This window comes from Balearica regulorum, chromosome 1 (assembly GCF_011004875.1).
Source record: "Balearica regulorum gibbericeps isolate bBalReg1 chromosome 1, bBalReg1.pri, whole genome shotgun sequence".
Classification (NCBI taxonomy): Eukaryota; Metazoa; Chordata; class Aves; order Gruiformes; family Gruidae; genus Balearica; species Balearica regulorum.
Window position 1 is genome coordinate 77,049,937 of NC_046184.1, and position 143,368 is coordinate 77,193,304.

Below are 143,368 nucleotides of genomic sequence, written 5' to 3' on the forward strand. Positions count from 1 at the left end.
ATTTCCTCAGGTGCCTGGAGCCTTTGTTGCAGTCTGCAGTACCCTGGCAAGAAGAGGAGGGCACCACTGGTCTGGTCTGGTCCCGTCTGGTCTGGTGGTCTAGAGCTACTGGGAGCTGGAAAATGTGCAGAACGCAGTGGTGATGCAATGGTGCCAGGGTATGCCTCATTGCATGTTCTTTATAATCTCACTGCTCTTCATGCAAACAAAATAGTGAAGTTTTAGAATTGCTTCCATGATGGATTCTGTGATCAGTTAGATTGAATCCGTATGTTGCACTCAGGTTTCGGTCAGAGATGAGGGACTGCTCTAATTTAGACCAGGGCTCGCTGTGTTCACGGAACTTCTCAAGCATAGAGCGGTTGCAATTTGTTTTTTGCATTGCTTGCTTTTAGAGAAGTCACACTTTCTTCAGAGAGGTTTTGTCCAGGATTTCCTGAGATTTTTTGTTTGTCACCAATCCATTTTTAAGCTCAGTGTTCCCAGGGCTCCTGCACAGAGAAGCTCAGCAGGGCAAGATCACCACTCAGCAGCCCGGCTGGAGGAGCAGACCACAAGAAACACGGCTTGCAGAAGCGGCTACAGCTGCCTGCACAGCCAGCGGGAGTGACCATAATGTCAAAATCCACAGCCAGTATTATTTTGTGAGATATTTAAATGATGTGGTAACACATAACATAATGGAGGAAATTACGGATGTGGAAATACTGCTCACTAATCTGACGAGGAACCCTGGTCCATGCTCCCTGCAATGCAGGGCTTCTGAGCACTCCCGCTGCTCGGTTGCTTTTGCCAGGGATGCGCAGCGGTGCTGCGGGCGACTTCGTACCCCGCTGCGCTGGAGCAGTAGGCGGCTTGAGCAGAGGAATGTTGAAAACTAACCAATTAAAGGCAAATGTTAAAAGTAGCTGTGGGTCCTACTCCTAACCTGTGACTACCCCTCAGTTTTATGCTTTGAAACACTATTTGTCTGTTTGCCACTCTCCTCTTGATTTCCAAAACACAACAACGGAAATAGAGCCTGTGAGGCAAAACTATGGTTCAACTACAGAAAGAAACCCAATTAGAGAACCAGGTGAGCAAGCATTGTTGTCTTGAGTTTTTCATTAGCTCTTGTGTTAAATATTACTTTCAACAGGGAAAAGCAAAATATTTTTATACAAAAATTTACAGATTTTATACAAAAATATGCAGCTCTTGTAATGCAATGTAGATAAACTAACAGTATCTCTATATTTAGAAACTGTTCCACATTCTGTTAACAGCAGTTACACAGAAATGCAAAACACTTAAGTTCCTTTTCTTAAAAATACTTTCAGACAAAATCAAACTGCATCCTGTGCTGTGTTCCTCTGGACAAAAAGCACCATTGCAGTTCAAACACTCTCCTGTTTTGGGTTTGTATTCTGACAAATCCTCCACTGCTTCGTCTCGCTTAATGAAAAGGCGTTTTCATTGAATGCTGAGTGTTGCACAGCTTTTCTTTCCCTGCAGTTTAGGGCAACCCTGCCCTGTTTGGAGCAGTGTGGTATTCTCAACAGACACGGTGGGATAGTTGCTGGGCGCAGGAGGTTCCCTTGGGCCTGCAACTGCAGGGTGAGTTACAGGCTCTTGCTTAACGCTCCCTGCCATGCCTCGGCTGGTGGACCGCACTGCCCGCTCCTGAAATGCGTCGCTCTTCTTAAAAAGCATTTGAACTTCTTGTATCCGCTGTTCTGCCACGGATGGCAGCAGCACCCCTTCCTGTTCTTTGGTACTGTCTTTATAATTGCAAAGCTGGATTAAAATGTGGCGGCCCAGTTTGGCACCTTCCTCTGAAAGCATCCTCGTAATAAAATAAAATATCATTAAAAAAAAAAAGGTTAGTGTTCACTCTTGAATGTCTTTAGAGTTGGATTTCCTAAGAATTAACGCCTATTTGAAATAAGTCATCATTCCATCATATATCTGGCTGCAGATTCATGATAATCTGTAGTTCATTGAATTCTGCGCTGCCATTCAGAAGTGTCTTCCCAGCCCCAGTCATGTGTTCCCACCACTTCCCTTCCGCTGACACTCGCACGGGGGTGACTTTATGCTCAGTCACACCGGAAAACTGGGCAGGGTGATTTTGGTTTTGGTTTGTTGGGTTTTTTTTTCTTTATTAGTTGCCCAAGTGCTTGAAAAGCAACAAGCAGCTGGAGACGAGGGACAAGAGTAGGTCTTCATGACAAGAGGAGATTAGCTCAGGTGAAATCTCCTATGAAATTACACATGCAGGAAAGCATCTCTGCTATCTTACGCTCTGGATGTGTGTAGTGTTACTTCTGTGTCAAGCCAAGCATGAAAATCTGCCCTGTAAGCTGGGTGTGCGGATCCTGTGCCAAGTCACATTGATTTGAACGCAGTTCTTTGTTGGGGCAGGGGCTGCTGATGGGCAACCGCTTGCAGGAGCGCAGCCAAAGGCATGCGCGAGACTTTAGGTACCCAGTAGTCTCATTAAAGTTGATGGGCTCGCTTCAGGGGCTTGAAGTTAAGTACGTGCGTAAGACTTTACAGGACCAGAGCCTAACGCTATAAACTCCTCAGGATCTGTTTGTAATGTGTATTCCACAAAGCCCTTATCACACTCCTGGGTGCTGTAAAAAGATAGCAAGAAATTCTCCCTGCGGGATCAAAACCAACTTTCCTGGTTTTGGCCATTTTTGTGTGCATACGCGACGCTTACAGCAGCGCTCGGAGACCTGGGAGGCAGTGGCTTCTCTCTCAGAGGTGACTGTGGGCCTCGTGCGTGTCAACCTGGCAAACATGGAGCCTATGGCACCCTTCTCCTCAACCTTAGGGCAATGGAGATGCCAAACCTAACAGGCAGCGTGCCAGGAGGAGAAGGCAGGCTAGTCTGGCAGAAGAGGTGCTCGGTTGCAAAATTAGGAGGCAACTCTGAATGTAGCCAGCAAGAAACCGCTAAGCAGAGCCCTGACAAGTCGCCCACACACCGAGTTTACCCTCAATTTTGTCCTCTGGTTTGGCTGCGATGGGACTCAGGGCTTTGCTTTCCCGCAATGTTTTTTTACCCACTTCTTCTCCACCTTCGTGGGTCTGGCCCACCCGGTCCCTGTGCGCCTGCCGGTGCCTCGGTGCGAGGCCCGGGGTGCCGCAGCCCCCTGCCAGGCTGTCACCGCACACACACACACAGCTGCGGCCCGGCTGCCCCCAGCCCCCTTTCTCGGCCGCGGCAGCACAGCCGGGAGGGGAACCGCACGGCTCTCCGCAGGTGAAACGTCGGAGTTTGCCGGCCTGCGGACTGGGATTTGTCTCCGCCGGCTCCCCACGGCGGTCACCGCCCCCCCAGCCCCTCAGGGGGCGCCGGATGGCGCCGGCGGGCGCGGGGGCGTCCGAGGCGGCGGGGCCGGGTCGGCGTGACGGCCCGCCCCCGCGGACTTCCAGGCCGTGGCAGGGCGCTGTGGCCGCCGGCAGCGGCTTCCAGCCCGCCCCCTGCCCTCCGTACGGCTCCGGCTTGCCCACCCCCCGCCTCCCGCTGCCGGCTCTCCCCTTTCGGTCCCGGCTGGTCGGGTGATTCACCCACTCCTGGGCTTTGTTCGGCTCTGCGGGCCGCTTCAGCCCCCCCGGGTAGGGCAGGGCACGACTCGGGCAGGCTCCCCCGATCACCCCCTGGCAAAGCCGATGTCCGCCGCGCCCGTCCGATCCCCGACGCTGCGGCCCCACAGGATGAAGAAAGACGAGTCGTTCCTGGGCAAGCTAGGCGGGACCCTGGCGAGGAAGAAGAAAGCCAAGGAGGGTGAGTTGGCCGGTGTGGAGGGGAGGCAGGAAAGTGCATCCGACCGGCGAGACTTGCAGCAGCTCCGCTGTCCCGTCCTGTCCCATACCTCCGCGGGAAGCCTGCGGTGGGGGCGGGCAGCAGGCTGCGGGCAGAACCCCTCTTTGTTCGCCAGCGCCGCCTGGGGAGGGGGCCGCTGGGGGGCCTGTGTGCCCCCTCTCTGCCCCCGCAGCGGCGGCAGCCCCGGCGGGGACGGGGACTCGCCCGCCTCAGCGCGGCCGGGCCGGGGGGCGGCGGCGCGGCGGGAGGGAGGGCTGGCTCTTCGTGCGCCCTGCGGGGCCCCAGGTGCCGCGGGCGGGTGGTTTGTGGGCGGTTGGCCGGAGGGGGAAATGCCGGGAGGTCCCCGCGCCTGGGAGCGACCGGCGCTTCCCGCCGCACGCCGGTGCGGGGTGGCCATTCATCGGGCGTGCTCGGCCCGTGTCTGGCCCGTGTCCTCAGGGCCGGCTGCTGGCTTGGCCGCTCGGAACCCCGCTTCCCCGCTCCCCTTTTCGTGCATCTGCCCGCTGCTGGGAAGGGAACCCTGAACCCGCTTTCTGCGGTAAAATAAACTTCTGGTGACCAAGGAGACTGTGCGCGTCGTTCCTTCTAGTCTGGGAGTTGAGGAAGCTGCGAGGGAACAATTAAATCCACCCGTGTTTCATTCCAGGCCCGCTTCATCCATAGGTTTTATGTTGGTGTAGATACTTTGCTTTTCATAACCAAATAGATTCTGCAAAAACACCTAGCCCTCGAGCAATGTCACATGGGTACACTTACACCTGGCTGTGTCGAGTGTGTTCATTTGGGTTGTCACCGCCTGCACAGTCCGTGTCAGCCTCTCCCTTCAATGGAGAAGCTCCCTCAGCCTGAGCCCAGTAGACTGGCACCCACATTGGGGTGGCTCAGCCCCCACCACGCATCCGCCCCTGCTGCTGTGCAGGGCAGACACCTCTGCCCGGATCTGCTTTGGTGCTGCACCCCTGGCATGGCCTTGCGTCGTGGGCACGTGTGCGAGGCATTCTCGCAGCAGTCTGCTTACGCTGGGGGCTGCGCGGAGATAGTGCTGTTCACTCACAAGCAACACGACTTTTGTTTTTTGTTGTAGATAAGGAGACGGCGTCTTGCCGCTAGACTTGATAAAAACGGTCTAGTGCTGTATACACAAAGTGTACCTTTCTCCTGAGTGTTGTCTTCTCTGAGGATGGTGTACTCTGCCCTCATCTGCTTCCCTGATGCACCAAATACCGGCTTATGCGGAGAAACTCTTCCTCCACGATAGCCCCAAACTGCTGCCGTCTGCTAGCAGGAAAATTGGGTGTCCTTGCCTTACACTTTAATACGATTTTGACTTTCTGGCCTTGGTTTTGTTCGAGTATCTGATGGGTGTAGGGTACGGACGTAATACGAGTTTCAGCTTCTTTTTAGCTGGCTGTAGAGCGAGCACATGTTTTACCCATATTGAGTGTATTAATTGCCAGCAACATTTAGAAGGCAGCTTTTTAATATTTAAAAATAAAATACTTGGCCTCAAAACCTGGCTCGAGGAAATTGCTTCCTTTTCCTTCTCCTGGCTTTTTTGGTGTGGCTTACTGGTATTTCCTTTATTATCTATTTTTAATCAAGTTTCTCCGACGTGGTTCTGCTGAGGAGCAGCAGAAGCAGTCATGCCTTCCTGATGAGCTCATTTGCTTCTGAAGGAAGATGGTGGAGAAAACTTATCTCTGGTGGGGGGTGCCGACCACACGCTCCGAAGGAGTGTGTTTTATTCAAAGGTGACTTACAAGCTTAAACAGGTTGATGGTGTCCCTTCTTAAATGAGAAATTCCAGCGTCGCTAGGCAATGTTTTTGAGGTGACAGCTTTCGGCTGGGGCTGCTTGCTCGTTTTGCTGAGTTTGTCCATTATTTTGCCTACTTTTGCGCCTGCAGCTCCTCTTGGCGGTGGAAGGGCCCGTTTTGGGTACTGCCCTCGGTACTTAGTGGGGAACCGCTGCTGCAGTAATGCAGGGCATGGTGGTCATGCTTCCGTCAGTGAGATGGGAAGGAAACAAACATGTGGCTCACCTTTTGGTTTGAGTATTCCTTCCAGTCTGAAAACGTGAAGGGAGAAGAGCCGGCCGGCGAGCCTGTGGAGCTGGCCGTTGGGTGTGACGTGCCTACACACAGCGCTGTGGGGCTGCAGGCGACTCAGGCCTGTTGTTGTAAGGGGAAACGGCTTATTACCCTTCTAGGTTTTCCTCCCTTGGATGTTTTAAGGCCTGAGGAAGGCATGTTTTGCACTTTCTTTACCCAGTGGGATAGCTCTTGTGTGCAGGCTGTCCAGACCACGGCTGTGAAACTGGAGAGGGCCAAGGGCTAAGCAGTGACGAGGTGGTGAGGTGGGGTCAGCACCAGGGGGGAGAGAGGCTGGTCCGTGGCTTGTGGCATGACCTGAGTGGCCATGGGAGCAAATTTCAGGGCTAGACGTGAAATCTTTGTATGTGAGTGTGAAGCAGAAGTAAATTGGAAGCTCATCTGAGGGGCATTCCTTGGCTGAGTTGATAGACCGTGTAGGAGCCATGTGGTCAACTTCTGTGTGCTTGGGAACCGCTCTCCCCTGGGGTTTTTCCATTCTCCCTCCTTCACTCCCTCTGGGCTGTTTCTGCTGGTTTTCTTTGAGGGGACCAGCAGAGGTCAGAGTGATCCTCTCCGAGTCACTGCTGCCCTCTCCACCGACTGCTCTCCACAACAGCGAATCGAAATGTTGGCTGCTGATTTGCTGCCACCAAAAATCATTCTTGCCTCCTCTCCAACAGCATGAAAAACGAGCATGGATCTTTACAATGACACTGAAAAAGTTTTTGTTGGTTACTTACACTGTTTTCTGTTTTTTGATCGTGGGTTGCAGCCATGTCATAAATAACCATAATGTGTGGCATAAGCCCATAAGCAACTAAATTTAATTTTTTTTTTTTTTGCTAACTACTTTATAGCATCGTGCAATCTATTTTTAGAGAGGTTATATTGGGAGAGGAGTGTTCATTAGGTTTATCAAGACGGCCAGTGTAAGCTCATACCGTTGCTTTATGACAGGAGGATAAATAAGGTTCCTAGGTCTGCTGGTGATAGTCACTGTGGCAGTATTCAAAGTATTTACAATAGCATGTAAACAGCTTTGCTGGTGCTCCTGCTTGAGCAGTATGGTGACATAGTGCTTTGTAAGTGGGTGCTGGGAAGTGAGATCTCAGGTAAGATTTCAGGTCAAATTCTTTAGTGTTTTAAGTCAAATTCTATAGGTTGCTTAACTGTTTGAGGAAGCCTTTGAATTTCTACCTCGAGCCTCCACTTTACGCTATTACACCTTACATTTACATTTCAGAATTTTTATGGCTGAACTGACTTATTAGGCAGCCCTGACTTAAAAGAAACAGCTGCCACCGTTGTTCATGGGGAGGCCGTTTTACCCTGGTTTCCTATGGAAGTAAGGGTGGGTGATCTCACTGCCTGGTTGGCTCCTCCCTTCCTCTTCCTTCCCAGGAATATTTTTTAACCCATAGTTTGGCTAAAAATGCCTCTGAGAGAAAACTACCAGTCTTAAAGATCATTAAATGACTGCAGATTGTGTCAAAATGGGTCAACAGTGAGTATAGAAAGACCTTAGTGGAGTCCCGCAGCAGGAAACCCTGCAGATGAGCTCAACTCATACATGCTACTAGAGAGCCCATGTGGGAGGGACACGGCCGGAGAAGGGATCCGTCTGTGGGGAGAGCACTGCGTGGAGATGTGCGTTCTTAATCTTACAATCGCTCATGACACACATCCTTAGAAAAGCGGGATGTGTTGGTTCTGGTGCTCGTGCGACCACTTGGTTTTTACTTCCCCCCCCCCCCCCCCCCCCCCGACACCCCATAAGGCTATGTGGAAATCTGCAAAAATCTAAGTTTTCCTGATGTTACTGTGACATGGCTCTGTCTTGGTGTATGTTGGGCTTTTGAGATGGGCCACATCTGTAATGTGATTAATGAACTTATCACACCTGTTCAGGAGCTCAAAAATCTGCTTTAAATACCTTAGGAAACTATTGGGGTACTGGCAGGGCCCATAGCAGGATGCAGTTTGTAAGCTAGATGAGCCCTTAGCTTCTTTTCAGACCCTGTGAAAGATACTGTTTCAGATAGTGCTGTGTTTCATCTCCATCTGTAAAAGGAACTTAAAAAAAAATCTCCCCTTTCCTGTCGGTCAGAGTGATGTCTTTGTACTGAAATAAAGGAGGGGGGTTGCTGCAAGCTTCGCTTCTTGCCGACTGGCAAAGCTTTGTTTTCTTTTCCTCATAACACCCTGTATGAAAGATCTGGGCAGCAGGTGTTTGGCTAAATAAACCTTCTATTATTGTATCTGTGAATGTGTGTGTGTGTATATATAGCCTATATGGAGGAGTCAGTGAGAGAAATACAACAGATTTAATTGCTCAGTGTTGTTTCTCAGTGACAGAATTGAGGGTGGGCATAGGGGTGAGGAAACTGCTCCAGAAAAGAGCGACTTATTGTGCCTGATGAAATCAAGGCGGGGGGGGGGGGGAAGGAGAAGAGGGATGACAGTGCTACAGAGGGCAGAATTACTGCAATATGAAGGTTTTATGCATATCAAGGGAGGTTAAAGTGTTCTTGGGGTCTGGCTCAGTGTAACAGTGAGATGGGGTGGCTCTGAAAAGTTGGCATTTACCTGCAGGCACACCAATTTGGTCAATAGCTTGGTAGCTGCATATGTCACTAGATGGCAAGGTTTTTCCTCCCAGAGAAGGGTGGCAGTTGTTGCATCTATTTTGCAGGGAGAAAAGGTGGAGGGTGAGGAAGTGAAGTGATTTGTTCAAGGTCATCTGGCAAGCCAGTGACAAAGCCAGGGAAAGAACTCTATCTCCTGGGTCATCTCTGGTGCCGTGATCCTCAGGCAAAGGTGCTGCATAATCTGCCCGTTTCCCAGAGCTCTGCATGTGCTAAAACCCATCTCCAAATTGTTCGAGTGGGACTGCTCATACTGCCTGATCCACTTTGGCTTTCTGGAGGGAAGAACATGAGGAAATAAGCTCAAAAGCAGAATTAAATTGTAGGAAACAGTTTCTTTATCATTCCTTTGAAACTGATTGGGGTGCTAGCGCGGGTAATTGCTCTCTGGAGTGATAAGAGGTCCAAAACCAGATCTACTTCATTGCCTTTGTATTGATGAGCACATCTCTCGTCTGTAAGGCATCCCCTTGAACGCAGCAGGATAGGAGAATCGGAGTTGCTTAGAAAATGGATCTCATCTTTCATTTGAATATGGTATACTGAAAATAGTTAAAATCTCTTTTTAATGCTGTCTGTTACGTGGTCTCCAGAAGTGTATCTGTGTAAACAGACTGCAAAAAATTGAATTTCTTTGTGTGCTATGCCTTTGCTTTAGCCACTGCCTAGTGGCTGCTTGGGACTTCTAACAAATGTATTTAGCTTTAAAGTGATGCTGAAAGATGCCTGTTTAATAGATCCTGAAAAGGTGTAAAGCTGTAAGGCATCCTTAACTCAATCTTCATTCACCTTGCAGGTGTCACTCATGTTGGTGGTATTATTCATGCCCAGGATTTGTGCCAGTCACAGCCACTCCTGGCCACTGCAGATTGCATTTCATGCTGGCTGTGCCCACATATCCTACTTTGTGAACTGGTGCTGGAGGAGTAATTGCTCTAACCTCTCTGATGTGGAGGAACTAGGACTTTGGCATCACCTGGTGCCTTGGAAGCTCGGGATGGAGGTGTGCTGCTGATGCGGTGCCTGCGCTCTAGCTTTTGCCCTGAGCCACGTCTGCATTTCTGACTAGCGGTGAAGTGCCCAGTAACTTGCAGGGTGCTGGCTAGTCTTGTGGTAATTCTTACCCAATGGGAAACTTCATGAGCAAATCTGCCTCTTACAGATCCTTGAGGTGCAATTTGAGATAAGCTTCAACTGGTTGCTTCTTACTGTCTCCTGACCTGATACTTAATGTATTTTTAAGGCTCTTCCTTTCAATAGACTGGTATTGGAGCTCACCCCCATCTTAACTTACTTTCCATGCTCATAGTATGTGGCAGTGAATTCTTAGATGGAGAGAAAAATACAAAGTATGTAGGGTCTAATTCTGTGGTCCTGGTTCACACTGTTGCTACAGTCTGGGAGGATACTTGGCTGAGGAAATGTGTTTGTGCATTGGGATGGGCTACTGCTGCTGAAATATCCAAACAGAAGATATGGGTGCTGTTTAAGCAGAATTACTTGTTTTTTAAGAGAGGAATTTGCATATAATTATATTGAAGCTACATACCATTCCAGATATATGTATCTATCCAGAGAAAGACTATGCAGACATATGCAAATTCAGGTTCAATTTATTATCCTTTCTACTACTAATTTAAACAGAGACACCCCTAAATTTCCAGTTGGAACCTGTGTAGTCTAATTGCTGAGTTTCTCCTGTAGGGCTCAGGCATACCTCTGACCAGGGCTGGCTTCAGTCTTGTTAGAACAGTGCCGGTTTGGGTTCTGACACTGTTCTACTCTGGCAAAAACTGTACTGTGGATACAGTTTGTGTCAATGTCTCAGCCAAAATGAACTTCACATGCACAGGAATTATCCCTTTAATAGTGTCATAAACCCCGTATTTTTCTCCTGTAACTGCAGCTAGGCTAGGATGGTTTGCCCTAAGCAAATTTAGGCATAGTCTTTTGGTGAGGCAGTAGAGTTTTGAATTACAGCTGAAAGTTTTCTTCCGGACAGGATGCAGCAAGATATGTGAAGTAGCTCTGTAGCTCTTCAGTAGTGGATTGAAGACAGTGACTTGCTGTTATTTAAGAAAAACAGACATTTTAAAGTTCTTTTTAACAATTGCAACTCTGAAAATAAGATTCATTGTAAGAACACTGTTCTGTTTCATCATAAAACCTTAGCAAGGTGGTTATCAACACTACTAACTTTCCAAAACTAGATTTCAAATTTCTTAAAAATACTAATGTAGGGATTTGGAAAGGGACTCCTTTTCTCCTTAAAGTCTACCCTTACTTCAAATTAAATGATACCCGTTTTCATTTCTTCTAAAAGATTTATTAATGCGGACATCTTGGGAGAGACTTCTAGAAGCTGGCATCTGGCTGTTTCTGTTTTGAGGAGTGTGTGGGTGAGCCCTGTAAGGCTTTGATGTATGGAGGGCTGCATGTGGACCTGATATGAATGGGGGGAGCTGCAAAGTCACAACTTCACGCAAAGTCTGTCCGGATGCTTTCTGCTGGATGGTGTGATGGGGGGATTCTTGGTCCCACTGGTGGATCTGCACAGGGAGATCAGGCTGTTTTCTTCAATGCGTTATCATAAATGCATTAATCATATTGACTTAAGTACTTGTGTTTTTAAGAGTTGTGATATATAGATCTCTTCATTAATATAAATGGATCCTACTGATTTGCACATCGGCAATACAGGACTCCAGAAAATTTAGTATAGTTATGCAAAACAGTGCTAAATATCTTTTTATGTACTTCAAGAACTGTTACAGGTCAGCTAATCCGAAAACAGGTGAAGCTGGTAGAGTTTTCCAAAGCACTGCTTTGAGCTTTGGATCATACTTTGATGTCAGGAGATTTGGGAGATTAGCTGGCAAGCTCTTTCCATTGCAAGAGCATGTCAGAACAACTTGTTGCTAAGGGATCCAGAGTTATGTGGTCTGCGGCAAGACCAGTGCAAGGCAGAGTCTGTTAGCTGCAGGAATTGGCGTTTCAGCAGTTGCAGCTTTGCTGTAGTGTGTGTACCTTTATATGTACAAGTGTCATGGACGCAACTGAGGAGATTCAAGTTTGTAGCCGTGGAAGTGCCAGCGTAGCTGGTACTTGCTGCTCATGAGGGATTTGGATGCCAAATTGCTGTTAGTTTTCAAAGGGAGTCAAGTGTACAAAACTCTTGGGTACCACTAGAAATCTTGGCCTGCAAATACGCACCTGAGAGGTTGGCTTTGTCAGGGTTCCTGGGACATGATGTCTTGATGGGGACACACAATCGTACAGAGACTGTGATGTGGGTCATAGGGAGGAGGAGTTTTCGGCCTCACCTATAACATCATCTGTTTGTGATCCTTGTCACCCTTGCTGCTGGTGGTAATGCAGGAGGCTCTGTGCTGCCTTCTTAACCCTGGAGTCTTGTTCCCTTTTCAGCGTTTTCAGTCTGTCCATGTTCTTATGCCGGTGGGGCAAAGTCTTCACTGAGCCAGTCCTCAAACTCCTCACAGTCATCTCAGGAGACCTGGAAGCCAGCAAGGAAGAAGGAGGGGAAGCCTTGTTTCCCAAAGGCTTCTCCTTGTGCTTAACTCTGCTCCTTATAGGAATCATGAGTTCAGCAAACCTCCAGGCTCTTTGAACTAATGGGATCTGGGTATTTTGTTGCAGAAGCCAGCTACTTGAAAGTCAACCAGGTGGCTCCAGAGAAGGATCTGACCTGTGCCTGTGTCTGGATGTGACTGATGGCACAGGCTCTGTTCTGGTCAGCTGTCATGATGTCCACATGCTGTAGTCTGCACAGCCCTCTCATTGAGTTCTTCTGCGTGGTGACTTCGGTAGTTGCTTATCCCCTTCCTCGTACGTCCTCTGCCTGCTCTGTGAAATGTGTTATATATGCACATTGTCACTGATGAAGCTTAGTTTTTTTTCCCTCAGGGCACAACAAAATTAACTGATGCAGTTGTCAGAGTTGTTTACTCTAACTTCCAAAGTAAGCGCATCTGCGGCAGGTTTTCCCTGGGGTCTCAATGGCATATGTAGACTGGCCCTTTACGTGCCGTCCCAGCGGCTGTGCTATACCTGCCTCTGGTTGTTGTCATAGGCTGCATCGGCCCTTCTCGCCCTGGGCTGAGGAGTGGGCGGTGGAGGGAAGTGTGGCATGCGTTGTGGTGAGGAGGAGGAAGGTGGAAGGGAAGGAGGGGCAGGGTGAACAGGAGAGCCCTGCTTTTCAGGGGGTTCTTCCAGGTTCCCCTCAGGAGGAGCGCTAGATCGTGGGACCTTTGCTGCAGTACAAACTGCTTGGTGGTGGTGCTTGCCGTCCCCACCATCTCAGGAAGGGCTGTGTGTGTGTGATCTAAACCAGCAGCTCTTGCGTGGGTGACAGTGACCCCCGTTTATCTTTGGGGGTGGGCTGAGCGTGGAGGGAAAGTGGGAACAGGAATCTCTGTGTTGCACAACTAATAGGTCAGTGGCCAAGTCACCTCTCCAGGGTGAAGCGTATTTTGCTCAGTTAGAGATTTCCTAGTTTGTACTCTTCTGTTGGCCAAGTAGAAAGCTGCAACCCAAAATCTGTCACTTCTGTTGTGTATGTCTAGTTTAGCTGGAAAAGTCTTATGGCTAACATATGTGGTTTCAGGGTTTTGTAATTTGAATCTGGTTAAGTCTTGCTCTGAAAACCAGATGTGGAGAGAACATGCATACCTGGCAGCGCGTACTGGCCGAGAGCAGTGGCTCCGTACTCTTTGGGCCCTTAAATCACTGTCACTCTCTTGTGGAGGAACACATATCTGCACAATGAAGCTACTAATTATAAATCCTGTATACACGATTTGTTTCCATGCACCCGCTGCAGACCCCTCTCCAGAGCCCTTAGGCTGAGAGGGGAGTGCATGGGACAGGATTCTGGTTTTGGCTTTGCTAATGGCGAGCAGCAGGATCTTTGGGAATTCTGTTTTCCCTCTTGGTGATTGTTTCTCCAAGTTAAAAATGGCTTCATTATAATCCCTGAGACCTGTCTGCCAATCGGATATAAACTCTCATAAAATCTCTTTTCAATGTATGCTGCATTTTGGTTATAAAACAAGCAAGCTGTTCTGGCTCCTGGAATTCCAGTTCCTTCTTTAGTATTTCTTCCATTGCGTGGTTGAACCATAACAAAATCCACTGAAAAAAAGAAATAGTGCATTTTCTATTATAGCTGCCATATGGCCTTATTGCTAAATTTTAATTAGCTGAGATGGTTGCATACACAGTTTATTTGGAGTAAGGAAGGAGACTGCGAGAGCTAGATGAGGAGGGGAGCTATTCTGATGTCTGTATAGAGGCATGGTGTCTTTTTTACTGTCTTTAAATAGAAAAATGTGTAATCCTCAGAAAGTGTCTTTCCACTAGGTCCGTTTGGCAGATGTATGCATGTGTGTTATTAAACAGATGCAGACACTTCTGTAATTTTAAAATAGAATAGTGTTGTTTGGTCTCTGGCTTGCCTAGTCCAGCAGATGGATTTTAGAGGCTTTGCAAAATTGATGGGATTTCTTCAGAAATGGTAGAATAGGGAGAAAGTACCAGGGCATCCAGGCTTGCATTGTCTGCTTAATATTCCTCTCAGGAATAGGGTTATAAAATTGTCCCTCAGGGTCACTGTTTGGTTTCTTCCCTGTGTATGGCTCCTAGTATTGTTACAGTGAATTGGATCCATTGGAAAATTAGGCAGGCTGCAAGAATGCTAACACTAAAGACATATCTTGGATCTGTACTGAATTTGGTCTGACAGGGATCTTGACTCTCTAATTAGGTAATTAAATAAGCGTGTATAATGGAGCCCTATCATTGGGAAACTGGGTGCAGGATGTTGTTCTCCAAATGGTCCTGCTGTGCCAAGTGATGACTGGGAGCAAACCAGATCTGCTGCCTCTATGGCAGATCTGATGCTGTCTGCCACACAAACTGATAGGGACTTTTTTTGCAGGTGGAAGGGGAGAAGCAGTCATGACTGATCTCATCTAATGTGGCAATAGTCCAGCTTCAAGCTGGACCTTGGCAGGTCCCTCCAAGCAACGTTCCTCTCATTCTGTGGAGCTGGGTTTTTTCAGGGTGCCTTATCAGGGAGAGAAACGGATGATAATGGGAAGGGAAGAAGGACTGGCCTTATTACCTGCTCTCTACCTTTCTCCTTCAACCACACAGCATATATTTGTTTCTATGACATGTTCGGGATAACTGGGTGCTTGTGAGTTTTTTTTCCTCTGACTGCTCACACAGATTCAGACTAATCGTTTCCCTCCTGACCGCTTACGATGTGCTTAATTAGACCTCAGTTTTACTGCATCTGTAGCTGCAGTAACACAGTGAGGGGCCATAGTTTAAATCATCACCTTGGATCCTCAGTATCTTTTAGCTTCGTATCATTTAGTATAAAAAAACTAAACTGTGGTGGCTGTTGCTCTGCTGACATCAGTTGTAAGAGTAGTTAGAAGGCTAGGGAGCTGTGCTTGACCAAGCCATGACTCTGACATTTAAGGTGTGTGTTTGTTTTATACTGTCTTTCCAACTGTATATTTCTGATCCTTTAATTCCTGTCATTTACATGTTAACAAACAGATCACAGGTACCAACATTTGCAAAGATAGTTCAGCACCTGGTAAAAAGCTTTTCTCCATCAGCTCGTTAACCAACGGGGAACATGTGTGGATTTTCTTTTCTGTAGACAAACTGGTAAAACAAATTGTAATTTTTATTCCCAAGAATGGCATTACGTGCAGATGTCATACCACCCAGAATCTTGGTAGAAGGCATCCTCATTGGGTTCCTTCATTTGCTAAACAAATGTGCAGTTGATCCAGTGGCTGGTAAGAGGTTTCTCCAAGAATGCAAACATGGTTACTTTGAAACTGTCTGAGCTGGGGAATTCTGCTTTTGTGATGAATGCACAGGTGATGGGCACTGTTGTTCCAGGGAGGCTGAGTAATTTGGTGTGTCTCAGCATAGCCGGCCAGATGATTCTGTGGAGCCGTATTGGGAGTGTGAAAGATCTCATAGCTGTTACACGGGAAGAGTTAAAGCAGAGTAACTAATCCCCGTGCAAGAAAAGGGGAAAAAAAGATCCTCGTGTCTGCCCCTATGTTGTGTGATCTGTTTGTCTCATGGTCTATCCTGGGATGTGCCCTGTTTGATGTCTTCATCAATGACCTGGAGGAGGTGATGGAGTATACTCTCCTACAGTTTGCAGATGACAGCAAACTGGGTGACTAGCTGATACACTTGAGGGCAAGGCTGCTGTTCAGGGAGATGTCAACAGGCAGGAGAAATGGGTTGACAGGAACCTTCTGAAATCCAACAAGAACAAGTGAAAAGTCCTGCACTTGGGAAAGAAGAGCCCCCTGCAATGATATGGGCTGGAGACTGCCTCCCTGGGGGGGGCAGCTCTGCTGGAAAGGCTGGAAAGCAGTGTGCCATTGCTGTGAAGACCAACAATATCCGGGGCTGTATTAACAGAAGCACAGCCAGTAGATTGAGCAAAGTTATTATCTCCCTCTACTCAGTGTTCCTTAGATCCCCGCTGATATACTGTGTCCAGTTTTGGGCTCCTCAGTACAGGAAAGACATAGCTACACTGGAGCACCTTCAGCAGCAGGCCACCAGGATGGTGGCTGGAGCACTTCTGTGAGAATTGCTGAGGGAGCTGGGCTTGTTCAGCCTATGGAAGAGACTGATTCAGGGAGATCTTTAATAAGCAGTCTGCTGATGCCTAGGAAGAGATTATTGAGAAGTTGGAGCCAGGTTCTTCACCGCTGCATATAGCAGAGGAGAGAGGTGAGAAGTATAAACTGAAACAAATGAGGTTCAGTCTGAACAAAGGGAGAAACTTTTTCATGCTGGGGTCTGTGAAGCAGTGGGGCAGGATGTCTAGGGAGTTTGTGCAGCCAATGATCCAATGAATTATCCAATGATCATATGCGGCTCTCTGGCAGCTTAGACCCTTTAAAGGCTCAAATAAGGACATTTCTTAAATAGTATGAAGCCTGTGGATTAATGATTTATGAGCATGTGAATACAGGGGTGTGCAGTAGAACTGTTCTTCTCATCACGGTGCTTTTACTGGTTTTGCACTGATGTACTCGTAAAAGTACAAAACTTTTTGCTGTCTTTTTTGCCTGTCTAACCTTTTAGTGAGGAGGAAAGCACGGATTCCACTGGGCTGCTGCTCTGGCTGCTTCTTAGTGGGGGTGAGTTGGAGAGGCTGTGTAGTTGGCTGTTATTGGGACTGAGCAGTAGCTGAGCTTGAAAGTCTGTAAGATGTATAGACTCACTGGAACACCACCTTGTCTAGCTCATAGGACCTGGGATTACCAGTGCAAAGGCTTTAAGAGACCACAGAAAGCTAAAACTGCAAATCATGTAAAACTTTGGTGTGCTAAGTAAACAACAACTAATAACGGCTGCAGGTCTTTTTGATACTTGGTGAAATGTGACATTTTCTTGTGCTTTGGACTTGTTTTGATTTGATTCTTGGGCTGGCTGTTGTTTCACAATTGCATTTTGTTATCCCTTGAGGGCTGTGTGTGGGAGACTGGATTGGAATGGCAGTAGGAGGCCTGGGCTCTGCTCTTTTTACATGGTCTGCAGCAGCTCCATTATGACTTGGTGGTGTCTATTTCTTGCTTAAACCTGGCAGACTTAAACATCTGAATGCTTTTATGGCAGCTACTATCTTCACTGTACCTTCCCCTCATGGACTGGGTGTTTTATCTGACTGTGGGCTCTGAGTTCCAGACTTTCTTTTACTCTGAGGTCTGTAGTGCTTATTACTGAAGTGCTTGTCTTGGCAGGCTCTTCTGGTGCTCAAAGCAACAAGTAAAATAATTTTCAACATATGACTTGTCTGGAAACCATTGAAAAAACTTCTTTGTATTTTGCAGTGTCTGCTTGTATAGTGAGATAGTTCATTTTCAATACACTGTCCTGGGTGCAGGCAGGATGCAGGAAAGGTAGAAATGGGCATAAGCAGCCTCTGTATATGGTACTCTGAAAACTGTGTGTTGTGTGTTTAGGTTAAAGTTTCTGGTCTGGAGCACTGCCTGTCCCTCCATTGGTCCTGTGTTCTGTTCAACTGAAAACTAGTATTTACTAGAAAACCCTCAATGTGTGTGTGTGTTGCAAATATAGTTGCTATATATGAGTGTTTTTCAGGGTTTTCCTTGTCTTTTTGGGTGACATCTGGGCAACTCCAGCTATTAGGCTTATGCACTTTTTGTGGTTTGCAGGATCTTTTATCTCCACTTATTCTTCCTGTAGAATAATATTGCACAAGCAAAAAAGTTGCTTTTTTTGAATTGCAAGTCATAGCTGTAGCCTCCGTTCCATCTGCGTGAAGTTGGTTTGTTGAGCTCTGTTCTATCAGCTGGAGAAGACAGTGCCTTTCTGTTACTACTTGTGCTCACCTGCCATCGCTGCCTTCAGAAGTGAGTCTGTTACTCTGTACTTCTGTTGACCTGTTCAGAAGAACAAGCAACATCAAATATTTTCATATTTGCACAGTAGACTGCTTTTGGTGGTGGTTGTTAACCTTTTCATGCCTTTGGAAAGGGGGGTGAAGGATATGGGGAAAGCAGTAAGCTGAAGCAGGTAAAACTGCTTGGGCTGTTAATTAATTGAGGGGTTTTCATTCAGGTACTGACAAATGAAGTGTCAAACCATGAGAAGGAAGTGGAAAGAAGTTGGTGGAGGGATGGAAACCAGCTCAGTTGTAAAATGCATTGCCATGAGCTGCAGTTGTGACTTTTTTTTAATGCTGAGTGTTCTGCTTGATAAAATTTGCAGTTCGATTTGTGTGTGGGATCAGAGATAGAGCTTGTAGGAGGCAGTAAACAGAAGTGCTGTTTTCTCCTTGATTTCTTCATGATGGAAAAATAAGAATTGAATGAGTGGACTAGGCATCTCTGTTCCAGAGTAATGCTATTAGCTCTGCTTCTGTCAGCTTCTGCTGTCTCTCCCTTGGTAATTTGCTTTGGCCAGACCCATCAAACATGGATACCTAAAGTAGTGAGCTGATTCTAGTTTCTGGAGTTGCTTTTGGAGTCTTATCGGTGCTTGGCATCTTGTGGAAATCAACCTGCTTCCTTGGGTTCTCGGACTGAGTTCCTGGACTGCGAACGTGCTGTTTCCTACCTGCCCATCATATTTGGTTGTAGGAGTACACAGAAGCTTTGAAGAGTACTAAGCATTATATAGTAGAATACAGTATTTCATGGAGAATTGATGGCAGGAAATTTAAAATACCTTGCAGGTTTTCTCTTGGGGGTGGATACAGGCCAGAAGTCTCCTTCAGTCCTTTCTTCTTCTTGTCAGACTTTTTCTTTCCCTCTGTTGTCATCAGGCGGATTTGACTCCACATTCTTCTTTCAGGTGGAAGCTGTCCTGGTGCTCATGCAGTATGCTTGGGTGAACATAATCCTCCACCATTGCTTCGTGGGAAGAAATGACCTTTTGTATGTTGTGATGGAATTGTAACTGGGGGAGGCTGAGGAAGGACATATTCCCTGTTTCCAAGTAGAATTTGTGTGCAGCGGGAGGAGTGTGGCTTTTCCTCGTTGCTTTTAGGGTCCTTTCAAGCTGCAGTTATTGCCTGTGATATTTGAGGCAGCAGCCTGGCTTTTCCCTGTAAAAAAAAATCTGGGATTGAAGCCATCTGTTTACAAGCTTAGGACAACACAAGTGCCAAAGGTGTGCCCACTTCATGTCCTAGAGTGTGGAAGCTGTGTAGTTTTGGACTGTATTATGTTAGTGCTTAGGAGAGCTGGGTAAGGGGTGGATGCTTTAGAGATTGTTTTATTTTTGCCTTAGAAATAAAATACACACGAGGGCCTGGGACCCTCTTTACCTGAAACATTTTCCCATTTATGAACAAGTCTGTGCAAAATCTAGTGCAAGGGGCAGGAAATAGGGGAGAAAAATCTCACATTTGTGAAGTGAATGGATACACGATGTGAAGTTGGGGGTCTTGCTCCCAGCCAGGTGCTGGTTCCAGCCCTCAGGGTGCACACAGGGTCTAAGCGACACCGAGCTGTAGCAGCCAGCGTGCGTCCTGAGAATACTGCAGCACATTACGCCTAATGAATGCAGTTTCTTCACCTCTCCTTGCTCATCTGCATGAAGAGGAGTGTTGTTCTGTTTCGGGCAGGGAGGACAAAATGTCAGAACTGTTTGCTGGGAGCTGCTTAAAAATATACTTATGCCTGTCAGGCATGAGGAAATGTGATTAAAAATTATGCCATTTTCAAAGCTACCAGTTGCTGCTGTAAGGTCAATGCAGGGGTGACTGAAGCAGAGCTGACAGGGTCATTTTGTAAATACTTTAAAACACCATTCTTGTTCACACTCTTATTTCTGCTTTTTTTTTCTTTTTCTTTTTTCCCCCCAGCATTAGTGTTTGTGTGCCTACACAGTGAAAATTAACTATATTTTTTTCCTTTCTTATCTCGTTGGTTTTCAGGCATGTTGTGTCCCCTCTGTGCCATACTTCTGCAACCACTAGTGCCAGCAAAAGGGAAGTGGTGAGTGGCAGCTAGGGGTGGAGGCCAAGTCTGGAATGGCCCTTTCCTGACAGCATGGATGCCTGCCTGATAAAGACAGCTACACAAGTTAAGCTTAAAATAATAAAGAAACAAGAAACAGGGACTTACAGAAAAAATGATGAATCCCAAGTTTGACTTTTAGCTTTAGCTTTCTAGCTCTCTGTCAGCTTCTGTCAAAGTCTGCATCTTGCTTTTCTGCCTTGCAGAACGTATTTTGAAGGATTCTTATTTAAGTATTTACTAAGTGGGTGTTAGACCTGTTGCATGAGCTGAGCAGAAAGGGACTAAAACAGCCAGGGAGTCCAATGCTGAGATGAATTCTGGCTTGGTGCTTTGGTAGCTGTGAGGCTTGGATGGGATCAGTACAATCCTGGAAAGAAGACCTGAATGTTAAATACAGAGGGCTCTGTGTTGGTACTGTGGGCTCATCTTGGCTTTTATCACTCCCTATTTCTGCCCAGGCAGCTGCGGGTGAACTCTGGCTTTGTCAGCTGTTATCAGAGCCAGATTAATACCTGGGGGGGGATCTATCTGTTCAGTTCCGTCAGCAGCGCAGCAGCAGCGGTAGCCAGCCCTGCTCTGCTGGCTGTTGAGTTGCCCAGCGCGGGCAGCGGCTGGGTGAGGGCAGGATCCCTGTTCCTCCTCAGCAGCACCAGCGCTGCATTCGCAGGGCCCCGCAGGGAGCTGGAGCAGAAAACTGTTTCAGCACACAGCAACTTAATTTCATAGGATTCAGCTTTCTTGCTGAACTGGTGAGCCACGTAACTGGCTAAAGATCTGTCTGCTTAGTAATTACAGACTCTCATTTTGTTTGATTTGGTGTTCGGTTGCCAGTGCTGGTCATGTTGAAAGCTGCTGGCGGCTGCTGTGGTCTGTTCAGTGCTCTTCTCTCCCAAGCTGCTGCTTCTCTGCCTGTTCCCGTTCTGCCTCAGCGCACCCTTCCTCTTTTCAGGGGGGCTGGTACACGTGCAGGGCTTGGCCAGGGTACCTGTTCTGTGTTACTATTGGCAATCTCAACACAGGTGTTGTCCACCAAAAAATGTATAGTCTTTTTTCACCAAAATTTTAAAAAAAGCCAAACAATAGAAGGATAAGAATTTTCATGGGAGAAAACCTGAAAGCAGTATTTCACCCTCATAAACAAAACAAAGCGAAACTCCAGCTTCTCGTAAATGTTTCTCACTGGCTCAAGTGCTAGATGTGCTGCTACCATGCTAGATACATATTTTACCCCTGGCAAAAGAAAAGGGGAGATCTTTTTTTCTGGCAGTCACAGAATAGACCACTCATCTGGTAAGTTTAATACATCCATTATATAAGCAAGCATGGCCTGCTCTTTGCAACCTAACAAAAGGATTATTACAGCCCTTTCCTAAAAGTTATCTTTAGCTTTGCTCTTTCATTCTTTTAGGTATTTCCATTTCTTTAAGTGACAGAGCTAGGCTGTTGTGCGTGCCTTGTCTGCCTACTGAGGCATATAAATTTCTTTTATTACCACAGTTCTGCTTTGAACACAGTCTCTTGATACAGTGCCTTTATGTGGATTTGATAAAGTCTTTGCCTTTGATCTGCCTGTGATTATAATTCTCTATTATAATTAATGGAGGCTTTGTCTTTCTCCTGCAGTCTCTATCAAAAGATCTCGGAGCCTTTTGTAAATGTTAAGCAATTAGTAATGCAGTAGCAGACTGGTGAGTTGTTTGTGGTGGATGTCTCTAGAAAAAGAGACAAAGAATCTCAGTGTATCAGCATGTACTACGTTTGGGGCTGGTTTGAAATCTTTCAGTGCAACAGGTTTTCTTGGAAAATACTAGTTTTTGTAAAACTTTTTTTAAACATTCGTAGAAGGTTTACAGTTTAGAAGATGACTTGTCCTGAAAGAGTTTTAGGCGTCAGGTGGAAATTCAGTGTATGTTGGTCTATAATGGGCAAACAGAGGAGCAGGTTAAGAGATAGACACTGCAAGGTCTTTACCCACCAGGGACATGTTGCCTTCTGGTCTGACACCTCACGTGGGAGGTGGGAGCTCCAGCAGATTCTTGATCTTTTACGCAAGGGTTGGCTGCTTCATCAAGGGGTTTTGTTCCATGGCCACATCTCACTTGAGGTGGGAGTGAATGAGGGTCGTGTCACTGGTCTGAATGGGGTAGAGATAGTTTTGAGTATGGACTTTGTATTTTGCATGTGATTATCTGAACTCTTAAGATATGAGTTGCAGGCAGGTGAGTCACTGTCTGAAAAAGCGCAGCTGGCCAGGGGTTTGTCTCTGGGAAGAGCAAGGAAACTCGGGAAGCAGTAAGACACTGGGGGCAGGAAGACAGCTTCCCGTGCAGTTCGAGTTACACGGTCATCGCACATTTCCTGTCTATGTGGTGCTCCGACCAAAGAGGATGACAAAGTTACTTGAACAAATCATCTGTAATGGAGCCAAGGGTAACAAAGCAATCTAATAGCTTCCAAAGTAAGGGTTTAATCACGAGATGAAAGTACATCATGTCAAAGTTGTGGTCAGGCAGTGCTGCGGAGCCAGCTTGGCGCTGGCTGAATGCGAAGGAAAGCACCGTATCCAGAAACCCGTGATTAGCGTCACAACAGCTGCTGCCTTCTGTGGGGTGGGATTCAGCCTTGCAGTCAGAAATAACTAGAGCTAAAATTAAGTAGCATTTGCCATGTGTTTTTGTAAGACGCAGAGGCTTGCGGTCAATTTTTTAATAACAAGGCAGTGAATGGTAAAGACTTAAGAGGTGAACTGTGCTATTGTTGATATCTTTTAAAGTTACACTATAATTATTAAGAGTGAATGTAGAAAGGATCAAATTGTTGACATCAGCTTTGCTGTTCCTTATAAAAAGGAGAAAGCGGGGACATCTCTTCTTTTTATAGCACTCCTGCTGACTTTAAAGGCCATTTCCTGACTTGTGAGAAATCCTTGACAGCTCTGGTGGCACTCCAACCTTCTGCAGCTAATTGCTCCTGTTCTGTGCATTTTGCATGTAATCCCATGCACTGAGACAGCCTGCCCGGCTTACAGATGTAGCGCTGTACAGCATGTGTGTATGCGATCCGCTCATTATATTAATTTGTTTGAAAGGCCAGCACAGCTTCCAGTGTTGACTAAATCATGTTGACTGCTGACACTGCCAGGAGTTTGTTAAAACACCGGAGAACTGCCAGGAACCCTTGCTGCTTTCCTGGGGACTGATAGAGAAGTGACCTTTTACTCATGAATTTAAATTTCTGGTTTAGGGAAATACTCAGGGTTTTTGCTGAATGCCTTGGCCACTTGCCTGTCCTTTGTTAGATTAGGATTTTGCTAGTGCTGGCTGGTGGGGTACTGAAGTGGTTTGGAGGACTAGTCCTGCCTGTTAATTGGGGATCTGCTCAGAGAGGAGATTTCCAGCCGGAATGGAGGGAGGCTATAGCAGACGTCTGGGAGAAATCATAGTTAATTCTGCCAGATACCTTTCCAAGCCATCATCTTTCTGTGCCTGTAGTTACACCTGACTTGTCCTGTGTGAGTTCACAGCTGAGTCGTTTACACTATCGGCAAGTTTTATGTTAAGGCTGTATGTAACCAGAGTCTGCGTTTTGAGTCAAGGTGGAGGCAAACCCTTTTCATGGGCAGGAGAGCATTCCCTGGATGTTGGGGCTGCTCATATGAGTTCTACGGGACCATCTGAGGGAGACCTCTGCCATGGTGTGACAGTGGGAGCAACAGATACAGGAAAGGTTCCGCTGGGGACCAGCCTGGGCTAAGTGATGCTACTCCAGCCTGTACTCAATTTCCTACCCCTTCCTGTCTTCTCCTACTGCAGGTTTCCTCTGACCAATCTATGAAATGAAGTGATCAGGTTTTAGAGAAAGATGTTTTACACAGATCTCATTTAGACAGCCAAGAACACACAGGGAGATATTTCCTGTGGGGAAAGGAAAGGGAAAAGAAGGGACCTGTGAATGGGCAAGGAGCAGTAATACCTCATGTAGGACCTACCATAACTATAACCTGTTGTGCAAGTGCAGCTCTGCTCTACCAGTAAAATGCCCTCTTGCATGAATGGCTCATTTGATGTCAGGATCTGGTATACATCTTACAGCAAAGCCGCTGTTGCTGATGCAAAGTTGAGGAGGTCGGCATTTGGCAATATATTAATATCTATAATCTTTTACAGTACCTTTGGCTTTGTGAAAGCATGGGCTGAAAGCCGTTCTGTGTTGTAAATTTGCATTAAAAAACACCTCAGGTTCTTCTCCGAAATGTACCTGTTGCTCCATCCTGACTATTATTTTAACTGTCTCCACTTGCTCGTGTGTGGGTTCTCTGTTTTCTTCCAGCATTGTGGCTCGGTTTCCTTTTCCTGCTTCTGTTTCTTTGCTCAATAGTGATAAGGGAATACTGGGGGCAGTAAGCAGGAAAAAAGTCCTCAGCATTGGTTCAAGCACAGTGTGAAAGGGTTCTGGAGTGCAGCAGGTGTTGGGAATACCCTGGCAAATTTATGTTCCCGAGCGCAATTGCTTCTCTGCGTGCTGGCTGTTGCTCTGTGAACCTGTGTGTTCCTGGGGCAAGCTGTCGCGACGGGGAACCCAACCGTGCTTTGGCCAGAGGGTAGAAATTACTTTCTCAGGAAGCTCCTTGCAGAGAAAATGCCATCTTTGAGGTGCCTGCTCGTAGGCGGCCAGCAGCAGTCCAAGGGAGGCACTTGGCTATCTGCAGAAGCGGCAGGGATATAGAAAGGGATTCCTGGCTGGGAATCCATGGCCAAGCGCTGTGTCCTTCTTCCTGGCCACCCCCCCCCCCCCCCCGCCAGCAGCTGGGAGGCTATCTTAGCGCCTCCTCCTGTGTCACCGTGCCCGAATTAACGTAGGTTTGGCAGTCTCGAGGTGGCAGCCCCTTATCCAGTTGCTGCTGCTCCTTCAGCATTCGGACGGCCCATGTGGTTCGTCTCCGACCTGTTTGTGCTGCTGGGGCCGGGATGGCAGGGCTCCTCTGTAAGAGGCGCAAAAAAGGAGGTAGGAAATATTACGTTTTTAGGCAGAATCTTGTCCTAAGCTGTCTGCCTAGGACCTGCTGTACGGGCTCTCTGTAATCAGGGATCTCCCTGGGCAGCAGGCTTTGGGAGGCTTTCTGCTGACATAGCCGTGCTTTGCTGGTAGCAGTAGGAAAGGATGTTTTGGTCCTGTGGGATCTGGCCCAGCCGCACCGGATCTGAAGGCAAGCGTAAGGGTTTTATGTGGCTCTTCATGTTGTGAGGGATGGAGGCTTAATACAAAAATTCGTATTAATGTTTTCTTTCAGTTTAGTAAATTGCTCAGAAACAAGGTATTTTTGCTAGGAAGAATGGAGATCATTTTTATGTAAAAAATAAAGCAAGTGTATCATCTTAATTGAACTTTTGGGAATAAAACTAGTTTAGCTGCATTTAGAAGTTTTTCTGGTTTGAAATGTAGGCAGCGTTTTGTTTATATAGCATCCACTGAAGACAATACCATATATTCACTGCCCAGAGGAACTTAGCAGCTCTCCTCTGCATTTGCAGAGTATTAGGAACAGAGATGTCCTGACCTTATTGAACGCTTGGCATTCCCAGAATGACAGCAATGCTATAATAATGAAAAGAGAGTTACATCTAGAGATAAGGCCGGTACTTCCAAAATGAGTCTGATTTAAGTGGAATTTGGGTGTTTATAGTCCTAGCAGGGTTTTTAAAAATCTTACTCGTAATGTCCAGTTTCCACATGATTTTTCTTGTGCCTCCTGGTGGCTATATTCCTACTGGCATCACAGTGTAGGAGCTGCTCAGGTGAGAAAGCTGGAGTTGGGCGTAATGCAAGCAGGGCTGGCTAAGGCATGCTGTTAGAGCTGTTTTGGTCTGTTGCATGAGGCCTCTTAGCTCCTTGACTTCTGTTTGGAGAGTTTTCCAAGAAAATGAGAATGAATCCAGAAAAGGGGTAATTTAAGAGTTTCTTTGATAACGACGTTTATTCAGGAGGATAAATCTCAGCCTGCAGACATTGTATTCTGTTTGCAGCCGAGAGTGCTGTTCTCTTCCCTTTGCAGAAGGTGCGCAATACAGAAAGCAAGCTGGGCTTACTGCTGGCAGCCCCCTTGCCCCAGGCTTTGTGCCGTGTTAGCTCTAACCAGCTGCTCTAATGTGGTTCGTAAGCCATAAGGTCTCAGAATACGAGACTGGTGTTTGTTGCTTGCAGAACATAAGAACAGCATTTCATAATTGAGGATTTTAGTCGTGTTCAGTATCATACTGTGAGCCAGAATTAACTAACTTCTTGGAACTGCAATTCAGAAATGTGGTAACATGTTTTAAGCACCTATGTCAAGTATCCCTGAGAGGAGGAGTGGGGATTATCATATATTATTCTTCCCTGTCCTCCTCTGGGGCAATAGGATCTCTGTGATTTCCCCTCCTATCAAGTAGGAGAAAAGCAAGTACTGATGCAGCATTTTGTAACCTTTGCAGACTGCATGTAAATGATTAGCCTGTGGTTTGATTTTTTCCAATGGGAAAGGGGAATAGCAACTGTTCTTGAAGGAAGTGCTTGTTAGGATACTGTGACTATTAGTTGAATGTTCCTCCTTTTCTTTCCCCTCTGTCTTGCAGAGCTTATTTATTTGGAAGTCCTTGCTTTTCCCTGAAAAGAGTGTGGGACTTGGACCTCTCCCAAAGGAGACTGCAATACCACAAAAGCTGCCACAAATGATCTTAGCCCACGCTAACACAGAACTGTCACTGAATAGATGGGGCTGTTACGGTGTCTTTGTATCTCCTATTTCAAATGCCTGTATATCAATAGCTTGGCTTATAATAAGTAATCGTTACTGAGTTTAGAAGGAGATGTGCCTTGGAGAGTGTAAAAGTGTTATAGCATTGCGAGTGCTTTTCTTACTGTCAAGGTCTGTGAAGATACTGAAGAACTACTCAGTACTTGTCCTCAAGTTCAGTTCCTCCCATGTGGCAGGGTGTAAGGAAGTATTTTAATATCCATTTTATTGATGAAGGGTACTTTACTGACTTTCCCAAATGAAATGTAGGTTTAGGACAAAAGTTTGAAATCACAAATTCCAGATTTGTGTTCACCAGATCACGCTATATCTATTTTCAGCCAGCAGCAATGCTAGAATTAAATACATTTTCATCTTTATTTGGTAGGTCTCCCTGGGATTCTCTGAGGCTTTTAATAAGGCCAGTAGCAAGTTACAGTTCCTGGTGTTCTGAAGCTGGAAAAGGTGGTGATGAGTGGTGGTTGTGCTATCAGAAAAGGAGCTTGATTTTGCAGTTTGCTGTTTGCTGTAGATCTGGGCTGTCCTGCAGAAAAGCTCACACCCCGTCCGTCTGGAGAAACAAGCACTCTGACGTTGCTGTTACCACAGAATTGGGTTTCTTGCAAAATATTTTCAGCCAATTGTGTGGTTGCTCAGTTTAATAAGAAGCTGTAAAAGGATGTTACTTTGATTTTATTTTCCACTGCGGCTGCAGTTCTTAATTCCATAAACTGTGGGCCTGTTTTGAAATGGATCTACCAGATGTTTTCTCTTACTATGAATACCCTCTTCAACCTCTACATATCTGCAAACTCTGCGTTTATTACAGTCTTCCTTTCTGTTTTTTCCCTCTATTCAGTGAGTGACCTCCAAGAAGAAGGTAAAAATGCTATCAATGCACCAATGAACCCAAGCACTGTGGACATCCATCCAGAAGACACACTATTAGGTAAAGTATTCATGCTACAGACCTCGATTATTAATGAAGGTGGGCACTGTGACTCCCATATCCATTGCTGTACTGTTGAATGTCGATTGCTGAGTTGAAACTGAGAGAATTGGGCATGAGAATTGAGAACTGTTGCACGTTACACGTAGACTAGAAATTAGAAGGACTGAAATGGAATTTAAAGAGCAGTGCTAACTACATAGATACACTTGAACTAGGTAGTTCATGGGAAAATTGACTTGTTCAATGAATTGACAGAGAACTTGAGTTCTTCTGTGATCGTCCTTTTGGAAAGAATTAGATGGAAAATACTGCTGAATTTGTCTGCTTAAGATTAACTTCAGTTCCATTAACTCTTTGGCCAAGTGCATCTCAGACATCCTTCTTTGGTAAGGAAGCGGTATCTTCTCTCTCTATTTATAGATGGGGAACTAAAGTGCAAAAGGACCAACCCACAGAAAGCCTGTAGCAAAAAAAAAAAGTGTGTGTCATGGTTCCTGTGGAACCCTTTGTCTCAATGTACATACTACTCAGTTGTTAACTAGTGGATGCCATGTTCCTCCTTGGGTTACTGCTACCACTTTGCAAGTGATAGTACAGCAAAATGGGACCTAATACTGAATGAACTGATGAGCATTTAGGCTGCTGAAAATAGTAATTAAATGTGATTAGGATAGAAGTATGTAAAACAAATAAAGCTTTATAGAAAGAAGGTAAACATTCAAATTCCTGTTCTCTCATTTCCTCCCCCTTCCTGAGTTCCTACAGGAGCAACAGCATAATTTAATAGCAAAAAGTGTTTAAAACTTGTTGGAATAAAACACTTTTTCTTTCCCGGCCAACTGTCTCTTAATCTACGGAATTAGCTGAAGCAAGCTATCATGGAGACAAATAATAAAACAGTAAAATAAGACCAAAGAAGCGTTAGTCATTTAGATTTTCTGATTAAAAGTGTAGTAGGAAATGCAAAGTACTGTTCTTCTGAGAAATGGGCAAAGTGTTGATTGCTCTCTCTATATGTATGGATCAGGAGTGTCTCCAATGATTTCTTCTGGGTACCACTAAAGGTATAGATGACTTTAGAAGATGCATGACCACTCCGAAGGCCTGTCATGCAAAGACATGACCACCAGTGAACCTTAAGGAAAGTTTTGTGGTGAATCATATACCATTATGGGTCAAATCTTGTTCAAGGTTTCAGTTAGCAGTATTTTGGGTGTGTAGTGGGTGTCCCTGCCTTATGACTAGACTGCCTGACTCATCCGAGGCAGTAATGGGGAAGTAAAGGAACAGGGGGGAAAAAAGCAGCGAAAGAATTCATGGGGTTTTGTGGGTTTGTGGAAATTTGTCAACTATATTCAGATAGCAGGGCCTTATTTTTTTTTAATAAAGGGCCCTGGAAAATACTGAAGCCAAATGTCTGTGTGAAGTCTAAGGTAACCAGTGAGATGGTATAGTCTGTCTTGTGTCTAGGATGTGTGAGTGTTGTGTTTCCCATCTGACAGCAGTGAAGTCCAGCGCTGCAGTAGGAAGTCACCGTAGGCTGATCATCGTCAGGTTTTAAAGGGTTCCTCTGTGCAGTGTGGCAATGGCCTGACCAATGGTCATACCAAAACCCCTCCTTTGGTGTCATGCTGGAAGGAATTGAGAAATCAATAGGAAAACAGGATTCCATGTGGCCCGTCTAGACTGAGCTAAAGATAAATCCGTCAGCTTTATAAATAATTATTCTAGCTGAAGAAATGTGGATCTCCTCACGTAGCTGTGACACTGTCACCCATCCTTGTGTTCCTGTTGTGCAGTAGCCAGGGTTTGCTCTCTACTGAAAGGAACAGATCTAACCTAGATCACAGCTACCACTTGGCTACTAAAGGAGCTAAAATGAAGGGTGCAGGGAGAGGTCTGCTACTTGAAAATAAGCACCAGAATTTAAAATACGAGACTTGCTCCAGCTGCTTCCTAAATACTGGTATCCATATCTACAGTAGCATATAAACATGCACGTGTCTGTACGTGGTGTTGCAAAGATAATTCTGCCAAAGGTTGATTGTTAGCCTTACTGAGCTCAAGTTGATTTTGTTACCAACATTTCTGTATCAAATCATCCCTTCTAAAAATTAATCTTTATATTCACACCTCTTGTGGTTGTCCTGCTGGCCATTGGAGAGTATTTCTCACATTTCCCCATCTCTCAGAAATAGAAGACTGTACACCCAAGAAATCTATTTTATGTTCTTCCCCTATGCACAAGTACAACTGACATAAATTGGGGTCATTTTCATTCTCCAGCTTAACCAGAGGTGAAGGAGTGCGTGCACTCGGGGCCGCCGGCATGGCCAAGTTTCAGGGAACCAGACAGCGGAGGCACAGACTGACAGCCCAAGTTGCACTGACTGCAATGCTGTAAGCTTGCTGTACTCTTTGAGATGGTGTAATCTCGGACAGGTGTTTTCAAATAGAAACTAAATGCAAATTGAGGAGAGGAAGAAAAGTAGCTGACTGTACTTTTTGGCATGTTGATATTAACAGGGTATAGAGGATGGTGATTTTCCTGAGGTGTTCTGCATACAGCAGGGTCTGAGCTGGGGAAGGCCGGCGGAAACAATCTTATTTTGGGGAAGTTAGGTCTGTGTTATCTTTCTGTGTGTCTCTTAAAAATGAGTAACACTTTGATCATCGGATATTCCCTTGTTAAGATGATGACTAGGCACTGCCATGTCTTGATCAGCTGACAGGCCACTTCATGATTAGGAGTTGTTGCAGTATTTGAGCAGTGTACATTTGAAGTGGATCTCACTAAAGTTTCCCATTTTACTTGGACAGAGGAGAATGAGGAACGCACTATGATTGATCCTAACTCAAAAGAAGACCCCAAGTTCAAAGAACTGATCAAGGTAGGAAATCACTATTTTGTCCTTCTTCAAGCCTTTAACTAGTGAGCCAGAGTTATTTACAAGCTGGTATCAAGAACACAGTTGAAGAATAAAAACTTGTTACTGAAGTATATCTGTGAAAACTGAGATCATCAACAAGGTGAGGCTAAAAGCAACAATGAGAGAAGCAAGAAAAAGCTGAATGTCAGAGTGCTTGTGGTAGTCACGAAGTAAAACTCCATTGTCCATTTATATATATATCATATATATATGATTATCATAGCGAGGATCAGTGCTTAGCTTGAATCTACCTGCAGTCACTGCGCATAAACCTAGGTTCCTTCTGTTTATGGAAACAGAAGGAGCTTTGGAAAGCATTAATGAGATTTCAGGAGAAGAAAGAGTAGGACTGAAATGAGCAAGGGCATGATAGGGTACAACAAGGAGACCTCTGGTGTTATAGGAAAGTTGGAAATGAGATTCTTCTTGCCCTATATTCTGGTTTGTTGTGGGTTTTTGTTTGGTTGAGAGGTTTTAGCTGGGTGGGCCTGAAAACTTTGGATAGTGTATACCACCTCCAGATAGGGGGTTGAGCCTGTGGCACATGCCTTTCAGGAAACCTTGTGCACCCTGGCTGTGCACATATGCTTCACAGAATGCCTCGGCAAACTGCTGACCTGGTACATCTTTAAAACAAGCCTGGTGATCTGTTATTAACACTTCAATAACATGTTTGGGATTACAAAACCACATCAAACTGAGTTTAGCAAGGAGCTGTGCTCAGATTTATTTGTTTTTCTAATTCACCTGGAATACATTGTGGGTTTAATTAAGTGAATTTGCACATTCTTTCTTTGTAAGTACATACATTAATTCTCTCAAAAGGTACAGTGGTCTTGCACCACTCTTTCAAAATGTACTGTGGTTTCTTTGCTAGTGGAGCAGCAATATTATCATGAATAATTCAGCTGAAGCAGAGTCGTTGCAGTGAAGGAACAAGATGCACTCTGTGATACAGGAGACTTGATAATGAGATCAGAATTGCTTTTAAATTGGGAATTTTGCTGTTGAATTCAATATGAATTGGTGAGTCTTCCCTGGATGTCATAGTCTAGCAATGTTATATTTTCCAGTTTAAAAACCTTCAGGAGGCGTGAAAATCAGGGCTCGAGCAGCATTCCAGAATACAGCACATTGCAGAATCAGGCTCTGGTTCGCTATGTCAGTTTACACTTGCATGAAGAGAGAGTAACTTATTACCAATTGAACTGGAGCAGCTGGTGCAGGGAACAGCATGTAACTGGAGATTGTTTCCTTGGGATCATCCTCAGAGGAGAGATGTGTCCTGTAGAGTGCCTACTTGAAAATTGTGTAATTTAGGTAATTGCTAATCATTTGCATACCTCTCAGCAGTTGAGAGTTTTCAGAGATTCAGCTAGAGAAACACTATGTTGGTGTGAATCTGTAAGGCAGACAGAGGTTTGAATTATGTTGGCAAAACCCATTTTATGCCACGGAGTTTGGATAATGCAAAAAAATGAACAATTTATTCCTTGTTTTCTGTTCTTCAGTGGTTAATGACATTTTCCAAGAGCCCCAGTGCTGGTTGAGAACTAACCATGCTAAGTGCTATACAGCAGCAGCCAGCAGAAAAGACTGCCTGCCCCCCAGAGCTTGAAATGAAAGATCTCCACTGACTAGCAAGGAGTGAGGAGTTGAATAGATGGAGGTTTTTATAGTTCAGAGTAGTTCTCTCTCTTTTCCCCTCAGAGAGGAATGTGTCAATAGCAACAATAGAGCCTCGTGCCTTTTGAAATTTGGCAGTATGACTTAGTTTCATTGGTGCCAGCCCAAATCTCTTTCAACACCAGGGTTAGACGTGCCAATGGTTTGCTATCATTGATTTTGAGTGTTTCTGTTCTGTCAGTCACATGCAGTTGGGTAAATGGATCTCGGTGCAAAGAAGCAGCAGAGATATCTGTTGCTGACACTGCTTTAGTATCTCTTTGTCTCCATGAAATGTTGTTTTAATTTTTGCTAGCCTCATGCCATAGGAATTTTATGCATAGTGGATTGATCAGTGCAAGCTTGTGTGAGTGTTTGGAAGTGATTTTGACAGAGTCGTCGTAACTCTGGATAGGCAGATTGTATAGCATTGTGGTAACATGGAGACACCAGCAGAAAAAAAAACCCCAACAAAAAGCCTCATTCCTCACTCTTATTAAAGCAAATGTACAGTGAATCCCCTTGTTGAAGGCTCATTAGTTGGGAATGCTAAAATACCTGCTTTAAGTCCTCTTGCACATGTGAAAACCATCAGGAACTAGAATTATGCCTCAAAGTGTTGTTTGTTATTGTGCTGGTTTTAGCTGGGATAGAGTTAATTCTCTTTGTAGTAGCTAGTATGGGGCTATGGTTTGGATTTGTGCTGAAAACAGTGTTGATAATATAGAGATGTTTTTGTTATAATATAGAGATGTTTTCATCATTGTTGAGCAGTGCTTACACAGAGCCAAGGCCCTTTCTGCTCCTCACCCCACCCCACCAGTGAGGAGGCTGGGGGTGCACAAGGAGTTGGGAGGGGATACAGCCGGGACAGCTGACCCCAACTGACCAAAGGGATATTCCATATCTTATGGCATCATGCTCAGCCTATAAAGCTGGGGGAAGAAGAAGGAAGGGAGGGGGACGTTCAGAGTGATGGCATTTTGTCTTTCCAAGTAACTGCTACGCGTGATGGAGCCCTGCTTTCCTGGAGATGGCTGAACACCTGCCTGCCCATGGGAAGCAGGGATTGAATTCCTTGGTTTGCTTTGCTTTTTGTGTGCATCTTTTGCTTTACCTTTTAAACTGCCTTTATCTCAACCCATGAGTTTTCTCACTTTACCCTTCTGATTCTCTCCCCCATCCCACCGGGGCGGGGGGGGGGGGGGGCGGGAAGCGAGTGAGCGGCTTCATGGGGCTTAGCTGCCAGCTGGGGCAAAACCACGACAGTTATCGTCATTGACGGTATTCTAAAAATAGTTGGTCACAGTTTGTCAATATGAAGTGTTCAACTTAGTCCCCTCTGCGACCAGCAGCCTTTTTTGCCTCGCTTCATTTGCTCTGTGTGTCATCAAACACAGTTTGGTACATGGCTGAACAGACCTAAAGCTGAAAATTCAGATCAGGGAAAGAGAGATGAGTTATTTTATTTATAGATATGTATAAATAATTTATTCACAAAATACTCTATTTCTGGTGTCTGAAATGTGTGAGCTTGTTTTACTCATTGTCCAATATTTGCCAAGTGACTAGTGCACAACTAACTTAAAGGAAGCATTTGAATTATAAGTTTGGGCTGTTTTATGATCAAATACAGAGGTGTCCTGTAATACACTGTTTATACTTCTATATTTCAGAGTCAGGTTTCTAGACTATACATTATTGTGAATCTATCTAAAATTCACTTTCCATTAATATGTAAAGTTCCATTAGTTGGTCAATGTCACTAACTGCAAAGAGTGTTTGGGGCTGCTTCTAGCTCTCTTTTGAATACTTTTTTAAAAAAAAAAGGCTGATCTATGTGTGCTTTCCTCGTTCATGTGTGTTTCTTTGTGTATTGGGTGTAAAGGTGGAAGGAATCTTTTTTCCCCCCTTCTGGTTCAGATGTGGTTGAAGCTTCAAAAGCTTCATAGCTGGTTGTCATCCTAAACATAATTAGAGTTAATAGGCTGTAGGAATTGAGTCAGAGACTTTGAAAAGATATTTTAACATTTCTCATAAGTGGCAGATTTCTTACGATTTTCTCATGTGTTTGGTAGGAAAAGTATGAAGAAGAGCTTCTACTAGTTGAATCCAAAATTTTAAAACCACAGCTTGCAAGAATTGGGTCCCATCTGAAAGTGCCTTGCCTTGACAAAAGACAGCAAGTCACAGTTGCAGGATGCTTTCCCCCCTTGCAAAAACTTCTGTGAGATTGGCTGATACTGCAACAACTTTTGGCCTTTAAAGCCCATCTAAACTTTGTACAGATCCAAACACTGCTGCTCTAGATACTGCCTGAAATGAGTAAACATTCTCATTTGTAGTAAATCATTCACTGTCCTAGAAATTATAATCTTTTTCCATGTTTAATTTTATAGCTTTTTAAAATTCACCGTGGTGAAGAGAAAATCCAAATGAAGCCACTGTCCTTTTCGTAAGGTTTCACGTGTGACCAGATGAAACCATGCTTCCTAAATGCTCCTGAAAACAAGAAGCCTTCTCTTTGTTTGCAGGTGGCCAGTGCTTTGTGCTTAGTCAATAGTTCCCAGGCCTGAATATGAATTTTTAATATTAATTTCCATGCTCGACCCTGAAGCCAGTTAAGCTTTTGTGCCTTTGATCTCAGCTTCCTAATTCTCCCAGAAATTGAGGGGAAAAGGGTCATTGAAATCAGGGTTTTCTTTCTTTGCTGTTTTTGGTGACTGGGCTTCCTGTTTTCCCATTGTGCCAGATCTATTCATGTATTTTGTCTTATTTTTCATTTTGTTCATTACTGTGTAGCGGTGACTGTGGGGTCCTATGCCCTTGAACTCTGCACTTTGACGCTGAATGTGCCTTACCGCTGTGGGAGCAGCCAGCCTGCAGAACAAAAATACTTCACCCAGCTGGTTAAGTTTGATGTAAAAACCCACCTTGCATGAACTAAAAAGCCAAATTGGCCAGGCAGATTCATTTTTTCCTTCTAGATTTCTAGCACTCTTTTGTTTCAGCTGTCTGCCTCATGGCGAATTTTAGTTGTCAGCCCAGTGTTTAGTAATGCAGCATGGCTCATTTAACCAGACATATGCGTTTGTCCTAAAAATGATATGATGAACGAATGTGTCAGAATTTAAAGCACTGCTGGAAGTTTTACAACTACAAACGCATGTGTCTGAGCATTTGATGCAGTTCAGAGATGTTTTGTATGAGTATGGATATGCATGAAAGGGCAGGCATGGTTTTGAGGATATAGGGGTATTGTATTAAAGTTTAAAAATCACACTGCTAATCCCAAATACTGTAGAAGACTATAGAAAAGCAGCTTTTTATGAAGGTATGACAAGTTAAGTGACCTAACAAACATTTCCATGTGCCTGCGTGCTGTTTTGTGAGTCTACAAGTACTGAACAAGAAGATGAGAGATGAGTCTCGGCTGCACTGAAGATTCTTAGCTACACGTGGGATCTTGCTGTTGCTTCACCAGCTGTTGGATGTAAGGAGAGGCATGGTTGACCCTGGGACAACAGGCTTTGCAATAAAGCACTTCCTCAGTCCTGCAATGTTTCTCTTACACCTGTTATTTAATGCAGCAAATGTAGCCCAAGCTTAAAAGGCAATATTGAACTGCAGGCACAGAAATGAAGGAATGGGTAGGGGAGTGTGAGACCAGACAGATCAAAGTTAAGCGTATTTTCATACACAGGAAAAGCTTTCTGTCTGCACCTTCTGTCTGCTTCCCACCAAGTATTCTGTGCCTGTATCAAGCTGTTTAAATTTTTAGACATTCAGGTTATTGAGTATTTTCTGATTCTGTCTTTGCATGAAGAAGCAACTACAAAAAAACTGGAGAGCTGACTTTCCGTGAGCAGAGAGTCAGAAAGTATTTCAGCATGTTCATCATTTCAATAAGCAATATGGTGCTTTATTTCTCTTGTAAAAGTTTAAAAAAACCTCACAAATTCTGTGGAGAAAGATATTTGCAGGCTCCTAAATAAGACACAATCAGGAAATCAGGAGGTGGGACAGAAGATTTTGGGGATTTGTTTGTTTTTTTAATTACAACACTTGCCAGTGTTCACGCACGGTTAAAAACTACACTTGGGTATTTTTTTTTCTTAAATACAAATTGCAAATTCATTTTTTCAAGCAGAGCTGGAGTTGTAGTCTGAATTCTAAAGAAGTTAGAATGTTCTTTGGGATATTTTTCTTTCACTCAGGTGCTGAACTATTAAAATAAGCAAATAACTATGGCTAGACCTTGTTTAATTTGTATCTCTTTTATGTAGTTTTTTTCCAGAAGTTTCAGTGAAAATTTCTGAAACATTTAAGTAGCACATAGTGTAAGTATTTCCCTTTTATAACACTCTGTACCCAAAAGCACTTTGTGATTCCTGTGAACCTACACTCTTGGAAATGGGATGTTGACTGCTGCATTAGAAGATACTTCCAGACTTTTATTTTTAATTCCTTGGCATATTCAAGATTCTGACTTCAATACCATTCAGCACAGGACAGACAAAATAAAATGTTTATTAATGGTTTCAAATAGTTTAGCATCCTGAGTCTTCCTTTAACAAATCTTCTGAGGACTTTTGGAAGTCTGGCCTCTTCCTATAGGGACTGTAATGGGATCTAATTATCAAATGATAATTTCAGCTGAACTTCAGATAATTTTTGAAAGTCTGCTCTGTAAATCTCATGGAAGACCTAAATCTTCCATGACTTCGATTTCTTCAGTTGTTTTTCTCTTGGTGTCTGTGTGTGTCGGAATTGTATCACTTTGGAATTGGGCAGTCGCCTTATTGACAGGCATAGAAAATCTCTTTCTAGATGATCTATGACAAGAAAATATCTTGTTATTTAGGAGTCACTTTTCTGTGTCACTAGTAAACGGTTTTTGAGGTGAAAGATGGTATCTCTCTTCTCATTGTCTTCCAGCTGTGGTAATCCTTTCCTAACTTGTCTAATGTCTCTCTCTAGCCCTTTACCATAAATGCCCTTCTATCCCCTGAAAAAGATGGAAAGAGACAAGAATAGATGATTGGAGTTTTCTCTCCAGATGTGGTAATGGTTCCCTACCGGCAGAGCAGAGCTGTGCTAACTCTTTTATTTAGGCTGCATCTTCTTGCATTTAACTTTTCCTGGCTATAATCTCTGATGAGCTAATTGTGGTTGGGGTTTTCAAAGGAAATCCAAAGGTTTGATGCCCTATGCCAGATGATAGCTGACATGTTACGATTTTTTGAAAACCCTAGCTTTAAATTTAGAGGAGAAGGACTGGGCAGGGAGAGATCACCTGATCTGGAGGCTGCTGAAAAGGCATCCTGAGAACTGCTGGAGGTTGAAACGCAGGAAGAAAATTGTCTTGACATTTTTTTCTGCTGTATGTGATATATATATATATACTAGGCTGTGTGACATAGAAGCAGGATGGTTTCCAGAGCATGTTGGAGCATATGTCAGGAGACAGGCTTCCCAGCATTGCTCCTGTGACCACAGCCAAAGTGAGGGGATGACTGTACCTGCCCACGCACTGTGCTGCAATACTCTTTTCAGTCCAGGACCCCAAGTGCCAGCAGTAGCCGGTGTGCCAGCAGGCTGGGCTGCTCAAGCAGAAGTGCAGTTGTCAATTTATTGGCAGCGCAAGCCATGAAGGTGTTGGAGGAGGGGAACATGAGGCAGGGGAAGGAGAGGGAGAAACTCTGTGATCCCCCTGCCCAACATATGGCATTAGGTGGATGTGAGAGTGTGGAACAACTCGGCGGCATGTGTTGGAATGGTGGCGGTAGCTGTAACCGCACAGTGGAAGCCATCTCATAGAGGGAATGGCCCAAGTGATAGATAAGGTTCTGGCAAGGTCACAGGGGAGAGTGGGGCAATAATACTCGTGCAGAGCACATCCTTGTGTATCCACATCTGTTTTCAAATGTCACGTCCACTTTTCCTTTACCTCTAGAGAAGACCACTTTTGATACAAGTTGCTGATATTGACTAGTGAATCACTTACCAAAAAAGCTTTATTTTGAAAGAAAGCTCTTTAGAGAAGTAATTTTTATTATTGAGATTTTTCATCCCTCTGGGCAGCTTAGAGGGCAAAAGTGATTTATGTATATGAGCATTGATGAACTGACTGGTTGCCACATCACTCCGCTAAAATTTGCCACTTAGACTATTTTTAGAGCTGAGTTTCAGCCCTGCACATTTTCAGCATGCTTTGGAAGTACTAAAGATATAGATTAGAGGTACATGAAGCATTAGTATTTCACATGTGGATAGTAAACTTCTTTGTGAACACTAAGCCTAGCAAAACTTGAGGTTGGTAGATTCAGTGAACCTCAGTAGGCAGGCTGAATTACTTAAATGTCCTTGTGACCAACATATTCAAATGCTCGTGTTTCCTAGGATTGCCAGTGTGGGTGTTTTCCGGTGCAAGCCTGTCTATATTTTGTTTATTTGTTTTTGTTTCACAATCTCTTGTATATTTAAACCCCAAAACTTTCTTAGCCGAAGAGAGGTAGAAGTATAGGATCTAATCAGAAAGTGAATTTAAAGAATCCACAATTTTATATGAAGCAAATTAAAAACTGCAGAATTTTTAGGTGAGGCTCATTGCTTTAGGTGGCTCTAGTTAACGGATTTTGCATGTCTATGACTGGCAATAGTCTTCTCTTACAGAATCAAGGATTTAGCAGGATTTAACATTGCATTTCTTCCCACAGAACTATGTTATTTTTGCAAAAGGAATTTAATTTTCCAAATAATAAATTGCAGGAAAGCACTACTGCAAACTTCAAACAATCAAGGGGTGTTTTCCCTGTAAGTGTTTGGAAATTATTATCTTTGGCATTTGGAAAACTTAAACTCTGTTCCTTTTCTTTTTAAATGTTCTTTATGATCATTCCTGTTTTGCAGGTGATTGAATGATTTTTTTAGTTACAGTAGTCAGCATATGGGGACTATTACATATGTTGAAGAATGGTTATGAGGACCATTTGACCAAAATTTTAATTTCAGTCTTCTGTTTTCTGTAATAGGTTAAGACAAAATGCCTTGTCCAGTTGCTAATGGCAGGGATCTAGCTAGTGGGTCTGTTTAGCTCATGTTAGTAGGAGCATTCATTCTTTCCCCTCTGAAGCTCTTCTTTCTGGCACACCACTCACATCTGTTCAAGGTAAAGATCATGGTGGGAGCGTGGGACTGTTGTCATCTATTGACAGGTCTGCTGTTCACATAAAACAGGTAAGATGTGAGTTTGGGGACCTGGAGAACATAGAACATAGGTTCTAGCAAAGGTTATTGTTGCAGAGCTGTTAGTTGCTACTTGCTTTAGAATTGGTGCAATAAGGAAACATTTTAATGAGGAAAAATAGAGGGCACTAAAACTGCCATGCTGCAAGACCTGAATTAAGAACAATAGAACAAAAGCATTTCTTTGCCTGGTATTTCTCTGTAACTTGGAAATATATAAATATGGTTTCTCTTGCTCTGTTTTATATTCCTGATTACTGCCTTGAATGGAAGGAACATATTTCAGTGGTTTTTTGACATTAGCCTCCTTTTTCTGTACTTCCAGGTTCTAATTGACTGGATTAATGATGTGCTGGTGGAAGAGAGAATCATTGTCAAACAGCTGGAAGAGGACCTTTATGATGGGCAGGTGCTGCAAAAGCTGCTAGGTGAGTTCACAAAGAGAAGGCGGCCCCAAAGACTGGAAGGGGCCCAAAGTTAATCTCTTCCAGAGCTGCAGACAGCAGCAAGTCAGTGCAGTAACTCACCATCTCACCAGGGATACAGTTCGTTTCACTGATAGCTGCAGTGTCAGCTTCTCCATCTGTTCTTCTCAGGCTGTCTGCTGAAAGGGGAGGAAATCCAGATAATTCCTAGGTATCTGTCTCATGGACTAAGCATAGTCCAGACAGCTGAAATATGTGGTAGAAAAAAGGTGAAAAGATTCATGTTTCCAGTGGCAGACCAAGCAGATGCCATGTGGTCCAGAATTTTGTCTGTATAGTTTGCTTCTGAGAGCTTTTGGGTTGAGAACTTTTTTGAGGTCCTGATAGAATTACTTTTAGGGGAAAAATGAGAAAAAGAGAATGTATGGCAGCAGGCACATACTCATAACATGCACTTATGTGCGAATGATTCATAAAAGGATATACTCAGTTAAGCAATTGCGATTTTGCAAACCCCTTATATCTTTGCGATGTGTGCATTCACGCAAGAAGCACAATGGAGAAAACCTTGTGATGATGCAGTGATTTATGGGGGTGCTTTTAGCAAACAAAGAGGCTTGAAGCTTCAAGTGCCATTGTAAATTCACACTGTTTCTTGGAGACACAGATCGTCAGACTGCTCTCAGTTTACTTATGACATGTTTTCAAGAGTGGGTTGGGATGTGGGATGTATGTCTCAGAGTGGGGCAAGAGGACCTCGTGCTGCTAACCCCACTGGTGCTAACAGATGCTGCTTACTGAATTTTCTGCATATGCCCCTTAAATAACGGGTCTACAGCATTTTGGTGAACATGCATGAGCTTTTATAATTTGCTAGCAACAATTAACTTTGTGTGCAATTAAAACTCCTCAGAAATAACTTGAGAAGTAAAATGAGAGTACTTTTAACACTGCTTGGTGAGACTGCAGCTGGAACCCTCCAGACATGGTGGGCAGCAGGGATGTAGAGTTAATTTTAGCTGGGGAGTATTTCTGTGAGTACTGTTGTACTTAACATATAGATACTGCTGTTTCAGCTGGTGGTAGTGCATTTCTCTGTAGTCATTTGTCATAGGTATCACTGCTTCCTTACTCTCCCTGTGGAGGCCATGGTTCAACCCTTAGGCCTGCAGACATTTAAAAAGTGCTTAGTTGTACATACAGAATCACACACAGCGGTAGGGCTTGGAAGGGGCCTCTGGAGATCATCTACTCCAACCCCCCCTGCTCGAGCAGGATCACCTAGAGCAGGTTGCACAGGATCACGTCCAGGTGGGTTTTTAATATCTCCAGAGAAGGAGACTCCACAACCTCTCTGGGTAGCCTGTTCCAGTGCTTGGTCACCCTCACAGTAAAGAAGTTTTTCCTCATGTTCAGATGGAACTTCCTGTGTTCCAGGTTGTGCCCCTTGCCCCTTGTCCTGTCACTGGGCACCACTGAAAAGAGTCTGGCTTCATCTTCTTGACACTCGCCCTTTTAGATATTTATAAGCGTTGATGAGATCCCCTCTCAGTCTTCTCCAGGCTAAACAGACCCAGCTCTGTCAGCCTTTCCTCATATGAGAGATGCTCCAGTCTCCTCATCATCCTTGTAGCCCTCTGAGCTACGTATGTAGCCCTCCTAACTACATATGTAGCTCAGTGGGATTTAGCGTATCGTACAGGAGGAAAGGTGGGCTGGTACATCTTCCAGCCTGAGACTTTAACTGGATTGCTTTTGATACCTGTGAATATTGAAATATTAAGATCAATTCAAGCAATTAGAGCCATTGCTCAATAGATGTAACCAAACGAAAGGGAAACCATTGTAACTTAGAAAATAATTAGTCATAAGGTAAGAAGCTCTGGAACAATCTCATTTTAAACAGCTCAGTCTTGGAAGAACAGATGTGCAAAGATAAGAAAGTTACAAGGTGATAACAAAACCAGCCTTGAGGGATAAGGTGTATATGATACCAGGACTGAGTCTGAAGACCCCTAAAGACCACCCGGAGGTGCCAAAAAACATGCGTGAAAGACATTAGCATATGCTAACGAGTTCCCGGAAAATCCATGAATGTGATAAGCACTACTCAGAAATATACTGAATATGTATATCAACATAGTATAAATACTTGCTAGTTTTGTCTTTTGGGTGTGCACGTTAGGTGGAGTTATCCCCCGTGCACCCAATGCTGCAATAAAGAATGCCTGCTTTCTAAAACTTCAAAATAAGACTTAGAGAGTGAATTATTTTGCCGCTTTCCGGTAACAGTTTTTCCTCATTTTCTTCCTGTGGGGCCTCTGACTGGAGACCAAATGCTTCTCCCCTGACCTGAAGCTATCACAACTCATCCCCAATCTTGTGTTGTTCTTCAGTGGTGTCTTGGTTTCTTCAGCAAGATGCATATTACTGAATCTATCCATCTTCATGCTGTCTCACTGGTGCAAGAGGCAAAGGATATCATGCCTGTGGTGGCACTCCTGCTGCTTGAGGCCCGAGAATTAAGTCAGCTCTCTGTTGTGCAAGTCTTCTTTTCTGGTGCCTGCGGGAAAGGCTAACGAAGTAGGGTCATTAAACTTCAAGTAGTAGTAATCTGCCTTGCTTTTGAGAGATGTTTCAAGAAGATCTGTCTTGATATGTACACACCCCCCCCAAAAAAAAAGACAACAGCTTGTCAGTGGGCTTGTTTTGAAGTAGTTTGGATTAAGAGATTAGCAAATGGCTGTCTGACTGATTGAGGTGGAGCTCCATGTTTAGTTAATTTTATCAAGGTACAAGTAGTGCCACTCAGAGGGACTGGATTGGCTTGGGACACGTGGTGTCAGGGTGAAAGGAAATACATTTCTGATTGCTGACTGGCAGCTAACTTGGGCTGAGAGTAGATAGGAGCCATAACGTGTGACCGAAAAATGAATATTGTAGTACAATTTTTTTTAAAAAAGGCTAGAATAATTTAATATTTGCATGTTTTGGTAGTCAGTCTAAAAACAACTCGGAGTATCTTGGCTAAAGAACATTTTTATTATTAATATTATTCAGATATTGATAAAAATTTCCTCCTGTAGATTAACAGAAACAGTCAACACGTTCAAAGTATTTGTGAGTTGATAACCTGCAAGTCTCTTCTGTTTGGGTTATTAAAGTACTTTTCTATTTCTGTCACTTTCTAAAAACAGAAATATCTATCTTCAACTAGGTAAAAGGTCCAGAAGAAACATACTCTTAAACTTGAGAGCAGAAATATTTCCATTATTGGAATAATAGGTTTTTACAACGCTGAAATGTTTCTGAAAGATCTTCAAAGTTGAAGCCCATCCCATTTTGTGAAAACAGTTTTGGTGAAGTATGTTTTTTGTTTTAAAGACTGGAATAGTAATCTATAATTGGAATATGTTCAACCGGTCCTGACCTCCTAGTCCCAGCAGCAGAGTGTGTTTGACCATTTTTTCCCCAAGATGAAGGCAGAAAAGAGATCAACTGTTCCCATTGCTCTGGTGGCTGGAGGACTCTACCCTACTTTCCTCAGCTCTCTTTCTTCTTCTTTTTTTTTCCTTTTTTCTTCTTTTTTTTAGGGAAACTCAGCTCTTGTGTCTTTGGCAAGAGCCACAATGCAGCGGAAGAGAAGGATGACTTGTCTATGACTTTGGCAACAAATAATTATATTACAGAAACAGAATTCAAATTTTAGTAATGGCATTTTACAAATTTTCCCTTACTAGTTCATTTTTTTGAAGCAATCAATCATGATGTGACAACGTCATAATGACATGACAAGATTGTACCAACTTACTTCTTTCTTTAAATTAGTTCCACTGAGCCAATACAAATCTGTGGGTCTATGACTCCTGATGGTTTGAGGAGGCAAAGTTTGCTTTAGCTTAAATTCATACCTTCAGCTAACCTGAAATAAAGCTTATCAAGCTGAAGTAAATGTTCACACAGTATTTCCCTTTTTTTATCCTACATGAACTTGTAATTATAAAAGTCCATTAAGCCTGTGCAGATTCCTTGTGTTGTGAAGGCTGTGTTGTGCCAAATTGTTCTCAGTGGTGAAAGAAAACGGGAGGTACAATAAATACTATTACTAACTTGGTCCCTATATGAAAGTTGTCGTATATTTTGACACCTGATTTAGGAGCACGTTCTGCCAGACCTTAGCAGTTTTCTATCACAGGTTTTATTGGAATTGACACACTTTGATGAAAGGTTTGCTTTGCAGCTATTTTGCTTTCTGAGGAAAATCATTCTGTTGGAAAATTTCTAGCAGAGTCCAGCTTTACCCAGTGCTCTGTGTTCATTATTCCCAACCAGACCCTTGCTTAATCTGATTTTGCCTGTTCTTTTTGTTGTTCTTTTTTTCAAATGCAGAAAAATTGGCTGACCGTAAACTGAACGTGGCAGAAGTGACGCAATCTGAAATTGGTCAGAAACAAAAGTTGCAGACAGTCCTGGAAGCTGTCCATGATTTACTCCGACCCCATGGCTGGACAATCAAGTGGAACGTTGACTGTAAGGACTCTGTTATGCTTTCTGTCTCAGCTTCACAGGCAAGGAGGGAATGATAATCAACAGTCGAATCATATTCTCTGTGATGCAGTGGGTTTTTTAAAATTTATTTTTTTGCATAGAGGGTGTTACCACATCCGTGTATGGATTGTAACTAGTACCTTCTTCAGTAGTCTTTGTTTAAGGACAGAGGTACATGGCTATGGGATAATTGAAGTAATTTGTTCCTTTAAGGATATGCTTTCATTAGAAAGTTTTTGCTTCCTGAATTTGAATCCCTACAGATACAAGAAATGTGTTGGTCATTCAAGTACTAGAGGGCGGTCTAAATCCTTCAGGCCACCGGAGTGAAAGGATCCTGCATCCTGCTGGAGGGTGCCCTTTGGACAGGCTAAGCAGAAAGCACCCTCTGTTCAAGCATGGCCTGTTATAATCTGAAAGTAAGAACGGAATTTGAGAAGTCCCTTCACCTAGGTAGTGAGTGGGGTTCATCGCTTACGGCCAGGGAAGCTTGTGTTAACACTTTGGAAGTCTGCTAAAAGCAGAATTCTCCAGTATTCTCCAGTACAGTGGAAGGGAAGTGAGTGAGCCTGCTTGTCTTTGACTAGAGAGAGAGCTGAAGTGTTTGGATTCCTAAGTTAGGCATGTAACTTAAAGGGAGGGTTGAATCTAGGCTTTGCTACCTGTAAGATTATATTGTAGCCTTGTTAATTTAGGAAAGAAGAATAAAAAGAAAAAATGTGTTTTTCTTTGTGTTCACCAAAGGCATTTTTCACTGCCTTTTTGCCAGAGCTGTTTGTTTAAAATAAAGCCTCAGTATTCTTTTATTTGATTCATTTTCCTTGTTCCCTGCAGCAATCCATGGCAAGAATCTGATTTCCATTCTTCACCTTCTGGTAGCTTTGGCAATGCATTTCCGGGCTCCCATTCGACTACCTGAACATGTGTCTGTACAAGTGGTAGTTGTGCGGGTGAGTATGAACTCATAAGAGAAATTGATCAGAACAATATAATTTATCGTCCCACTGATTTTGCAGTACTGGGCTGCTCCCACTCATCATTCCCCCGATCTCTTGTCATTTAGAAAATTCTCATCCCAATTGTTTAGTGAGTCCCAGTCCTGGGAATGCATTTTTGGTGTGCTTAAATGTGATCCCAAGAGCATCGTATCTTTAATATGTTTGGGACCACCATTTGCTATTGCAATACCAAGCTAAAAACACATGATGGGATTTTGTATGAGTGAGTTGTGTCTGTAATTTCTGGCGCTTTAGTAAATGTTTTTTGCCATGCATTTTTTGTATAGAAGCCATTGAAACACAAACAGTACAGAAAGGAATTTCAGCACATAGAATCTCCCTAGTCTGGGAAATCTGTTACTGATGCTGTTTTTCCCCAATGACTTATACAGACTTAGACATGTTGTTTTCCTTGGCATGCTAATAGGCTTTCATCATTTCTTTCACAGCCTTGTGTTTTTGTTAGCTTTCCTTAGATAAGAAGAAGAGATCTGACCTGAGGAGTCCTGACTTCTTCCCTCCTGCCCTAGATAGTGCTCTAGTTATTCCTTTCTCTGCTTGGTGTTGACCGTTTTCTTTCACTCTACAAAGACTCTACTTTCAGAGCACATGTACTCTTGCATTTTATCTCTCCTTCTATCCCAGCTGAAGCTCCTGTGGCAGTACAGTCTGTAGCATGCGAACCCAACTTTTCTCAACAGCTGTTGAAACACCAGGCAGAGCTGTTCAGCTGGCACTCCGATCATGCTGTGACTGTTTGCTGTGGTGCTCAGCGCTATCGTTGCAAGGCAGGTTCAGCTGCTGGCAGCAGGCTGTGGAAGGGCTTTCTGTATGTGCCATTTATCGTTAAAGCTGTCAGGCTATAGTAGGTTCCTTTCAAGAGTAAAGAAGATAACATGATCTCGGACTCTGTTTTGCAAATGTGGATCCCCTTACAAGATTGCAATTGCATGGTGGTTGATTAGGCAAGCCTCATTTTGCTTTACGTTTAAATAATGGCATTTTCCAGGCTGCCTGCCTGAATACTCTAGACGTACAGGGTGTGATGTAAATGAGTAATTGATGGATACTCCCTGGTTCACAATAAATGTATGTGTTATCTTTAAGAAGTGATTTTGAACTGCTTTCAGGCTGCTGTAGTTCTTTCATTTTGAGAACACTGAGTTAGGTATAAAGAAACACAAATGTAAATGGGAGGCTAATTTCTTTTTAAATTTCTCTTGACTGTCTTGTAAAGGTAAGGGGGAAAATGTAAATATAAGGTGGTCAGCAGTCCTCTGGCACCTTGATGCTAGGAATCTTCTGCCCAGTACAGTGAAGTGCCTTCTGTAACTGATGAGTCAGAAAAAAACCTTAGGTAAAGAGGGAAAGCCTCCCTTTCCTTGTCCTTAGTTCAAGCTTCAGGACCCTCCATGCCAAGGAAGGCTGTGGAGAAGGTGTTTTCATCTTTTCCTGTTGGAGAGGTATAGAGAAGACACCTACAGAGCGAATCTGGTTCACCAGAGTCCTTGCATCTTGAGACTAGACAAAGCTGAGGTGAAGGAAGACAGGGTGAGATAAAGGCTGACAGAAACGAAAGAGAGAAGAGCAACTCCTGTATCCCCAAAGGAGTGCCATAAGGCATTGGAGCAATGGTACAATGTGAGTTAACTTAAACTCAAGAGGCTGTAAGCGCTTGCTTTTGGACCTGGAGCCTGGAGTCCTGGAGAAGGTTATGGCAACTGCAGGCTGTGAGCTTACCTCAGCTGTCCCCGTGCAAGAGGAAGCTTGTTTCACCCCCCACATCCCACTGCTAAGAAAAGCTTGCAGCTCTTCAGCTTTGTTTATTTAAATGGAAAGCAAGGCACGGCATAAACTGAGGCATGTTTCTTCTGCAACAATAACTTTTGCCTTATAGTTCGGTAAATTGAATTTTTGTACTTCAGCACCCATAATATAGTCTAAAAATGCATGCTATTTCAGTAACACAGATCTCTTTAAATGGATTTTATTTAGCTGTTGTTACACTAATGACAAATAGAAGAATGGTAATGAGGTTAATATTGTTCCTAATCCAAGTAAGAAAACTATTATTAAGAAGATGATTATTATAATTATCAATTTATTGTTAAATGATCTCTTATTACAGATCCAAATAATGATTAAGGTTCTGTCAAACTAGATCACAATTAATATGTCTGCTCTAAGAGGTTTTAGTTTAGATGCTGCCTCTTACTTGAATATGCATTTAAGGGGATTAATCAACAGTTTGTTAAGTAACCTTTGTAAGCTTTGCAGAATTGACCCCGCAGCAAGAAAACCTCGCAAGATGCCTCACTGGCAAATGCTTGAGCCACACTACCCAGGTTGCGGAAGGCAGGGACTGGGAGAATGCAGAACCGCCCACTGTAGGAGAAGATCAGGTTTGAGAATATCTAAGGAACCTGAAGGTGCACAAGTCCATGGGACCTGAGGAGTTGCATCCGCGGGTCTTGAGGGAACTGGCGGATGAAGTGGCTAGGCCACTCGCCATCATATTTGAGAAGTTCTGGCAGTCCAGCAAAGTTGCCGCCAACTGGAGGAGGGGGAACATAAGCCCCATTTTTAAGAAGGGTAAAAAGGAAGACCCAGGGAACTACAGGCTGGTCAGTCTCACCTCCGTGCCTGGCAAGATTATGGAGCAGACCCTCCTGGAGACTATGCTCAGGCACATGGGAAATAAGGAGGTGATTGGTGACAGCCAACATGGCTTCACTAAGGGCGAATCGTGCCTGACAAACTTGGTGGCCTTCTATGATGGGGTGACAGCGTTGGTGGATAAGGGAAGGGCAACTGACCTCATCTACCTGGACTTGTGCAAGGCATTTGACGCTGTCCCGCACGACATCCTTGTCTCTAAATTGAAGAGACATGGATTCGATGGATGGACCACTCGGTGGAGAAGGAATTGGCTGGATGGTGGCACTCAAAGAGTTGTGGTCAACGGCTCAATGTCCAAGTGGAGAATGGTGACAAGTGGCATTCCTTAGGGGTCAGTACTGGGACTGGCACTGTTCAACATCTTTGTCGGCAACATGGACAATGGAACCAAGCGCACCCTCAGCAAGTTTACTGACAACACCAAGCTGTGTGGTGTGGTCGACACGCTGGAGGGAAGGGATGCCATCCAGAGGGACCTTGACAGGCTGGAGAGGTGGGCCTGTGCGAACCGCATGAAGTGCAACAAGGCCAAGTGCAAGGTCCTGCACGTGGGTCAGCGCAATCCCAAGCACAACTATAGGCTGGGCGAGGAATGGATTGAAAGCAGCCCCAAGTAGAAGGACTTGGGGGTATTGATTGATGGAGAAGCTCAACATGAGCCGGCAGTGTGCACTTGCAGCCCAGAAAGCCGACCGTGTCCTGGGCTGCATCAAAAGCGGTGTGACCAGCAGGTCGAGGGAGGTGATCCTGCCCCTCTACTCCGCCCTTGTGAGACCCCACCTGGAGTAGTGTGTCCAGCTCTGGGGGCCCCAGTACAGGAGAGACATGGAGCTGTTGGAAAGAGTCCAGAGGAGGGCCACAAAGCTGATCAGAGGGCTGGAGCACCTCTCCTATGAGGACAGGCTGAGAGAGTTGGGGTTGTTCAGCCTGGAGAAAAGGTGGCTCTGGGGAGATCTAATTGTGGCTTGCCAGTACCTGAAGGGGCCTACAGGAAAGATGGTGAGGGACTGTTTATGAGGGAGTGTAGTGACAGGACAAGGGGTAATGAGTTTAAGCTGAAGGAAGGTCAACTTAGATTAGATGTTAGGAAGAAATTCTTTACTGTGAGAGTGGTGAGGCACTGGAACAGGTTGCCCAGAGAGGTTGTGGAGGCCCCGTCCCTGGAAGTGTTTAAGGCCAGGTTGGATGAGGCTTTGGGCAATGTGGTCTAGTGGAGGGTGTCCCTGCCCGCAGCAGGGGTGTTGGAACTAGGTGATCTTTGAGGTCCCTTCCAACCCGAACCATTCTATGTTTCTATGTTGTGGCAGTATTGTGCAATAACACGCCCACACTGAAATTTTCAAAACTAGCTAAGTCTCGCTTTCATGGGTGACTTTGGCACTAAGGATTGTCATTATCAACTTCGTTGAGCTGTTCTCACATTGTGCAGATGCATGAGGTGCTTCTTGCTCAGAAAGGCTGTGCTTATACCATGAAAATAAGAGAATCATACTGGTTTAGCAACTTCCTGCTTAGCCAAGTTGTTTGCATTTTCATAGCCTGTCCCAGAGCAATGCAGAATACTGTTAGCTTATGTAAGTGTTAGGGGCTTTTTCTTCTCTAATTTTTAGTGTCCTGCTCCATAAAATGAGATTATATTACGACAGCACTGTGCTACATAGAAAGTGTTTATCAAGATCTCCACAGACTGGTGGTGATTCTGCCCTTCCCTTTGAATTCTTCCCTTGCTTTAGCATCTTGAAGTGACAGACTGAGACTTTCCGAAGGTGCTGTTTCTGGTTTTGGTTGGGGTTTTTTTTTTTTAAATTAAAAATAGAGTCTGAGAAAGATCTGTAGATGGATCTGTATCTGTCAAACAATATGCTATCCTTTTTTGGTCCTGCACTGTATAGTTTGCTCAGAAACCCACAAGCATTTTAGAAGACTTTCTACTTTACCTTCATTGAAGGAAGAACCCTTATCTGTCTGTCTGTCTATCTATATCTATCTGTCAGTATTACTCAGAACAGCTACAAGACTAACCCAGCAGAAACCCACTTTTGTTTATATTATTTTTTAATGGGCACCATGACGTAGCCCCTCTCAAGAGTAGAGTTCCTGAAACCTAGTTACTTTCAAACCATTTTGAAATCAACCTCCAGAATTGGTTTTCTTGATGGTTTTTGTGTGAAATAGAAAATTTTCTAACCATGGCAATATACGTCCAAGTCATACGTGAATGGTCCTAGCAGAGCAAGGGTTTAGGTGGGTCTTCTAGTTAAGATCCTGTTGATAGCTACTCTAAGTGCTGATTTAAGAGTCTAAGATGATACATGTTTTAATATTGGAGGACTCAGCATGTGCCTCCTCAGTGAAGGCAGGGAAGAGAGAAACTTTGTGGTTTCAGTGCGTGCTTCCAGTGAGAACTGAAAATCCTGAGATTTTTCTTCCAGCTGAATCTACTGCCTGATATTTGAAACATTAACTTGCATGATGAAGGAAAACCCTAGTTCAGGAAAACAAAAATATTCTCAGAAATAAGTGTAAAAATTTTTCTTAAGGCTCACTGTGGTGGTTATTTTTGCAAGGCTCAGGAATTGCCATCTTTTGTGCTTAGTTTTCCTCATTTGCATTTTTAAAACTCAGCATGTCCCACCTTGGTACTACTGAGAGATTGGGGGTATTTTTACAGTAACTCCCTTGGAGTCTGAGTTGCAGACTGAAAGGTCAGAGGCAAGGCAGGATGAAAAATAAATGTGTCTGGTGGCAGTGGTGCAAGGAATCAAAGTTTTATCAGAGAATGACATTTGCTTTTGGATTGCAAGGCCAAGGGACCTAGGCTTGCTGTGCAAGCGGCATACTTAGCTGCCTCGGAGGGGGCTATGCAGAAATCCTGCCATTTCCACCTATGTCAATGTTGGCATCCATTCCTCTTTCTTATCAGGCGTTTGGAGGCATTATTCGCTAGTCAACACTTACTGAGTTTTTGTTCACAGTTTATAGCATCTTCTCCCAGGGGTACACAGTGCCTGGAAGGTCCAGAAACCTGTGTTATAAAGCAGAGACGTGGTGGGATGGAATAAAGACAACATTGTTTTGTATGCAAGAAAACATTGCCCTGTCAGACGCTTCCTCATTTTTCCATCCATGCTGTTGTCCTGGCTTGTTTCTCCAAACCTCCTGGCGCCGTTCCCACAGGCCCCTCAGGGGGAGCAGGATGAGATGTATGCATGATAGGGGAGCGAGGGGCTGTGAAGACGGGGCCAGCTGGCAGCATCCGGCACGGGGCCCAGCTCGGGCACGGAGCTGTAACAGCATAGTGATGGGAGACCATGGCTCCCACTGTGCTTTCAGCCAGGCTCCTTGGGTGGTGGCTTGAGAAAGCTGCGCTGCCTTCATTCGTTGAGTAGGGAGTCAAAGAGCAGGAGTTCTTCTTACTGGTTTTTAGATTTCGATTTTTATTTCTTGGATTGCTTCTGGGGAAGGAAGGATGTGTTTCTCTTCAAAGCTGTTCTCCCTAATCAGCTCTTGTTTGAGGTTCAGCTGGTGAAAATGATTGAGATGGCATATGTGTACGGAGCTTGTGCCTAGGGAGGTGGTTTCCCTGCTTACCTGAGCTAGCAACTTCATTAACCCTGCCGTAAGTCATTCTGACAGACCCAGTTCCTAGATGGCTGCTGAGATTTGAGTTCTTTGCGTCAGCTTTTTAAACATAGAGAAGGGAGGAAAGAAATTCCTTGGTTCAGACGTAAGGAAGGGACCATAGTTCTGGAAGAGACCCATCGAGGTGTTAGGAAAGTTTTTGACTCAGGTAAAAGCACGTCCAACCTCCAAAAGGCACGTGCCATGTCTCAAAAACTCTGGAGAAGCTCAGAAACATTTGACCCCACCTTTGTCAGGGGGCTGTGTCTTAACAGAGCTGAGGAAGCTGTTGTAGAGCTGTTTTGAAACTGAGTCTCACCTCTGTTACTAACTCTCTGTTGGGTAGGAGACTCCTTATTCATGCAGAAAATGATCCCAGGGAGAAATACCCCAGTAACAGGGAAATACTATTCATTGTGAAATCACTAGTTGGGCTTTCTATGCTCCCTACATTTCCTTGGTGGATGTGTTCCTGACAGGCGTGTGGCTGGTGGCCTCAGTAATGTGCCTGCTCAAGGAGAGCTGCCCTCATGCCCAGAGAGCTTTGCCGGCACACCGGAGCCCTGGCGTGGGGGCAGCCGTCCGTGTTATTTCAGCCCCAGACATCTCCAGAGAGCCAGGCTGCCAATTGTGTCAAATTGTTGGTTGATACCATGACATGAACGAGTGCCCTTGGGGAATTTAAGATGGGGCTGACAAACTCTCTCTGATTTGTGTTTCAAGCACGATGTTGACTCTGGTCTCAGGAGGAGAACTGTTAGTGAGTTTGTTGGCTGCAAATATCTATAGATAGATATACATTTTCCAAACATCCATTTGGCTGTCAGCCTGATAAATGCTGCTGTTCTGGGAGCGAGCCCTCCTACATCAGCTGTTTCACCTCTACCTCTACAAAACATAGCCAGCACACTTTATCCAGTTTTCCCCTCTGGGATTCTGAAAGATGCTGAATGCTACAGAGCCCCTAATGAGCTTCTCCTTTACTAATGCCATCTCCGTTTCTAACTCCATCTACCTTTCCAGAAGCGCGAAGGCCTCCTTCAGACCACTCACGTTACAGAGGAGCTGACGACTACGACAGAGTAAGCACAAAATGCTTTAGCTTCGGAGTGTGTCTGTGGTGCACAATCTGAGGCTGTTTACAAAGAGGAAAGAGAGACTTCCCCCCGCCCCCGCTAAATTAGCAAAATCCCTTAATGTGGTGCTTTTTTAACTATATAGAAATAATTTGGTCTCTGGACATATGTTACAAAGGAGAAAAGTGTCTTCCTGACGTTCTTGTATTACAGAAGTTTTTAACTGAATAGTTCATTGAAAATGACCTTTGTGACCCTTTTTTTTCCCCCCCTGCCTTCTGGAGGTAGCTATATAGAACTAATTTCTGCCCAGTGCTGTTGCCTCTCTCAAGTGAAGGGTCAATGGAGATATGTTGGGGAAGAATTAGTTTGACAAAAGGCAATTCTTTGAAATACCTCTCAAAACTGAAGTAATGCCCTGTTAAAATTGTAAGGCGAGATGATCTCTGTTTTCAGTAGTACCTCAGGACTAGAGCTCAGCAAAAATAAATAAAATAAATAAACCTCTTCCCTCTCCATTTTTTGCAACAGATTGCTTTATGTTTTTACAGTCCTTTTTATAAGGAGAAGGCTAGACATGCACTTTGGCTGCAAATAAAAGCTGAGATTTTCCTTCACGTGGCCTGAAGGCAACTTTTCTAAGAGGGGCTTACATGAGCCCTCCTTCAGTTTATCAGTGTATTGGCTCCCTGTAGAGTTGGCTCAGCTTTCCATGACTTTGAAGATAAATGAAGTACCATGTGGCTAGCTCAGTGGGGAAGATCTTTCAGATGGAAACGCTCAAAAATGAAATCATAACATCTCTGTGTGGACATTAAAAATCTCGTAGTGGTTTTTGTTGGATCAAAGCTCTGCTTCAGGTTTGTGGGCCAAAATCCTCCCCTCACTCCTATGCTCTCGAACATAGTAACAGTGTAGTTAGCTTGTCCTGTCCTTCAGATGTGGTTTGTAAGATGTAATCTGCGGAGTGAGCTTTAGACGTATTTGAGCAAGAAAGATGTTTACAGATTTACATGTGTGTTTATATATGTATTTTATTAAATTATTTAATATCACACAATATTAAGAGGTTTGCTGTTTAATGTGTTGCATACCCAGATATAAGTATAGCTACAGAAAATGCAATGATCAGCAGAACCCAACATTCATTGAATACTTTCACATTCCTCTGTGCAAATCAGGGCCTGATTGTCAGCTGATAAGCATCTGCATATGTCTGGTGATGTCACTGGCTGTGTATATAATTCATATGTGGCAGTATTATTTACATAATATCCAGATAAGATGTATGTTTTCATTCTGCAGAGAAAATAGATTAAAATGAGATAGATAGCCTTGCTCCTTTTGAGCTGTGTGGTGTAGCATCTGATGACTATATTTGTGGAAACTGTACACAGAAGTACATTTGTTCATTCTTCATCATAAAAATAGTTGTGCATAAGAAGTCATAATTACGTTTAAAACATAATTATGCTTTTCCGTTCATTTCAAATGTATTTGCCTGACATCACTGGTGGTCTGCTGGGGACATTCCTGCAGCACGTTGGGTCTGGTCTGCGACATGCTCAGCCTCCTGACTTGGTAGGAGTGGTTAGCCCTCGGCGTCTTGCAGGAAAAGGCCCGTTAAGCCCGTGGTCTTGTCTTTTCTAAGTGATTAGTCATGAACTAACCCAATATTTTTGAATGCTCTGACTTGCAGGATGATGATGGGAAGATTTGGTAAGTAACAAAGTTGACTCTGAAATTTGTTTTTTAAATTTATGTCAGGCACATATCTTGTCTGTTTTCCTTCAGCAGATCAAGACAATGGATTGAGCAATTCCATGGGGTTGGAATGTATTGCGGGGGCAGGTTTTGTTACTCCACACAGATGTGGAGCATAATGGGTAGAACCAGATCATCCAGTAAACTGCTTGTGCTCTGTAGACTGCTCTCTGTTGATTTGTTTTCATTTGTAAGTAATGAATAGCAAAAATGCTGCACCAGGCAATATTTCTTAGTACTGTTGTTATTGGCTTTCAAGTAAAAATCTTTGCAACCTCCAGCAATAAGAGTTACACCTTCTTCATAATGTGACCGTTTAGTTTATGTATCAATGAATACATGAAAATTACTGAAGCAAAGGCATTATGGTATGAGGTCTAAGAAAGCTCTGTTTATCTGCCTACTTTCAGCAACCAGTCAGCCCCCTGTAATTCCCTTGCATGGAGTATTTTACCTCCTCCATGTTCACTAGATTTTAGAGTTTAGACCTTACCAATCATAGATCTAGTCTTCTAAACAAAAAACGTTATTTTTTGATGTTGCTGCCGAGAAACTTCTCTTTTTGCATTTAGTTCTGTTAGTGGCATTAAGTTACAACTTCTCACTAAAGAGATGGGGTCTCCTGGAAAGGACTGTGTGTGGCGAAGAACAAGTCATTTAGTTTCTCTATTCCCCAGTTATAATATGTCAACACTACAATTTCCCCTCTTGCACAGTATCTACATTAATAATTAATGAGGTACTTGGAAAATAAGTAATGTCAGGGGGCTATGGGGGCTGTAGGGGCTAAATAATATATCTTCAGATACTTAAGGAATTTGGGAAGTAAATATGTTTGTTTATTTAACAATAGGAAACTATTAAAATGTGCTCTGTAAATAAAAAGAATTTGAAATTGGAAAAACTGTTAAAAACTATGTTGAAAATTTTAACAGCTTAAAACCCGCACACTTTTCCACACTTTTTTTTTTTTTAAAATGCAACTACAATTGGTTAGATTTCTAATTTTTTCTTGTTTTACCTGATGACAATTGTAATCCAAAAAACTCAGTGTTTGGAAAATTTCAGTCAGCCCAAAGCTGCCACAGTGTGAAATGTTGCACTAATATGATCAATTTAGTAGATTTTAAATTTGATTAGGTATTGTTATACAATGCTTTGAAGGTCTAAACATAATTTAAATCTTCATACTGTATGTAAGCTTTACCCTTCATACGCTGCTGAATTAGGTTTCACTTGTGTTCAGTTTTAAGCTTTACCGAAGTCAAGGGTACTACCAGTAATTTTAAATTAACCATATGAATATCTGATTTTGGTGCTGAGTGGTGAACGCAACCATAGCTGTCACTGTAGCTGTAGTACACCAAAACCAGGTGATGTTTCAGTGGTTCACTGTTTAAGTTAGGATTGAGGCACAGTCGAAATTGGTGTTGCATTTTAATTTTTCCTCCATTTACATATTTTGTGTACCAATTATGAATGGCAGAAAAGGGAAATCAGAGAACGATAACTTTATTTTCAGTTACCTCTAAAATTCCCAAAGGAGTTCAGTCTGGCGTTTAGTTAGACACCAAAATAGTGTGACAACTTTTAACTCAAGTCTGTGTTTTGCAGCTGAGACAGACCCTTAAGCCTGTGACACATAACCTGCTTCCCACACTTGGCTGTTGGAGGTGTATTAATTTTATTTTTTTCTCTGCCCTAAAACCAGAGCGTGATGCCTTTGACACACTCTTTGATCATGCACCAGACAAACTCAGCGTAGTCAAAAAGGTAAGAAATGAACTTCAGGTTTCATTTTCTACGTTGCTTTTTCTCTTACGCTTTTGGAAGGATATCCAGAAAGATCTGAAATGTAGCAGAAGAGGATTCTGAAATAGTGAAAAGGGTGTTTATTCTGCAAAAATCACTGTTTCAGAGCCTGGTGGTACCTGGATTCGTTGGCTTTGGTCAGGCTTGTCTCATTACTCTGGTTTATTGGCCCAGGCTTATCTTCTTTTACAGAAGAGTTGCTTTTGTTGCAGGGCTCTTCTACTTAACACTAATTTGTATGGTCCTCTAGTCTCTCCTCCAAGGCTGAGCACCATTGCAAAGCACGCCTGACTGTATCCAGACATATTCTTGACATGGCATTTTGTGCTAGGCAGAGTGGCAGGGTAAAGTAGCTGTTGATCTCTGCCAGCCCTTCTTAGTTTTAGAGAACACATAATGAAGAGACTCCACGTTGTTCCATCGGTTTGTTCCAGCATAGTTGTTAAGCTATTTATTAGAACAGTAGTATGCAAAGATCAGCGGTGTTATCTGTCCCTTGGCTTTGTATGAAACAGAGGATGTATGCATTTAAAATACTGCTTTGAAGTCTCTGGAAGGTTTTATCTTTCCAGTCTGAAACATCTTCTAGAAGAGTGTTTTTAAAGTTGATAGAAAATTAAGTTAACTCTCTCCATGCAATAAAAGTGTTAACACCCGACTCTGTGTCCCTTTTGGAAACATGGAAGTGTTGTAAGCAGGCTGGCAGATCTCTGTGCTTCAATACATTGGCACGTATCTGGCTCATGGTAGCAGGATCTTGCATGTCTGCTTCCTGTGGGAACAGAAATGCCAGACTTGGGTTACATCCTGACTGTAATTTGCTAAGTGATACACACACATCACTCCAGGAACAGAGGTGTGTGCAGAACTGTGTACTGTTGCCCTCTTCTCTTGGGAAGCTTCTCTCAATGCTGCTGGTGCCTTGCTCCCAGGCAGTGGATCTTCTCCAAAAACCTGAAGGGATTAGCGTGGACAGTAAATGCACCTACTGCTTGCTTCATCTTCACAAAGAACCTGCAAAAGAACCACTGTCATCACAGCTTTTTCCCATGACACTGAAGTATGCTTTATGTGCTAGGAAAAATGACTAGTAAGCTGTATGTAATAGCACCATCTGGTGACTTCTGACATATGGTGCAACAAAAATGACTATATGACTGAGTTGTTTTCATTTTATGTACTTATTTATGCAAAAGCAAATAGCACATATGCATATTTACTAAGCTTAAAAAAAAGTCTTAAAAGATTATGTTAACCCTTTCACATAGGCACTGACTGTAGTGTCTAACATCACTGGTTCTGGTGTTTTCTTTTATAGTCTCTGATCACCTTTGTGAACAAACACTTGAATAAACTGAATTTGGAAGTAACGGAGTTAGAAACCCAGGTAGGAGACTTTGTCTTTTTGTATGTAATCTAACTGTAAATTGCAAATCTAGGCCCTTGCTCCATAAAACCTTGTTGTGGAACTATTTATCTTTGGGCGTGTTAATTTATGGGATTAGGGCTCTTGTCTTTTAAGTAGCAATGCCATTCACTGATGCTTGCTTCCTTTACTCATGTTTACTTGTACTTCATATTGCTGTTGATTTTATTATAAGGTGAAATTCTTGCATGTTTAATAGGGTCATATTAATGACTGTAGATGCGGCTGGATTTCAGGGCAGCTTGTCTCTCGGATCCAAGTGGAATGCTGCAAAGCAGTTGCTATAGTTATGGGTGGGTGGTGGGTTGTGTCTTTTCTAGCTGCGAGGCTTCATGATGAACTGGTATAAGGTCTTAATAGCTGGCTGCCTGGGGCTCTCAGGAGGAGTGTGGACTGCAGCGTGCACTTCATCATAGAGATATCACTGCTAGCTTTGATCACATCAGAGTGGGACTGGAAACAATTTTGCTGTTGCAGCAGAGGCCTTCACGTCCTCCTCTTTACCCTGCTATCTTGTGAGCACATGCACTGTGCTCACTTCTCAGCAGTGTGGATTAGCGATTCGGAGCTCCTGTACTGCAGTGGCTTGACTGTCAGATTGGTTTGTTTAAAGCTAGCAGAGGTGACCATCAACCACCACCGTCTGCTCTGAGGAGTTCTCTGTCTCTAGCACAGAACTGGGTACCGAATATGCTTGCAAACCTTAAGCAAGTGTGAATTTCAGTGTCAGGGGGGTAGTTCTCACTTTACAGATAAAATTAAGCAATTTTCAGGCATGGGCTTGGCTAAGCAGAAGCAGATACTCTTTCCAGAGTTCACTGAACTGTGGAGAGATGATTATCTTATTGTCCTGGGGGGAAAAAAAAAAAAAAGCACAGCATCTAGAGAATTATACCAGGAGTATGGGTAATTGGTTTGAGCCTGGCTTAGTTTAAGACCAGTCGTTCACTGCTGTTTTATAGCTTTGCTGATATAAATGGGTGACTGCATCTAATCTGTCACAAGGAATTGTTGCTTAATGCCTTGAAAGTACCCAACAATTTATTTTTGAAAAGGTTAGAGGATGTCACATACACCATATCAGGATCATAAGTGAGAAGTCAGTTAGAAATACATAATGTTACCACCCTTAGCCAGTAAGTAGTCGTCCTGTCTGGTAGGAATACCAAGTAGTATTGCCGAAAGTATTTACTATATTATTTAGTATTTGCTGAAACTGCAAACAATCTATTTTGACTTGGAAAAAGAAATTATTTTGTGAAGTTAAACTTCCTGCCTGTGACAGGGGAGGCTTAATTTCAAGTTCTGATTAAGGTCAGAGATTTGAGTGTCCAACACACATGACTTGAGAGATTGTGGTTGAAATGACTGGGTACTGTAGCAGTAGGACTGGGAGTATATAGTGTGCAAATGTGTTTCCCAGCACGTCCTTTTTTTTTTTTTTTTTTTAAATTGAAAAAGCTTTGTTAAGTACTGTAGTGAAGTTGGCAAGATTCCTCAAGCAAATAAAATGAATATCAGGAAAAGCAAGAACAGACATACATACTCTAACCTCACCCCAAAGTATTTGGTAGCCAAGTAAATAGGTAACTGGCTGGAGATAAAGAAGATCTTGTTTTCAGTCCCTGCCTAAGCAGACCAAATAATCTGCAGAGCTAAGTAATACAAGTTGTAGGTAACTCCCAGGTGCATTGCTTTCAATTTCTTCTGCTTAGACCTATTTACTGTATGTACATGAAGTAAATAGTTGTTGGCACGTGATCTTGCATGGGTTAATGCTATAGCAAAAGCTGATGGGCCTCCTTGTACTGCTCAGGAAATGAGAGTAGGGGAAATAATGCTACCAGATGTAGGGAGAAAGCCTTGTATCCTGTGGTGGGTTTTTTGGTTGGGGTTGGGGGTTTTTTTGCTCTTTTCTGTAAAGAACTGGCAAGAAAGCAGCTATATCAACAGGTTCTTAAGAACAGACTGATTTAGCTTGCTCAGCTGCACTGGTGATTGCAAGGGTATAGGTGAATCCAGGGAGCAGATGAAACAAAGCCCTAAATGCTCATTACCCTTGCTGTCAGTTCCTTGCTATGCCTGAAAGGAGCAGTCTGAGACTCCTAAACAATCTTATATTTCTGTGCTAGCAAACAACAGTGGTAGAAATCAAAGTACCTCATTTGGGCCGAGCATTCTTTGTTCTGCTTGCTTATGAATGCTTATTTGAAAATGGATGCTTTCACCTAGGAATGTCATCAGTATTTCTGTTTAGTTTGCAGATGGTGTTTACTTGGTTTTGCTCATGGGTCTCCTTGAAGACTATTTTGTTCCACTTCACAACTTCTACTTAACACCTGAAAGTTTTGATCAAAAGGTGGGTAGAAATTTGAGGTTATATTCTTTTTTGCTTTGTTACTACGTGATATTTTGCAGTCGTTCTGTCCTTTGTCTTTTGTCCAGTAAATCAGAACCTGGTACATTCTTCTGTTCAGGAGCTGTAGCGAAGATGCACCAGCTGTGACACTTGATAGTTAATACCACTAAAAGTTGCTTGTGAAATGAATGGGGAAATTCCCCATAGTTAAGCAAGAAGGGTATTTTGTTAGTAGCATCAAATGACACATAAAGCTCATGAATATCCAGAATGAATAAATCAGTAATAAGTGCTTTGTACTGTATAGTACTTTGCATAATCAGTGATTTATTAAATTGTAGTACTGCCTGAAGTGTTTTTTGTGGGCAGGAGTGCCTTACTGTGCCAGACAGCAGAGCTGATGCCTGGCCTTGCCTTGTATGTACTATGTAAAAATAAGCAAGACAGACAAAAGGTGAGAGATGGGAAGCTCTGTTTTATCTGCATCCTATACACTGGGACTGATGTGGAGATAGAGCTTCTTCCCAAGGTCACACAATGTCGTCCCAGAAAACTGCCCCCTCATCTCATTAGTATCAGTTGCCTAATACCCATTAGTTATTTTTCTGTAGTGTATTTAATGTTCCCACAAACCAAGTGAATAAATATAATTGCTTGAGATGTAAATGAGATACTGTAGTAGAAGAGGTGGTACCTGGACCATGATCTTTGGTGATCTGGGATTAGAAACTGTATGTTGAGTGCTCACAGGTAACATGTTTTGGAGCTAATGTGAAGCCAAGGGGGATGCCCTGATCCTGCCAGAGAGGGAGCATACAAAAAAATTGCTTGTCTGAAGCCAATTTGTGAGCACAGACATCTAGTTCTGTGTCCAGTTCCTGGAAGGATCATTGCCAGTGTTGCTGACTTTAACTTTTGAGAGGATGTGCTAGCTTGTCTTTTTTGGATTTTTCTTTCTGTTTGGTAAGGAGTGAATGACTTACTGCCAAACAGTGTGTCAAACAAAACAACCTTTGAGGAAGAAGAGTGGATTCTTTGCAGTCTTAGATTGTGTTACTCTTAGTCACAGTATTAGAGATGGAAGGAGACAAAATAAGTGTCTTGCTCTTAGCCCCACGCTTGCTCCATTGTCCTGTGTCCTTACTAGTGTTAACGATGAGAAGAGTTCTTACCACATATTTTATTGTCATAACCAAAAGTTTGTCTCTCTATGCAGTTGTTCCTGGACATACGTGCACATCTATGTATATTCAGTGCCTGGTATCAGACTACTCTGAGCCTGGTTGTGCTGGACTAATGCATTTGCCCTCTGCTTTTTATTCTGCCAAGTTCTGCAGTGGAGATGATGCAAGTATTGTGTTGGCTGAGCTGGAGCAGGAGGTGGCTAGGTCAGGAGTGGAAACATTGGCAAAAGTTAAAAGATTGAATGCTTTGTAATGCTTTTGAACTGCTTTGAGGGCAGTTAAAAATGGTGGGTTTTTCATAATGACTTCAGCGCAGATTAGTGCTGTCAAGCACCCTTGAAGCAATAGTACATGCTCTCTGAGGGATGGGACTTTATCATCAGTAGCATAACCCAGCTTTGCCTGGGTGGATCATATCAGCATTGCAAGAGGAAATTGAGCTGCACTGAAGGAGTGCCGTTAGATCCAGGCTAATGTGCTGAGCTGAGCCTACTGGTTCTATAGGTTGTATAGGGTGGTTTGACTTCCTCAGGTGGTGACTAGTTGCTATTTGGGAGCTTAAAAGGGATCCCTGAAAGCAGAAAATCAGGCTCTGTTAAGAGGGGCTTATTTAGGTGTTAAATTTGTGGGTAAGATGGGGATTAGTTCATTCTGAATGTTGTATACTATATCATAGGAACGTGACAGAGCAGTGGGAAAATGGTTAACTATTGTGTCTTATACAAGCTCTCCTTCATAGCTTTCTCTTGCTTTTTTATCCTAGTATCTTGAATTTTCACCCTTGTAGAAATGCAGGATGCTGAGTTGCAGCTAGCATCTCTTCAGTTATGAGTGTGTTGTTAACGGTTTAAATTCATGAAGATTATCCAGTATTCCTGAAGTAATGTCGTGGTTTTGTGTGGAGATTCTGGCTTGAGGAAAGGGGATTTGTAAAACAAAGGAGGAGAGGTAGACCTTGTGTTTGGGAAAGGAAAAAAATATTTTCATCTTGAAAGTGATTGGTTATGTTACAATGAATGAGGAGGAAGCGTAGCAGGTAAAAAGAGATTAATAAAGTCCTGAGCAATAAGCGCCAGTGAAAGGGGCCTTTCTTCCTTGTTGTAGGGGAGCTTTGTATGTGTAACTCCCTGATTTTCAAGATGAGTAGTTTTAATTAAATCTCTCCCCTTTGCTGGTATCTCCAGAACTGTCATTTGCAGCAACAAAAAGGCACAGAATTCACAATCCAAATTACCTTGATTAAACTTCAGTAAGCATGGATGACAAAGCTACTCTGAAGATCTGTCTAAACCATAAAGCTCACTCCTCAAAGGAGAGATTAAAAGACAACACCCACTATTGTACATTTTTACTTTTCGTCCATTTTCTTTTCTCTGACTTTATGTTCACGGATGATCCTTGGTGGTTTGCTCAGGAAGCTCTTTCTGTATAGTTGTTGTATTGGGTTTGTGTGGCAAGGTTTGGTAGCGGGAGAGGGCTACAGGGGTGGCTTCTGTGAGAAGCTGCTAGAAGCTACCCCTGTGTCTGACAGAGCCAATGCCAGCCGGCTACAAGACAGACCCGCCGCTGGCCAAGGCTGAGCCCATCAGCCACAGCAGTAGCGCCTCTGGGGTGACGTAGTTAAGAAGGGGGAAAAAGTTGCTGTGCAAGAGCAACTGCAGCCAGAGAGAGAAGTGAGAAGATGTGAGAGGAACAGCTCTGCAGACACCCAGGTCAGTGCAGAAGGAGGGGCAGGAGGTGCTCCAGGCACCGGAGCAGAGATTCCCTTGCAGCCCCTGGAGAAGACCATGGTGAGGCAGGCTGTCCCCCTGCAGCCCACGGAAGATGATGGTGGAGCAGATGTCCACCTGCAACCCATGGAGGACCCCACGTTGGAGCAGGTGGATCCACCCAAAGGATGCTATGACCCCGTGGGAAGCCCACGGTGGAGCAGGCTCCTGGCAGGACCTGTGGCCCCGTGCAGAGAGAAGCCCACACTGGAGCAGGTTTGCTGGCAGGACTTGTGACCCCGTGGGGGACCCACGCTGGAGCAGTCTGCTCCTGAAGGACTGCACCCCATGGAAGGGACCCACACTGGAGCAGGTCATGAAGAGCTGCAGCCTGTGGGAAAGACTCACGTTGGAGAAGTTGGTGGAGGACTGTCTCCCGTGGGAGGGACCCCCCGCTGGAGCAGGGGCAGAGTGTGAGGAGTCCTCCCCCTGAGGAGGAAGGAGCGGCAGGGACAACATGTGATGAACTGACCACGACCCCCATTCCCCGTCCCCCTGTGCCGCTGGTGGGGAGGAGGGAGAGAAATCGGGAGTGGAGTTGAGCCTGGGAAGAAGGGAGGGTAGGGGGAGGTGTTTTAAGGTTTGGTTTTATTTCTCATTACCTGACTCTGATTTGATTGGTAATAAATTAAATTAATTTTGCCCAAGTTGAGTCCATTTTGCCCATGACAGTAATTGGTGAGTGATCTCTCCCTGTCCTTATCTTGACCCACGAACCTTTTGTTATATTTTCTCTCCACTGTCCAGTTGAGGAGGAGAGTGATAGAGCAGCTTTGGTGGCCACATGGCCTCCAGCCAGGGTTAGCCCACCACAATTGTGCCTAGCTTGTTTTGCAAGTTCACTGCGCAGTCTGTCTAGGAACTGCCGCCACCAAGCATTTTGCTAACCTTCATTATAGAAATTTAATTTGACTTTTATCTCTGTTTTGAAGTAGAGGAAGCCAAAGCACCAAGAGACTAAGGGATTAGCACAAAGTCATGCAACGAACAGCCTGGCTCCTTGATGATGTGGTGTTGATGGTGCTTGATATGTAGCTGATAATGCAGAAAAGACTAATGGTTGAAAATAATTCTGTTTAGTGTCCTTATTTCTTCTTTCTTCCACACTCGTATGTATTTTCTCATCTCTGCTCAGTTATGTGACTTCTGTTACATTCCTTGTTGTCTGGGTGGCGAGTGATCTCTTGCCTTGTAGTAGGAAATGTTGATCTTGGGTACAAGCAGGAAGAACTCAACAAATGCAGTTTTGTTGTAGTTGTGACTAGGAGCTGTCCGGCCTCTGCCATAGAGACTGAGATTGGGGCGTAATGGAGTTTCCTGGTTCATGTGATACCCAGTCACATTTTTACGCTTGAAATTTGGAAATCTTAAATTACTTCCTTTGTATCAGGAAGTGAATATTTGCCCTATAATGATACAAGCTTTCTTTTCTTAGTCTCTCATATTGTACTTTCTGCCATGCTTAAACATGTAAATGTTTAATATTGATTTAAATAGAATTATCAGTCTCTACATCAAGTATAGAGAGAATAAAGCATTTTTAAAATTTGATTGAAGGTTTTTAATGCCTATATAACTTTGAGATTCTAATCACTTTGCCTGTTTCAGGTCCATAATGTTTCTTTTGCTTTTGAACTGATGCAAGATGGAGGACTGAAGAAACCAAAAGCTCGCCCTGAAGGTATGGATGTGCCATGTGGCTTTAAACTGTAGATAAAGATGTAATAGCAGGTGCCTTTCAAGTGCAACTGCTCTGGAAGACAGTAGCACTACTACTACAAAGTGGAGCTGTAAATGTGCCCCTTCACAGTTTTCTGAAGGATTCATTGTCTGTGTTTTGGGGTGTACCCTTACCTGTGTTTCTTGTCTGGAATAGATGCACTGAGGTGTACAAGTCTAGCTTTAGTGAATGATCCAAGAGCTGTTCAGTGCTATACTATCAATTTGGCTGGTATTCTCAATAACAATCCAAGCAGGAAGCTTTTCATGGTCTAATTCTCATAATTCTTACAGTTAGCACTAGTTTGAACTCTTACGATCAGATTTCAGTGACAGATAACTGAAAGGGACTTGGTTTTTTTGGAGAACGGGTAGCAAACTCTCTTCTTCGTTTGTGTTGACTTGGGAGTCAGAACTGAAAAGTGTAAAAACTGAGTTTTTCCTTTAAAGTCCCTGAACCTTGAAATGAATTAATGATGAGGTCTGCACTGTTTCTTGCACTAGGGATAAAAAGAAAAATTAAAACTTTATGACTGCTAAATGAGCAAATTTTATTCCCGGAGTTACAAACTACATATATTAGTGGCTTCCACAGAACAAAAAAAAATGAGGAGCCTGCAAGAAATGTTCAGTCTGACTTAACATGAGACAAAGTGGTGATACTAAATAGCTTAACAAATAGTGGAGCTGGTCATAGTGGGGGGAAAAAAAAGACAATATTAAATTGCGTATGTATCCCGTCAGTGCTGTTCTTTTAATTTTGGGGATTGAGGTGGGTTGACCCTGTCTAGACGCCAGGTGCCCACCAAAGATAAGAACTAAACCCAAATCTTAAAACGCCTCCCCCTACCCTCCCTTCTTCCCAGGTTCAACTCCACTCCCGATTTCTCTCCCTCCTCCCCACCAGCGGCACAGGGGGACGGGGAATGGGGGTCGTGGTCAGTTCATCACACGTTGTCCCTGCCGCTCCTTCCTCCTCAGGGGGAGGACTCCTCACACTCTGCCCCTGCTCCAGCGGGGGGTCCCTCCCACGGGAGACAGTCCTCCACCAACTTCTCCAACGTGAGTCTTTCCCACAGGCTGCAGCTCTTCATGACCTGCTCCAGTGTGGGTCCCTTCCATGGGGTGCAGTCCTTCAGGAGCAGACTGCTCCAGCGTGGGTCCCCCACGGGGTCACAAGTCCTGCCAGCAAACCTGCTCCAGTGTGGGCTTCTCTCTGCACGGGGCCACAGGTCCTGCCAGGAGCCTGCTCCACCGTGGGCTTCCCACGGGGTCATAGCATCCTTTGGGTGGATCCACCTGCTCCAACGTGGGGTCCTCCATGGGTTGCAGGTGGACATCTGCTCACCATCATCTTCCGTGGGCTGCAGGGGGACAGCCTGCCTCACCATGGTCTTCTCCAGGGGCTGCAAGGGAATCTCTGCTCCGGTGCCTGGAGCACCTCCTGCCCTTCCTTCTGCACTGACCTGGGTGTCTGCAGAGCTGTTCCTCTCACATCTTCTCACTTCTCTCTCTGGCTGCAGTTGCTCTTGCACAGCAACTTTTTCCCCCTTCTTAACTACGTCACCCCAGAGGCGCTACTGCTGTGGCTGATGGGCTCAGCCTTGGCCAGCGGCGGGTCTGTCTTGGAGCCGGCTGGCATTGGCTCTGTCGGACATGGGGGAAGCTTCTAGCAGCTTCTCACAGAAGCCACCCCTGTAGCCCCCTCCCGCTACCAAACCTTTCCACACAAACCCAATACAGGGATGAAAAGTGCTCCTTTCATCCTTCTCCTCACTGAAGAATTCAGTGAAACAAGGCTCTCAGAAATTAAAAGAGTGTTCAGAGTATTGGAGCTCAGCCAGTGGGTGTATGAGGAGGACAAGGAAGGTGGAGAAATACAAATGCACAGTCAGGAATGGCAGTTTTTTGAATGCAAGGGTTAAAGAGATTGCAGTAGCAGACCAGGTAGACTAGATAAGCCTGTTTTGAGAGACAGAAAATGTTAAACCCTAGGAGAAGACTTCTCTAGATGAAAGCTTGTTGGTTTTTTTTTTGTTTTTTTCATCAGCTGATCTAACAGAGGACATTACCTTCCCATAAGGCTATCTTACATACTTACGCTATCATGAGTGGTAGAACACTATAGCAGATCTTTTGTTTGCTCCAGACAAGGTGTGTAGATTCAGCAAGCAGCAGAATATATTGAAATGTTTTACTGATTGACAATTTAATTATTAATAGAAATTAGAGAGCCAAATTAGCTCATAGAACATTCCTTTTTGCTGCTGCAGGATGTACAGTCTCTTGTGTGTATTCCTTCCTCTTCTGTGTGTGTACCCCTTCCCAGCAGCAGTCGTTCACCGCTGCTGGAGTGAGTTTGCTCTTGTGTTGTCCATGTGGCTGGAATTGCCTGTAAAACTGACTGTTGCTCTTGAAAAGCTGCTCCTGTGGAGAGGACAGTAGCATCTTGGGCTTTGCTTGTCACTGTAGTTTCAGTGAATCCTCTGTCGGGTCTTGACAGCCAGTACAGTCATGTAATATGTGTTTCTTAGAAGAATTCCTTTTGTCGTAGACTCTGATGGTCTGCAAAAGGATTTGTGCATAGCACACTCTGTTAATGCCATACTGATCTATTATTGGTTCTTAAATAGGCTGGAAAGCCTGTTAGGTGAATCCTCGTCCTTTTAGTATGAATTGGATAGTACATGCCTCTTGAATTAGTTGTAGGATTTTCATGTAAAACGTTGTCTACAGCAGAACATCACAATTTTTATTTCCATAGCCCATGTTTTCTGCAGTGCTTGCAAGAAAGAAGGCTTGTTTAATATTTTAGTGTGTCTTTGTACAGGTGATAGACAAAAATAGGAGCATACAGGACAGCTGTTCTTCCAGCCCAATTCAATATATTGAGCCAGCAGCTGAGCTTGATGCTGAGTTCTTGCTGCAAAAGTATGTTGTAGTGGATTAATTTATTAGCCTCTAAAGCGCTTGTTATGGAGTGTGAAAGTTTTAAATTAATGGAATATTTTAAAGTATTTTGATGATTTATGGCCACTTTCAGTTAATGTTTTATTAGTTGTTGTTGGTAATGTAATGACTGTGCATGCTTCGTCCTACAATAAGAAACGGGAGGCCAAGAATATGCTTATTCCTGGGAATGCCTGTTAGACACTGATCAATAAGGAACACTGTAATCGCCCACACAGGGAGGATGTATCTCACACTACTGTACTCTTTAATGCAGCAAACAAAGGCATAACAAGGTCTGAAAGTTAGGAAATTGTCAAACTAGAATTACAGTATAACTTTTGCAACAATGAAGGTAATTAACGATGAGTCTGAATTGTCAAGGGATGGAGGTGGAATTTCCACCAGTGGAAGATGCAAAAAGAAAAAAGAAAACAAAACCATGCAATGTTAAGCTTATTTTTTTGTAATTCAACCACAGCTTGGTTAGTAAGCTCAATACAGGATTTCCAAGGTAGTTCTCCCAAGGACTGTGTTGGACGTGAGATCAGACTATATGACCACAGTAGTTTCTTCTGACCCTAAATTTACATGCCATTTCACTGCCAAATAAAAGAGCTGGATCCACTCCTTCTTTTAGTGGTGGGGCCTCCCATAGTTCTCATTCCTCAGGGTAATTACCAGAGGTCAGCAGCAGCAGGTACGTAGCTCAAATTGGTGTTGGAGATTAGTAGGAGTGGGCCTTAAATGCCTCCATGACGGTGCAGATGGACATTACCTGCCCAGCACAGTGCTGCAGGTCTGGGGTCCTTCCAGCTCCTGGTCGTGCTCTTTCTCGTTCCCTCAGCTCTCCCTCTGGCACTTCCCCGCTTCTTGCTCCCAGCTGCTCTCTCCTTGGAACATGCCCTGGTTTCCCAGCTGTCTTTCTAGCTTCCAGCGGTGTTTCTGCTCTGCCCTCCAGACTTCTGTTTTTCTCCACTGGCACCTTGATGTTGGTTTATAGCATAGGAGGTTCCTGCCTCTGAACTGATGTTAGCCAGAGGCAGGAGCTGAACCCTGCACGACTTGATCACACAGCTTTGTGCCGTGTCAGCTGAGATGGAGGTTACGGTGGCTCAGGAAAAAGACCCATCCTGCTTTCAGTGGGAAGCTGAAGATGGGTGGCATGGGGAGGAGAAAACCATTTGGGAGGAGTGGGGCAAATGCACTGAAAATATCTGACTGCTACAGAGCTGACTGTTTGGGCCAGGTTTTTTTGCATTTTCATAGTGCCAGCACATCTTTGTTTAATTGTTTTGCAAACAAAAGTTGCTGCCAGCATCAGTGGGTCAGATCTGCTGTTAGTTGTCTTTTTTGCAGCTATCTGCCTTGATTTCCCAGCTTTAGAAATGTGTGGCTGTTGCAAAGTGTTGTTTCCCATGGATAAATATACATTTTAAATCCATCTCTGAGGGAGCTGAGTCTTGGTACAAAGGAACCAATGCTGATTCTGGTGTTAACTTACTGAGAATGCTATGGTAGTAAGCAACTGTAATACCTGGAAAAATGAGAAATATATTTCATATGTCATTTATCCAGGTAAGGCTTCTCTTTTTTTCTGGGTATATTACTTCATAGCAATTAGGATCTTTCCTTTTTTGGGGGCAGCAGACGATTCTTTTGCAAATGCAAAATACAAAATCTTAAATGAAATATGTAAAATAATACAGGAAAAAGGGTAGAAAGAAACATTTGAGAGGTTACTGAAACTACCAGATGAAGTGGGGGGGTTAGTGTGTTATCTGCTGTGGAGTGGGAGGGAAGGGTGGAGAGGTCCTGGCAGCGATTCTTCAAAACAGGCAGTAGGTGTTTTCCTTGGACCTCGATTAATGTACTTGGTCTGTTAACTGTTTGCCATCGTCTTAGTTCTTTGAATGATTTTTCAGTTATCTGTTCTTCCTTCCTTCTGCTTCCATATATATTCTTTACTGTGTATTTTTTGCTTCCTCCTCCTCCTTTCTTACACATTATATCCAACCTTTTTTTCCACCTCTTCAGCCTTCTCTGTGCTATGCCTCCCCCCATAGTCCCTGGATTACAAGTCTGTGGTATTTCCTGCCATTTTATTATAGTAATACATTGGGAGGTGCTAGCAGAAAAGTTTTTTGTTGAGAACTGTTCCAGACCTGTTTCCTGGCCTAGCATGGTAAGAAGGGATATTAGATAATAAAAAGCTTTTGAGTCTGCTAAGAGAATTCAGGCTGTGTTTATTTGTGGACTGTATCATTGCAGAGTTGTGGATGTGTGAGGTTCAGTATCTCATACGATGTGTACGACTACTTGCTCGCTGCCTCTGTGGCCACTGATGTCATTGGTAGTATTCCCCAAGGCCTTTATCCCAGGTCTCAGACAGAAGAAGACTTTACCTGTAACCAGTTTTAGATGAGGAAGGGAATTACCTTACTTCTGTTTCCCAGAGAAGTTAGCTGTGACTGTATTATTGTGAAGGTGTTTTGAAGTGCATCATATGGGACATTTCAAAAGCTTGACTTGGGGAGCTCAGAACTCTGCGGGGTTTTTTGTTGCTGATCCCACCATCTCAGAGATGTGTGGGGACTTTTGTTCCTTTGGGGACAAATGACGGAGAACAAAAAGCAAATTAAGGATTTCTCCTTTTCTTCCACAGATGTTGTCAACTTGGATCTGAAGTCTACCCTCAGGGTTCTGTACAACCTGTTCACAAAGTACAAGAACGTTGAATGATCCTGGAAGCTCCTGAGGTCTTCATCCTTGCAGCCTCCTTAGGCAGAAATCACAATAAACACACCCTCTGCACACTCCCTTTGTGCCTTATGCTATTTACTTCATGCATTCTTTTTACAGTTGATGTGCTCTCTCTGTAGCTGTTTGTATGACAATCCCACTGAAAATAATGCATGCGTATTCTCTAGGTCACTTGAAAATGTGTAGATACTTCACACATTTACCAGAAGATGCTGTTGAGTCTGTTGTTTGTTATCATCAACAAATGTTCTTTTGATAAAGGAAATATACCACTACTAATAAGCAGGGAGAACACGAGACCTTCCTCATGGCTGGAGACTCCTTGATTCTATAATAGACTTTCTCTTGCATACTCCTTGGTTGCCACTAGCATTTGATGATGCTTAACACAGGCTTAAGTGTTAGCAATAGGAAATCAACATTGGAATTTATTTAGAAGCTGAGCCTTTTCTCTTAAATGAGGTTTTTAGTGTTCTGTTGAGTGGGCGGGACTGAGGGGAATTACAGGCACTATCTGAAGCTACATGGCAAAAGCCTCAGTTCTTGTGTTAACCTCGTACTACTCAGTGTTATTTCCGTTCAGTGTTTACACAGAATAAGTCTTGCAATGGGATGACCAGCTAATGTTTTGATGTCTATTTTTATTTCATCTCCTTTCTAGGAGAAATTTGGTTGCTAGAGCCACTGTCATCCGTTAAGCATGCAGCTTCAATTGGGTCAGTCAGGAGCTGGTCAAATAGGTGCAGGATAGATTAATGCATTTTGCCCGCAGTCCTTTCTGAAACAAACATGGGGAATAACGAGCTTGGCAGTGTAAAGGCTGACTCTTTATTTCACGTAGCTGAGTTAAAGGGTCAGATTCATTCCTGTTGGACTTAAAGGCAGCTGTACAGTTCTGGGGGTCAGGCTTTTATAAACAGAGTTTCATGTATTTTCTTTCCTAAAGAGTAAAACTGAATTCCTATGTAAATAAGAGCTTGCCTGTACTTGTGGATTGCACTGGGCTATGCAAGACGTGGTATACATAGTGCAAGCCAATGGTGAGCACTCAAACGTGAAGTTCTTCAGTGATCAGTTAGTTAAACTAATTTCATCGAGTTGCCCTGTGCCATCCCAAGAAATACTCTGCTAGGCTCCAGCCTAGTCCTGTAGTCTTCTAAGCTGTTACGGATTTTAGTGGGAATCTGTTTTTTTAAAAAAATTACCTGGTAGAGTCTAGTTACCTCATAGTGCTTAACAGGTTTCATCTGTAGAGCCATTCCTGGCTGGTAACATGCAGGTGCAGCAGGGTGATGGAGGAGGACGTACTGGAACATGAGCTGTCTGAGTAGATTTTTGAGGCAAGCTGTGCAAAGGAAATGGGATTGTAATTTCCAGGGTAGATTATTTGTGGAATATTTATATAATAGCACTCCTTTCCTTTTAGTGCACAGAGTTGAGATTTAACTACTGCTTTTATGTATCACAGCACCAACTTTTCTTTTATGGGCAGCGATGATTTGGTGTGAAACATTAGGCAGAATGCCCCAAAGAGGAGGAGGGTAGTATTGCTCTGCTCCATGCACTCACTTGAGTCCTGTTGTAAGTGGGCATTTTTTTTCCCTAAAAGTGGATTTCTTATGCAAAACTTTATTTACCCTTCTGAGTTAAGAGGAAAATTACTATTTGAATGGTATCATTTTGCAATTGGGATTTTCTCCTTCCCTCCTTAAACATTTTTTTTTTTTTTTTTAAATCTCAAAGGAAGAGAAATGGGCTTCTGTTTCTTTGTTTCATATTTTTGGCTTCTGATTTATTTGGGTTACCTCCTCTTGTACCTCCAAAACAAAGATGAAAGGAAGTTGCCCTTTCTTTCCATTAAAAATTCAGATCTCATCTACTGTATAAGGTTCTGTGGGGAGTCATTGCTTCTCCGTACTTTAGGAGGGAGCTGACCTCTTGCTGTTTATACAGAGCCTGGTACAATTGGACTTGAATTTCAGATGCGGCCACTAGACTCTACCGTTCACGCTAGCAATTATTAGAGAGGAGACTTGCTGAGGCACTAAGGCCTGGTGGGTCAGCTCTCCTGGCAAGTTAATGAAATTGGTCTAACTTTCGTGCTGTGAAATAGGGGTATCGTGAGACTGGAAGGTGATTGAACTGAAAGGTCTCGCAAACTTTTAGTTTAATGCAGTGTTTTTTGTAGGAAACAAGTCTGTTAAAGAGCTGTCATTCCACCCACCTCCCTTCGGCTGATGTGGAGGTGCCAATGCCGTTTATATTCTCTGATTTGCTGAGAAAGACCTCCAGAGAATCTACTTTTTGAAATGGCAGGCAATATTAATATCAAAAGCAAACAGAAAGAAACAAGAGGAGTTTGATAAAATCAGTTTGGATTTGGGAGGGGGGAATGGCTGTTTCAGAGATGGGGATATACAGCTGACATTCTCATTGCATGTGAGCAGATCTGAACATACCACCAAGTTTTAAAAAAGTCTCACTTTTGTTCAATTAGGTGTTTCTGGTCACTGCAGAAACCCAAGTCCCTCCTCTGTAACCTGAGGGGTGGGTCCTTTTTAGCATTCCGTGCATTAGTCAGTCAAGACTGCAGGCTCAATGCCCTGAACGGGCTGGGGAAAGGTGTCATACCCTGTTTGGGAAAGGTGTCATACCCTGTTTGGTTGGGTTTTTTTTAAGTCTGTTGGCAAATGTTGCACAGGGAGAATACATTTTTTGCTTCTTAGCTCCTTGCTGTGTAGCCAGGTCACTGTAGGGGCTGTATTTATTGCTAACCAGATTGGGACCAGGGTGGATTCAATTGAACTGGAGCTTCATCCCAAGCAGTCCAGTTTGCAGGAAGAGCACTGTAGGTAAAGCTTCTCTAAACACCTGTTTTTGTCATGCCTTTCTCTTACATATGCATGATTCTTAATTTTTCTTTTTCCTCTCAAAAAGATAAGTCATTGTTAAAAAGTAGTATTCATGAACTCTCTGTGTTACTGAAGTTTGAAATATGTTCCCTGGGTTACCAGTGGGGTAGGTCTGAAACCTGTTGAGTTCATCTGGGATGCTGAATGCTCTGCAGCATGAAAGTTTCCACGTTTGTTAAGTACTTAATGAATGCCTGTCTTTTCCAGTCCATACAAACTGCCTTTTAGGTACATCTGTTTGACATACTCAGTTCCAGTGAGCCATATTACCACAGAGGAAGCCCAGATACTCCTCAGCTGCATCCTATTTCTCAAGATGAAAAAACAACAGTGGTGGATGTTTTTTATATCAGTTTAAACCCTATAGGGCTTCTTGCCTCTCTTCCCCACACCCCAGTGCTTTCAGTATTTATGTAGTTTTTAAGACTCTTTTCTACTGTTTTTAACAGTGTTTACTCTGGATTTCTAACTACTAAAAACCAGCCTTGCAGATAAAATTCTGGACTTGTCATATGCTGGAAACATCAAACTTTGTGACAGTTGTGTACTGTAAGCAAGTTACAATGCAATGCTATGTTTGCTACAAATCGCAGCAGGAGTGTTGTGCATGGTTTGACAGTTGTACTATTTATTCAAATAAATAAATGATGATCACTTGGTTTTCTACTTTTTTTTTTTTTTTTTTTTTGCTCAATGGACAAGTGTGTGGGAAGAACTTTTGAAAAGTGGGCTTCAGCTATTTTGTTCATTAAAGGTCCTAGATAGATGATGACCTATGCAGACCTAGCAAAGCAGTGATCTCAGGTTTCTGGCCCTGGTACAGGTGATGAGACTGTATGGGCAGACATAAATGAGCTCTTCTGTAAGCTTCATCAACCGCTTTTTTAAAAATATATATTGCTCAGCTGCTAGACCTGGTCAAGTTGTTTACCATTTCCCTTCCACAAGAGAAAAGTAACTGAATTTCAGTCTCTGATACGGTTGGAAGACTTAGGGCCCAGTTCTTCCACAGCGGCACGGGAGGGAAGCCCGGCATGCCGAAGCCAGTCCCATACATGTCTACAGAGCACTTGGGAAGCCAAAGCCCAGGTGAATCTGGAGTGACATTGAAAATGCCTGTGTGCTTCTCTTTGCTCTGGTGTGGAGAGAGCACGGAGTGGCTTGCCAATAAAGCAAGGCTGTGGGGAGAAGCAGGAAAATGCATTATCAGAACTTGTTGTTGGTGGGAGTGCTGTTGATTCCTTCAATTGTTCTTCAGTGGCTATTTTTATGTGAGGGCCAGGTGGGTGTGTGGGTGTACATGAGGTGTGGGCTTTGGCATGTACAGAAAGACACTTTGGCAGGGGGGAGATGGGCATGAAATCAAAAGCAACTCCAATACAGAATTTACTAGTGCTGTTCTACAGAAGACTGGACGCTTCATGCACCAGTGGCAACATCAGTTTTTGGAGGAAAAAAGATGCTTGTCCATCACGTGTGTTTCAGACTTACTCTTTTAGCACTGACAAACTGTATTGTGAACGAGGCTTTCAAGAAAGAAGTCACTTGAGTTGCCGGTTGAAGTAGGGAGAGACCTAGTAATTACAGATGAATTTCCCAGCTTTTAATTCCTCCTGCTTCCTGTGCCTCCTGATAGGAAACTGGATTTGTCCAAAGTTGCCGACAGCATCTCCAACTATACCTTCCTTTTGGTTTTTACTTACTACATTTCTAAGTTGTGGCATGTGCTTCTACAGAGGTAAGAAGGTACTCTGGGGCTTTGCTCATTTGATGTAGTGTTGTGCTTATTATCTGCTTAGAAAATACAGTTAAGTGTGCCCTTTGATTAAGAATTTTGGGTTACGTTCTCAGTTACTAAGAATTCACAGCAGCTGGAAATCTGTTCTCAACCCGCTTTCCTTTATCCCATTTAGCTCACGAAGAACCATCAGTTCTTGTCCATGGCGTGGAGCTGAACGCAAGAGTCAGTCCCTTAACAGCGTTAAACCAGACCAGCTTAATTAGTGTGGCTGTCTGCTGTCTCATCATTCTGGGATGAGACATTTCATGGAAGGCTGCAGAGTTGCTTTTTCTTTCTGGAAGAGTTAACATATGTAACTGGTACCCGAAGGAAACGTCCAGGGAAACTGGTTGCTGTAGGGAGCTTTTCCTCTTGTAATCAATGGATGGAAGGGCAGCAGCACTGCCTAGTGGGGTAACTCTTGTCTCAGATGAGAATTTTGGGCCCTGGAGTGGCTGGCTAGCTCTCTAAGGACAAGTGAGTTAATCTCCTCCTGCCTAGCTTTCTCCTTCTGTGGGGTAGGTAGGGTAGTGCTCATCTGCTTTATAAAATGCTCAAATGACCGTGAGTAAAAGGTGTAATGTAGCATGATGATTTTTATCTGTTGTTGGCTGTTTTATTATTACGCGCAAAAAAAAAGCGCACTCTGAGCTGCCCCAAAGACGCAGGCTAGCCCACAGCCGTGCCATGCAGTACCATGGAAGAACGACCGTATCTTTCTGATACTTTCTGTTATTTCAGGCGTTACAGGACTGCCTGTTTCCTGCATTTGTATTTCTGTTTATTTTAGTCTCCAGCAGGGACCAAGCGCATAGACAATGAAGTTCCGGATACGACTGGTTTCGTTTTTAAGAGTAGTCGGTACCGCGCGGCGCAACTTCCCCCTTGCGCTCTCTGCGTGCCTCGCGCTGCCCCGCATGGGAGGCTGCAGCTTCGGCGCAGGGCGCTCCCAGCCTGCGGGTCAGTCCCCTCGACCCGTAAACTTCATCACGCCTGCTGTGACGTCTTGGAAGAGCTGCTGCAGAATTACTAAAGGACAGAATAGTAAGTTTGGGAAAAGACTCTTTCGGGCGGTTTATTTATTTATTTGTTTTAACTGTAAGACTCCCTGTGTCCACATGGATTGTTCCTGCTACCATGACATCTTTTCTGATGATAACGAGCAAAAATCGCTCTTGAAAGGTCTCGTACTAAACAAGGAAGTAAAAGTAAGTTTTAAACTGGGCACACAATGCATATTCTCTTTTTTTTTTTCCTTATTTATTTTTTAATTCTGGTTTTCTGAAGGCAGAAATATTACTATTAACATTAATATTCCCACTTGGTTTTTGTTCCCTCCGTTGTGTGATCTATTTAGACAACTGTTCCTAGGAAATGTGTTTGAGCTAATATGTGGAGTAGGGCTTTTGTCTTTTTTATACAGGAATTAAAACAGTTGAAACAATTTGGTAACATCGGTAAGTGCCTTGTGTATATTCTATAGCTAGTTTATATGCCAGAGACCGCTCATTAATGCTTTATATTGTATATCATGGATATCTGGGAGCCAGGATGTGAGAAGTCTCATGGAGGAAAAGTGAGCTGATCTGACCCAACTAGAGAATTAGTTGTTTTATCAGTAGTTGTGGCATTGCAACGTGGTGTGATAGTTTAGCTCATGCCCTAAGAAAAATTCACTTGTTGGCTGCCTCAGCAGGTGGCACAGGAGAAATAAAACACCTGTTGACTTTAAAACAGACAAGCCTGTACCTCTGTGACGTTCTCAGAGAATGAAGGACCAAATGATGCCATTTCGTTTGAGTAGTCAATAATTAAACCTCAATTTTATTTAAAAGTGTCATCATGAAATGCCTCCACAGTGTTCAAGCAGTTGTCTCCTACAATGATCTCTTCTCCAGGTACTGATAAATAACACATGCAGGAGAATGGAGGCTGGAAAAAACAGCATGTCAGTCACAGCTCTGAATAGCAAATTTGAACGATGGGCTGCAGAGGTTGGCTGCAGCAAACATGGAAGCTTGTGTGGGAGACCCAAGTCTTTCCATCCCTTCCTATTTCTCACTAAATAGCTGACACCAAGAAGGTGTCCGAACCCGGTCGTGTTCCATTTTCTGCAGTTTCATACTGTTTCTGCAGTATGTTACTCTTTGAAAGGCTGTTGTCTAGGACCAAGCCTCACAGAAATGCAGCTTGCCACATGAAGGACTGCTCACAAATGCTAATTATTAGTAATAAGCAATGAGTGCTGTTAAATGCTAAGGAACTGCAGTTCTCAGGCTCTGAAAGGGCTGTGGGAAATCAATGTCGATAAATGTGAGGTAAAACACATGTGGAGAAAAAACAATACTAGCTCTACAGATAAATGATGGGCTCTGAGTGGTGCGTTGCTATTTAGGAATAAGATCTTGGGGATATAATAGATAGTTCCATTAAAGTGTCAGCTCAGCGCTCAGTGGTGATCAAAAAAGCAAACACTGTTAGGAATGAGGAGGAGAGGAATGGAGAACGCCACCATGCACGTCTCTAAATCTGGGCAGGTCTGGTTCCCCGCGCTTCAAAAAGGCTGTGAGAGAGTTCAGAAAAGGGCGACCAGGATGATCAAAGGTACTACGTAGAGTTTTCCCCGTGAAGGATGACTAAGATGTAGGCTGTGCTTCCTCCGTTTCAGGAAGAGATGACTGCTGAGGGTGTAGGAGGGTAATACAGTAGTAACATGGAGTAGTAACACAGTGATGTGAAGAATGGGAATCGGTCTCCTTGGCACTGCACGTGGTGGGGAGCTTCAGGGGAAGCTGGCGGGTGGCAGGTCAGAGAAGCAACGGGAGGTGGTGCTTCACGCGAAGTAAAGCCACGCTCTTCAGCTCCTCGCTGCTGAACGGTGGGAGACACACGTATTCCAGGGGTGAACGGGAAGTTTGTGGGAAGTAAACGTGTTGAGACCTTGACACCAGTTTTGATTTAGGCAGGCTGAGCTGCAGGCTGTTGAAGTGTTTTAGGGAAGTATCCCTATATGCTTGCTCTGTTTATGTTGGTGGGTTTTTTTTCCCCATAAGCTTCTGCTTTTGGGTGCTGTAAGGGACTGCACACTAAGCAAGCTAGTCTTACCCAGTACAGCAATTTTAACACTCTGACTGAGTAGGACACACAGGACTGAGGCTGTAGAGGGTATTAACTTATGCTATTGCAAATTCTTAATTTCAGGCCTTTTCTTACAGGCATCCAAATTTTAAAGAGTGGCTTTTGATGTTTGGGTTCCTTGGCCAAACAGAGACCACGGGTGCAGCAGGCAGCACACATCACTTTGATGTGCAAATAGTCAAAGGAAGTAAGAGAGACACAAGTTGAGTATTGCAGCAAAGCTGAGTTAGTGTAAATTGTGGTTTACACGGATGATTACAGAAGACTTACCAGCAGGACTTCCAAGGCATAACAGCTGTCAGAAACCTAATTTAAAAGTAAGTTGTCCTTAGGTTGCTCAGTATTAATTAACTCTTCTCTCTCAGTTAATTTCACCTGGGCAGTCTTATCTCAGATAGTTCAGTTGTTCCTCAGGCACTAAATGACTCAATTTCTCCTGTCTTACTTTACCAAGAACCTTTTTAGAGACAGCATTTGGTTTTGCAGCTGCCATGGTGAAACTTAATTCTCTCGTGACCCTTTCCCCTAGTGGCTTGCTGGGAATTTTGTACCTAATTTGTTTTACCACATTGATGTGCAAAAGCACCCAATCACTATTTTTCTACCACTATTCTTGGCTTGGCAAAATCTGTGTTAAAATACATGTCTGTAATGCAATTTGACTGGAGCATTTAGTAAATATGTGAGAGAGAGCCTGCAGAGCAGCACCATGCTGTTTGGCATATAAAGCTATCAAGGAGAGATACGTCACTTTGGAGATCTTCTGCGGGCAATGTGCAACAGCATTGGCAGAGACTGCCCTGCTCCGCTGTGGCTGTAGGGCTGGGTCATCGTAGCTTGTCCCTTCGGGCACCTGCGGTAGCAGCTGAGACTGTCTGGTAACAGAATGGAGGTGGTAACTGAAAAATGCGAGCCAGGGCTAGACCCTCATTTCAATGCTCTGGATTGCTCTTTAAAGGTGCTGTGTCCGCTCATTACGTAGGGAGCCTTGTGAGACAGGGCTCCTCATATGGGCATCTCGGCTAGACAGTAGGAGCCCTCTCCTGTGTGAACCTCTAACATGGGGCATCTCGCTTTCTGTTAAAAAAGAGCAAAAAGAGTCAGCATCCCCTCTCCTACAGTGGCCTTGCAGCGCTGAACTTCACAGAGAAGGGAGAGTGTTTCCCATCCACAAACAGGTAGCGCTCCCAGTTAGAGCGCAGAGCAGCAGTGCATCCTGCCGGGTATCCTGCCTCCAGCAGCAGCTGGGATTTGATGATTCAGAGGAGTGTAAAAGATCTTCCTGGTCATCATACTGCTGTCTCCTCTGCTCTGGTTTTCATAGATTGTAGGACTGTTGGGAAAGATGAGCTCTCTTACTCATGCTAGTACAGATGCTGCTGTGACACAAACCATACACTGCCATGATTGTCCAGGGCTCAGAGCCATGATCCCTCTGTAGTTCCTTCACCTCTGCAGACAATGATTTATTTGTACAGTTCCAGTATACAAGTCTGATTTCTTGCACTTAAATCAACATACAATTGGTTTTATAAAAAGCCATCTTACTTCTTGCATGGCTGGATGGCCGGGCCCAAAGACTTGTGGTGAATGGAGTTCAATCCAGTTGGTGGCCCATCACAAGTGGTGTTCCCCAGGGCTCAGTACTGGTGCCAGTTCTCTTTAACATCTTTATCAATGATCTGGCCGAGGGGATCGAGTGCACCCTCAATCAGTTTGCAGATGGCACCAAGCTGGGCAGGAGTGTTGATCTGCTTGAGGGTAGGAAGGCTCTACAGAGGGATCTGGACAGGCTGGACGAATGGGCCGAGGCCAGCTGTATGAGGTTCAACAAGGCCAAATGCCGGGTCCTGCACTTGGGTCACAACAACCCCATGCAACGCTACAGGCTTGGGGAAGAGTGTCTGGAAAGCTGCCTGCAGAAAAGGACCTGGGGGTGTTGGCTGGCAGCCAGCTGAACATGAGACTCATCTCCGCTTGCATGCTGGTTTGAGTCATGGTTGCTAGAAGAGCAGGAGATATCATTGCCAGCCTCATTCCTTGATAGTTGCTGGTGATAGAGATGAATTTCAGCTGAGTGTTTGGTAAGAGAGCGTGTATAGATGGCTATGCAGCCTCTCCACCCAGCTCCGACAACTCCATTCCTTTCTCTGACTTCTGCTGCCCTCCAACACGACTCCTAGCTGTTTTGGAAAACCTCCCCCATAGTTTTGCGTTTATTGACACGGTATTTTTCACCACTGTATTGTGTATTGTCCTGTTGCTTTCATTTGAGGACGTCTTGGTTGGGAAGAAAAGTCATTCTCCAATCTGTGTTTAAAATGAAAAAAATTTTTGAGAAACCATGCAACTTAATCTAACATGAAGATGGCATTGTCTACCCAGAAACATGTCATTGTTTCCCCACAGCTATACCAGCTGGTCTAATAAAAGAAACTGCTTATATTTATAAGCTTGTCTCAGTAATTTATCTACTATATTTTTGATTTAATACATCTTAATTATTGGTCGTTTTTATAGCAGATATGCATTGATACCTAGAAACTGAAACCTTTTCATTCCAATTGAAATAGGATTTTACTAATTTAATTCAGATGAAACAGAATTAGAGGGAATTAAGGCAAGTTTTAGTACTTCAGGGCTTTTTTCCTACATTTTGATGATTAACAGAAAATAGGAAAGTTCTTTTTATTTTCTTTACACACATTTAAATACATTTTCAGATTTCTTTTTAAAAGCAATCCACCAGTGATGAAATAGTAACTGGAAAAAAACCTTCAGTTTGTTTGTTTGTTTTCTTCTTAGCACTAATTTTGAACTTACATGCCTTTACTCATGTTCCTTTTTCCCCCATATTTTTTACCAGTTTACCAGGAGTGAGAAAAGACAATGGATCCAGACTTTTTAAATGTGTTTACGCAGCCTGCTGCACTTAATCAACTCCTGGCTGAGAATGTCATCGCTCAAGGTGTGTACCTTATGAACCAGGACACAAAAAGGTCCAAAGAATGACCTGAAGAACCAAACAGAAAATGTGCAGTACAAATGAATCATGTATTTTTCAGCAGTGGTCCCATGGTTTTGTCAGCAGTAGGCAAGCTCTGTGTGTGTGATTTGGCTGATGACTCTCTAGAGGCAGATCATGAAGAAGCGACATAAATTCTAGCTGGTTCTTTAACTGAAATTTAAATTTCACACATGAGGATCTGACCAAGTTTGTTTTCCTCTTTCCAGGATTGTCCATCTCAGATCTTACTGATTTGAATTACATTGAAGCATAATTTCCAATAGCAGTTTTCATAGTCCGATATACTATCTTCTTGTTCATAAGGAGCCAGTTGAAATAAAAAATGACAGTGTTTCTCCGTATGGCAATTAGTGCTATTTGGTAATATTAAACCGATAACCAATTTTACAGCAAACTTGCATTAGTCACATCTGATAATTGTAATGGATCTTGTTTGCTTCCTTTCATAGGTGAGAAGAAGAGACTCATAAAACCGACCTCAAGCAACAACCCCAAATTGGAAGAATTAAAACTGGTACCATTTCTTTTACTATCCTGTTTAACCCTCACCTCAAGTTCTTTTAACCTGTTGTGTTAATGCTCAGCCCTGTAAATTACCCAACTCTCTACGGATGGGGACGAGCTCTGCTTTTGGCACTTGGGCTGCACACAAGTAAACCAGAGCTTTTGCTTAAGCACAGCACCAGGATGCCTGGGGCCGTACAGGACCCAGCTTCAAATGCCTGCATCACCCCAGAGTGGTCACTGCTGTGGGTAAGGTGGAGTGTAGATTTAAAAACAGAGTTTCTTCTTATGTGATACCTCTCCTGACTTGGGACATGTGGATGAGCCACACCGGAAGTACCCAGCTGCTACTTCATTGTAATGATAGTGTAATAGCAATGAGAGTCCACCTGGAACAATGGACCACGACTGAAAGCAAACCCGCGTCGGCATTTTCTGTGACTAAAGAAGGATGTTCGAATACGCGCAAGTTTGCTGCCCTGATCCCATGGTAACCAGTTGCTGTGCTGATTTATGACAGCCTTCTGTCTTGGCTTCTACCTCCCGTGGCAGCTGGCCCGGCTGCGATGCAGCCTGAGGAGGATATAGCATAGAGCAGAGGGAGAAGGGATGAAGGGTATGCAAGTCACCAAGAATTCAGGAGAAAAGCTTTCAAGTTGTTGCATGGTATATTGTCTGCTTGAGGTAACTGTGAATGATGAATCCTATTTCACGGGAAAGTACTTTATTTCCAAGTAATTTTGAAAATCTCCCCTGTGCATTCAATCACCGTGTTTCTCTAATGGTGCAGTCCCGGGGAAGGCTAGCACTCTGAAATTTCCTGGAAGAAAAGTGGCGTGTCTTTTTTGAGACCAGCACTTCTTGCATTATGGAGATACTAAAATTGTTATAAATATTATAAAAACCAGCTTAGGCTATGTGCTGATGTGAGTACAATATGGCATTCATAAATCCATAAATATGCGTGTTTCTATATTATGTTTTCTTAAACCTTCATGCACGTTTGATCAAAAAGATTTAATTTTTGTGTCAAGCTTTCACAATGTTTTTATACAAAAGAGAAAATCTGAAAGGTGGTGCTGCAAAATGCAATTACGTTGTCTACAGGGATACTGAATTTGTTCTTTCCAGACTGCCAAAAATGAAGAGCTTTTCTCAGTTTAGGAAGATTTCTGTGAGCTTCAGTGCTTAATCCGTTTCCTGTCAGAGACTCCCGCAACTGTTCTTCACTGTCTAATTTCTTTCCTTTGGGTGATGATGAGCTGGAAATTGGGTCCCAAGGGAGATAATCCTCTGCGTGCCCATCAGTGCCACTGGTTGCCTTCTTGATCAAAAGAGTTCATGGCTCCTCTAAGGGGAGATTGGGGTGGAGGTGGGGACAGGGAGGTACCTGCAAGGGAAGGATAAGGGAAGCAAAGAAACTCGCTTGGGAGAAAGACCATTCCACTGCGTTTTCATTTCGAGGTGGCTTTGGGGGGCTAGGGGCTCTGAAATGGCTCACTGTAGTTACTATAAATGTCAAACTGTGTGTAAGATAGAAGATGGTTGCATTTGGAAGGCAGTAGCAAACTTCAAGTATTCCTTTTCTCCTTTCCCTATTTATCCATTTTTAGACAGGACGCTCTGCTCTGCAGCTGAGCGGGGCCCCAACAACTGGACTGCAAGCAGAGCTGTGAGAGCTGCAGGCTGTGCATGTGGCCGTGTAGAGCTCAGATATCAAACGAGGAATCTCGTAGATGTGTACTCAGCAGTACTTTCTGCTTTCCTGACTTCCAGCTGGGGGTACGATTACATTTGGGCTACTGCTCTGTCCCTCGCACATCTAAAGCTTTGCCAGGTCTTAACCTGCAAGCATTAGTTGAGGAGCACTAGAAAAATTCTTGTTACTTCTTAGCTGAAGAAGTGTATTGCAAACACTTTGACAGCTTCTTGGTTCAGGCAAGTGCTGGGGTCAGGCATTTTTGTTTCTTGTGTGGTTTCAAGCCTCTCTCATATATATATACACACACAGATATAGATATTTCAAACTGCTTTTTACATTTTTGTTAATATTGGCTAACTTACAGGTATCTGCTATGAATTTTCTCCTCTGTTTACAGTGAGTGAGAAGGATATTATCCACACCACAAACTCCAGACACTCACTTGTAGCCATAAAAGCAATACCCATCCCTCTTTCGAGAGGTTCTTGTTAGCAGCCAGCCGGGGCTACTGCTTTTCAGTTCTGCTTCAGCAAGTCATCTTCCCTTTCTATCAACATACGTGGGTAAAACACATCCTTGGAGAAGCGCTGAGGAGCTCCTTTGGTCCTCTCTGTAGGAGCACAGTGCTTAAGGAAGGGGCTGCGAGGCCAAGGGGTGTAACTGGGAAGGTGGTTCCTTTCCAGTTGCAGCCAGCCCTTGGCTTCCTGAGCAACTTCCCCTTGCAAAGGCAGGAAGGATATCTTGGAAAGGGCGATGAGAAAACTGCCATGTAAGAAAGTGAAATAAACAACATGCTTCCTCCTCCTCCCCCCCCCAAAAGGTATTTTGAGACAAATTCATACCAAATTGCAGAAAGAAGAAGAAAACAAAAATAGGAGTGGAAAGGGAGGAGTGCTAGTAACATGGATGACTAGAAACAACCAGCAGGATGAGTGAAGCCTATTTTTACAAACTTTTGTCTGATGGTTGAATTGGTGTGAATTCTGTGGTGTCTAATGAAGGCAGGGGTTGGGAAGTGTACTCTGCAGCCTTTTCCCTGGTGGAAGTGGGAGTAGGGTCTGTCTCTTCACCTGTATAACTATTTCTACAAAATTCACAGGAAAGTAACTTGTGAGGCATCTTTCTCACTTGAAAATTAGGGAGAACTAACTGATACTTAACTTCCCTTTAAAAACCAACCAAAATGTGCAAAGGAAGTGGAAGTTAAAAGCAAACCAAAGATGTGAGATAAGGGACTAAAGAGAAAGGTGAAATGCAATGTGGCACTGAGTGCTATACTGTCTAAACAACAAGAATATAATTGCCAGCTGCTTTGTTTTCCTCCACAGTTATTGATCGACTGGATAAACACAACTCTGAAAGAGGAACACATAGTAGTTAAAAGCCTGGAAGAAGATCTGTATGATGGGCTGGTACTTCATCATCTTTTGGGTAAGCTGCTGCTTTGAGTTTAGCTTGAAAACACATCGTGGAGGAACTTCCAGATCAGAGAATAAACCTCACAAATCACAATGGCAATGATCTCGCTAACAGAGAAAGCACTGCACTGTGGACCATCTGTGATAACTGCAATTCTGAACAAGTGCCTGATGATCTGCTATTGGTTTTATACGATTATTTTTCTTCTAAGAAAGTCTTTTTACCCGCTAGTTAACATAATAAAAAGGTTAAATTTGAAGTGTGAAACTACAGTGCCTCTGAAGGGAAGGAGGGCTTCAATAAGCACAGAGGTGACTTGAGATGCTACCAGAAACATTGGACGGGATCAGCACTATAATTTGTTTTCCTACTTTAAAAAAACCAAAAAGTTCTAGGTCTAAAGCACTGAGCTGGAACTGATGAAAATCTAACAGGCTTTCTACACTACAAGGTGTTTGTATAAAGATGTGACCTCTTGGAACAGCCTCTTGGTCTATTTCTATTTCTCCATCTCTCTTGTCTCTACTTCATTTTTCTTTTCCCTTTCACTCGCTTTGGGGATGTCTTTCAAATCACACCTCCTTTTCACCAAGACTGAGGGCAGCAGCATGAACAGGATTGGCTTATTTTCATGGTTTACTTGCCTGAGCAATAAGCTGGGCTTTCTTCTATACATGTGAGTTGATGTTGCCTTTGTACACTATCTACAGGAAAGGTTCACTCATCGGATTCCTATAGCTTCCACTAGGAAAAGGAGGAATGTGGAGTGCTGGGGTTGTGGGATGACTCTGCAAGAATTACTTGAGTCTTCTCCCTTTTGCAGAGCTTCACTGGTTTTACTGAGGCTTTCAGAGAGCGCAGGAGTTTAACAAGGCATACAGCTGTGAGATGTGGGTCTGTGGAAGCTGTTAAGTGGTGTCGATCATTTAAAACAAGACTTTGTGTGCTTTGCTGTCATTTTATGTTTCTGATGTATTTTTGGTTTTGGGTTTTGGTTTTTTATTTTTTTTTTTTCCTGTGGTGGTGGTAAAATACATCCTTCTCCTTTCCTATGTGCTCTCTGTCAAAGAAAACCTAGGATCTCTCAAGCTGGATGTTGACAAGATCGCATTAACAGAAAAAAAACAGCGACAGAAACTCACTGTGATTCTGGAAGCTGTGGCTAAGTGTTTGCAACTGGAAGAAAGTCAGCTGAAATGGAGTGTGGAATGTAGGTGCAGAAATGAAATTGGAGAAAATTATCCATCATGGGGCTTCCTCTGCTATAAGGCTGCTATGAGGCAAAGGGGTGCTAGACCAGTAATAAAACAATTTGTTTTCAACTACTAGTTGAATCAGCAGTGAGACAGGAATATCTGATCCTGACTGGGTCATGCAAGCTGCGTCCTCTAAGTGTGTTGCTTGTGCACCACTTCACAACCCTCAGTGTCCATGTGTATGTCTCACAAAAAGGATTTTTAAGGTGTGGTATTGCTGAACTATGGTACTATATAAACCCCACTCTGATGTCCCACCTGTGTTATGGCCCTCCATGACTTTGGGATCCTCTGCACAGGGAGAATTTATGGTGTTAGAATGAGGTTTACTTGTTTTGCACACTAAATGTTGTTTTCTTTCTTTACATGGAATAGCTATCTTGACAAAGGACTTGCTGAGCACACTGCATCTTCTGGTTGCAATAGCAAAGCACTTTGAACCCGAGCTGGCTATGCCTCCAAATGTTCAAGTGGAAACAATCATCATTGAGGTAATTATAGTTTCAGTATTTGTTACAGTAGATCCCAGAGACCTTTCACATGACTAATTTGCTTAGAATTAGGGAGATGTTTGCATGCAGCTGTGTCGTGGTTTTACCCCAGCTGGCAACTAAGCACCACGCACCCGCTCGCTCACTGCCTCCCGGTGGGATGGGGAAGAGAATCGGAAAAGTGAGAAAACTCGTGGGTTGAGATAAAGACAGTTTAATAGGTAAAGCAAAAGCCACGCATGCAAACAAAGCAAAGCAAGGAATTCATTCACCTCTTCCCATGGGCAGGCAGGTGTTCAGCCATCTCCAGAAAAGCAGGGCTCCGTCGGTTGCTTGGGAAGACAAACACCATCACTCTGAACGTTCCCGCCGTTCCTTCTTCTTTCCCAGCTTTATATGCTGAGCATGACATCATATGGTATGGAATATCCCTTCAGTCAGTCGGGGTCAGCTGTCCCGGCTGTATCCCCTCCCAACTCCTTGTGCACCCCCAGCCTCCTCACTGGTGGGGTGGGGTGAGGAGCAGAAAGGGGCCTTGGCTCTGTGTAAGCACTGCTCAGCAATGATGAAAACATCTCTATATTATAACAAAAACATCTCTATATTATCAACACTGTTTTCAGCACAAATCCAAACCATAGCCCCATACCAGCTATAATGAAGAAAATTAACTCTATCCCAGCCAAAACCAGCACAAGCTGTGGAAGAGATACTTGTATTTTCTGTGAACTGTGCCTTGTAATTTCTGAGTTTGCTGGACTAGATTGTCATTTTGTTACCAGTTCAGATGCTGTTTCTTTAAAAGGGTAGAAACACTATGCTGGTTATTTCTCCTTGATCAAAAAAAAGGAATGATCCAAACTGAAAATAATTGTTGATCTCTGTAAAGAAGAAAAATTAGAAATTCTGCTGTTACTGTCTCTAAGTGTTTTAAAATAGAAGAAGAATGTTTAATGCTGAGGTTTTCTTTCTTTAGGGGAAGCGAGTTTTTATTCCCCCTCCATTGTGGTCTCATTTTGGTATTTTTCTCTACAAGCTGAGATCTACACGCTTTCTTCCTCTATTTTGTTTCTTAAAGTCAACTCGGGGACTTTAGGAGAACATCAAATATCCCACAATTTGGGATATAATTGCCAATACTAGCACAACTGTGTTACAGTTTTAACAGAGGGTTTGCAATTCAGTGGTGCTGGGAGCCCAGCACAAGGTCTGTATGGCATGACCTAGCGCTCTTCCCTCTTTGAAGGATTGTAACTGGAACGAAGCATGCCCTTGAGCTACGTGTGTCACTTTAGGAGGTTTAAAAGCGTCCTGGAGGGACAGCTTCTTCTGGGGCTTGGTTCTACAAAGGTAGCTGTTGTGACCCCATCCCAGCTGAGCCCTTCAGCAGAGGAGTGGTCTCTCTGGTATCTAATGGGAGTCCAAATTGTTGTCTTGCTGCCCACGCTCCTCTTGTGTGTGTCTGACCAGTGACAACCCGGATTCTGAGGAAAGCAGCCCTCCATCAAGTACCTTCTGGGGCTGCAAGTGCCTCAGCTGTGCGGAAATTGGGGGGGGATCGTCTGTGATCCGCAGGATTGGAAAGGCTGCTAACCCCGAGAGAGAGAGAGGAGCGGCAATGGAGGCAACGGGGTTGTGGTAGTGAGCCGGTTCCCCGTTGGAGAAACCAGTGCCCCTGATGGGAACAGTAATCATTAGGTTGAAAGTGAGGAAAGGCCATGAAGGCACAGCTCAGAAGAGGGGTCAAGGGCAGGAAGGGGGAAATGTTGAGGAAGCCCAAAGGAGACCAGAGAAGGCCTGGCCTTTCTGCGACACGTGCCTGCAGGAAGGACCTGCCCTTGCCCCGGTGGGGCTGGGTGTGCTCCTCTTCAGCCATGAGCTGACCCAAAAGAGTTGACTCAGCGTGTAAACAGAGGGTGTTTCTCACTGCCTAAAAGAGGAGATCGACAAACACCAAAGAATTTTCTGTGATAAGAGATGTTTGCCAGGTGCCTGAATAAAGCAGCAGGCATGCCCATCCTCTCCTGTCTCTTCAGGCTGTCAGATGGGTTGAAGCACTATTTTTTGATGTTTTGTGGAGTACTAAGGAACAAAGATACAAGGACAGAAGCAAACATTCCAGGTGACTTCAGAAATAGTAAGAATTGCCAACCTAAATCTAAGCAACCCACCGAACCTAGGTCCTCTGCAGGAGTGAGTCATCGATGGGTGGCAGGCCATGGCGTGAGGTTATTATAACTCAGAGGTGACCACCTCCAGTGCTGTAAAACTGAAGAGTCTGTAATGCAGAGAGGTGTGCAAGGAAATCATTGCCCACCCAGAGCAGCTTGATGCATTCATCAAGTCTCCAGAAGAATGTGCCAGCCTCTGAACGTCACCAGCTGAGGGACCACGTGCTTCTTCTTTGGCTTCCTCTGGTGGGGAAGTAGGTAACTTCTGGTTGAAAGAGTGAAGAGAGCAGAAGGGAGCAGCAACCTCTCAAAGTGCCTGTGCTAATTGTACTGGACTTCTTGAATAAATGCCCTCTGGTAATCATTTAAGGCAGCAAATGGGACATGAAAGCCTCATTAATGTTTACGGATTTTTTTTTTGTGTAACATGACCAAAAATATTTATTGTCTTTTCAACAGAACACCTCCAGAGGATTAAAGACAGCAAATGTGGTGGAATATATTACAGAAAACAAGTAAGAGGGGATATATCTGGGTTTTACACTGTCAATCAGAAAGGAAATATTGTGGGTGTTTTCCCCCTTAGAAAAAATAGCTGGGATCGTGATGATGACAAAAAGCATAAACCCAGGCATGCATATGCATGCGAACTGTTTCTCTGATTTCTTTCCTTTTTTTTTTTTTTTTCTTTTTTCTTCTTCAGATTCAGTATTATGGTATAATACCCTTCTTTACTCTTTATATAAACTTCTCTAAAATAATGTGTATGACTACTTCCCAGGCTTAATGTTTGCCATTAGGATGGAATATAATAACAAATATAATAACAAAAATAGAGTACTGTAAATTTACCTGTTCCAGACTAAAGTGGAAATTTTCTAAAGCCACAGTGGTTTAAATCTACTTTTAATTTATTGCTATTGTTTCATTAAATAATGAGAAAGGAGGCGGTTCTTTTCTCATTTTACTGTGAAAGAAAGGTTTGAGCTTGCTGAGTTTGTGAGGTACTGTCATCATTAAATGAGTTAAGTAGTAGGACACCATTTACATACTGAGAAAACATGGACATCTTTCAAAGAACTAGAAACAGATTTTCCTATCATGTTTTATATGCTAGAACATCTTCAAACTTTAATATCATGAACAGCTTATTGGAAGAGGATATTAAGGATTGTGCTTATAAAATAAATGTTTATTGGTCTGTGGGCCAGTTAAAATCTCATATACTTCCAAGAGCCTATACAGATATACGGTGTACTTAAAAATGTCTGTTGGAAAGTTACTCCGACATAAAGTTAATGGTGCTTTGTACTGTATCTCCTGCTTTACAAGATAGCTGACGGCCCAGATAAGCTTTGCTTATGAATAAGATTAGTTCTGCTGAATGCTTTTTCTAATTCTTGCTTTTTTTTGCACCTTTAGAGAGAATTTAGAAGCACAGTCAAGTAAGTACTGGCATTGCCAAGTTCAATGTTTTGCTATTATGTGCTATTACACACCACATTCTGATCCATTTTTACCTTATGATGAAATCGGTGTGTTCCCACTAGAGTTAATGGAGATTCATGGATTTCTCCTCGTGGTTTTCTCCAAATGTCTTCTGTTAATATGTGTTAATATCAACACAATATAGTTTGGAAACTGGGTGGTCACTTTGCCTGTGGCCTACGGGCAACAGATGGGAGGTGAGACAAGAAATGAAACAGTGGGTTGATGACCCAACAGAGACGACCTGGCTTAGGACAAAGTATTTCTTGGATTTACACATTGACCTCATTCACTGTTGGAACTATTTATGAGCATAATGGCTTGAGAATTGTGCTTCTTGTTGGTACCAATTTCAATGTAGTTTTCCTTTCCGCAGTTTGCAAATGAGATTTTGAAATCTACTGGTGCTCGATTATGGATGGCAGCTCGGTAAAACAGACGTCCCGAGAGTTTTTACCCTCAGGGCTTTTGAGGGCTGTGAAACATTTGAGGTGAAAAATGTCCATGTGCGCAGAGCCTGCAGAAAGTCTGGGCGCTGCTCAGGCTTCAGCGTGAGCTGCTCTTCCTTGCTGCAAAGGAGCATGTTGCATCCCCAGGGAATCAAGGCAACCATTTAATTCTCTGCTGTGCCCTTTATGTTAGCATTTTCATCCTTTGCATATCATTTAATACATATTTATCAGTTTTTCCACTGAGTGGTCTCTAGCGTGGGCTAAAATTGTGAAGAAAAAAAACCAACCCTGTAATTAGGTGTTTCTTTCAGTGGGGTGATTTTGCTGGGATGAGAAATCTGCAATTCACTCTTCAAAATGCTCTATTTTTGACACAGCTTGCTTAACAAAGAGAGAAATCCCAAAGCGTGGCTCCAGAAGAGGGCTCTCTCGTTTGCGAGACCGATGCAGGTTTCAGACTTGCTCAGTGATTTGTTTGATGGATTCACGTGTTCCCTGACATTGCTCCTGCAGCAACCCCCTGACAGGGAAAACGGAGAAATCCGAGGAAATCCTTTCGCAGCGGAGACTTCTCTGTTGCTGGCTTTTGGGAGGAATCTTCCTTAGGCATAGCTGCCTTTGCTTTCCTGCACCATAGGAACTGGTTCTCCGTTTAGTTACGCTGCCAGAGCGCCCTTGGTTTTTAAGGGTGTTTCAAATGCCTTGTTCATGCTTGACCCAGAGCAGCCTTGTGGCCGGGTTACGGTGAGGAGACGTATCCTGCTCTCGCTAAACCTGGGCAGAAAATGAAGGTGAAGGTGGACCTTCACTGGGACTTCGGTGAATCTCATTCCCTTGGAAATCTTTAAACTTGTGCGAGTTCTGTGGTGCAGCGCTGCCGGCACCAGCTCGGTGCCCGCCTTTAAACTGGATGGCAGCACCGGTCGGTTTTGGGGGCTGTGAACGTTCAGAGGAAGGGCAGTGTCTCCAGACCCAATATCTAGTTTGTGGTTTTTTTGAAGGAAGAAGGCTGCTTCTCTGCAAATTTGATGTAACTGATGTTTCTGTTGGGGGAGAGCAGTAAAGTTTATAGCTGCTCCTCTCTGCTTACAATATTTTATCCCAGAGGTTCAAGGTTAAAAAAACATAACTGAAAAGACATAAACTGTAGAGATGCGAAACTTTGCCATTGCTCAGGCTGGTGGCAGCACAAATCTTGAGAACCTCTGCAGGTGAAAATTGCAGAGCTGAATGAAGTAAATTGTTTTCCCTGATGTAGTCAGGCTGAAGGGAAGCCTGTCACCTTGTCCTGTGATAAATACAAAAGCAGGATTTCCCCCCATCTCCCTACAACTTTTCCTCTTTGGCTTATAAGGCGTGAACACCTTTCTCCTTCTGGAGCTGCTTTAAACCTCTGATCTGGCAGTTATTACAAGTAATACCAATTAATGTTGTTTTGATACAGAAGATGATGCCTTTGATGAATTATTTAGCCGTGCTCCAGATAAACTGGATGCTGTAAAAAAGGTAATTTACTGTTTTAATATACCTCAAAATTTGTAAGGTAAACCGTAATTCATGACTTCAATGAAAAAAAGTTATCTTTCTTCCACCCTCTCCTCCCCTTCTGTTTTCTCTAGGTATTTTTGCAATTTGTCAACCGGCATGTTGGAAAATTAGGATTAAAAGTGAATGACATCGAATCTCAGGTAGCTGGCTCTAAGCTGCGTGTTAACCATGTTTTGTCAGCCATTTGAGTGTTTCCTCTCACCATTAGGATTCCTCCTTTTTCTTGTAGTAATTTGAAACCTGGCAAAATAACAATTATTTCCAGCTTCAGGTTATCAGGCTTCAGTCTCTGAAGTTTCGGAAGCTAATAAGTAATGAAAAAATATAGCTTTGTATTGAATGTTGCCCTTGTAATGCTACGAGGAATAACTTTTGGAGTCTGCCCACTTCCTCTGAATGCTCTCTGTCAGGATGGAAATAAAGGTGTTCCGACAATTAAACCGAAAAGCCAAGCTGATTACTGGTGTTTAGTGATTTTTAATGCTGGATTTGCTTCATGGTAGGAAGGTCTGATTTTCATTACGTTTCGAAACCCCATCCCCTGAACTTTGAGGTTCTTTAGAGGCCATGAGATGGCAAGAGGAGAGCTCGTTAGGCACCTCGGCGTCACCTCCCTGTCTGCTGGTGCAGAGCAGCACAGCCCACCTCTGCTATCCTCCTCCGCTGCCGCCGGGGAGGGAGGACGGCGGCTCGTGCAGAGCCGGGGAGCCGCAGCATCTCCCTGCGCCTCTCCGGGGAGCGAAATGAGCTCGGCGACGTCCCTTGTGGCTTCTTCTTTCTTGCAGATGTGCACGCAAATAACTGCGGGAGAAATCCGCCCCACAGCTCTTGCTTTGCTCCAGGCATTCAAAAGCTCTGTGCGGTGGCGGTCCCTGCGATTTATGCCACGCGGATGAAAAGCGGAGCCGTGCTCTGGTGCTCTTTTGGGTTTTCCTGGTGGGAAATCGTGAGAAAGGAAGTTTTGCAAGTGTTTTGCCATAAATCTCAGGCACTAGGCAAAATTTTCTTTTATTTATAGTTACGTGTTTGTCGCTTGTGGTTGTCTGCAGTCTCTTCACATCTGGAATAGTTTGTTTTAATGACTATCCTTTTACAAAGTCATATTTTTACTAATATGAACTTGGGAGCCTTATGTAACTAAATACAAAATTGACTGTGAAAGAGGTTGAGGGAGCTGAGTCATTAGGTTGTCTGCTTGCCAGAGTACCGTTTAAATTCCTTTATCGCTAGAATGGCATTTATCGGAGTAATTTACTAAAAGCCAACGTAATAAATAATATTGAGATCTTTCTTCATCCAGTTGGCAGATGGCGTTATCTTACTTCTGTTAATTGGACAACTGGAGGGTTACTTTCTGAATTTAAGGGATTTCTTCCTGACTCCAGCCAGCACCACGGAGATGGTAGGTTGTTATGTAATTACTTAGAGCTTGAGGCTTCAGACATCTTGTGTATTTAATGCTTCTGCATGTCAGTGAAGAGCTCTGCCTCGTGCTTCAACGACTGCTGCCGCGTATGAAGTCGTACGTGTGCACGGTGTTTGCAGGATGGTGGTTTGGGATGGTACAAATGCACGCACTTGATGCTGTTAAAACACCTTGGAACAGGTTGGTGTCTCCTTCAAAATGAGTTGTTATCTCATGGGAGGCAAGCTATCGTTACTTGCATTTATTTGGCAGATACATGCTTCTGAAGCCTTCCCATGAAATACAGAGGGTCTGTGTGGCGGGGAATTGGTATGCCATCTCCTACAAGTCTGTCCTGCAAAAAACATTTTTAGGTGGATGACACCTCTTGCGTAGCAGAACTGGTTTCCTTATGCTGTCCTAAAAATATACCTTAATCAAGACATGACCAGAACATTTTGAAGGCCCCCTCTGTGCTTAGGAAGCTCTTGAGAATTTACGTCTCTTCCTCCCCTGAGGCAGGGAGCTGTAACCTACCCAGCCAGACTTGCTTGGCTCCTTTTTCGAGCTCTACCAGGCAGATTTCATCAGTGCTTTAAAAGAAAAAAGGTGGCATCAGCCAGAAGGTAGTGCGTGCTGGGCTGCCGGTGTAAATGCCTCCTCCACAGATCTAGGACATTGAAATATTTTGAAATATTTGTGATGTTTTCAAGTTTTCTCTGGTGTGGGTAGGGACTTTTCATTTGGGTCACTGAATAGCTCTGAAAATCTTGAAACCATAGCTATTTTTCCTGGGTTATATTCATTTAGGTTTCTGAAAGCGAAACGTGTCAGATTCTTTTTCCTTGAGAGCTGCCTGAGAAGGGAATCTGTCCTCTGGCGTGGTTTGCATTACAGCTTCCCCGCACAGATGAGGCTTTCGTCTGATTCCTGACCTCACCGCGGTTCATCTCCCTGGGCAATATTTATTTGTAATGAAAATTCTCAGAGGTCCGACATTAATTAATAAATACGCCTGTGGAGCTTTTCATCAAAACATTTAAAAGCACAATTTTCTGAGACATAGGTTCAAATTTTATCCAAAATTCATGGCTGTCAGTTGATGACTGTTTAAGGTATTAGGAAAATTCAGGGGTGGGTTTTTTTTAAATCTAAGACGATTCAGAATGGGGAAAATATATTTTGAAGGGTTGAATCAAACAAAATCAAAGCATTTCCTTGCAGTTGTTTTTCTTCCCTTTCTCCTCCTCCACTCAGTTTTCAAAATTGTTTGCTCCAGTCCATTGACTTGGAAATAAATTTTTAACATTTCCAGTAACTTTATTCAGAGGAAATCAATGAATATATTTTTTTTTTAATTATTTAAAATGTCATAGAAAACCTTTTTCTTTTTGGATCAGCCCTATTCAAGCCTCACAGATCTCTTTCAAGAAATGAGATGCCCCTACATTTTAGGTACAAATCAGAGCTCAGACTTTCTAGTTCTTACCCTGCGTGTGGCAGTCACTGGCCTCAGAGAAGAATATAATAGGGTTGGGTACTGGTTCGGTACAATTCTCTACAGCCTAGTAATTTTATTTTAGCAAAGTTACTTCCAAGTACTGGCCTTATTGTTGAACAGTTTGCCAAAGTGGTATTTACCATTTGTTTTTCCTCTGATGTTCATTAGAAGATGAAAAGTGGGATGACAATATAACTAAAAATATTGAGCGGCCATAGTTCAACTGTCATTTGTACATAAAATACGTCTTTCAATTCCCCTGTGCTTTCTAACTCCCTGTCATTTTAGACATTAATTGGTACAGTAAAGTATGAAAATGTAACCTTTGCTGAGATTTAAAACACGTCATTTGTGTTATAAAAATGGTGACAACCACACGCACCGTTATGATCGGTGCAGCGCATCAACTTTCATTTAAGGTGAAAGCTTGTGGTTCAAAGCTGCTACGTGCACCTCATGAATCGCAAGGAGGGGAAATTGGCATGGAAGCAGTGATAGTGAGGAGGAAATAGAACCAAGAAATAGAGAGGGCAGGAGTCCATGTTAGAGGGACAGGAGGGGTGAGGAATGCAGGACCAGAAATTCGGGAGGTGACCCACCTACAGGTACAAGAAGGCAACACTGCACATGCATAGGTTTGTTGTTGGTTTTCTGGAGTTTTATTACCAAAAAATGAGGTTTACAAGTAACTGTAAAGAAAGTCCAGCTCTGGGTGCTCATGTGTACAGAAAAGTAAGTATTCTGAGGCAAAGAATATAATCATGAAATAGGTCAGGCTGAAATTAGGTGTGAACTTGTGCAGTCAGGAGATGAAGATGGAGGGCCCTTGTGTTTATTAAAACTGTGAACTCGGTACTTTTGCCAAAACAGGCCCAGAGCTGAAATATCCCAAACATCCTGACCTCTGTCCGGTTGTAAATCCTAGAGAATTGTCCAGCTCTTTTGAGTCTGGAAGCGCAGCTGGATGAAACAACTTATTTTTCTAGATTGCCTTTCTTTGGTAATTATCAGTATTTTTGTCTGAAGATTTAGCTTGAAATCTGCATGTTATTGTTTCTTGCAAATCTCATAAGCATTACAGAGAGGGAATTACCTGTGCTGGTTCATTATGGAAACATTTGATTTATTCATTCCAATCAGAAAATTGTGTAGATCTGTATGAGGTTAAGCTCTCCAGTCTGCTGATATATCAGAGGAAGAAAACAAGCCTGAATCCAAACTGTCAGTCTCAATTACTTGTAAATCAGGTAAAACATAAATCCATTGCTTCACTTCAGAGCACACAGTTTTTGCTTGGCTTATGTGTGGGGGACCCCGGTGCTTATTGTCAGAAGATAAGAGGGAGCGGCATGGCAGCAGTTATGATGTGCCTCCCGAAGGATAAATTGCTGGGTAGCCTAAGGAATGTACGGGGAGACAATTTGAAGTTCGTTCAGGACTTGTTACTTCATTAGAGGAAGGGAGCTTGCTAATTACCAGCCAAGTAAACAACTGCCCTTAAGCTGTAAGAAGCTACTAATGGGATATTATATTACTTTAAAAAATCATTCATGACTGCTGTATATGTATTGGATTCTGCTTTTATGTGGGGAAAGGAGAGCAAAACAAATGAGGAAAAAACCAACCCCAGCCTTCATTCATAGACGTGCACTTAATTTCTCATGAGTAATATTAAGGATATCATCACTCCTGTTATTGTGTGTAGACTTCTTAATATATAAAAGCATAAACTTCTAGCTCACAAATATAGCTGATCACAAGATTTCCAATCTTCGTAATTCTGAGTGAAATATAGAGAACTTTTTCCTTACGTAGTTTTTGTTTTTTTCCGAATGCGGTAAGCATATGCGCATTGTTAAAGAAATAGAAATAAATTCCATGCATCTATTAGATGCAGTCATGAATCTAGACTGTTTTCCCCATGGAAATATCCATTAACACAAGGCTTTCACATGTAAGGTCTATTTTTAAATAAATGGATTTTTCTCCCCACCTTATGGGATATGTTTTGTTGGAGATGGATTTTACATCCACTTTTATGTGATAATTGGTGGAAATTCTGAAGAGCCCTCCATTGAAACTAAGGAGATGAGTATGAGTACATGTTTATGAATCGGTATCTTACTTCAGCTAGTAGAGAAATACATTTTAAAGCCTCCCAGCCACTGCACCGTTGGGTGGAAAATATTTTCTGTTATATTGATCTCTCTCTCATACCAACAGCTGCACAATGTTAACCTTGCATTGGACTTGCTGACAGATGGTGGTCTTCTGAATTATTCTGTGAACTCTGAAGGTGAGTCATGACATGCAAACTCGTCCAGACTAGAATTGCTAATATCTTGGCTTAGCAAAAGTTAGGGTGATTGAAGAAAGTAGGTTCTGCAGTTTGACACTGACGCATTTCATTATATGGCTGCCCTCATTCAGAATGAGTAATAATAAAGCTGAGAATTGTCTTGACCAATCTTCATTTCTATACTAAAAATGTTGGATTGTTATAAGTTTAGTAACTTTACACTAAACTTAAGCTGTTTAACAAGTCAATATTTGTTAAAGATTTAAACCAGTGGCAGCTCCTAGGGAAATTACAGCAGCTGAGCTAGAAAGCAAGCTATTTTCCTACCTTGTAAAAAGTTTTAGTGCATTAAAGACAAGCTTGTTTCATGTGAGAGGACACCTTGCACAATATGTCTTGAAAATCAGAAACACTGACGACCGCTCTATTCAAACCCAGAAGAGCTGCTGGGTCAATCTCCTGAAAGTGAAATTCATATGTTTTCAGTTGCTATTCTGCCTAGTTGTAGTGGTTTAAGCCAGGCCAGCAGCCGAGCACCACGCGGCCGTTTGCCCACTTCCCCCACCCTGTCCCTCGCTGGGATGGGGAGGAGAATCGGAAGAGAAAGATAAAACTCGTGGGTTGGGCTAAGGACACGTTACTGGGACAGCAAAGGGAGAGGAAAACAACAACAACAGTACTTAGAATATACAAAGTGGGTGGCACACGATGCAATTTGCTCACCCCTGGAACTCAATGCCCATCCCATCCCCCCAAGTAGCAATTCTCCATCCCCGGCCAGCTCCCCCCTTATCTACTGAGCATGACATCATACGGTATGGAGTATCCCTTTGGCTAGTTTGGGTCAGCTGTCCTGGCTGTGTCCCTTCCCAGCTTCTTGTGAAAATTAACTCTATCCCAGCCAAAAAGCAGGACACTAGTTCAGACCTGGGAGCTCAATCTTGATCTCCAACATCCAAGTGAATGCTTTCATTGCTGAGTCAGTGTACGTGCATGTTCCTCTCTCTTACCCCATCACCAAAACCCCCCAATTTCCTTTGGATGAGTCCAATTTTCCAATTAAAAAAATACTCCACAGAAACATTTTTGACCAGCTCCTGGTGACATGAGGGATGTGGCTACATTAACGGATGGTGCTGGGGCTGCTTAGCCTGACCTCTTGCAGGTCATGAAACCTCATCCCATCATTCCTCCATCAAGCTCAAGAGCTTGTTGTTGAATAAGGAAATCAAATCTTTATTAAAAATAGAAATTATTTTCTCTTTCTCTATTAGTTATTCATAAGCAAGTGGGCGCGTGTGTTTAGTACATAACCCATGGCATCATGGAGAGGGAAGGACAGAATTTAGGACTGACTTTGGTTTTTCTTTTGGGTTTTGGTTTTTTTTTTTTTCCCACTACTGCTTTGGTGATGTTGGCAGTTTGCATGACTGGCATACACGAATTGTAAGCCTTTTCCCATATTGCATAGAGCTAGGTGTTTGGAAAGCTATTTATGTTAACTTTGAGTAATCTGCCTGAGCTCAGGTCTCCATGCTGAGATGCACCTTTTGTCTGAAAGGAGTTAAACCCTTGCTTTCTTTCCTTCCCTCTGGCTATTCTTGCACTGCCTCAAACACAGAGTGGATCAGTATAAGATATACTGTTGCCAACATCTGCAAGTCCTTTAGCTTCACTGGGAAAATCCTCAGCTAGTGATTGAATTTAATATCATTTAGGGGTACTTATTACGGCCACACTATTTAGATTGTTCAAGGATCTCATTTACTAGTGTTTCATTTTTAGTCTTTCTCCCAGTGATTTACAGCACTGTAAGAAGTGCAGTAAACCCTCTAAATCAGTTACTCCCTTCCATCGCAATTATTAAATACAAGAGGAGTTTGTTTAGCCAAGAGCACGGAAGCTGAGAACTAAAATTAAAAAAAACCAAACCCCAATCAAACAAAAAACAGCCAACAGCAGAAAAATGTGATGGAAACATTAAAACATTACAACTGAAAAATAAAGTGTCAGGTAATTCCCAACAATGATTCCTGCCAGAGAAGATTCATAAAAAACTAAAGCTGTAAAGTCCTGTTAAATTGTCTACTCTGTTCTCTGCTAGTGAATGATTATTTCTTACTATGCATTATTTATCCTGTCTTCCAGCAAGATAGTGCAGTGAAGGTCCCTTTGCCTAAGTTCATTAAATAAATAAATAAGTTGCTAGCTCTGTAGTTACTGTTTTGCTTCTTGTTACAAGTAGATTGTCTAAGTTCGCGTTATAATTGCGGAAAGGGGGAAGATTGTCTTTGGCAGTTGCAGTCTATTTCTGTCCCAGGGACTGCTAATACTTCCCATCTGGTTTTGTTGTTTCTGGTTTGTGTATCCACAGATATTGTGAACGGAGATATGAAGAGTACAATGCGGATTCTCTATTGCTTGTATTCCAAATACAAGACCAAAGAAACATGAAGAGCAAGGCCAAGAGCTTGGGCTTTTTTCCCCTTTTTTTCTTTTTTTCTTTTCCTAGCATGTCTGATTTGCGAATTCCCAGCTCTGTTTGCCACTGTTTATGTGCGTGCATTTGTGTTTGACACTTGCAGTATTAACGTTGTATATGCAAGCACGTGTTCATGCAAGGTTTCACATATAGAGCCTGAGTAACTGTAAGCATGCGTGTGTCCAGGGTCAGCGTGCTGTGTGATTCTGTGGCTGTAGCTCTTGCTCCAGACCCTGTCTCTCGTTCTCTCTAGCTCCCCTAACGCTGCAAAGTGCAATGTGTGTTTACTCTAGACTCTGGATTCTTTGCTTCTGGAGATGAATTTGGAAGCTATTATTGCATCCTCCCCGCTTCCCTGCTTCTGCTTCACTTTGGAAAGTAGAGAGGTGAAAGACCCACCATGGCATCTCTGGGAAGACTGCAGACACACTTGAAGCTCAAGTTCAAAACCTTCTTTAGACAGGTGGCCAGCTGTTGTCAGACAGGAAGATATGGATTTGGACACCAAATGAACAGGTAGCAGAAATGAAATCTGAACTTATCAAGTGTTTGATAAAAGTTTCATCATTTGCCTGTTTGAATACGGAAAAGGGACCCAGATTAACGTGCTGACGTGGGACTGTGCAGTAACAAGGATCTCCGCACAGCTGTGGAAAGATGCCCTCATTTCCTTGCTAAGCTAATGCCAAACTGTGGTCAGCTCCAGCCTGTTGCGGCCCTACGTCACACGTGACTAGCGAGAATATTGATTCCTGTGTCAAGCAGGTTATAGGAGTGACTAACACGACCATGCTTTCTCTCTGGTAAGAGGTGGATCGATGCCGGCGTCCTCTGCAGCTGGCGGCAGTAGAGGCCATCGTGGACAGGAGTAGTGAAACTCTCAGGTTTTGCTGCCTACGGAGTACTCGTGCTGTGGGGACTTTCAAATTCCTCTGAGACTCTCTTAGCTGGACTTCTCCGGCGATCGTCCCCAAGGATCCCATCAGCTCCCTCTGGATGCAGCGAGGCTAGCTGCAATTTATTAGCTGTCATCCTTGGACTTTCTTGGGGGTCTTAAATCAGAATTCCTTCAAAACCTCCATCTACTCCCTTGACCTTAAAATTATGTCATGTTTGTGTTGCATAAAGCTTGAGATCTAATTGAAAAATAAAAAACGTTTTGATATTATTTTGGCTTCCATCTAAACTGATTTAATTTCCTGTCATCAGTGACTCTGACATTTGATCTCTGATCTGATCATCCATCTGTGTGTTGAGGGGAAACCAAAGCTCACCTAGTGCGAGTGCTGACATTTACAGATGAGAATTTGTTGTGTCTACTTCTAGATCACACAGCCTAAGAAAGATCCTTAGATTGCAATGCTGATAAGTCTTCGAGACCTGCCTTCGAAAATGGTAATACTGCACAGCTGCTGGAGGAAAGAGTTCTGCAAACTGCCCTGAGCCTAATCCTTTTTGCACCAAGAATTGCCCTGTTATGTTTTTACAGAGAAAAATCCAATGCGTGGTGCCAACGAGCAACAAGAAGATCAGCTTGCTTCCCTAGCAAATGTTAGTTGCGTGTGCTGATTCGAACGATTTAAGTCAGAAATATTTGTTTCTTCATCTGCAAGTCTCCATAGGTATCTTGCTTTATTACTTAATGGTCTTCAAACAATCGACCGGGAAACATGAGAGGTTTGTTCTTGCTTCACAGGTCCCTACCGCCGTTGCTGTAAGATGGGAAGCGGCCTGTAGAATAAATAATGATTGAGCAGATAAAACCAGGATGTGGCTTGTGGAGAGCAGGGGCGAGGGGCCAGGAGGGCATTTGGTGGTGATTCGGTGGCAGCGTGGCCTTTTCCACCAAGGAAGCCAACCTGAATGTCTTCCTCAGTGCTGGTCACCAGAGGTCGTTTCCAGCACGTGACTTTAGGCATAACCTAGAGGCTATGAAAAAGTCCGTGGTGGAGGGATTAGCTGGTGCTGCCCTGGTTAAGATGGTTATTACTGCTCAGGGAAACTTGGATTTTTCTCTGCGTGTTCTGAGTTTTGTGGTCCACTTCTGCGGCATAAGTAAATCCGGTGCTTGTACTTCTGCAGATTCCTGCCAGGAGAAGTCTGTTTCTTGATATTTAATAAAAGAAAGGGTCATATTCCCTTCCAAACACCAGCTTGCCTAAGCCTGTTATGAACAAGTCATTCTTCTGAAAACATACAGGGGGAAAAAAATGACGGCTAATGTGCTTGAATCATCAAAACTATAGCGAGACCAAAAATGAATGTTTTAATCTGTTTTTTATGCTGTGAGCCAGTTTATAACATGTTTGATGTCTCTGAACACTTTGATAAAGAGCCTGTGTTTGATTCCTAAAACACGCTACAGCATTTTACTAATCCATCATACAGTCACCCACTCCATAAACTGATGTAGAATATACAAATGCACTATTTACATTTGAGATGTAGTCACAGACTTGGCATAGTTTTCATAGTAAATATAAAGTGACAGAGCTAAAAAGAATATTCCAACAGTATGAAACTCGGGGAGAAAAGAAATATATATTATTGCTCTCAGATGTTACTTTTGCCTTACATCAAGATAACCTGTTTCCCTTTTGTCTTACAAGTTAGTGAGAAACAAAGCCACTTACTGTTTAAGCTGGCACATTAACTATGAAATTTTGAATAAACTAAGCTCTCTCTATGTGAGCCTGTTCATTGACACATAATTAACTTTACAATTTTCATGTTTAAATCCTAGGTGTAATAAGCTGTTTGTGATGGAAAACCATGGTGGACTACTAAGGTGTTGGGTTGTTGTTTTTAATTGTTCTAGGTATGCAAATTTAACTGCGATGACTGCTCAGTTTTCCAGTGGAGTCACTGACTGTGTCATACTCTGTTTCTAAGGAAGAACATGCAATCTGTGTCTTCTAAATAACAGGTAAATAGTCCAAGAACTTCTGAGCCAGAGAAAAGCCCTACAGGAGCTTCCGTTGTTATCCTTGTCTCAAAGATGAGATTTGATTTGAACAAAGTGCACCAGGGCACCTTTGCCCTTGATTTTTTTTTCTTCCCCCCTTAACACCTCCAGATGTCTAAGCCTTTTTCCTCCCATGTTGTTCCATTACAACTGGAGTCCTCTAAACCATACTGCTCCAGCCACTCACTGATGTCCTTTTGCAGGCTGTACTTAATGAATATCACATTCCTAGACAGGAAGCCAATAAAATAATATGAAATAACAGGTTAAGTGTTAGGGGAGAAGGGAAGAGCTTAGTAAAAAAGGGATGAATTTTATCTGAAGAACGGTAGTTGGCTGCTTGGATGAGAACTATCTAAATTTAGATCCTAAAATCTTGCTATCATGAAATGCTGGGGAATTGCAGTTGAGGTGCTTCAAGCTGTCTCCCTCACCCATATTGCAGGTACCCATCAGGCTTTATCTCCTATAGAGAGCTGCTGTCTGCACTGGGCTCATTCTCGGGCTGTAGGGAGCGAGTGCTCCACGGCACTTGGGTGGTTTAGTTTCTTTTGGGAAATGAACCCTGACTGTGGAGTTGTGCCCATGATGGTAAATGGAAAGTTGAAATATATGGACTTATTTGCACTATACCATAGGCATTTCGTGTTCTTTTTTCATCTTTTTTTCATCTTTTCCCCACTCAACTCTCCCTGCCCTCTTTTTTTCAATCTAAAGCCCAATTTTCCCAGTGGGAAAGCATTTCATTTGAAATAAAACCAAATATCAGCCATCACATTCAATCATCACTTTCATACCAGGGCAGTCTGTGTCTCAGGATGCTAAACTGCAGAGCGTACTTTCGGTGAAATGTCCAGGGAGGTGAAGAAGGCCAGTTTGTCCCTGGTCTTGGATGTCTTTCAGGACCACCTGTCACATAATCCAGTTGCCAGCCCCAGGCCAGAGAACATAATAAATAGTTTAGTCTGTAAGCACAGTGCTAGTCAGGCTTTTACGGACCAAAAGCCAGGAAAAATAAATTGTATAAAGTAAAAAAGCCACAAGTCTCAAAGTCGTTCTTAGCATGGATGTTTTTAGTAGAAGTACTATTGCAAGCATATTGTATGACTTTAAATGCATCTAAAGAATGCACTTCTATTATGTGATAGAAAAGAGTTTAGATAGTTTGGACCACATTAAGTTATGATACTGTCCTAGTAATAAGTCTTAGTGAAATGAGATATATGTGTTTTGTCAGGTTATTCTACAGACACACCAACTAAAATTATGCAAAAAATGATTCAACCTCAATTTACAGCCTCCTTCTAGCATCTGACTTTCCTATGTATCCTTCCCCCGCGTATTTCAGTACTTGGGCATTCTGACACCTTGCTCCCACCCCAGTTTTCCTCCTTCTCTTGCCCCCCTCACGTTGCTGGCCTAGGTGGTCAAACAGCTGCCTTTCTGCAGTGCCTGCTCCTTCCCCTCTCCGTGCTCAGAGCTGCCGGGGTGGGAAAATATCTTCCAGAGAAGTCATATCTGCAATGCAAAAAAAGCTGTGAAAAAAATCTGGAAACACCAGCTGGCTGCTGTGTATAAGAAATTAAAATGTTTCTCAGTGGTATGCAAGAAGAATTCCTTTGTCCTTCCTCCAATGTAAAAAAAAAAAAAAAAAAAAAAATCAAAGATAGAAGATAGCATTTTGACTGACCCAGTATGTTAGGGATGCAGAAGTACATCCAGATCACAGTAATGAGCTAATTTTCCATCCCCATTTTACCTTTTGATATAAGGCGGCTAGGATATATATGTGCGTGCATATGTGTAGTTTTACTGGATGTGTTCCCTTTTTGGCAGGAAAATGTTGAATAGGGAGGGTTTGAAAATTTCTGAATGTTTGAGAACTCCAGCGGATCAGACGCCTCTGATGCGGCTGTTGTAGGCTGGGATTTTTTGTGGTCGTATGTGGGATTTCTGGATACCGTTTCCCAGCTGGCACTGGTGGGAATGTACCCTCTGCTGTATTGTTGCGTGTAGCAGAGTAACTTCTAGAAGTGCTGGGTTTGCAGGATGCAAGTAGAATTAGGTATGTGTAGGACATACCTCATAGTTGTGACACCTCAGGCTTGCTCTATGTGCATTCTGCAGGTTTTGTACACGTACTTTTGTGTAAGAAATCTTGCCATGGTGATGGTCTTTGTCAATAACAAACAGAAAGCTGGACATGTCCTAGGGCAAAGCTCAGAGGTTATTTTGGGGACAATTACAGCACAAGAGGAATACAGCTTTCACACCAAGACTCTTCCAAACTAGTGTATCTTAGGTATGAGCAATTTAAGCCTGTAATTTCTATACACAAATACCTGTAAAGCTTGCACGCTAGTAGTGTTACAGAACTTGAAGAGCCACAGGTTTGATCTCAGTGCTTTCTTAGTCCTTAAAGTTACCCATGAGATTGCCAGCAAGATATGCTTTGAAAAGACTTTTGATTCTCCTGACAGTGTAGAGTCTGTCTGGAAGGGCAATGAAGTCTATAGGGAAAGGGATTTGCTAGTACTGTGGACACGAAGTTGAAAGGGTAAGGGCTGTTGATAGAATTTCTTATAGGGGATCCCCACTGTAGAAATGTTGACTCTGGCTCACTGCTAAGTTTAGAAACCATGTAAAACACATACCATGCACTTTATAAAGAGCAGATGGTACAACAGGCTTTACTGGTTGCAGTGTGTCAAATAACAGATTGTCTAGAAAAGTTTGCTTGCTTTTGGCAGACAATTTAATTCAGCTCATAGTATGTTACTGAAGTTCACCACACATCTCTGCAAAAGTAGGCAGCTAACACATTTTATGTCATCTGCTATACCGAAAGTTTCTTAAATAATAATAAAAAAAAAAATGTTCAAAGTTGTGTCCCTACTTGTTCTCTCAAGTGGAGGTGGGGAAAGAAGTCTCAAGTGTGCGAGTAGAAGCAGCAATCTGAAATCCATGAAACTGATTCAGGTTCCAAAGCCACAATCTCCTTCCAGTTGGTAAAACATTATATTTTCATTCTCTTTTTATATACTTTTTGAAATAATTCCCCTCTTTATTTTGGCATGGGAGAAACACAAAAATCTCAGAAGTTATTGCAAAAAATAGAGTTTCTACAAACTTTTAACATCTACACAGAATAGTCTATTAGATTCAGTACCAGCTATGATCCGACAGATTCAATAAATTGAAGCATTGCTTAATCTTAACAATAAGAAGCAAACACAAACATTGACATTAAACTAATAATAAGGAAAGCTGTGTACAGCTTGATCATATTGAGCATGACCATATTGCAAAGGGATCCTAGGAAGGACTGTCTTCTTCAGGTCTCTCTTTGTCATTGCATGTTTTTCTCTTCTCTGAAGCAGTTTCCCGAAAACACCGTAGTGTAATCCAGGCAAAAAGTACTTAGTTGAGCTGGCTGTCACCTGGACTGGTCTGCTATGCTCAGTAAGCAATTCAAGACTTTAAATCAAAATGACTTACTTTTGCAATGCTCTTCTAGTTTTGTTGGATGGGTGACAATCTGAAACTACTGTCAAGTTACCCGCTTGTTGTTAAGCCAAGCTAATATATTGAGTATTGCAAAGACCGAGTCACAGTATAGTGTTCACAGATGGTATCTGAGGAGCTTAAAGCCCTGCAGACTGTGGTTGTATGTGACTCCAAGTGGTGGTAATGTCTTTAAAACGGACTTTATCTTTATAAAAGTATCATATCTGTAGCTGTGAATCACTATGCATGTTTCACATTTCATTCCCTTGTTGCACATCTTGCATGTGAAATCCATTTGCCAAGGTGTGTCTTATGTGTACCCATCTGTGCCAAACTCTCAGAGGATGAGAGTCAGTAAGATTACTGAGTTCTTGAATGTGAACCCTAAAAACTCAAATTTTTTTTTCTTCTGCAGACCACTAGTCCAGTCACCACCTTGGCCAAGTGGTGGCCAGCACAGTGTCAGATGCTGTCACTTGCCTGTAGGCGCAAGGTAAGACCTGTGTTGGCAAGGACAAGGATGAGGAAAGGAGGTGGTGCGCTGGCGTCCTCACTACATGCAATTCCTACAAGCCTCTGAGTTTTTCAAGACACAGATGACAGCAGGTTCCCTCCCCACAAATCCAGCCCACCGACAGACGATGCTGTTGCCAGCTGGCATGGTTTTATCGTGATTTTGTTATTAATCATAATTTGCCTTTTTTTTTTTTTTTCTAGCTCGGCCTGACTGCTGTTTCTCATTATCACCAGTGGAGCTGCCAGTGCCATCAGTGGGGTGAGGGGACTGCCATTTTCCGTACCTCTTTGCCATGGTCATTGCCCTCTCTTAGGGTTTCCAGGCAGAGTGAAACCTGCCTAGAGTCTACAACTCTGTGTATGAGGGGATGCAATCAGCATCTCTGTGAGGAGGAGCAAAGACCTACAGACGTAAGCCATGGCAGGGCAACGAGGGAAGTGGCCCTAAGGGCTGCAAGACGTCGCAGGGGAATGTGTTACCTGGAGGAGGTGAGTAAGGGGGCACAGCTAGCCTGGAGGAGGAAGAGACTCGGCTGGGACTGAAAGGGGAAGGTGGAAGGTGCACAGGGAAGATTCATATTTTCTCAGCAGTGTTACAGTTCTTCGTGTCTCACCTTCAAAGGAGATGGTGACTGCAGGAGGACACTGTAGTACAGGCAAGAAACCTGCCCAAACCTCAACCCAGCAGAAGCAAGCTGGGTGCTTGGGAACCTTCGAGTTTGGATCCCTTAAAGCTGGCTTAGTGACCAGCAGACTACTGGCAATTTATGCCAGCTACTAGGGTCCTAATCTTGTACTGCTTCTGCTGCTGCAGAGCCCAAGAAAGATGGTCTCAGACCTGTGTCTTTGCTGGGCTCCTACCAAATATAAGCTGGCACTTAGATAATGTCCTCACGACAACGTCATTTGGGGAAATGAGGCAGGCAACCAGTACTTCCAGAGAAATTTTTTAACGGATTGGTAATCAAGTATGTCAAAATCCATCAGTAAATAACCTTACTGAACATACTGGAAAATTATCTATTCTCTGATTTCTCACTGCCTTGCTCCTTGAGAGTTTATTCCTGCAGAAAGCAGGTATGAAGTGCTGCCGGCACATAATGGTGGTACTGCACAGGCAGCTTTGTGACCACACAGTACTGAGGACAGAGGCGACTGTGTGTGAGGAGAGGTGGAGCGGGTGCTGGAGTAGATGATACCTTCCCTCCTCCTCCCTCTGCCCAGAGGAAGCATTGACACTGTCCAAGATTTGTACTTTCCGGGTCCCGTGGATGCGTTTTTTTTTCAAGACGCCCACCGTTGACTTAACTGTGAATTCAGTGGGAGTTAAGCCAAATTTTAGAGTATTTTGGAAAACCCTTCTCAAAATATGTAGTCTGCCATTCGCAGGGATGTTGCCTGGACGCCTTCCAGAGCATCTCCCCGGCCTAGCAGGATCGTCGCTGGGTGCTTGTGAGTGACAGACTCCACCCATGAGACGCAAATGGAAGCAAGGGTGGGATGAGTGTGGGCACCTGGGTCCTGGCCTGCGACAAGGAGAGCTACAGACATGCGTGCTGGAGGTGATCCCACCTCCTGCTCACAGCTTTCCCCTGGAACAAAACCTATTGTAAACTCGGTGGCTCTAGGAAATCCATTTGTTGCAGATCCAGAGCTGGTCCAATCAAGAAACCTTCATTTGCAATCCTAGTAGCAGCATGAAATGTTCACTTCAATTTTGCTCATAAGCTAGTTTTGATTAACTGAAGACATTTATGCTGACTTTTCAGCAGCAGCCTCTTCGCACACTTAACCATATTTGCATGTAACAAAGGGTATTTGGGCACGAACAACGATATTTCATTATTACTTTCTGATATCTTGGATTTCCCCTCATCTGAGTGTAGAAGCAAATCCAGTATTAGTGGTTTAAGAATTAATTGTCTATCGGGGAGCTGAAGCAAACAGTTTATGGAAATCCTGCTTGCATTATCTTTGGAGAAATGACTGTGGACAACCAGTACTTCCCAAGGAAGGGGAGTGGGTTTTAACTGATTGATAATCAAACATGGCAAAATCCATCTGCAAATAGCCTGACTTAGTGTACTGGAAAATTAACTAATAGCTGGAAGTATGCTCCTCTCTGAAATTATTCTTTCTGAGATTTGACAGCTCTAGTAAGCCAATTGCTGCAAGTTTAATTTCATATTTGTCTTTCTGTGAGGATGTGATTTAACGGTTGCTTTGGCTTGCTGCCCTCTAATGAGGATTTTTATTTTTGTTTAAAAAAGAAATAAGGCGCTTTGCAAACAAGGTTGATTTCACAGCGAGGAAATGCACTGTTTCTGGACGAGGTGATCCTCGTGCCCTGCTGGGTGGTGGTGGCAGGGAGCTGCCACATGCTGTAAGCGGCTATGGCTGGCGGTGGTCCCTGCAGGAGAGCGTGCCCTCACCGTGGGCCACCCACCGGTCCTGGGGGGGTGAAGGTGACTCCGGGGAGATGCTGCTGCTATGGGGGTCCCTGTGGGCCCAGCTGTGCAAGGGGATGGGGGAAGAGGAGGGGTGGTGGGGCAAGAGCAGCTGGAAAGGTATGAGCGTGATTAGCATGTCCTTGGGTGCTGTGCTGCCCAAAGCCTTACTCGGTGACGGGCAGGATGACCCAGTGTGGCTTCCTGGCTCAGGAACCGATTAATGGTGGTGCTCATGGGTGATGGGTGGAGGCAGCCCCGGGGAGCAGCCCTCTCACCCCCGTGCCCTGACCAGCTGCCTCCCCGAGTAGCCTTCGAGGTCTTTGTCCCTTAAGCAGGCTCATTTCTAACCAGGAGCGTGTGTTCATGGAGCCGTGCGGTTCGCGTTGTTGGGTCTGCTCGTAGGGAAGGCGCCAGGCTCAGCCCACTGCTCCACAACGCCTGCCTACACCGGGAGAGCAGCTCTGCTGCTTCGGAGACCTGAAATAAAATCCCTGCAACTCCCTCCCCCTCCAGCTCTGCAGAAACCGTTCCTAAAGTTATTGCTGCTTGTTTTCTCCTTGGTTTTTTTTTTTGTTGCTTTCTTTTTGTTTTTGTTTTAATTCCAACTTTTCCAAAAGTCTCTACCTTTGGCACACAAGCCAGCGTGCTTTGTTTTGCTCTGCAGTGAGTGGCGGCCGAGGCGGGGATGTTTCCTGAGGCTCAGCCCGGGTAAAACCATCTATTCTAAAGCCAACGGCCCATCCCCAAAGCTCGCTGAATGTGAAGCAGTGTCAAAACATAACCAGCTCTCCTGGGCAGAGCTGCTGTGGGTCTGCACATAGAGCACACTCCTGGGGAGCTGGTCTGGGGGGGTTTATCCAGGTGGGACGCGAGTTTTCCCAGTACACGGAGTGGTGGATGTCCACCAGCTTGGGGTTCTTGATGGGTGCACACAGATACAGGTCAAACAACTTCCTTTTCAGAATTTTTTAGGCTCTGTTATTTTTAATTTTAAAATGATTTTTCATTGCCTGAGTGTCTGATGCTGTGTATGGACAGGGGGTTGTGTGCGCTCACTCATCTGGCTTTCTGCATGCCAAATTCTATATGAGATTCCATTTTAAAGTGCATAAATGAAAATAATGACTAAATTGTGAATAATCCAGCAAGTAAGAAATTTCAGTAATTGTCTTCTGATACATGAAGTAAGACTCTGAACAAATGCGTGCTAAATTAAAGAATATTTCTTGAGGGTGGAGGAGAGATACCTAGTTTACCATAAAGATTATATTTAGCTGCAAATCCACATCTCTTCATGATTACAAGTCAAGGCAGAGATACCTCATTTGCAAAGAAAAAGAAAAAAGTAATAACGTAAAACAAAACATCTAACAGAGTTGCTTTAAAACAATTCTGTGTTAGACACTTGGAGGACAGCTATATTTGGGTAAAATCTCCCCCTGCCCTTCAGCAATGCAATGGCTTGTGCACTGGCACATGTAAGATCATGAATCTTTCAAAACAAACAGTTGTCGCCTGCGAAAACAACCCTCCTGCAAACAAGAAATGAAGACAGTCCAACTACACGTAATAAAGACAGAAACGAAAGCTCTGCAACCTGCTGAGATAAATGTTTTCAAGCCTGGGAAATTCATAAGGCTGGAAATACTGTGAAGTCTAAGTAAGACGATTGAGACAGTTACTATATGAAGATTATTTTTTTTAAGGCACAGTGGTCACACTTCCAGTCTTTCTTCTGTTTTACAGATTCCAGTGTCTGAGGTGTATTCCTGATAATTACCATGGGGAGAGCCAGTGTGATAGCAGAACCTTTGTATTCTCTTAAAAAAAAAAAAAAGGCAACAAAAAGCCTTTGAAGCAGTGATTGAATTTAACTTTTTCCAGTAAAATGCTTCAACAATTTCAAGTAGGTGGGGGAGGGGCCAAGTATGAGCAAATCTTAGATAATGGGTCTAGAAAAATAATAGCATTAGCAACTTGCTCCCAGTAATTCCTAATAGAAATATCCAGGCTTATCTGTTTTCAAAGTATACTCCACTGGCTTGCTATTTAAAAAAGGTGAGGAGGGGACAAAAGCTGCTAACCTTTCTTTCCCACTCAGTGTCTAATGCCATTATAAAGTTATTTGTGGGGGGGGGGGTTTACCCTTTTTTCTGTTTCTCCGCCCCCCCCCCGCTTTAAGCTTTCCACTTAATCCTAGACCATGTCAATAAATACACTAAGATGCAGATTTTGGCTACAGATTTTTTTCAATTTTGCCTGGCTTTGCCTTGCCCTTCCCTCTCTGGTGCTATGGTGGGGCTGGGGACAGGGGAAGAAAGAGAAGTGGGGATGTCAAAAGAGGGATCTCTGACATCACTGCTGTTGTCCCCAAATTCTCAGAGAGCTTTCATGGGGCCACAGAGAGGCACCTCACCTCCTTTGGGCCTCTGTCAGTATTTTAGAGGGAGAACTGTCCTTCCCTCAGAGCTGTTTCAACCCCAGGCACTGTGCTGTCGCTAGAACAAGGTTTTCTGTTTCTCTGTTTCATACTGGCTCTCTCTTAACATTTCTTTGCTTGGGGGAAACGGACTCAGTAAATGAAATGACTTTATGAATAATCTGAAGATAGTTAAGCACCAAAAAATCATGCAAGAGAATGGTTAAGACGGACAATGGCAGGTCTGTAGCTTGCAGCTTTGCTAAGGAAGTCTTTACAGATGAAAGGCTGAAGCTTTGCGTCTTGTCGGTACTGAGATTTAAAACGCTGAAGCACAACACCATGTTTTAGCACTCACATTGGGGAGGGCAGTAACATAGAAATATTCCATAAATCAAGAAGAGCACCAGTGAGAGCTTAATTAGTTTTTTTGTAGTCCAACAACCCAGCTTGATACGGTCTGTGCAAGTTATGGATGCTGGGTTTAGTCTCAGTAGGATAATTCAAACTTCCCAGTATTGGAAACCGCTATAGGTGCTATAAGTGCTCGAACACGATGAGAAGATGTGAAAGGACTTCCTGAGAATTTCTGCCTCTATTTTTTAAGCAACAGTCCTCTGGAAATGATACATAAAATAACTTGGTGGAAGGATGTAGTTCTGTTTGTATTGGGCAGAGGGTCCAGTCTCGGGTGCTTGCATTTAGCCCTGGAGCTGTGCATACACCGGTCTTTGCAAGAGCGCGGCAACCAAAGTTGTACCTGCCTGGTGTACATCCTCCAAGTGAATTCACCCTGGTCTCTGGCACAGAAAAGTGTAAGTAACAGGAAAAGTGGTTCACTGACTATGCAGAACAATTCTTGCTCAATGAAACTTATCACAGGCAGCTGGCTATAAACAAGTTTTGTACTTTGCGGAAAAACACCTGCAGAGGAGAAGTAAACCTTTCATAGACATAAAAAAAAATGAAAAAGCCAATTTTACTAAATCATCACTTCTCTCTTCACACCTTTAGGTACCATTTGGCAAAAACTGCGCCTACCAATGACCTTTCTATGGCAAAAAGTGCAAGAAAACGTGAAGTCATGATGAAGGAGTTGAACGTAAGCAACAGGTGAAGCAACTGGGGATGAACAGGCGTGAGGAACAGGAAAGCCTACAGCTTCAGCTGAGTGTATCATCACAAGTACATTACATGGCTGTTCTGTACTGGTTGGTTGTGTGTTGGTGCCAACTCCGTAAAAGGCCTAATATTTTGCTGCCTATCAATTTGTGCCTCGGGTCACCAACAGGTGATTTGACTAGAATTCACCTTTTTTAGCCTTATCCCTAGTTTTAGGGTGGGGATGTGTGTTGTTACCATTATTTTTCTACAAATATTTTTCTTCTTCAGACTGCTGAAAGATGCTCTGTGACTTTTCTTCCTTAGATCTGAAGGAGAGAGAAGATTCAGCTGGAAGAGATTTGCACTTTGTTACCCAGGAAGGACAGAAGCACTTGCAATTTAATGGAGTTGTTGCCTTATTTAAAGACTCCTAAAGGTACGCGCTGCCTTGAGGTGGACCTGTTTTCAGTAGTTCTTTCCAGCAACCAACTATTTCATTAAAAAAGAATTTAACCATGGTTAGGCAGGGGTTGCCAAAGCACAGTGTTTTTCTGGCACGGTTCACATCCTAAAGGAATATTTCCTCTGCATTAAACACATGGTATGTCTGACTGTGCTTCCTGACCTCTTTGCCACGAGGTCAAAATTACATCAGTCATTTCTTCTTTCCTTCTTCTGCAAAACTGTAATCAATTAAAATAGGCAAAACCATCTCATGATGAAGCAGCCTTTCTGAGAAGGAAATGTATGTTAAAGTTACTTCCTTTACCCCAGTCCTGACCACGCGCAGACATGGGGGCAGCACCCAAGACTTCATGGACTGCATCAGAGGCCTTGCTTATCGCTACCGATTTCTTCCCGGGAAGCGCACGGACCACAGCATTGCCCTGCAGAATAAAAACCCTACAAGAGGTAGATCAACATCGGATTAACGTTTCATGACAGGAAAGTACCAGAGTCTCTCTGCAAAGGAAAGAAGTAGATAAACAAATTTCAACTGCCACAGAAATGGCCTAGCACGCTGTCATCCTGTGCCGTTAACCCCGGCCATCAGGTGAGCACCACGCAGCTGCTCGCTCGCTCCCCCCCTCCAACCCTGGTGGGATGGGGAAGAGTAAAAGTGAGTAAACTTGTGGGTTGAGATAAAGATGGTTTAATAATTAAAATAAAATATAACAACAACAGCAACAAATTGTAATGAAAAGGAAAATAATGAAGAGAGAAATAAAACCCAAGGAAGACGAGTAATGCAAGTGAAAAACAATTGCTCACCACCACCAAACCAATGTCCAGTCTGTCCCCAAGCAGCGGCCCCCCCGGCCAGCTTTCCCCCAGTTCATATACTGAGCACGACGTCATACAGTATGGAATATTCCTTTGGCCAGTTTGGGTCAGCTGTCCCAGCTGTGTCTCCTCCCCGCTTCTTGTTCACCCCCTGCCTCCTTGCTAGCAGGGCAGTACGAGAAGCTGGAAAGTCCTTGACTTGATGTAAACATTGCCTAGCAACAACTAAAACATCAGTGTGTTATCAACATCATTCTCATCCTAAATCCAAAACACAGCACTGTACCAGCTGCTAGGAAGAAAAGTAACTCTATCCCAGCTGAAACCAGGATGCAGGCATTGATCTAGCACTCCTCTTCCCATGTGCCTTTTTTTTTTTTTTTTTTTTTAAGCTGGCCAAAGTCTAAGACCTCTGCCTGCATCTCTTCAGAAAACAGTGGTGAGTAATGTTTTGTGTAGCGAGCTTCAGAGGATGTCTGGCCAGAGGGTGACTTATCATTGGAATTTGTATAGCCGTGCTTGTTTAAGCATAAAAAGACAAGCCAATATATCTGGAATTGGTCATGCACATATATCTTTCTAATGGAGAACATCTTGTAATTACGGCGGGAAATTGTTTCTGAATCAGACAAATGAGCGCTCTGCCAGAGGTCTGGTACACAAGTGGATGTGGTGAACCAAAAGGATGCTGTCATGCAGGTACTTAAGAAAAGTCGAAAGCCTGAATCCAAAATGCACCTTGTATGGTCAATAGCTGGTAGTAAGGAATATGTGAAAAGGAAGCATATTCTCATATTTATGGGTGGATATTAAATGGGTTATTTGGCTTCTTTTTAGCTGGTAACTTGCTTCTTTTGCCCTCCCATTGCAAATTGCTTTCTAGATCAGTTGATGCTATAAAAGCCAAAAGAACGAAGCCATAAACCAGTTTAATTGAGCATAGCAAACTAAACTGCTGTATCTCAAATAAATATATTAGCTATAAATCATTGGTAAACAAAAAAACCTGCAGGTAGTGTCACAAAAATGTGATTGTTCTTGGCAAAAGCCTTCTGAAGGAAAACTTACTTTGAAATGCTGTGTTTGCCTATTAAAAGAAAATTACTGTAAAATCACTCAAAATAGCTTTATTTTTACCTTTGCGCACTTGTCTCTCTCCTTCCCATTCTTTCCCGCTGCTTCTCCCCTTTTTTGCCCTGGAGGCAGGTAAAAAACCCTTCTCTGACTGCCTGTTCCTTTCATGATTCTGGTGTTCAGTAAAGGGAACTGAAGTTTTTCACTTGCAATCCCCTTTCTCTGAAAGGCAACTTCAGGTCTAAAAAAAAAATAAAATGTTTCTTTTTAAGATGCTTTTAAACTCTTGGTCAAAGATTTTTCTAAATGGGATTTTTTTTTTCTGGGGGGAAATAAAGATTTCTGGGTCAGTTCCAGCAGCAAAAGGGCAATGTGGAGGGGGCATATCTGGCTTCTCAACATCTCTGAAGGGACTTGGCAGCTGACAAGAATTGAGGAGGAGCAGAAACCTGAGGAAGAGGCTGTGAGGCTGCCACTCCTGGAAGAAACGGCGCAAACAGCCAGTAAACACGTAGTTGTTATTTGCTGATGAAGCGAAAAATAGGACAGAGAAAGGGGACTGTAGCTCTGAGGAGACAAGAGCAAGGGTCCAGTCTGGATGCATGTGTCTGAACTGAGTGGTTCAGGATGCTGGAGCATGGCATTGCAGGACAAGAGGCTTCAAAGCAGAGAAAGGAGGCAGAGGCTTAGGGGTGTGTGTGTGGTCATCTTGTTTCTACAAAGCTTTCAGGCTTTTGCAGCTTGGCAATACAAAAAAGTAGGACTCCAGAAGAAAGGGGTGTTAGGAGAAGGACAAACAGGAAGGACGTGGTTCGGTTGTGAACACTACACAGAGTCCTGATTTTCCCTCGTGTGTGTCCATCGTTCCCAGAGTGCCTGTTTGGCATTGAAGCTTGGGCAGTGGTGGGCACTTGACCTGAAACTCCTCCACAGCCTGGAAGGTGAACTGTTTTCTAAATGACTTAATGCTCCTGAAAAATTATAGTTTGGCCAATGGACTAGAGCTAGTGCCTAGTAGTGTTCCTCTTATTTCCTTATTCTTATGTAGGACTAGAGCTGAAGAGCTAATTGGACCATGCAGCGAACGTGGGCCACCTCAGCTGCACCAGTGTCGCTCTCCGTGACCATGGGTTAAACGACTGCTGGTGTACCTGTGTGGCATGGAGTGGAAACAAATGGGCAAAAACATGGGAGATGACCTTCTGCTACCTGGTGAGTGGTATTCTGCCGGCCCAAGGTCTCCTGGGCTGGAAAGCCAATGACTGTATTCTGGAAACTGTCATTTTTACTCACAGCTCCTTTCTGCTTGCTAAAGCCATACTTTAGGGGAAGCGCTTTTTCTGAGCGAATATGCGGTCTTTCTCAAGTGAATCACCAGAGCAGTCTTCAACATATGATGGGTAAGGTGGTGCTTCCACGGCTGCTGGAGCATCCCCACCGGAGTGAGCGTAGTCAGCGAGGACAGTCTACCCAGGCAAGTCAAAATAAAGTGGTGGGCTACAGCTTGTCTGTGGGGCTGAGGGACGGCTGATGTTGTGGAGTGGCCACATCAAGTGAACGTGGTGATAATGAAGTGCGACGGAGGTGCAGTCCGATTTCTTTGTTTGCGTTAGCTTTTCTTATGTTTGTTTGGCTTACCTTATAGAGCAACAGAAAAGGCAATTTCACTCCACATACCTGTTTCAGAGCCAGGTTCTCAAGCCCATGTGGACAAAGGATGTGGAATATGGCTCACTACCTTGCTGGACAGAGGGAAAACCCCAGAGAACAAGTTACCTCCAGCAAGGGATTGCAGCAGCTCTTCTTTTGGCACATTTTACTGCCAGAGAACTGCTGGGGACTCAAAGATCTTCCCCTACCAGTCCAAATCCTCCATGTGGAATGAGAGCTACCTCTATTAATTACTCAGCGGTACTCTCCTTTTTCTGGGGCCTGTGGCAGCTCCAGAGAGTTGGTTCCTCCTGGCATAGTACGAGGCCAATTTTTTTGAGCAAGTCCCTGCCATGCTATGGCAGTCACTGAGCCGCACATCACCACCCCCTTGGCTTTGCTGGCTATTACCACATGCATTTTTCCTCTTCTATTACAAGTGTGTTCATTTGCTTCCATTTACAGTCCTTGTTTGCAGTATCCAAATGGCAAGGATGGAGGAGTCCCTGGAGTGGCTAACCACTGCCAAGCTCCCTATTATCATTTATATTTGTTTAGTAATTCCCAAACACAAGCACTTTATATAACAAATCCTATTTTTTTTCTGAGGCCTCTAAAGTGCTTCAGACATGCCAGTTAACTGATCTGCACAGTTTCTCCATAAGGCAGGTCATGAATATTATGTCTATGTTGTTTATTAGCAACCTGCTGAAGACAGAGGATTATTGTACCTACTTCTCCCTCTACCTTTTATTCAAGTTACACTGACTGTGTACCCTAACCCACTGTTTTTAAGTAGAGATGCTTAGAACACTTACCTGCTACTCACTGAGCTTATTCCAGGGCTTTTCACCTCTGAATGTGGCCTGCTTAGAGGATTTCACCATAGAATAAAATTATACAAGATCCCCTAATATATATTTATATATTATACCCTACCATGACAGAATTGTTCCCTGACACAGCCTCTTGAGCTGCTCTGTGCTAGATATTTGAGGCAAGGGGGCAGTGCCACTCCACAGGGAGAATTAATTTGATATTTTATCAAGATTTTATTTGCTTGGTTTCATTCCATTTCCTCTAGTGATATTCCTCTTCGCAGTTCTCCATTGTTTATTTTTAATGTTACTTTACATGCTTTTTTGTTTTTCTTGGGTGAAGCCCAACACATTTAGCTAGCTCAATTTTTCTTAAGAAACCAGTCCCATCAGAACTTTAACTTGCTATCAACCCTTTCTCCAAAACTTTGTTCCTGTGATTTCATTGATACTTCACAGGAGACTTCGTACTTCAAGTGAGACATCTAAGAGGTAAGGCGATGATACAAAATATGTATACTCAGAATAGTGAAGAGTAATTGGAAATACTAAATTACATCACGGGATGAGAATTACTCTGAACACCTGATAGAACTTTCACCAGTGGCATGTTGCAATACAGATCCGAGGGAGCTGCAAGCACCGTGTTGAATATTCACGTGCCGCACCCACTGATACCCATGCGAGGGGTCTGGGTTGTGCAATGGAAGACGAACAGCCCCTTGTGGTTCACAAGCTGCTTTGCTAAAGACTTTGCACAGCGGGCAAGAAATTCGAATTCTGCGTGTGTTACTGTCACCTGCCAACCAACAGAGATGAACCCATAAATGAAAGAGAAATGACTGGGAGTGTTATAAAGAAAGGGGAAAAAAAAGGTTTTAGGGGAGTGTTTAACTTAATGAAATTCTGTGATTGACTATTTAATTATGAAATTACATCTAATTTAGCTGGAAATTGGATTTTTGAAGTGGATTGCTATAAGACACCTTAAGGCCTTACAGTGGCTTAATCCTTTACTCATTTCTATTCTGTTTTCTTTGCTAGTGCAACAGAAGAATAAATCTGTTCTATAGAGAGAAATCACCCTGGCAGGGAGGCTGAAATGTTCCTGGAATAGCAATCACTTATTACAGCTGAGCTAATCAGGATACTTCATCAAATTTCTCATGCAAATAGATATTTTCTCCAATATCTTCTCAAAACAGACTTCTATGGTCATTGACTACAGCGTTAGCAGAGGCAAACATAAAAAGGATCCAAACATGATCACAGTCGATTATCTGAGGATTCTGCCTGTCTGGTCTTGCTTTCTCTGTTGGTCACGCTCTATAGTGAGAAAGATATAATAAAAAGAAACCCCTTTCTCAAAGCCTGTGAACTCTCAAGGGCTTAGGGACTGAGTTCTGTCGAGTTTCTTTGCTAATTTGCAGTAAATTAGAGAAAAAAACCCCCATCAAACTTCAGTTTGTATCTTGTAAAATGGACGAACTGATAGACCCTCAGAAGAGCGTTAGCAGTTTGAGTTGCTACTTCTGACTTTTTTTGAGATTTTTCAGGTAACATCAGAAACTATTTATATTCAATTCACTTTTTGTTTGTAGGTTTCTAATTTTCATATAACCTGAATAAGAGTGAACGATATTGCTGGTCTTCAACAAAGGATGATTACTTACTACCTGTGTTGGGTCTGGCTGAGACGGAATTAATTTTCCTCACAGCGCTGTGCTGTGTACCGGCAGCCAGCAAGGTGTCGGTAACACACCGGTGTTGCGGCCACTGCTGAGCAGACCTGGCGCAGCACCAAGGCTGTCTCTACAACATTTACCCCTTCGTCTGTAGGCTGGGTGTGGGCAAGATCTTGGGAGGGGACATAGTCAGGAGAGCTGACCCAAACTGATCAAAGACATATTCCATACCATATGACATCATGCTCAGCAATAAAAGCTAAGAGACAGGAGGAGGTGTGGCATTTGTTATTACATTTGTCTTCCGGAGCAACTGCTACCTATGCTGAAGCTCTACTTTCTGGGAAGTGCCTGGACATCACCTGCTGATGGGAAGTAGAGAATAAATCTTCTGTTTTCCTTTGCTTCCATATGCAGCCTTTGCTTTTGCTTTATTAAACTGCCTTTATCTTGACCCATGAGTTTTTTTCCATCTCATTTTCTTCCCCACCCCTTCCATCCTGCTGAGGAGGGCAGTGATAGAGCAGCTTGGTGGGCACCTGGCATCCAGCCATGGTCAACCCACCGCATTATCACGGCAGTACTATCAATAACGCTCACTCTCCATCTCCAAAAGGACTCCCTTTTGAGTATATTTAAGCAGGAACATGTGCTAAAGCATAACTTTGCATGCCTCAAACGCTTTACTCCCATGCTATGGGAATCCTTCCAACTCGTTGGCGTACGCCGAGTTGTAATCCAGGGAAATCACTTCAACAGCAAAAGGCATATTTCCACAATGATGTCTTATGTTATAATGAGGACAATCCTTTGGAGTGCTTTCTGAATCTGCTGTCTTATGGAACTGAGTATTTATAAACGTGCTGCAGAAATAATGTCTTGGTTTAGGTCTCTCTTCTGACTCAATTTTGTGGAGAAATGGCTTGGAAGGAGGAACACAATTTTTGAATACTGACAAATATCATTACAATCTCAGAAACTTTAAACTGTGAGCTTGTCCTTGTTTTGGCTGCTATAGAGTTAATTTTCTTATTAGCAGTGGGTACAGTCCTGTGTTTCAGATTGAGGATGAGAATAATATTGATAACACACTGATATTTTAGTTGTTGACAAGCAGTCAAGGACTTTTCAGCTTCTCACTCTGCCCTGCCAAGGAGAAGATGGGGGGCACCTCATTTGAGACCCCGGTATCTGGATTTGTCATGTGCTGAGCACAGCTGGAGTCAGGTAACTCTGTGCGTATATTAATTTTTGTATTCGTTCACCGTGTAGAGATTATTTATTTAAAAAATAGATACAGTACTATTGGCAATGATGTCACAGAGACCCCATATGAAAGCTAATTGCTCTGGTTTCAGAAGAAACTGTGAGCAGCAGGTAGTAAACAGAGCTGGGGGTGGTGGCAGCAGAAGCAGGAGGGATGTTCGTGCGGGGTCTCCTGCGTGCAGAGGCTTTCAGAGGCGCCCTGTGGAAAACCTGCCTGTCATCAGATATTTAAAGACTGCGTCTTCATGTATATGTATAAGGGAGATGAATTCAGATCCCCCTCTATGCCTTCAATTTTACACATCCCAACTGCTGCCTGCTTCTTTGGCTTTTATGATATCCTTTTTAGCATGTTTGTGTGTATTATCTGAAGTTGTGGACAAGAAAATGAAACCGTTTCCTTTGTGCAGCCTGAGCGCGATGCTGACGTGGACTACCAGCAGGGCTGCGGGTCCACCACAGAGAGCTCTGGGGCTAACGATGCAGTGGTAACGAGGGTAGCAGTGGAGGGTGGTTACGCTCTTTGTGAAGCAAAACCAGTGAGAGGTGAGGTATGGTCACTGGAAAAAAGCGAGTCTGGGACTTGTGCTTCCACCCCTCGTGCTGGAGGGAGTCATGGTCTAAAGTGCACCCGGCTTCAGTCTTCCCCAGTGGTTGACTCCTCTCTGCTGTTGCCTCCCTCTCATCCCTGTTTTGGTCCATCTCTTCCTTCCCACTGACCATCTCATTCCTACCTAGCCCACCCTAGGCTCCAGACCACAAACTTGACATTCAGGATCTACACAGCCCAGCTGTCCTCTGCCAACAGGCATAAAGCCTTCCCAAGGTGGGAAAGCACTTGGTGGCACCAAACAGACGGTGCACGGTTTGGCTGCTCAGCCCTGGAAACCCCGCCAGACACAATGAGGCAGAGCCTTCGGTGATTTTTTAACTCTCACGTCATAGCTGTTCCGCTGATAGCAAGAAGAATATAGGATTGTGAAGAAGTACCTACTGCCCAGTTCAAGTGGCCATCCTAACGCAGAAAGTAGCAGTTAGGTCAAAAAGGTCAGCAGAGAAAACCACATTTCCCATTCACGTTTTCCAAAGCAAGTAAATTATCTTGTCTCAAGCTTTTAATCTGGGAAAAAAAAACAACAAACCCTCTCCTTTAAGGAGGACACCCAATATCCATCTAGATGGCTAATGCAAGGCATGGTTCTATAAGCAACCACAAGCATGGCTCTGTGCAGGCAATACTAAGCAATTTCAATAATAGTTGGTATTATCAGCCCTGCCTCTGAGAGAATTGAATGCATAATGTGAGATTACAGTACAGCACCGTTATTCAGCTGTTGCTGAGACATGGGGAGAGAATACCGTTATTATGCATTTGAATTACAGGGCATGAAGATTAATGATGTGCAAATTAGCAGCATTCTGCTACAAGTAATTTTTGCTTTCGTTTGCCACTATCATCCCGGAATGCCAACATTCGCTTACATTTATAATGTTCAAATGGTATATTAAATACCAAATTAGATATTGACTCATCTAATTTTCCATGCTGAAATGCATCTAATATGGAGAAAGTTTTTGCTTCTACGAACCTCTGCTGCCCCTTTGTCAACAATTGGTATCAGATAACATTCACAATGTGCAGCTTTATTTAAATTGCAGAGCTTTGTGACTATCTAGTATTCTTTAGCTTTTCAATTAGAGACAAAGTATTAAGCCTGTCTGCAGGTTGGTCTGCCTTCTTGGTAACTCTCACCTTATCAGTATCATATCATCATTTTCTATGTTTGCTGTATTCTTTAGGGCAAATGGATTTTTTTTCTTGGAGGGTAGATAAAGAGAATTACTGCTTGGAGTGTCACAATGCAGCATGCTGCTGCCAGGCATTTTTTACCTAGTAATGCAGCTAAAAAGTGTCAGCGGTTGCCTTCTTCACTCTCTCTGATTACATTGTCTGTGGCAAACACACACATTTTTTCATTAATGTCACTGTTAATCCTTTCTTTCTTTCTTTCTTTCTTTCTTTCTTTTTTTTCTTTTTTTTTCTTTTCTTTTCTTTTTCTTTTTCTTTTAATGCCAGGACAGAAAATGTATGTCCACATACAGTGTTTGAAAATTCCTGAAGTTTTGATTCTGGCTTTCCTATGTAAAGAAATACCTTGTTCTCTGAAAGGAATAATTAATTTCACTGGGACTATGCAGGCATAAGGACTACTCAACCGAGTTGAGGATAGAAGAATCTCCTTCCTTATGCTACTAGTTTTGAAACAAATAATATTAGTTAGCTGCTGCTCATACCACAACACATAAGAAAAAAAAGATGCCTTAGATGTTAGTGTGTTTTCCTCAGCTCTGTTATTTTCCTCTGAATATTTTTCTACCCTGTTCTGCTCTCTGAGGCCAGCCTTACCTGGGGCGCTGGTAAGCCCCCGTTAGCACTGCCTCGCGTCGGGTGCTGTGAGCCTGCTGCTCAGCATCTCTCCCCCATCTCTGGAGCCTTTGGGTTTGACAGCTTTAGAGGGTTACGTGGTGGCACAAAGGCTCAGCCGCTTTCCCGGAGGAATCGGTTGGTTTCATTTCCCCTCGGGGAGTTGCACGACGGCTCTTTCCTTTCCTTTGCCCCTGCTCTCTCTGCTCCTAGTGCTGGCACCTCTCGTATAAATCCCGTGCCTTGGCCACTTGGATCCTGGCTGGGTTCGTGCCAGCAACTCCCCGGTCCCTGCCTGGCTGTTCCTTTGGCATCAGGAGCTGGTGATCTCAGGGATGGGGCTGCACCCCCCTGAACCTCCCCTAATAAATGGGACCCCAGCCAGAGAGCACAGTGCCAGGGAGCAAAGTGGGAGCTCTGCCCGCCAGCCCGCCCCCGGGTTGGGACAGGGGACTGCTGGGGTGGGATTTGAAATATCAGAGTTAAAGTAAGTTTTTCATGAATTCTGGCAGAAGTCAAAGCATTAAGATGCTGACCTAAAATGTGCCTCAGCCAGCTCTTCAGTGATTAGGGATAATGACTTTTAGAAGGCTCCGACCAAGTTTAAAAGCCTTCTTCAACCCAGCTGTCTGTAGGTAGTGCAGCTTTTAAAGTGGGTTGGAGTCACTTAAGAGTCACGCTACCGAGACCCAGCGAAAGAGAAGGAGCACCTCTCCTGATATTTCTTTCATGCACTAGACATGGTTAACATTAAGGTAGGAAAGTGTTAGCTTGAGGAAATATAGAAAATATTTAAAGCAATTTCTTAATGAAAATTAATTTGGACTGTGTGCAATCAGGGAGAAGATACCTGAGACATTGAATCAGAGGTGACAGTGAACTTAAAGAACATTTTTTAAAGGAATTACTTGGATTTAATACTTGCTTTTTACTTTAAGGGATGCAAAAAATGATAATTTACTGTCCTGGGTATAGTTAGTTCTGTGCTAGGATGTTGCTAAATGATCTGCTAAAGAATGAAATGTTTGCCATTCACAAGAAATACTCTTGCCAGAAGTTTCAGGAAGAGTAAACCTTGACATGCACCCATCAATGTTCATGCCCTCACATGGTATTTTGGTAATTTTTTAAAAAGTGCTGAGCCTAAATTAGAAAAAAATAAGGTATATTTAAAATCGCATGAGATATAACATCACAATTAGCATGCTTCCAGGTCCGTGTGGATCATTTAAGTTGAGCAGATTGTATATTAACATGTGTTACATGAATTGTTAATTGCCAGTTGCCAGTTTAGAATCTTATTTGCAATGTGCTGTGATGATCTGAACTATCCTTTGTTTCTCAGTCTATGTTTTACTTAAAGAGTGGTTATAACATGCTGCAGCTGTTCACACGGTTTGAAAGGGTGTGGGATGATGGCTGAACATGCATGCATTGTCTAAATCCATGAGTGAAGAGCATAATATCTTTAAGTCACTTGCAAAAAAGTGAATTAAAACTCACAACATGCACATTTTCTTCAGTCACCTGCTGGGCAAACTTTGTTTCCTTTTGTTTTCACACGTGGTTGGATGCCTGCGCATTGCCATACTGCCTATTAATCTGAAAATAAGCAGCAGCTGGCTGGCAGTCAGGAGACATAATTTGATACTTGCAGAATTTAATTTCTGCTGCTTCTTTTGGTTTAGTCTGGCATCTGCATACTATTTAAAATGTCTACAGACCGCGTGGTAGAATATGACATTCCCTTCATCAGCGGATGTTGTGCTGTCAGAGGTGCGTCTTCTAGTGTCGATGATGGAAACTCGTTTTTGTTACTGCTGCTTATTTCTTTGGGCCTTGTGGGACCAAGCCAATTGAAGAAAGTGAGTTACACAATACATGTATGAATTAATTATTAATGCATATAGGGTAGAATTAGTTTCGTGAGTGGTTTGATCTTTAAAAGCAAACTGAGTGGGCATCAGATTATAACCTTTATCCAGTAGAACTAATACACAAAATCTTGGCTGTTGTGTAAGACTTGATAGAAAACTGTGATGGTCAGGGGTAGGGTTGCAATTTTGGAAGATGTTGGGATGGGCCTCTGTTATGTATGTTTCTTTTTAAAATAACTTTACAAATGTGTCCAATAAAGAAAAATCCAAAGCGAACCTGGGCAGCCAGGACTGAAAGTTTCCTAAGAAAAGGTGACGATCTCTTCGGCATGTTGTACGGATTTCTGTGTGGGAGACAAAAGATAGCGCCTCGTGCCAGTCGGATTTGTAGGACGTAAAGTCAAAATCATGCTGCTTCAGTCATGCCACTCCAGCAGCCCTCGAGAGAAACCGAGCAGCTCCTCTTGAATTCACGTACGTGACTGAGATACTGTTGTTTTGGAATGTTCGAATTAGCTTTGAGTATACATGCCAACATTTCTGTAGGCCTCAAAAGGAACAGGATCAGTGCTTACGGAGGTATTTTTGGCAGTTGTTTTATCCTGTTAGGATTTTGCTTTTCCAATCTGTGATCTTATTTTTAATTAAACTACTGGAATCACACATTATTTGCAGAGTAAAGATTACAGAGTATACTCTTAGCAGACATGACACCTACTGAATCAATAAATCAAGGAGGGGAAAATAGCCGGAGCAATAATTTAAAACAATCCTGTAGGAAAGACCAGCGTTCGCACCAGCCTGAACCCTGGCCTGGAGCCGTTGTACTGTTCCACTTGGGTCAACGCTGGAGATTTAGACTAGTGGTTGTATGCGGGCATAAAATAGCCTCTAATTTACCACACAGGCTACTGTATAAATAAACTTGAAAAGGAAGGAGTTCTGTTTCATTCTCATACCCAAGCCTGCGTGCGCAGGGCTGGTAATTAGATGAAAATATGCTTCTTTTGGTGAAGTGATGTGGGTTTTGCTGCACGAGGGGGTGGAATGGCCACGTCTTTGGAGCAGGGCGTCCCTTTAAGGGCTAGCTCCCTCCATGGAGCTCTAGATGAGGTCAGGGTGCGGGTCCGTGTTTCCTCATCAGATGCGTGTTCATCAGCACCAAAGTGAGTTCACGTAACTCCGGATGCAGGTGGAGTTGTTATACTCTCAGTCAGTGTCTTAGTGACACATACAACTATTAGTTAATCTGGATGAACTAAAAATCAGGCTGGTAAGAAGATTCTAAGCTGTATCTCATGGCTTCTACACAACTGATGGTTTAATCTCATGCAAATTAGCACTAATTAGCATACACACACTCCCCCCTGCCAGTATACATTCAGACATCATGCAGGATAAACAAGCCAAACACAGTTATTATCATTTTAATTTGACCATATTGTAGAAATGTCAAAATATTAGCTGGGAAAATTAATTCCTACAATTTAGCATATGTTTTTCCTGAAATGAAATCAAGGGTAGCAGTCATCTTCCTTCAAGTCCTCCCACAATATTGCAGGAATTCTTTTCCAAAAATTTATTTGAAACATCCTCATGCGTTTAACTGGCAAGAAGTCAGAAAATATTTCTATTTCTATATCCCTTTCCTAACTTTCTTTCTAATGGAAGTGCAAATAGGCAGGAGGTTTCCTGGGGTGGTGGCACCTCCATTTTAGAGATAATCAAACATTGGCTGGATGATGCCCTCAGACGCCTAAAAGCACTTCACAAACAGTGACGTTCAGTTTTATGCTGTTGTAACCTTAGGAACTGTCTTGCTGCTTTCACGGCGTTGCTCTGGGATTTTGGAGAGCTGAAGGTGAGGGGAGTCCCAAGAGGGACTCTGCCCGCCACAAGCTTCAGGTTGTGTCTGGAGGGTGTATGCAGTGTTAGACGGGAGGTGGATGCTTTTTCCTTCCAGCTAGCAGCATGACCCGGGGGGATTTAAGTGTGAGTGGTTTCTCTAAAACCCTGACTCAGCCTTCTGTTTGCACAAGCCACTGCACACATACATACCTTGTGACTATGGCATGAGAGCAGCTCCCATCACCGTGCCGCTGTACAGCTTGGTGGGGTATTAGAGGAAAGAATTGGAGTTTCATTATTTTTTCATATAGAAGCCCTTACAGTTGGGAGCTCTTATCATGTGTTTTTCTCAGAGTGCATAATTTCTTTCTGGGTCAAATGACAGACCCTTTTAAAACCATATATGCTTTTTGTTTGTTTGTTTGTTTTTGTTTTTGTTTTTTTTTCCTTTTCCATGCAAGTATCACAGCTATTTCGAGGTCCAGTGTACTTGGGTCCTAAAAGTGTCATAAAAGTGGACTTTTTTTATGTGCATTCATTATTTATTGGGAGAAGTCAGTGCTTGGAGATAATGTATTTTGCATAATGCATTAATGTATTTTAAAAATACATTACGCTAGAATACTATTTAAAGTTATTATAGGTTTTACAATTAATTAGGACAATATTTGTTCCAGAGGACGGTCAACGCATAACCCTCATTACAGATGGCACAATTGAACATATTATATTGTAGGAGCATCGTCACGTCTCCAATCGGGAGCAGGCACGGAAGAGTCAGTATGCTGGGAATAACAGGGGGTCAGCTCCACAAAGGTGCTCTGGCAGGCGCTTGCCTGAGCAGCAAGCACAGACAGGGCTCTCACTGGTGAGGAAAGACCTTTTTTGTCCCTGAGCTAGCAGGAACAAGTCCATTGTTTTCAGATGTATCTATTATCAAGGATCTGATAACAGCATGCAGCCGGTGGTCTTTGTGTGTAGGTGGTGTTTTGGCATATGCATGTATTTACAACTACGGTGCTTACATTTTGTGTGGTAAAATTTTACGTTGAGCCATTTTAATTTAAAAAAAAAAGAAAAAAGTTTTAGTGGAATCTCTTTAAGGAAATATTTCCTCATTCTGCCCTCCTGAATTATTTTTATCTGCATCTGTATGTATGCGCAGCTGAAAATAGGATGCTCCATGGAGGTATGCTGTGAGCACCAGAATACTCCTGATTGATTGTTTCAGGTAAAAAAGAAAAGATTAAGGGTTGTTTTTGGGAACGTAGCAAGAGATATGAAGCAAGATGCAGCCAGGCAGGAAACTGGTGGCCTCTCACACCTGTAAGACAGTGGCTTCCAGATCCCAGCCTCTGCCAAACCCTGAATTTACTATGACCTGAACTACAATCATATAAATGAATGATTTTTCTATAGGTACATACACATTTATATTCTGTGTGAGTATGGTCTTCATGCCTTTACATTCCCTTAATACCCATGCCTTTTACAGGGCATCATGTACTCTTCTCCTGCCACTCTGAGAATGAAATAATGTCCATCCGCTTTCCCCATGTAACTTCTAGAAACAACTTTTGTTAGTCGCAAGTAGCAGGAGCTTTGGGTGCTGTCTCCTCACAAGACAGGGGCGACGTTGACAGTAATATGTCTGATTTTTCTTACTCCTCTTTTTGTTTTTCTTCTTGTGGGGTCTGCGGCCAGCTTTTGACTTCTCTGACAGCAAGTGGAAAGTTGAAGGGTCTCAGTTCTTCCGTACTGGGTGACAAACTGGCAGGCAGTGGATTGCATGATGTGGAAAGGTTAGGTGTGAGCACAGAGTTGCTGATCCAAAGACAGCAAGCCGGTCATACAAGAAAATGACCGAGTGAGGCACAATCCTGAGAAAAATGACCTGGATGCTTAATATATCTTGGAAACTTTCACCATCGGGGCTCTGTTGGCAAAGCCTGCTTCCCAGTGTATTCCCTTTATTACAGACGGCTTCAGTTAACGATTAGGTCCACGAATTAGCTAGAGCAGGTAGTGCCACCTGTACGTAAAGCTGTTGGCGTGTCTCTGCGCGGGCTCTGCTTCAGGCTGGGTACAGCCTTGTGCAGCTGCTGGAGGGGGTGTTTCCCAGTGCTGGCGTCAGCCCCTCTCAGCCCTGTGGGAAAGCTTCAGCAAAAAGGGTTTTGCTGTTCTTCAGAACGAGAAAAGAGGAGAACATCTAGCTGTTACCCGTGGTAAACCCCTTACCTCTGTTTACTTGAGGCGTTCGGCCTCACCCAGCACGACGCGATGGTGTGACGTTTAACGCAGCGAGAAGCGCGGTGCCAAGGCAGTGCGCCGAGCTTGTCCCGGCTCTGCTGCAGCCCGCGCGTTATTGGCAGAGGTTGATCAGGGTTTGCCAGCTGAATTCTCTGAGTCCTGAGTGAACTCAGTGCAACGGAACGTCCCTCCTTCCTCACTCAGGTGACTTGCTGCTCGAAGGCAGCAGCTCAGTGTGAGTCTGTGCAAGAGGTTCTTCACCACCATGAGCTGAGGAGCCACCATCCAGACCTTGTAGATAAGCAATCGCATCCCAGCGAATTGTGCGTTTCCAGGGTTAGCGCCACATTATATTCCCCATACGAGGTTGCATTTGAGAGCATTTCTCTCTAATGACCTATAAATCATTGCTGCTTTCTCTACGAATTAGTGTATAATACTTGCTGGATCTTTAAAAAGAATGTACATTGTTGTTTTGTGGTTTTTCTCCCACCGCAAGAATGAGCAGTGCTGCCAGGAATTGGTATATGACATCCGTATATATGCCTGAAACATCTTCATCGCTTTCAGTGTAATGATTTTAGGAAACCTGTATAGATATGAGCCAAAACTGAACCTCTCCTATATGATCTCCTTTTATTGTAGGACCTTAACATCTTCAAGAGGGAATTGGGTAAAATTTAGAATTGTAATTGTTGGAGTTTGTGAGCATTTGATTGTTGGCAGTTTATTGGACCACATAGAGTTTGAATTGATTACGCTTATTTTGAAGTGTTTGAAGAAGAAGACGACAAAGAATGTCAACCTTCTAATGCTTCCCTGGCTTCTTTGCACATTTTTAGTTCTCTGCTGTAGTTTTGAAACTTTGCCTGCAGAAATCGTGTATTGTTTCCACTGGAAAGACAGGCAAGGATAAGGAAAGTTCCAGCAAAGCTAAACCAGAATTTGTTTCTGAATGCAAAGCATGGCAAAACAGCGTTTGGGCAAATTCATAAATACAGTGCTTTGTTTTTTCTAGTTGGTCAAGTGCAGAGGATGAAAAATTACTGATTAAAGAAAATATACCATTGAACATTTTCTTCAGTAGAAAATGTGTGCACAGGAACTTCATGTGCTGCTGCAGTCTTCACTATATTACAGTTCCTCCAAGAGGGTTTCCTGTGTCCAAGGACTCTTGCACATTAATTTTTTTTTTCTTCCTCCTGTATGTGTAACAAGCAGTACAAATCTTAATTCCTGAGAGGAAGAGATTTATGCAAAATTCAGTGGTATTAGCTGAGCTATATATGAGGAACATGAGGAGTGTTGAAATCTCCCTGCGAACAGGTGGCTGAAAAATTAAGAAATCAAACTCCAATTTAATTGGAGCTAATCAACTGATTGAGTGTCTGATCAGCACAAATTATCTGACCCTGTGATTTTCATGGTTGCTAGGTAGCTAGTTGATGACATTCCTGAAACTACAGGTATAATATAATGAATAAATCTCTGACCGATGGGCGTGTATGTAACTGGTGACATTTGGAAGAGTCTCTGATTTCTTGGCCTGTGGAAGGAATGCATGCAGGCGCACATGGCTATTTATCTCTAAGGAATGGTTTGGACTTGAAGAAAGATGTCTTGCAATGCCAAAGGTATGTTCCTTTCCAAAGCTGTTACAGTTTATCAGCAAAATTGTGCAATGGAGGCAGTGGTTGCTCAAAATGCATGTATAACACTGAGCAATGTTGGGCAATTTCACCGCTGGGGAGGAACCCCCCCCAGGATGCAAATGGGCCTTAAAGACTGGTGCACCAGGAGGAGGCAACCTGGGTATGTTATTGTGGCATTGTCCTGGAGAGAACAGGAGTCGGGAGGTAATGGGGTGTTTTGAAAGTAAATGTGCTAGTTGGACTTCATTTGTTGCTTTTGAAATTATTTTCATTTAACATTTTATTTAGTGGTATAGACAGAAAAAGTAAGAATGCATTAATGGAATTTGCTGCTGGCATGAAGTTGGGAGCATTTATTTGTCTGGGGATGGAGGAGTAGCAGGCAGCAGGATGGAAAAGAGTTGTTTGTGCTGATAGAAGAGTAGTGCAAAAAGTAATAGGTGTTTGTTAGCTATGTATGTACTCTGGCTGAAAATTAGAAGCTATCCAGCTGCCAGAGAAATAACATTTTGAAGTAACCTTCCTGTAAGAGTAGTGGGGGAAAAGCCATTCCTGAGATAGAGGTTGGTCAGCAGCAAAACTATTTGTACCATTGCCTGGCAGCAACAGCCTTGATGATCCTGGAGACCCTTCCAGCATCCTTCTGTGCTCTCCATGTGACTATGCAACACTTTGCAATTTGGAAAAGAAACGCAGGTAGGAAAGCTGGATTTTCCTTTGCAAGCCCGTAACAGAGTAAGCCGAGAGTAAATAATATACTTAGGGAATGTAGCTGTCAAACTCTCTCTATACAACGTGTCTAAGTGATTGTATTCAGAGATGTGTTATTAGACAGGTTAATATAATGCTTTGCCAGAGTCACAAAGGCGTGGTCAAATACTGGAGTTACCTCTGAAAATTCATCCTTCAAACTATGCATATCATGGAATCTCAGAGATTTCTCAGTAAAACAGTTTTTCAAAATTCTAAATGGCAAAGCAATGTTTTGACCTTCCCTCCCCTCCTCCCGACTTATGCTTAAGGACATTATTATTCTTGCTGCGTTCAAAAAGCAGTCCAGAAGCTTATGTTCAATGAATTTGTGTGTCAGGAAAAGCCTTTTAATAAGGAGAGTCAGGCATCATCACCTCTACTATCGATAAAAAGGAGGAATTTTTGTCATGTATTTATTTACTAGTCATCATCTTTTATCAACTATATGTCATTAATCAGGAAAAAAGTTAAGCTCCTATTGCTTATGTAACACATTCTGAAGATATCAAGACCTACAGGATTTAAGCAAAACATTGATGTGAAATGTATATCTCTGTGCTTGGTTGAATAGGAATAGATACAGAGACAACATGGACATTTTGCTGATTTGAAGATCGAAGGACTGATAGATGAATCCGGGCAAGCTAACAGACCTGATGAAAATGAGAAGGGAAAAGCAGGAGAAAGATTTAAGGTAGAGATTTTTTGGGTTATATTTTATTATTTCTTCTAATAGTTTCTCATGGCACACTGGGGGCCATTGTAGGATATGTGATCTATTCCTTGCGTGATCCCAATGATATTAGCTATGCCAAATATAGGGGATAGGGTTGAGGGAGGGAAAAGGTATATAATCATAGAATCGTTTAGGTTGGAAAAGACCTTTAAGATCATCAAATCCAACCATTAACCTAACACTGCCAAGTCCACCACTAAACCATGTCCCTAAGCACCACATCTACACGTCTTTTAAATACCTCCAGGGATGGTGACTCAACCACTTCCCTGGGCAGCCTGTTCCAGTGATTGACAGCCCTTTCAGTGAAGAAATTTTTCCTAATACGCAATCTAAACCCTCCCCCCTACCCCGGCACAACTTGAGGCCATTTCCTCTTGTCCTATCGCTTGTTACTTGGGAGAAGAGACCAACCCCCACCTGGCTACAACCTCCTTTCAGGGAGTTGTAGAGGGTGCGAAGGTCTCCCCTCAGCCTCCTTTTCTCCAGGCTAAACAATCCCAGTTCCCTCAGCTGCTCCTCACAGGGCTTGTGCTCTAGACCCTTCACCAGCTTCGTTGGTCTGTGGTGCTCAGCTCAGGGACTCTGTGAGTGGCTTTGTTGGGGATTTTTTTTTTTTTAGCTGCAGTTTTTGGATATTTTGTCACATAAGACTGAGTCTTGTTTGAAGACTGTTAAAATGTTAACTGGCTCCAGGGGGCTGTTTCTGAATGTCCTGGAGCTTTGGTTCCTTGGCTACAAAATGAGATGATTTATTTCTCCTTTTTCCTTCTTCACTGCACTTACACTATACCAGGGAATATTTTTAACTTTGTGAATACGCTGAGATTGTTACAATGAGGTCCTGGTTGAAGCTGTGATTTCTACATGCTATTGTACTACAATATTGTCATAATTTCAGAGATTTATGGGAGTGATAAGGGGGAATTCCCACATGGCCAGTGTAGAAAGGAAACTGTTGGGTTTTTTTTGGGGGGCGGGGGGGGAAGGAGACAAGTACTGAAATGTGCAAGACGCTGAAGGCCATGTGCTAATTTCTTAAACAAAAACATCTTGTCCACAGTCAGGCAGAGTTAATAACCAAAAGTGCAGTCCATCAAGTCTCTTAAATATTGACTCAGGTTGATTCTCTGTGCTCTTTCATTTGAATATTGGACTTGCTTGTTTAATACAGAAACCTCCCCCTGAGGGACTTAACATCTGATCATGATATTAAAACTGGTGGCAGCTAGGTAGAAATAATTTTTTTTTAAAAAAAAGGAAGGAAAAAAAAAAAAGAGACATCCTCTGGCTTCTGTGAGCTAGAGCCATGAGATCTAAAATCATAATAACTAGAAAAGGTAGAAAACATCCAAACACTAGGTAAGACCTTTGGTCTCCAGCTTGGCAGTAGTGCATCCACTTCATTCTCGCTCACCAAAATTACCTATCAGCCTTTCTGAATTTACTAGCACAGGAGATTAGCTGGTCTCCACAAAAGGATATCTTACTGAACTTCCTTGTCAACCTGACCCTTTCTGTATTTTGTCTCTGTTCCATAACGTACGTTCTTGTCTGTAAGGACTTCTTTTACTCTTTTCAGAACACTGTATGTCACTACAAGGTCAACTTTTTGCTCCCTCACGAGGAGATGAGATGGTTAGAGCTGTTAGGTCTTTCTTACAGCTAAGCTTTCCAAATCAGTAGCTTTCAGTAGATTTTTCTCCAACGACTTAATTTCTCACCCTTACGAGGACAGTCAGGGATGAGCAATTGCCTCAAAATGTGACACCACCATTTTATAACATTAGCCAACATGCTGTCCTGTAACAATATTTTAGCACTTCTCATTTTTTCTGAGCTGTATTGCCAGGTTATGGGCATTTTTTATTTTAAATAGGACATTATTCTAATGTGGTTATAATGGTTAAAGTATGCCAGGGATTACTGAGTATGCCTCAAGCCCTCCTAGGGAACACGGAGCTTTAAAAGCTACTGGGAAAACAATTCCACACTTTTTCTGTAAGAAACATGAAAACTTCAGTAGTTCAGCCCAAAACAGAGATTTTGTGTGGGTGTGATAGAGGAAGCGCGGTCTGACCTGCGCATGTCCCCACCGCGTGGGCTGAGCGCCTGTGTCGGTCTGTGTCCCCGGGGCTGTGAAAGGGCCAACCCTGGTGAGCACCCAGCCCACCGGAGACCGTGGGGAGAGCGAGGTCAGCGCTCCCACGATGCCTTAGCACCGACCTGAAAGGAAAAATGCAGGTTCAGGTTAAAGGCTCTATTTTAACTAACGTTAATGCTCAAGAAATATTGCAAGCTACCTCTTGTTTTTGGAAGTACGTAAGGTTTTCAACAAAGAGCTGGGGTGTGTCTGTAGCGTCCTGTGTGATGTAACCCAGACATGCAACGCTTTCGTTGAGAGCGGGGTCAGGAGGGCTCCAGCTGATGCTGAGCTGGGAGAAAACTTTTCCCACTGCTTGTAAACAGCAAGGAAACTCTTCCTCAACATCGGTGGGGATTACCAACCTCTTGTTTCCACTGACTCAGTGGATTATCTCATCACTTGCTCAACTGCTCACCTATCACTGTTCACACTAAAAGCAAAAATAAAAAAAAAAAATCCTGTGATCACTGAGTTTAACCTGGTGTCAGCTCAGACCGCTGGCAGCTAAGGCAGTTTATGTCCGTGCAGCCTGAATGAAGTAACAGGGATTTCAAAGCAGACTGGTTCCACTTCTGCTGCTGGCAGGGGAATTACCCCACACCATGCACCAGACTGGCGGAGGGTTTGCAAGACCTAAGGCAACTCCTTTAAAGTGAGCTTGGATTGCTTTGTACAGGGCTGCAGCTTACAGCATAAATACATAAAATATGTCATCTACCTGCCTTTTCCCCCTACCTAACAGAAAATTGTTTTACTAATACACATGTTTTAAAGTGCATTTCTTCTGCTTTGTTTGCTCATGCCATGTTAATTTTCTTTTCTAAGAAGATTAGTAGGAGGAAAATAATTAAAAGTGCATAGTTTAAAAAAAAAAAAAAAAGATTGGGGAATACCTGTTGACAGAGGAAACCTGGTTAAGGGCTATGTTTATCTGGCTAGAAAAGAAAAAACACTGTATAAGAACTTTTCACCCACTGGTACAACATCATGGAAAGTTTGCATGAAATGCTTATGGAGGACAAGAAAGATTCAGAGTACTTCTTCTGAAAGCAAATGGATAGCTTAAAACATGTCTGGCATTTTCCCCAACAGGGACCTGTGAATATACATGTGCATCAGGCTGTATATTATGCAGCCACTATCTGCTGGTGTTGCTAGTCTTCACGTGCTTTTCTGAATTTGATTTCTCTCTTCTGTCTTTCACGCTGTCCAGTCATCTACTACAGCTTGCTGTTGAGGCAGTATGTGCAGTGATAACATCTACAGCCTTTGTTACTTTCTCCCATGGTTCTCCTGCAACGCTTACTCTTGTTCTTGCTCTTCAGTAAAAAAAAAGTGATTCTAGGACTTTCCTCCAGTCACTAAGTCATCTGCTGCTTTTTCATGCCCTGTTGTCTTTGAATCTCATCGCTTTTATGTGATACAACTGAGTGAGTTATGTTCTGGATCCATAACGGACATGTGCTGTCTGCGGAGTGTGAGGGACAGCACTGGTCCCAAAGAGTTTGCTGGCGAATAAATGAAACAAGACAAAGAGCAGAGGTTTGACATGTGTGATGCCTCAAGCGTCAGAGATCAAGCTGGGATCAGAACCTGTTTTCTGACTTCTAGCCCAGGGTACCAAGTCAAGTCCCACACAGGCTCTCCTGTGTCCTTAATTAACATTTGCCTTTTAAGCATTACCAGATTTAATGTTGACGTGTCTTCTTCAATAAATCTATCTAGAACATGTCTTTTTTTCCAGACTAAGCTGTACGTTAGAGTCCATCTTGTTGCTCTAATTGATGTTGTCTCCACAGCTAGAGATCAAATTTTAACAGTCTCTAGAACTTTCACTCAACGTCATGTAGTAGGAATTTTTGTCACACACTCAGATTATTCCCTGGCTGTTAAAGCATTGCCTCTTGGGCCTCTGCCAGAATCTGTGGTGAAGTTTGTATGGTCCCAGTGTTTTCTGTTTTTTTGGGTTTGGTTGGGTTTTTTTTGTTTTGTTTTACTAGCCTCGTTTGTCCTAGTTCTTACTATCTCTTCCTAAAAAATAAAATTCAGTTTCCTTGACATCAGTTCCTTGTTTCCCCATGCGATCAGGAAAGTAAGCAATTGATTTACATATTCTATATTCTGTTATCGCTGCCTCTCCTATTGCCAACTTGCCTCTACTTTCTCTGAGTTTCTACTGACTCTTTTCAGTTGACCTCTTATCTCACGTACTGGAAATGACATCTTATTATCTCTCAATGCGTGCAGTGCAATCTTCATTCTGTTCTTTGCTTCAGCTTTAAATGTAACTCTTTCCTCTCTGCTTTTCTGGGAATACTCTCTGCCTCCTCTGTGGGATCTGGCATGTTACTTGTCTCAAAGGCATGTTTGGTTTTGTTTTTTTTTTTTTTTTTTCCTTTTTTTAACAATCACCATTCATCACCATTTAACATTGGAAAAATAAATGGCAAGCACAGTACTGTACCTCTCTGAATGCTTTTGCTTTTTTTTTTTTTTTTTACTATTGTGTTATCAGGTATTTTCCAGAACTTGCCTTATTCTCAAGGTACATTCCGAAAATGTACCTTGCCCAGATTCCCCCTCTTTTCTGAGCAAAGGCCTCTGTTGGTTTTGAAGAGCTGCTCATTATGAATCTAACTAGACTGCGTCTTGGACTGTCCTCACTTTTGTATCCAGCGGTGCTGGCCGTGCTTCTGGAACGAGCCGTGCTCCCCTCCTACGATGGTTTGCACTGCCCCCTTCTCGGGCAACTCTAGAGAAGGTTGTCTCACCAGACATCTGGCACTATTTACATGTCTCCTCTTTTTCTTATTTGTAGTAACATCTGTATCCAGGGAAGCAGTTTAGTGTGTTGTCACCTGGTTCTATTTTGTAGCAGGTCTGAAATTTTTAAAGAGGGAGAAACTGACTGTTTCTTGAAGCTGGACACTCTATCTATCCCTCTAAATACCTGAGTTTATCTATTCTAATGTTGCCAGTGAAATCTCTGCACTCTTTGTTGTCTGCCTTTCCGTAGTGAAATGTTTCTGTCCTACTGCGGTTAATTTGAAGCACAGTAAGAGACTTCAGATCTTTTGAATCTAAAGCTGTGGATGACCAGCAGCCTGTAAAGCTCCTTATCTTGCTGAAAAGGAGGTGCGTAAGTCTGGCAAATATAAAAGGTTGTGATATGGGAAAGAGAAACAACTATAGTCACATTTGCAAATTATTCTAAATTTATAGGGGAAACGCACCCCAAGTAATTAAAAAAGAACAGGATGTCATGAAAATAGGTTCTGACTGTGAGATCCTTCTGGGAAAAACAGGCTCCGGTGAAAGAACCAGACACGTTTGAAGACACGACTGGACACGGCAGCAGTGCGGCTGCGCAGGCTGTTTGCAGGAGCTGTAGTAGGTGGTGACATACGGGAAGGTCTCTGTGTTACACAGCGGCTTCAAATCAAATGGAGTCAGACTGCACCTTGGTTTATTCCAGACCTTGATTAGTTGTGTAAAAATTGGCAGAAGTAGTTTTGTGGTAGTAAGATCATAACATTACTGATTTTGCAGTTCTGCTGGAACGTAAAAGGAGTTAAGGGCTTTTGTTGTCATGATGCTAGGCTCTTTGCTGTTATAAGATGTAGGATGGCTCTAATCTCATAAAAAATCAGACTGCCTTAAACTGATTGTGGACACCGTCTCTATGTTTTGTTTTGGGTTTTTTTGTGGTTTTTTTAACCTAAACTTGTTTTTTCATCAAAGATTTTTTTTTAACTTCTCTGTGAAGATTAGCATGGCTTTTGAAGCTCAGCTACATCAGTTATTACTGAAGCTAAATTGTTGCCTGCCACCCACACTTGCACACCCCTTCCCAGCTCCCTTAGGGATTTATTTCATCCAATTACGACAACTGCCGGGCAAAGCTAGCCTTTGAGATAGACTCACGGACTGGGGAGCAAATGCCTTCCCTCGAGTCCTTCAAGAGCTCTTGGAGCATCAAGACTGATAGCCCTGCCAGACGTTGTCTCGGTCCTGATTAGATCCTGCCTCACTTTATCATCTTGTTTACAGTGAGGTTTTCCTTAGGAGGAAGCAGAAATCAAACAGCTGCTTTTCTATCAATTCTCATTTGGGAAAGGTAGTGCTGGATACAGATATTTTCAAAATTAAGGCCAGAAGATCTGCTTTCTGCTTTCAATTCCCAGCTCTCCTATTCATTCCTTCTGAACTGAGGCAAATTACACATTCTGCTTTTTTTTTTTTCCCCCAGCATTTTCAGTTGGGTTTCTGATATTATCTTTCTTCTGCTTTCTTTTTAATCTTTTTAGATTCTGTCTTGAATGGCGTGCAGTCAGTCCCATTTTGCAGTGAAAGAGCTGAAGCACCGATACCCCCAAAGTCATGGATTTTAAAGCTATTTCATTCCCAACATGACGGAGAGATGTTTCATAAAAGTGTCCCCTTGTAATCAGGGGAACGATTTGAAGGTCATGCACACTGGTTTGTGCCTCAGCAAGAAAGAAGTCTCTCAACAGCTGCAGCAGCCTGGTACCTGAGGTGGTGGGGTCCCTTCCACTAGAAGCAGAATAGGTGCTGGCTGACTTCTTCTAAATGGGACATGAAAAATGACACTGTGTGAATTGGGTAGAAAGATGTATTCCCAAAGACTAATACCTCAATTCAAAATTACCTTGAAGGCAGCATGATGGATTGCTAGCAGAATTTAATCTTTAATGAGTTCCTTCTCTGACTTCATAAAGCTCTATGTGGCTTAGTACTTTTTATCATCTTTGGTTAAAACACAGCATCCCTTTGGACGACACTAATGTTCAAACTAAGGAGAGAATTTTTGGACTGTCAGGAGAAAAGCAAAGAAGAATAGAGATTGTTTTGAGTTTTGTTTGGTGGGAGTTTTTTTGTATTATAGGTGTAAAATAATATATTAAACAAATTCTTCTTAGAACAGTATTTTTTGCAGTGCACACTCTCTCTCCAGTTTTTGTTCCCATTGTTGCACAACTACCACATTAATTTTTATGATTCTTACATTTGCTGTTCATGCTGTTGTTATTAATAGATTATCATTATTACTTGAAATCAAATGATGGCATATTGATCTGCTAGATTTGAAATGATTTTATTACCTTTTTTCATTCTTTTCATTTCTAGAGTTTGTAGAAAGGACTTGTGTTTGTGCAAAAAAAATATTTACCAGCAAATATCCAGGCAACGCAGTGGTTCCCAAAATATTACTTCTATAAATACTAATCAGCCGATTTGAAAGCTCTCTGGGAGGAGAAATAATACCCAGTGACATAAGTAATCAGTCATACAGCATGAATTGTGAATAGCTGACAGAGAACGTGCTACACCATCGTAGTGGTTGGTAAGACTCAGTGAGTGGTCTGTATGTGGAAATATCTGACCTCGTACTCCTTTGCATAACAAAGATATTTCCAAAGGTTTGACATTTTCTAAGACAGCACACGAACTGGAGGAATGACTGAATCTGTTTGTTAGTTATTTAATTGAGTATTTCACTCATGTACTGGCATTCCCAACCGATGGACGGACAACACGCTGTTGTGACCCTGCACACACTTAACCGGCAGTGCGCCTGTAGTTTTGCAGAAATGAAGGGGATGTGTTCATGGGCGTCTTCATGAGACCGAGGATTTGGAAGTTGCCACTGTCATTCCCATTCAGATGCCACAGTGACATTTTGATCGAACTTTGAATGGTTTGGGTGCCTCTCTGGGGTTTTGTAGTGCTTCTGATAATCCCAGTAGGTTGAGAACTTTAGCTTACTGAGCAGAGTGTTTTGAAGGTGCTTATATTTTAGAACCAGTTTACTGTTTGATTTTGATGCAAGGATATAAGATGAAAGACAACCTTGAAAAACTTTCCTCTGAAATCAATGTTACATACTCTTAAACCAGACCCAAAGGCGAGTCACAATGCTCTATGTGCTATATATGATGTCCTGGTTTTCAGTTGGGATAGAGTTAATTTTCAGAAGTAGTTGGGAGGGAACACAGCCAGCACAGCCAACCCCAACTAGCCAAAGAGATATTCCATACAATAGGATGTCACGCTCAGCACATAAGGAAGGAGCTGGCTGGGGACGAGGGGTTGCTGCTCTGGAACGGGCTGGGCATCATGTTCTGGGCAGTGAGCAAATTGCATTCTGTATCACCCACTTTGTATATTCTAAGTACTATTGTTGTTGTTTTCCTCTCCCTTTGCTGTCCCAGTAACCTATCCTTATCCCAACCCACGAGTTTTAACTTTTCCTTCCGATCTTCCTCCCCATCCCAGCGAGGGGGAGAGGAGTGAACGAGCAGCCGCGTGGTGCTCGGCTGTCACTGCAATTGTGGGTAGAAATAATTTGTCACGGAGACAAAGGGAGATTTTTAAAAAAGCTTGGCTGCTTGCAGTATATTCAGGAGCTTATCTTATATTCATAAGCTGCCACTTCCATTAGAGTACCTGGTCTGCAAGGTTTTTTGTTATGCTTAATGGACAAATATGGCATAAGAAGGGAGACTAGTAAAGCTAACAGGTTTTCAATGAGTTTTGTAATTAAATTCTTCTCTATCCCTGTCTCTGTGATTGAGAATTTTTGCTGAAGTACTTTTGCAACCAATTAAATATTAGAATGTGCACTACTTTTTTTTTCATTACAACTTACTTACTCTCTTATAAAGATGAAGTATATGTGGGTTTTTTGGTGGAAAAGGAAAGCCGCTTCTGAAGTCCAATCCTTTGCTCTTTTAATTCTATTAAACTTTGACTCCTAAGGTGTGGATGGCATCCTGACTGTTGCTGATGTGCCACAAGGTGCAGTGTCAATCTGCCAGATGTCAAATTAAGACCTTTTGACCATTCATGCTTTGCAGGAGCAGCAGTTTCAGACTAACTCGTATTTATCAGTCCAATGCTAAGTCAGATGCTAGCAGGGATAATTTTGGCTGATTAGTAGTTCTTTCGATAACTTTTGGTGGATATTAGTCTAATGTTTTAGAGCCACAAGTTCTTGAGGAAACTAATATTTATAGACGGAAAAGAAGAACAAGAGCATGTATGCACATACATAAGAAAAATAGAGAGAGTGCTTGTTTACGTGAACATGTTTTGTAAGCAAGTAAGGAAAAAAGGATTAATTATTCTGCACATCATTTCTCACTTTAAGACAATCTTTTTTTTCAGTCTGGTTCCCAAGCCACTTTTGTTAAAAGCAGCTGGTAGAAGCAGACCAGATAGGTAGATCTCATTTGTGTAAACATATCAGTCTGTGAATGACTTGGTCTCAGCTTTCCACTCTAATTCTCATTAGTTCTGTAAGAATAATGGTCGTTTCAAGTGTTTCATTAGTAGCTGTGTCACTCCTCCACCAGCCACCCAGCTGCTGGTATTGTGAGCGCTTACCTCATTACTAGACATCTGCAGAAAAGCAGAGTGCACGTGTGCAGTGGAGCCCATGAAAAGGGAAATCATGGAGCTCGTGTGTTTGTGCCTTGCTTGGCACCTTCTTTATGAGCTCCACTGAGCAGCCTGTCCACCCAGGGAGGCAGGGAAAATCCCACCAGCATCTTCTCAGACGTAGCTGGCAGAGAAAGCAGTGGTAGCAGTGTGCAGATTTTCACAAGGTGACAAACTCAGTACAACATAACCACAATTTTTAAAGGCATTTAATGAAAGGTAATAATATTTCCTATTTGGAAGCCTAAGTTAGCAAATGACTCTTTGTTTTCCACTGACAGATAGAGTAAATGTTGTCAGTAAATCATTGATTTACAGGGATTACTAATAGCTTTTAGATATGCTGCTCTGATGTCAAAGATCTCAAAAAAACCCCTTGACACTTGAATGAGACTTGCTGTAGTCCTGCAGTAGATCAAATATACTTTAAAACATGCAGCATGGCACCACAAAGGAGCCCAGATTTTATAAGTAAGTATTCTGTTAAGTGCTTGTAAAGCATGTGATGAAGATGGATAGGACAGTTTGGTACAGAAGAAGCTGCTTTTAGGACCCATCTGTGTTTTTACTGATGAGAATGAATTTTAACTAATGAAAAATTCAGTGATGAATGTAGTGCATATTGCAGCAACTACACAGTGTGATTAGATTTTATGTAGTAACTTAAGACAGACAGGTGGAAAATCCTGCAGGGAACATCTGCCTTATTTTCAGCTGCAGTTGTGCCTTGGGTTGGGGTTTTTTTGTGTGCTTTGGTTTTTTTTGGGTTTTGGTGGGGTGGTGGTTTGTTTTTTTTGTTGTGTTTTTTTTTGTTGTTTTTTGTTTTGTTGTTTTTTTTTTTTTTTTTTTTTTTTTTTTTTCCCCAAATAGATTTGGCTTCTCTTTCCTGAAAACACAGTTTATGGAAATATCTTCCAGGTGCTGGACACCTAGTGTCCAGACCCTGGCAACCTCTACAGTCTACAGGTGGGATCTCAGCTAGGTTAGGTACCCCAAGTATCTGCACCCATGAACTACTCAGATTCCCATTACAGCCAAGGATAGAAAGGAGACTTCTGCAGCAAATGCATCTCTGCCTGAGGCGGGCATCCCAAATGACACTGGGACATGCCACCCTGTGACTGATTTC

General features: G+C 43.2%; 2 protein-coding genes across 5 annotated transcripts; both read left to right on the forward strand.

The window, feature by feature from the left end:
- Window positions 1-3,421: 3,421 nt before the first annotated feature.
- Window positions 3,422-74,343, forward strand: PARVB (parvin beta). Of its 3 annotated transcripts, none has more exons than XM_075759932.1 (13): window positions 3,422-3,778; window positions 27,750-27,839; window positions 30,663-30,733; window positions 40,011-40,113; window positions 44,500-44,640; window positions 45,493-45,608; window positions 52,980-53,038; window positions 54,732-54,751; window positions 56,508-56,569; window positions 57,927-57,995; window positions 60,292-60,393; window positions 64,955-65,027; window positions 70,680-74,343. In XM_075759932.1, the coding sequence occupies exons 1-13, from the start codon at window positions 3,664-3,666 to the stop codon at window positions 70,754-70,756; spliced, it is 1,098 nt and encodes a 365-aa protein (XP_075616047.1). In that variant the 5' UTR covers window positions 3,422-3,663; the 3' UTR covers window positions 70,757-74,343. The 3 variants fall into 3 exon arrangements, with proteins under 3 accessions (XP_075616047.1, XP_075616037.1, XP_075616030.1); XM_075759922.1 differs by lacking the exon at window positions 3,422-3,778 and adding an exon at window positions 17,872-18,003; XM_075759915.1 differs by lacking the exon at window positions 3,422-3,778 and adding an exon at window positions 24,942-25,122.
- A 2,010-nt stretch (window positions 74,344-76,353) lies between these two features.
- Window positions 76,354-103,039, forward strand: PARVG (parvin gamma). Of its 2 annotated transcripts, none has more exons than XM_010309217.2 (13): window positions 76,354-76,513; window positions 81,474-81,575; window positions 82,085-82,149; window positions 85,170-85,272; window positions 86,330-86,470; window positions 86,892-87,007; window positions 89,638-89,693; window positions 90,601-90,623; window positions 92,563-92,624; window positions 92,738-92,806; window positions 93,967-94,068; window positions 97,796-97,868; window positions 100,246-103,039. In XM_010309217.2, the coding sequence occupies exons 2-13, from the start codon at window positions 81,497-81,499 to the stop codon at window positions 100,323-100,325; spliced, it is 969 nt and encodes a 322-aa protein (XP_010307519.1). In that variant the 5' UTR covers window positions 76,354-76,513; window positions 81,474-81,496; the 3' UTR covers window positions 100,326-103,039. The 2 variants fall into 2 exon arrangements, with proteins under 2 accessions (XP_010307519.1, XP_075616121.1); XM_075760006.1 differs by having other exon boundaries at window positions 76,362-76,513; window positions 100,647-100,886.
- Window positions 103,040-143,368: the final 40,329 nt, after the last annotated feature.

Bases quoted from the DNA above. Each gene is read 5' to 3' on its own strand.
- PARVB (XM_075759932.1), top strand. From the start codon at position 3,664: ATGTCCGCCGCGCCCGTCCGATCCCCGACGCTGCGGCCCCACAGGATG. The intron at 27,840-30,662 runs GTAAAGTATTCA...TTACTTGGACAG, and splicing joins TCCAGAAGACACACTATTAG to AGGAGAATGAGGAACGCACT. The intron at 60,394-64,954 runs GTGGGTAGAAAT...TGCCTGTTTCAG, and splicing joins CTGAAAGTTTTGATCAAAAG to GTCCATAATGTTTCTTTTGC.
- PARVG (XM_075760006.1), top strand. From the start codon at position 81,497: ATGGATCCAGACTTTTTAAATGTGTTTACGCAGCCTGCTGCACTTAAT. The intron at 82,150-85,169 runs GTACCATTTCTT...TTTCCTCCACAG, and splicing joins AATTGGAAGAATTAAAACTG to TTATTGATCGACTGGATAAA. The intron at 85,273-86,329 runs GTAAGCTGCTGC...TCTCTGTCAAAG, and splicing joins GGTACTTCATCATCTTTTGG to AAAACCTAGGATCTCTCAAG.